This window comes from Parambassis ranga, chromosome 6 (genome assembly GCF_900634625.1).
Source record: "Parambassis ranga chromosome 6, fParRan2.1, whole genome shotgun sequence".
Taxonomy (NCBI): domain Eukaryota; kingdom Metazoa; phylum Chordata; class Actinopteri; family Ambassidae; genus Parambassis; species Parambassis ranga.
This window is the reverse complement of record NC_041027.1, coordinates 1,924,704-2,063,059: the sequence shown is the minus strand read 5'-3', so window position 1 is coordinate 2,063,059 and position 138,356 is coordinate 1,924,704. Positions and strand designations below refer to the sequence as shown.

Here is a 138,356-nt window from a genome sequence, read left to right as displayed (position 1 = left end):
GGTGAATTCGTTGGTCCCGTCAATGCTTACAGAGTGGGATGTAAATAGCATATTTCAATGGCAAAAAGAAAAAGAAAACCACGGACATCAGTACCGTTAGCATTGCATAGCTTAGCCTAGTCATAGAGTTCAGTCTATCCAACTAGCATGTCGTTCTCTGTCCGATGGTGGGAGTATGTGCGCACACGTGTCTGTGTTTGTGTGTCTCGGTGTGTGTGTCTGCACATGGGCCTCTGTGACAGCAGCGGTGAATTGTAAACACCCCATGCAGACAGAAATGTCATGCTGTGCAAATAAGATAAATAACATGAGCTTTTTAGTTTGTTTAATAAAAGAACAAGGTGTAGATCTGTTGTAAAGGAAAGGTTCTCTTAAATGGCTTCTGTTATGATATGTTGCTATATAGAAATTGAAAAGAAATGAAATTGACTTAACCTGATATAATGATGGGGAAACACTGAACTGATTCTTAAATATGGTGAATGTTGGATAATTAGGATATATTTTATGCTCATCTGGTATTTCCAGACTGTTAAAAGTAGAAAAAACCTCAACATTGTAAACCGAACCGAACCGAAAACCATGACCTCAGAACCATGATACGAACCGAACCGTGGATTTAGTGAACCGTTCCACCCCTATTAGTGACGAGTGCGAGCATTTGGGCGTGACTGACAATCGGCAACAACGTGACCCCCCTGGGGGCAGGAGAAGAACGGGTCGGTGGTGGACACCCTCCCTGCCCCCGTCTTGCAACAGGAGCAGGAAGAGGAGGTGGATCTGGACTGGTTTGATTGTTAAGATTAAGATCAACAAACCTTTATTAGTCCCACAATAGGGACATTGCATTTTTGCAACAGCAGATACAGACAGCAAAGGATAAGTTAAGAAAACATATATACATTACAAAATAGACTACCAATAAAATATAGAATAGAATCAAAAAACAGTTTACATATTAACAGTTATTGCACAGGTGAGTGGAGGTAGAAGGGGTATGTAAGAAAACTGTACATAGTGCATCAAAAAACTAAATAAATAATTTATTGTACACTGTGGTGTGTGAATATTGCACCTATCAGAAGTGGTTATTATACAGTCTGACAGCAGCAGAAAGGAAAGACCTTCTGTATCTCTCCTTCCCACACCGAGGGTGGAGCAGTCTTCCACTGAAGCTGCTCTGCAGGGCTGACAGGGTGTCCTGCAGGGGGTGGGACTCATTGTCCAGCATGGATGTCAGTTTTGCCAGAGAGCAGCCCAGGACAGAGCTGGACTTCCTGATGACTCTGTCCAGCTTCTCCCTCTCCCTCTCAGTGATGCTGCTGTTCCAGCAGACCACACCATACAGGATGACTGATGCCACCACAGAGTCATAAAAGGTCTTCAGGAGTGCCCCTTTCACTCCAAAAGACCGCAGTCTCCTCAGCAGGTAGAGCCTGCTCTGGCCCTTCTTGTACAGTGCGTCTGCATTGCGAGTCCAGTCCAGTTTGTTGTTGAGGTGAACACCCAGGTATTTGTAAGAGTCCACCTGCTCAATGTCCATTCCCTGGATGTTCACCGGTGAGGGGAAGGCAGAGTGTTGTCTGCGAAAGTCCACCAACATCTCCTTGGTTTTCCCTGCATTGATCAGGAGGTGGTTTTGCTGACACCAGTCCACAAAGTTCTGCATCAGTCCTCTGTACTCCGCGTCGTCGTCATCACTGATGAGACAAACAATCGCAGTGTCATCAGAGAACTTCTGCAGGACATAGCCGTCAGTGTTGTGTCTGAAGTCCGACGTGTAGAGGGCGAAGAGGAAGGGGGCCAGGACAGTCCCCTGAGGGGCACCCATGCTACAGGTGAGCAGGTCAGACACACAGTTCTGGGCTCTCACAAACTGTGGTCGGTTTGTGAGGTAGTCCCTGATCCACTCTGACAGCAGGTGGTCCACCCCTGTCTGCTCCAGTTTGTCCTTCAGGATCACCGGCTGGATGGTGTTGAAAGCACTGGAAAATTCAAAGAAGGTGATTCTCACAGTGCTGCCGGGCTTCTCCAGGTGAGAAAGAGCTCGGTGTAGCAGGAAGGTGACAGCATCCTCCACTCCAACATTAGGCCTGTAGGCAAACTGCAGCGGATCCATAGGCAAGCCCACTGTGGAGCGGAGGTGTCTCAGGACCAGTCTCTCCAGTGTCTTCATGAGGTGGGATGTCAAAACCACTGGTCTGTAGCTGCTGAGGTCTTTGGGGTGCGGTGTTTTAGGCACTGGTACCACACAGGAGGTCTTCCAGAGCTGTGGTACCACCCCCAGCTTGAGGCTCAGATTGAAGACGTGCTCCATAACTCCACACAGCTGGTCTGCACAGGACTTAAGGAGCCTGAAGCTAATGGCATCTGGTCCAGCTGCCTTCACGTTGATCACGTAGCCAGTTGTCGATTGTGATCACCAGGTCGATGAGGTCATCCAAGGAAGCAGGTAAATCCACTGAGATCAGGCGATCCCTTAATTGAGCATTAAGACCATTTAAAAAGGCATCAAGGTGGAGGACTGATGTTCAAACAAAAGGCTGCATTGTGTGAGAAAGGTGCGGCAATCCCCTGAATCACCTGTGAAACGCTCTGGGATAGGCACCGAAATCTGGAACAGAGGAGGCTGAGCTGGAGCTGGCATGGCATTATTGGCATGCTCCACAGGATTGGACGGTGGATTAATGGCTGCGATAAGCAGCTGGTCCTGATGAGCTAATTGGCTAACCTGATCGCTCAGGTCAGTCACCCGCCGATTAGCACTGCCGTAGACCTCAACGATGGCTTGGTGAAGTCTTTCCAGCTGCTCGTCCTGCTGCTGTAGCCATCTCCCCTGGTGGGAGAGTGCAGTTCTCACTGCCTCTGAGTCGGCTGTGTCCATGTCTTTGGCTAGTTTGTGCTGTCAGGGTTTCACCAAGAGCTGGACACAAGCGCACGACAAAGAGCAGTTGTAGGCAAAAAACAGTCTTTCATTCCTGACTTCAAGTCAGAGCAAAAAACAGTGACGTATAACAAAAAATCACTTCACTATCTGTATGTAAAAAAAAAAGGCGCAAGTTTGAATTCAACCGTGATTTACTGCCACTTCTTATTGAAATTCTGTACATGAGAAGGGAGGAAAGCAATATATTTGCCAATCCTCCAGCTAAATGGGTCTCACCGCCACTAAACATTGTTGAATCTCTCAGGGTTATGGGGCCGTGTTTTGTCATATTATACCTCTTTGCCTCAAAAGCCATCACAGTAAATCGAGCCGGAAAGTCGTATTAAACAGCGCAGTAGACGTCTGCTGAGATGGCGGCTGAGTGCAATCCTGGCACTCTGAGTGTACTCTGCAGTCTTTAAGTGAAGCAGTGCAGCTGCTCCTTTGGCCCTGTAAAAATACTTAAACGAGCCGATTATTATAAAGAGAGTGGATCCTGCTCCTCTTAACTCACATTACACAGTGGAATAGAGTTTTCTTTTGTATTTTCTTGGACATAGAAACTCATTATAACATGCTTTTTTAACATTATTCTCTCCATGTTTGCATTTTTTTAATCTTTTACTGAAAACATATGTACACATTTTATCATATTTAAATTTCCTATTATTTTGATTATGAATATTTTCTAAACTTTTTTAAAGCAACATTTACATGCAATGTTTTTGTAATGAACTATATGTCATGGATGGTTCTATGGGCAGCACCCACCCATTACTCAATGCAGTCGCACTAAAAGCAGTGGTGGAAAGTATTTGTACTTCGTTACTGTACTTAAGTAATTTTTTATTTATTTGTACTTTACTTAAAAGTAGGGTAGGAGATTTTATTCTGATGCACTTTTTGTTAAATTAGTGTAACATCTCTTTACAATCTGATAGCAACCGATTAGTTTGGCAGTTTCGCTTTTACTTTTAATACTTTAAGTACATTTATAAGTAAGTACTTAAGACTTATACTTAAGTAGGATTGTTGATGTAGCACTTCTAATTTTACTTGAGTATATATTTTGCTGGGTATTTGTACTTTTACTTAAGTACCAAGCTTCAGTACTTCCTCCACCATGGACTATAAGTATGCGCAACTTTAAGCCTTAGTGTAATGTAACACACATATTGCACATGTGTCATAGTAAACTCACTTTTCACAAAAAGGCCTATATAGATTGACTCACTTTTAAAGCTACCCTCAAGTGGCCATCTAGGGAACTGTCTGTTTTTGGCATTTTGGGATTGGCTTCAATTTTCCACCCTGGAGGTTCCAACTTTCTGCAACTTACATCTTCTTGCTTCATTATATAGTATTAACATCAAAAGCACATTTTTTTCTAGATGTTTCCCTTCTTATTGTCCATTTTGAATACCTAAATTCACTCCTCCAATACCAAAATCACCCGTAGGCCATGTGTTTATACACACAGTAAATCAGTTAGCTTCACCTTTAACAATTGAACATGTCAGTAGAAACAGTTGTCTGAAAAAAAACCCAGAAAAAACAAGACATCTAAAGTAAAAGCTCTCAGTGTTTTACTGTTTTCTTCACATAGTATTTCTTATTCTTAGGTTTGAAATATCGTTGCGCTGTTTGTCTTCTGTGGTTTCTATCTCTGCACATTTTTACTGCAGTGAAACCTCGCAACGCTGATAAATAACAGGCTTCACCTTTCCTTAGCCGGGCTTAGCATGACTGACTGCACTCTGAGTCTCTCTGAGAGTGTGTCCTCAGCTGTGAATCACTTTGTGTTCAACACACACCTACGCTCACAAAGCGCGCGCACACACACACACATACTACGCATGTACCGGTACACACGCTCCTCTCAGCTTTCACCAGCAGAGAGAGCAGAGCAGAGGAGATAATCTCTGAAACGTTGCCCTGCTGTCAAAGGTCAGGAGAGTTGAAAGGTTCGCCCTGCACTTCATTTATAGACTCTTAAATAAGTCTAACGCTACAGCCAACTCTCCCTTTCAAACAGTTATCAGACTCTGCAAGTTATGATCTTTCAGATGCATGAGAGAGACCAACAGTGGAAGAGAAAGAGAGCATTGTAGGAGGACCAAGAGAGATATAGTAGGGAGACAGAAAGAAAACAAGAAAAGGAGACAAAATGGGAGCTACAGACTGGTGGTTTTGTTAAAGTGGGACTGTTGAACTCCTGGTCTGCTGAGTGCGCTCTGAGATTTGCACCACTGTTCTATGAATTATGAATAAATGTATAATTGTGATAAGTATGTCTGATGGCAGAATAACAACAACAGAGTAGTTGTAATAGTGACAACAGATTTTAGTTTCTATTAATTTACTTGTTGTATTAATGAGTAATGAAGTTACCTATATAAATGAAAAGTATATAATTGAAGTATTCACCTTTATTGTCTTAAGCCTTTTTTGAGCTGACAGTCAATTATTGTATTATTTTTAATGTGATTAATTGTTTTAATAATCAAAATAGTCATTGCTCAGATTCATAGCACCATCTCTAAATATCTTATTTTGGTAGGTGCAAAATGCTACCAGCCATTTTCAGACCCTCGTCATCGTGGTCTAAGGTTGTCTTCAGGAGCCAGTGTGAGTATAGAGACCTGTGCCGTTGAAAGTCTTTGCACACCCATAGAAAGAAAAAAAGATTCCCAGAGAGGTAAAGAGATGAAGTGAGAGATAAAGAAGGTGAGCGGCTCTGTGATGCCCTGTGGACTGTGGCTCTGACTGAATTATCCTCCGCGAAGGACCACCGTGGCAGCAGACATACGTTTCTGATTTCCTGGGAAGGCTTTAACTTCTTATGGGTACATGGTCCTCCCACAGACCAACACTGTCACTGATGCCTATATATCTACAAGAATGTGTGTGTGTGTGTGTGTGCGCTGATGTGTGTATGTGCTTGTCTGTACATGTGCACTCCATTCCAGAAGATGAAGCCATTTTTGTTATTGATGGATTAGTGGCCTAAATCTTGGGTCCGGGTCACACACACACACACACACACACACACACGCACACACACACACACACACACAGACTATGTTAGGTGTCTGCCTGTGTGTCCCTCCCTCAGCGGGTTGCTCATGGTCGCTTTGGTGGAGAAGACTTTTTTGATTCCAGGGGATCCTATAAACCTGTCACAGCCATGATCACTGCCTTTTTGTCTGCCTCACTGTCTCTCTGTCCTTCTCTCTGATTTTCCCTAAATCCTCCTTTTTGCCATGAAACTGTAAAAACAAATGTTTTAACCATACAATTATATTCATGCAAGATCAGACTTTAGGCACATTCACTTTCTGTTAAATCACAGGGCTGCAACAACTTGCCAAGCTCCAATGTGCAACAAATGTATTTAGTTACCAGCTTCAAAATGTCAAAGTTTGGAGGCATTTTTTTGCTCTGTAACAACCCTTCTAAACCATAACTTGAACTCATCGATGACGGCTGCTCGCGTTTGACCCTGTTTTCTTAGATTTTGTTTCTAATAGATGGGACCTGTGAGGCTGAAACAATAAACCAAAGAGGTCATGTAGCTTGTGATTTGTGTAAAGTCCTGACTTTGAAAAATGTGCATGAATTTTAAGAGTGCTGAGTGTAGAAGTATTATCAGGGAAGAATGTGAAGGTTAAAGGTGAAACTATTTAAATCTACGACGATCTCAGCAGCAGCTCGAAGACTCATGTATAGATGAAATGTTGCTAGTTTTTCTTTTTTCTTTTTTTTTAAATACAGCATAATTTCTTTTACTGTACAATATAAATGCAGTCGTCTTTACTCAGGGCTGGCAAGGCACAGCCCCTCCCCCCAATTGAACCATTGATTGCTATCACACAGTGTCTGTTTTAGTCTTATGCTCTTTTAGGTATGTGTAAATCGGACTTTTTATGTCTTTTTCCTGACCAGTCATCCTGTGCCAGACACACTGCTCCATGATACTGTATATATTACGCAGGCCTCATTTTATTGCTGCATGTGAAGCAGAGAAGTCAGCAGAGCAGAAAGTGATGTGATCATGATTAACGTGGACAAGTGATCCCACCGACTCTTAGCTGTTGTTTTCTTTGTTAAGCAGCACAGATGAAGGTCTTCCTCTATTATGATTCCATTAGAAGAGCCAGTGTCATTTTCCCACTCTTTGTGGTTTTTCCATGGGCTGGTCTGACCTGGCCTGACACCCATTGCCTTTAATCAGAAAGAGGCCCTTTCTGGGGACATTTCTGGATGACCCCTGGTATACTGACCCATGAGATAAAGAGTTAATAAAAGGACAGAACATCCAAAATGGAAATTTTATGATTTTGCTTAAGGGTAATGTTTTTTGCCATCATTCGCCCTCGATTAAATTTGAACAAGATCAAAGATACAAATATAAAAATTAAAGTGATGTCAATGCAATCATCAGTCGCATACACAGGGCTAAATTCCCTGTGTATGCGACCGATGATTGCAACCATTGATTTTAAGCTTCCTTTCATTGATTCAAGAAAAAATAAATAAGTCAGGGGAGTTAGAGCGCTTGTTAACTCCCAAGTTCCTGCACAAGAAGTCCTGTGGTCATGGTCAACAATCAGTATGTAGGTAACACCTAAATCGTCCTATGTGAAGGTCAAGTTAAATCTGAGAAATCCCCAGACTAAGAGGTACAAATTTAAGTTTCAGAAGCAAAATTTAAGACAAAACATCAATATCAAACTTAAGTCAAGACTAACAACACTAAGATTAGATTCAAGACTACTAGTGACGACCAAAAGTTCCAAATCATGCTCCAACAAACGATTTAATCCAGAGTTAGAGCTTTAATCAAGAATCGAAAAATCCCAAAATATATTACAAACAACATCAGAGAGGAGCAACTTTTAATTCAAGCTGAAGATTTTAGCAAAGATCAGCAATTCTAGTCTCTCAAGTCCAAAGTCATCACTAAAATGTGTTGAGTTGGGTGCTCAGTTCACCTTGTTGAGCAGGCTCCATTGTTTGTTGTAATAAAGGCAAAATGCAAAACATTTCACATTCCATATATGGGATTGTGGTCAGGTTAGGTCATCTCGACTCAAAAAAATATAAGATTTCAGTATACGACCCAAATACAGACAAAAAAAAATTGCAGTAGGAAACCTCATGAAAAGTCCAACAACCAAAATCCAGAATGGAAATTAACAGAAGAACCAAAAAAAACAAAGTGCAAAACAAAAGGAACAAACTGCATAACACTGAAGACTGAAGGACTTAAATACACAGGGGGAAACAAGACGCAGGTGAGAGCAATCAGGACGGGGCAGGTATTCAAAAATGGATGGAACACAACAGGAAGTAAAAACAGAGACACACAAGACTTTCAAAATAAAACAGGAACCTAAAAGCCAAAGGAGGGGTTAACACCTGAAATTAAACTATGATTAAATCAAGTTCTTTTCAAGTGGAGCCCACACCAAGGGAACAAAAGTAAAGTGACTAAAACAGGGATAATAACAAGTTAAGTAATTAACCATTAGAACTAGTAGTGAATATACCAGCGTGAGGGTTATTTACTCACATGTTACTTCAGGTTTAAAAGTCATTTTTCATTTCTCTGTTTGACCTCAGACCCATACTGGGTGGGTTGTTATGGTTGCATATTATACACGACAACACTGCAACATGTAGCAAAGGGGAGTCCCAACCCTGAACCAAAGCTGCTCACGCTCTCTCATATGTACAGACGATTCATAGTTCCTTCTCCAGCCTGCAGGCTTTTTGGAAGCCAGGGTTAATTTTTCTATTTCTTGGGGGGGCTTAGCATTCCCATTCTGTTAAGCAGTAATTTTAGAAATGGCTCCAATGGTTGATTTACTGATACACAGAGGTCACGCTTTGATTTACTCACTTCCTGTACTTATGTTTTTTCCTTCTTTTAATGGTTTTTCATAACTAGTAAACATTTTTCACTGTAGATAACAGATAAAAAGTCATTTTTTTTCTATGTAAGTTAATAACAGTTCAGTCACGGAACCTCATCTTTGTATTCAACCATATTCTTGATTTAACTGCAAACATCAGCTTGATAAAATAATAGACAAAGTGTTTAACTGTTTAAAGGGAGGCACTAATGTGAGTCGATGGTAATCTGTTAGTTGTTGATGGATTGCGTTCAGTGTAGCCCGTAATGACCTGTCAAATGGTGGGAAAAAATGAGGTCAAAGGTCATCAGATTCAGATTGGTGCAGCTCCTGCCCACTGCCACTGTGGTCACCTCTCTCTCTCTCTCTCTCTCTCTCTCTCTCTCTGTCTTTCTCTGATAAAGACCAACAGTGTTTGTTTTCTTGTGCAATTCTCCATGTCGGAAGTGAAGTCGGGCCATCCTCCAAGAGCAACATGTGGAACTAGAAATAGAAGATTTGCAAAGGGAGTCGTGTAAAAAAGAAAACAGGAGATAGAGAAGGTCGACCAATCTCCTTCTGGGCTGGCTCTGACTGTTCTGCATCTCTGAAAACCGTTCTAAATGATATCGCTGCATTTGAGAACAATGTTAAAATCATCTATATTGTTACACTTGATGACTGAACTCATTCCATGCCATCATCATTCCCTGTCAGCCCATTTGTTATTAAAGTGCTGGAATGTGTCTGGTACTTCATCATGGCAAGCGGTGCTGAGCGGTCACTCTGCAGCAGGAGGCCTCATGACTGAGCTACATCCTTACCCCTCCTCGACTCACACAAGCTACAACAAAAACAAGTTAGAAGAGAGTCCACACATATACTTACCATGCTGTGATGGGACGCCGACACACACACACAGGGCTGAAGATGGCAAAGGCAGTGCTGGTGGATTGTGTGGGTGGAGTTGGCGTTAAGTGTCGTTTTTGTTTAGTTAGTCCATGTATTTTATAACAAAGGTATCTGCTGGTGTTAACATGCTAGCCAGCTAACTTTGAACTTTACCCTCAGATAATACCACAATGTGTGTGTATGTCACCAATAGAATTTTGTAAAGGTTGTTCCTCGTTAATGTGATGACAAGTCAAAGTCAAGAGTTTTCAACTTTTAGTTGACCAGCCTGTGAACCCAGCACAAACACACAACACACACACAGTGTGTGCAGTCCTTCCTCTTGTCTGATATCTGTTTCAGTATTCCTCTCAGTTTTCTTGCCAAACGTTTCATTGCCTGCAGGGTCATCTGCTCCGCTCTGACTCCCTGTTAGCTACTTTATTGTGCCGGTTGGCTGGCTGAGTCTGGCTCATTATGAGCAGGTGACAAGGACAAGATGAAGATGGAGGGAAGAGTTAGATCACTCTCACTGGAAGGGTGGGGGGGGGGGGCAGTGCACTTTATTTTCATATATATTGTATTGTAATGATTGCAAGACTTTTATTTTGTAGGAAAAACTCTAAATACAACAGGATTTCCAGATATGATAGGAGGAACTGCTACCCTGTAGTATTGTAAGCCATGAATCCCTGATATATAGTTTGAATTCTCAGCTGTTGAAGACAGTTTTCTTTTAAGCCCTGATGTACCCTTCACAAAGTGACGCAGGATCCACAAATACCACAAACCCTGACTCACACTATGGGGCAATACCAGGCTGGATTGCTACATATATAAATCTTCTCCACTAAGTAAATACAAATACTGTATTATTTGGTGATTTCTGGCCTCATGATAACAGTTTTTTTATTGCAGGACAAACAGGTAGTACATAGCTAGACATACAACAAATATCAAAACAGACACATAACACCATGAACATGAACGACACAGAACAGTACAAAACAGACAGAACAAAAGATAATAATTGTTGATGACTATAAGTGATAACAGTTTAATGGAACTTCTCTCACTTGTACGTCCTGTGATCACAGGTTATGTAGAGGTCACGACCTCTTTCAGCCTCTGTCACCACCAAGCTATCAATCAGATCCCACCGAGGCCTTGACTGAGTTATATTCACACATTGTGTCATTTGCCTTTTATCTCTCTCTCTCACTCTGTTGCTTTTTTATGTGACGAGTTGCAGTATCACTGCATGTTGCAGCAACTCATGTAACTTGGGAAGGGTCAAGTGTGGGCTGCAGGCAGACAGAAGTTGACATGGGTCTGTTTATCTTTCTATTTATAGCTTTGTTTTACCAGCAGACTGTCCTTATCGGACAACAACCCACAGATTTTTGTATTATTTTCCACATCTGAGTCTGCACTACCTGTTATTTACAGCCTCATTTAAGGCTTGTAATATCGCGTAGAGTCATCGTGGTACAAATACTCGCAGTATAGTGTGATGATGACCAACACGAGGTCTCAGTTAACAAATTATTTTACAAGCAGCTGATGAATCACCTTTTTCAAACAGTTTTAAGTGTCTGGCAAGTTAAATAAAAGGCATCTCAAGTGGCTCAAACGTTTGGAAGTATTTTCAGTTAGTGTATATATTAAAGTCACGTCTGCGGCTTCAGATTGCGTCGGACGGATTTGGCTGTGATTTGTTGCTCTGCTGTTCAATGCTTAAAATATACATACTGATTTGGAAGTTCTTCCTTCAGCTATCCGCTCAGAGATGGAGATAGTATCTTTGAAGGATTGTCTGCGCCAGCCAGAACATAACTTACTTCACAACCTGCTAAAGCTGATAGCAAACCGACGTCTGTGTGTGTGTCTGCGTAGGTGTGTGTGCGTCTGCATATCACTCCCTCTCCCTCTCTGTCCTCTTCTTCACATCTGCTTCGGCAAATAAATCTACAAACATTGTGCTCTTCTTCTCCGAAATCAACACTAAAATAAATAAATACTTCTAATAAGAAAAAAGATAAGAAATTAAGAATACATGTATTCTTTGAATTACTTAGTTATTCTGAGTCATATCAGAACCTGACAGTGCAGCTGGTGGTACCATTCTCTCCTCTCTCTCTTACTTGGATGTGGTCCCACTTACTAAAGACGATGCCTCCGTGCTCCCTTTTTTTTTTTAAAAAAAATTGTATTTTATTCATACAGCAGACTGTGTTTTCACAGAGACAGAGATTTAAGTCTGGTCCAGGTCAGTCCAGTCCACCACCTGTGTTTGCCTGTCCAGTGCGGGTTGTAAATCTGGAATCAACGACAAAACATTATTCAGAGGTCAAAGGTCGTGACAGCTGCACTTTATTCACTCACAACTATTCATTACTATTGTCGAAGAGAAAAAAAAACATGTTCAAATCAGTGTTGGATTTGGCCTCGGCATGTTTTAAAGTTTATTTTTGTATCTCCTGAGAGGAGGTAAAGTGATGCATCTATGTGTGTGACCAGCCTGTAACCTTTGCTCGTCCATTAATCTGTGCATTATCAAAGTCAGGGAAGGTCTCAGCAGAACTGTGCATATTCAGTGCCAAACTTTAACATGCAAAGTGTCCAACCGCAGTTACTGATTCAGTTTCGTAACTCCGGTAGCTCATCTTTCTTCATAACCCATGCCTCCCTGTTGACGCTCCGTTCTGGGTAGTTAATAGAATTTTCCTGTTTCTCCTCTGAAAATTCAAACATAAAACAAGATGAAAGTGCATTATGTAACCAGATGTGTCAGAGACACATCTCATTTGTTCAGCTTACTGTATATTTCAGTGCGGTGTGACCAGCACAGGGACAAAAAAAGGGAAAGGGATATACAATAAGAGGAACTTCTATCCTGTTATTTTCTTTTGTTTTATTAAAAATAAATGAGCTTTATTAACATTACAAACAGTTTGGTTAAAAAATACAGAAAATTGATGTCAAAGTTGGCCAGCTGTATGGACCATAGCTCATCCTTCCTACTTTATATCAGTAAATATCTCAGACGGGAGGATCTGGGTTGGACACACACACAGAGCACAGAGCAGTGTTAAACTATTTTGGCACCAGCTAATCGTGGCACACTGCCCTAAACAAATGTGTATTTTGCGGCCTATCATGTCTCATTCTGTGAATAACAGAAACCCATGAAACAAGATGAAAATAGAGCTATGAATATATACTAGTATATATAGTACCATTTATAAGATAAATAACTATGTATGGATTGGCTAGCTCACACTCAAAGAGATATCAACATTTTTTTTACTGGATAAAAATAATAAAAATAAAATGTTCATTAGCTCGACCTCCTTATCGATGTTAACAGGTTGATTTAGCTAATTTTACAAATCTTTGCTAACTGAAGAAAGTAGTCCCTTATTAATCTATTGCTTACACAGGATTAAAACCCTAGTCTGATAAGCACAAATCCAAATGTTCATATTTACTGTGTGTTTTCATCACTTTTATTAGGTAACCCTAACCCTGTTATATGTCCATAATAGAAAGAAGTGTTTGTTGTTAGGACAAACTTTATTCTTAATTTTACTGTTTGCATAAGGCTTTAAGGTTATGTTTAACAAAGGGAAAAACACAGAAGATGTTCAGTGACACTGATGTAGTCCCGACTATAAAGAAGCTCCACCTCAGCACCAGTCCACTGCGTATGGAAAAACAAAATATTTCCCGGGTCACTGGAATCTCCAGTGTTTCTAGAGAAAGCACTGGGGGTAAGGCTGTTGAGATTTCATTTAAAGATAATTTGTTGTTCGTAGAGCAGGAATGTGTTCCATTGGGCGCGGGGGCCAATCAATCTTTAAACCAGATTGGTGGACTGGTCAGATGCCTGAGCGCTCCTCTGGGATAAGAAGCAGCCACGTTAAAATGGAGACTGAAAGGGTGTGTGATTGTCTCTACTTAAGTATACAGGAAGAAAGAAAGAAAGAAAGAAGACGAACATCCAGAAAAAAAGAAAAAAAAGAGAAGAGGAGCAGCAGCAGCAGGCTGACTTCAGCGAGTCGCCTTCGCTGTCCTCTCTGCTGCTGCTGGCTTATTTCTCAGGCTGGGTCCTATCAGAGATCAGAAGGCTTATCATGATGGATCAGTGTACATTTATCAGAACAAAAGAGACAAATGTGTCTTTGTTCAACCTCACCAAAGCTGTGTTAGATTGTGAGAGTAGTGTTTGCTACACAAAAAGTACAAGGAGGGGCTGTTTATATGGGATAGAGCTGCAGGAGATAGATTTGAAGCTGGCACTCTTTTGATCTGATAATGAAACTTGTTGGACAGGTGATGCTTTTAATTAACAACAAAATATGTCATTTAAAATGTGTTTTTTTTTATTCAGATACAAAACAATCCTCTCTATTTTACCAGTTCTATCTTTTGTGTGTGTGTGTGTGTGTTGGATGAGAACTCAGGTCAGTCTCTGTGAAATTAATGGAAGTCTGCATAATGTTAATTGGTGGAAACACGTGTGTGTGTGTGTGTGTGTCTGCCTGTCTCAACAGAGTTCTCTTATTTCCAAAGTTCTTGTTGATAGCTGAACAAAGTGGTCTGACGCACTGACACTTTTCATGACAAGCACTTTTAACACCGCTATCCTCCCTCCTCTCTCTCTCTCTGCTCCTTGCAGAGTTGAAGAGTTGAATCATGGGTCAGCAGTTCTTTGCGCAGAGAGCCAGACTAAATTTCCAGATGGTGAAGTCACCATCTATCTCTGCTCATCAGTTGAACACAGAATACACCCAAACACACATACTGCACTTAAAGGCTCAAACGCTTTAATCAAACAGTTAACACACACTGCTATACCTGCCTCAGAGTTGGACAAATTGAGACAGGTCAGTGCTGTAATTGGTTCCAGGAGAAGAGTATGACAGGAAGAAAAGTGCTGAGTGGACACTTCCGTTAAGGGGGGGAAACCCACTTTTGAGTGTGAGACTTTAATGCTTCAGACAGTGTGTGTCTGTCTGCCGTGGCACTTAGCCAGCAACTTTAGCCTGCTGAACATCCATTTGTCTTTAAGAACAACCAGACTAAAGTAAATACAAATGTGTCCCAGAGTTAAGATATTATGATAAAGCTGGCCGGCTCATTTGAAGAACAAGTTGTCTTAATAATGCTAAAGACTAAAGCGCACAGCTGCATCAATGTGAGACATCCGCCCCAGCCCTGCTGTGTGTTCACCTCCGCCTTTTTCTGGTCTTTGTATCTAAATCATTAAAAGAAGCAGAAGAAATACATGTGTACTGTGTGTTTGTCGTCATGACAACCGGACAAATGGCAGCACCGGCAAGATAACTGTAAATAGGCCTACAGTGAGAAGCATCACTCAAGGACAACACACAAGATATGAAGATATAAACGCAGGAAGTGGCTGATTCATTTTGATAGCTTGTTGTGCGTCAATGGTCAAATGAAGCAGTTCAGCGTGGGACAGTCTCTAAGTGTGTAATTTACGTCCAGCGTGTGGGTCAGACGCATAAGGGAGAAGAGGTCAAAGGTGACCAGTTTGTTAAGCTGCAACAAATGTAGCATTCAGAAATTAGCAACAGCAACAACATCAACAACAAAATGCTAATGATTGTGTAAATGCTCAAACATGTAAACAATTTGTGCCACTAATTTTCCAGGCAAGTTTCCTAAAAACTGCTGCAGATGAAGAGGACAAAATCAAATGTGCACACATACACACACACAGACACACAGCAGAGTCTGTAAATAAAGAGCTGAAGCTCAGTGCTGGGCTAATCTTAGTGATGTCATATAAAACTATGTAAGGAGGCATCCTCATGTCATCCAAATCTACCATGACCTTAATTATCATAACTTTAAACTGATGTATAGTATTAAAATCTGTTTTTTTGTTTGTTTTTGGTTTGGTTTTTTTGTGTTTGCACCTGCCTGTAAACATATTTATTTCTGGACATTTCAACATGGAGACCTGCAGGAGATTGAATCATTGAAGCGGCCTCAAGTGGGCTTTTGAAGAACTGCAGTTTTTAACGTTTTGACATTGACTTATTTGAGCTTGAATAAAACTATTTTTTAAAGACATTTGTTTATTTTTCTGCATGTTTTCTGTAATCATTGTATTACAGGGAACTATTTTTTCATCACAGTTCTCTTCTGTGGGAGGAAACTGTCAGTTCTCACTATCTTATAAGGGTAAGTCACCTTTTTCATGTTTAAGTTGTGAAGAAAGAGTGTGAATATTTATTTATTTATTTTTAAATGTTTTCTTTAATACTTTGTAATCATGGAAATGCTTTTGAGCAACAGCTCTTTTCAGACCATCTAAATTTTGGCCTTCATAATGTAGGCTACACTCAGAGTTCAGTCAATCAGACACATCAGACACTTCTGATTTTATTTTGAAACAAAAAATGGAAACTAACAAATAAACCTAACTGCAATGATTGACGGGTGTCTCATCTTCTCTTTTGATTCAAGATGAATCAAATGCACAGCACTTTACAGTTACACTGAGCAATGAAATTCTTACTTTGTGAGTTCCCTTCATATGACTTTATACACAACTAAACTAAGATAAAAAAACAGTAGACTTAGGCATAAGAATAAATAAAAATACGAATAAGCAATAGGAAAAATAAAATAATTTGCAGTTCTATGTACAGAGGGTAAAGTGTTATCAGTGTTTAAGGTGCATTGTTTATGCATTATGCAAATTTGGATTTTGCCCAAATTTGGCTCATTTGATGATGTAAAGCTTTAACAGAAGCCTCCTCTGAGCTCAGCATCATGATATCATTATTATTTTGTCCTGTGTGAGGAATGTTCTCCAGCATGATGTGCCCTGTGTCACTGTAACCTTAATTAAGAAGGAAATCAGGCCTGTCAGTTCCACCCAACCTATTCAAAGCACGGACCGAGCATTAATGAGAACCGGCGCATTGTATTAAATTGCAAATAATAACTAAACGCGCAACGGAATTTATTTATTTTTGATTTTGTAATGTTTTTGTTTTTGTCTCTTTGTTTGTAAAGGAAATTATATTTGTGAATGAGTTTTTTGTGTTGCAGCATCCAGACGCTTCATCACGCTTGTCCTCCTCTCGTCCTCTCCGCCTCCATGTCCTCTGGTCATCTAAATCATAGCTGCGGGTCATAAAGTGGTCTGCAGTCTGTTCCTTGTGGGTACGAGTTTGTTCTGTAAGAGCCACGGCTTAAATGTGGGAGGAAAGGGTTAAAATAACTGCGTTTGGGCTAAATTATATTTTATTGACATAATCACAGCTGATTTGAGGGCAGACTGACACACTGTATCGTAGCCTATGTGGACTTTATTAATTAAAAAATATATTCACGTTGCATAAAATAAAAAAAAATATATATATATGACCAAATTATAGCAGTCCATGGCGCAAAAATAACCAGCTTATTATTATTATTATTATTATTATATTGCTGAATAAATAGAGGTTAAAGTTTAATTTAGCATTAAACAACACGAGATGCATTAAATGCGTCTTTATAGTCACTTCAGACAATAGACAGTGCCGAGAACACACAGACACACACACCCACACACAGGTTAAAATAAGACTTAATATAACATAACAGCAATAAATAGTAATTATAATAGTAATGATGGGCTGTTTTTATTTATTTATTTTTTAAATTTATTTTTCACTTTCTACTTTTTCGCATAATTCGCTTTTTCCCCCACACACCTGCACTTTATCTAAATGAGGTGTGTACTGTTTTAAGTGAGGCTTAAGTGCAAATAAAAAACAATTGATATATTTCACAAAAGATTTTTTTTGAAAGGAAAAAAATAGAAACAACTGGGACCGTGGGCCTTTAAGAGCAAAACAAAAGCGACTGGATTTATTCACGCAGCCTGTTCATGCGCAACACGCTATCAATCTGCCAACTATTTAAATTAGCCCATTATTCTCATTTCTATCTCAATTAAAAAAAATTAAAAAGGCTATAATAAAATTACATAGAAAAATAATTGTTGAAATTTTTACATTTTAATTTTATTTTATTTTGTAGAGTCCTGCTGCGCGCGCCCGGGCCTCCGTTCAGGTACATGTCAGAGTCCAAAGTAATCATTGATGATTGATTATCATGATCATTATCATTGGGTCTGTACAGTTTGTAGTATAAATTACATGTAAAATACATACACAAACTCTAAGCAATAAAGTCATTATATTCTCTCTTTCCACTCTAACACAAAATCAGCTTGCTCATTATTTTTTCATGTTAGCACATATCTAAAAAACTAAAGGTATAATTTAATCTGTAGTTAAGTTATAATGTTTGTGCCTGTGTGCTGTTCATACAGTAAATGAATGGAGTCAGAGGGTCCTGTCCCTCATCACCTCCTGACTCCACCCCCTCCACCCTCCTCTCACACACGTATGGGCTGAGAGTAGAGGGAAAAGAGGGCTACTCCTCCTCCCTCCTCCTCACTCCTCCACTCCTCTTTCTTCATTCACAGGGAAAGCTCTGAGGAGAAACCTCCTGTCCTCCTTGAATGGACTTCATCTCTCTGAGCCAGAAAGACTCTTTTACTGCTACTGTGGACGGAAAATGAGGATCATCCCGTGTCTTCCTTCTTCTTCTTCTTCTTCTTGTACTGCAGCTGCTGAGAATACTTTGCTGTGTCGCCATTAACTTTTGTTGGACTTGAGGAGTTTCCAGAACAACTGACAGCCTGATTCAAAGAAGACGAAAAAAAAAAAACACGTCCTCCTTCCAGTGAGAATCTCTGAAGGATTTAGAAGGTGGTGGGCGCCTTGGCTCTCACAGACAGCTACAGGGAAACAAATCAAATTCAAAAATAGATTACCTTAGTTTTCTCCCCTGGACCACAATGGGTTCAGATGTACGTGACCTGAACTCCCTGTTGCCCCCGGTCCCCGCAGGCCCCAGCCCTGCCTGTCCAGCCCTGCCTGTCAGCACAGCCCCTCAGTGGGCTCCTGTCCTGGACTTCCACACCGCTGCCTCCCCTTACTCCTCCCTTGCTGCCCCCCACACCTCCCTGGGGGCACACTCCTTCATCAAGCAGGAGCCCAGCTGGGGGGCCACTGGGGACCCCCACCACCATGACACAGACCCCCACTGCGGCCTCAGCGCCTTCACCGTGCACTTCTCGGGACAGTTCACTGGGACCGGGGCTTGCAGATATGGGGCGTTTGGGGCCCCTGCACCAACGGCGTCTAGCCAGCCTCCTTCTGTGACCACCACGCACCACCATCAGCCCCCCGGCAGGATGTTCAGCAACCCGCCATACCTGACAAACTGCATGGACACACAGCAGGCAGCCCGCAACCAGACAGGTAGGGCTGGAGGCTGATGGGTGGGTGAGAGGGTCTTAGTCACAGAAGCTGTAAAAAAAAAGTTTGGTCCACACGTCCTTAAACTTTGTGTCAGAAGAGTGAACTTCACTTTCTCATAACACACAAACAAAGCTCAGAGAAGCAGGAATAAATGATATATTATGTTCATCAAAGTCTGAACATGCATCAGTCACATATACAGCAGACATGTCTGTATAAACGGTCAATAATAACTAACCATAACAGCAGTGTTGCCTTCACTGCCTTGACAGTTTGTGGCTCATAATGTGATAAACAAGGACCTACTTCTTAAAAGTACACATTAGTGACTGAACAAAGGTGAAACTTTGTTGTCTCTGAGAAGTGTTGATCCACATAGATATTAATATTTAAACCAAATATTATGCCCCAGATAAGCAGTTGAAAATGGATGGATGGACTAAATGTGTGTGTTTGCAGTGTGGGGCGCCACATTATAAAGCCACATCAGACTGAACATATGTAAATATGTTCATGAACTTGTTTTGACCCAGTGTTGGAAATTAGACTCACAGATGCAACTTTTTTGTATCAGTCATTTCCATAATAATATGGAATATTATAGTAATAATAATACATATTTTCAAGAAGAGGAATTATAATTTAAAATAATATAAACTATCTAGTTATTCTAGTTCTTAAACTGGTATATCCGCTAATTTGAAAAGGACTATTTATACATTTATTTTTTTACATTTTCTGTATCCGCAATGTGACACCAAAGCAGTAAAATCATTCCCTTCAGTGTTTTACAGTGTAACAATGACCATATAGCAGGTTGAAGTCACAGGTCACCATTATGATTCATGTTCTATTATTGTTGTTATTTTTTCAGCTCTCACCTGACCTCCTGTTACCCAACAGATTAATTCGTAATAACATGCTTATCAGGCAGATAATTTAGGAATAACATTACAATCAAAGAGCTGAGGCGACCCCCCTTACCCGTTCTATAGGCTCCCTGCTGTGGCTGGACGAGCACAGACAAACAAACTAACAGCAGGACCCCCGGTCACACAGTAGAGCTGATAGCACGGCAGGGTCACACAGAGACTGCTGCAGACATGATGTTTGATACATGAACACAACATGTTGCAGCTCTATTTGTCATGATGATTATGAAGGAATCAGATGTACATTAAAAAAATTAAAATCTTCTTTAAGTCTGAAAAATGGAAAAAAGAAAAAGAAAAGTAAGTCCGGGACTTGGGTTTTTTCACTTGAATACAAATTGACCTCGTCGCTTGTCACCTCAGTGCTGGACTTCAAGGAGGCAAAAAAAAGCATCACAATACACACACACACACACATGGAGAGAGAGAAGTCAGACGGGGGTGAGTGGAAGACAAATGGAGACATTTAATGAGTTTTTTTTCCCCTTCTTTTCTCCTCACCCAGAGATCCGCTCAGTGAAGTCAGTGAAAGTGGTGCATTTAATTAATGAAGCATGTGAGCGATAGTGTGTGTGTGTGTGTGTAAGTGTGCATGTGAGTGATTTATGGGAGTGCGCTGTGCCCTTTGGGTCAGTCCAAGTCATGAGTCAGATCTGATTCAGGGGTGTCAGGCACAGGTTTCCTTGACAACAGTGTATGTTTGTACATATTTACTAGCCAGCTTAATAAAGTCACATTTAATAAATAATTGCTTTCACCACAGGAGAACGCACCTTAAAAGGATAACAGCGTGGGAATATATATACACAGTAGTGGTGCGTGGAAGATAGACAATATCAATGTACTAAGTTTCTTAACAATATACTACTTTTATAGCATTTCAATTAAAAAAAAAGTATTTTTCTCCAGAAAAAGTAACAAATAAGAATTTAAGCCATTTTTGTGTCCCCTGAAGCTAAAATAAACAAACATGGAGGACATAGAAGCAGCAGATTTTTATGAAAATATACTAAATATGACAATCTATGTCTGATGCAATATGACTAAATTAATTGTGCAAAAATGCAGCCCCCTCAGTTACAAAATACAATAATAGTATAATGATGTATTCTGTGTTATTTTCACCTTTCAGGTAAGGTGAAAAGTGAACTCAACACCGTTGACATAGTCTGTTCTGTGACTGTGTGTATTCACTGCTATCTGTTTGTGTGTCGCAGGTTACAGCACTGTTGCGTTCGATGGAGCCGGTAATTACGGTCACACTCCTACACACCACAGCTCGCAGTTCTCCAACCACTCCTTCAAACATGAAGACGCGCTCACGCAGCAAAACACCATGGGTACATGTGAGTTTGTGTGTCTGACTGTGCCAGTGCCTCAGGGCATTTAACACACATATAAACATGTTTTATGATGGGTGGTTTTTCTTCATATCCTGGTTGACCCACACGCACAAATTGTTTTATTTTCTTTTTAAGAGAAAAATATTTTCTTCTCTGAGGAAGTAAGACAAATTTTTATTATTTTTTTTTTATTCTCCGTGTAAATGTAAAAAAATATAGGGTGGATAAAAAGGGAAAATGCTTTTGTTTAGTTTTTCTTATTACAAAATGTAACTTTATTTTTTTGTATTTTTAAATGTTATTATGTTTTTAAATTTCAGAAATCAGTCAAACATTTTAGGCCAGTGCAGTAGAAGCTACAGTAAAATGCACTGAGAATGAAATACCTTCCTATCATTTAAAGGTGTCTACTGCTGCTCTGCTAGGCTAACGATAATGAACAACAACAAGTTTGACTATCAAGGTGTCATCCATTAAAACATTAATTACAGAGTGACTGAGAAAAGTAAATAGCAATAATTCTGGCTTAATGCTAGCTTATGACCTACTTACCAGCTTGATTTTTGTAGGTATTTGTGCTCATTAGAAAGGCTTTTAGACTTTCCCATGCTATTATATTTTTTCATTATAGTAAAACATTTGTCAGTAACATAAACTTCAGTCCATTTTGACCAAGAACGGCATGTGAGTGCAGTTTTTTCTTTGTGTTGTGACATGTAGTCTCTTTTCTCCAACCAAACTGCCTTTAAATGAAAGGTCATTGAACAACAATGCACCCAAGCCTCCCCCAATTAAAACAAAAGTAGATTTTACTGTGTATAAGCTGTGCATATGACGGCTCCCCCGTGCACCACAGGGAGTGTCCTGTCCCTTATTCTGATCTTACTGCGGTGACCTTGCCTTGTTGGAGGTATAAATCATCCTACATCCTGACTCTCAAACTCCCTCGTCTCCTGCTATCGTCCATTCTTTCATCCACCCACCTACGGTATCTCTTTTATCCCTCTTGCTGTGTGTGTGTGTGTGTGTTATTGGTAAACATTTAAATGTGGGTGAAGCTGTAAATTTCTGATATTTACTGCACAGATAGCTGCAACAGGGATTTTGGAATGAGGGGGATGTCAAGGAAGCCATTATAAAAAAACAAAAAAAATAAAACACAGAGTGAAAGTGCATGTGAGACATTTTAGAGTAAGAATTTGTGTCTATGCATCACAGGTGAGCAGCAGTATCCCGTACCTCCCCCTGTTTATGGATGTCACACACCTTCAGACAGCTGTGCAAGCAGCCAAGCTCTGCTGCTGAGGAACCCTTACAACAGGTAACACACACACACATACACACATGCTCTCTTCCAAAAATCTATTTTTAGTAGTTTTCAGAGAGCATTGTTGATTGTTTCATGTGGAACAGCAGTAATTCAGTGAAAGGATGCAGTCTTGAACAGGATGTTCACCTCACCAAGACAGGTCTGTGTGCCACTGCACCTTCCTCTTTTATTTTTTTTCCTCTTCCCTTTAAAAGCCATGAAGTTGTTTTTGTGCTAACTTTTTTTTTCTCGAGACATTTTAAAAAAATGTGGATGAGATACTTTTTAATGCACAAATGAAAGTCTCAGTGCCACGGAAGGACGTGAGAAACAGAGGCAGGAAGTTGTGAAGGAATGCAGGCTGATTTATTGATTGGAAACTCAGTATTTAAAAAGAAAAAAGCAAATGTGCTGGTTTTAAAATGTGTTTTTTGGGATTATTTAAGAGAAGATTGAATTTATGTTGTTAGAAATAATAAAAACTGTCTATTATTATTCAAAACAAAGACTGCATTACCTTTGAACATTACGTCATTTACCAAAGTAGAGCCATTATTTCATACAGTAGATGAATGACTGGAACACAAAGTTCAAAGAACAGCCTGCTGAGAGCATAACCACACCTTACATCATTTAGAGATGTACAGAAATAAATACAAATTTACTGTAAATTCAGTTCAATTTCTCGTTTTGAAAATGTCTGCACGACAGATTTTTGACTGATGAAGAGGGATATAGTAAGTAGGATAATAATGTTGTATGACCTGGACATGCAGTTAAAATACATTGATCTCTATGTTTGAGTCCTTAAAAACACAAATATGTGTGTGTTTCCGGCTGCATCTCTACATGTGGGAACGGGCAATGGTTAGGTTTTTACCTAAGCTGGGTGAAGACAAAAACAGCTTGTGGTGTCAGGGGGAGTCTAACCTCAGACTTTTAGGTGAAAGCGCCATGTTGCATGTAACCACATGATCTCCAGCCTGCCTCCTTTTTGAGGCTCTATTGGTCACCTTTTTGGATGATGTCCGTTAATACGTCTATATGATGCATTAGCGTAGCTGTAACCATGTGTTGTATCTAGTGGTTGTATTATCCACCTATTGTGGTATGTTGTCTCACTCCTGCTGTGTCATTTTGGAAGGCTTATGATGCCGTGAGTCTTTAGAAGTCAGTGCCTCACAGGCAGTGAATCATGTTCCAGAAGGGGTGGGAGCTGTAACCGTGGAAAGGCCCAAATGATTTTTTTTTTTAAATTAAAACTAACCCTGTAATTCTGTAATTTAATCCTTAAAACAATTTGGCACTTTTTGTTGCAAAACCAAACCAAACAGAGAGTGAAACCAGCCTCCGGTGAATGGGTGCCATGACTCCAACACAGGTGTCACAGACTTTCTCACCACGAGTTTTGGGGTCATATTTGGGTCACTTACAAGATGGCTATTAGAATGTGTTTGGTTACACAACTGTTCACCCTGCTCTGGTTATGTGAATAAGTGTTGCAGTGTGCTACAGGATGGGGCTCAAAAAATGGCAGAGAAGCTTGTTACGACTGGGAGAAATTTGCTTTGTGATAGATTTTGAATGCCTTAAAGAGTTTTTTTTATTAAATTGTGAGAGTTGTGTTGTTTCACAATTGTTCATGAGGGCCAGCTCACCTCCAGCCACACCCGACCCTAATCTTTTCCTATCCTCCCTATACTTCTCCCACACACCAGAAACATTCCTCATTCCTCAGTATCAGCGTGTGTGTCTATTTTCACACTCATTGTCACTCATTTGGTGGAGACTTTCATATAAACATACAGGTCACAATGCTCTGCATGATATATTTATGCTGACCCACACATAGACACATTAAAAAACCACACACAGGCTGCAGTAAGCTTTCTCTGGAGTTAATAAACCAAACATTTTTAGGAGGTACACCTCACTGTACCCTCGCCAAACTGTTTGCTTGTTATGTTTCTAAATGAAACATTCTTCACAGGCCTCTGATACAGAGGGGAAAGAATCCTCAGTAAATACGACAGCAGGGATGGACTGTAGCTTTCTGTGTGTGTGTGTGTGAGAGAGAGAGAGAGAGATAGAGAGAGAGAGGCTGTCCTGAAAATCTGAGGGTCATCTTTGTCATAAACATAACTGATATCTACTCAACACACACACACACACACACACACACACACACACGCACACACACACACACACACACACACACACATAGCTGGAAAGGCCCATTTGAGTTGAGTCAGTAGTCTAATCTTGCAGCCTGGTACCAACAGGCCTGTATTTACTCTGTGAGCTATCAGCTTGGCCTGCTGGAACAACATGAAATAAAAACATGCCGACCTCTTATTAATCTATACTGAGAGAGAGAGAGAGAGAGAGAGAGAGAGAAATGAAGACTGGGTTCTATCAAAGCCAGAAAATGATGCTGTTGTGTATCACTTAATGAAGTCCTGGTTATGGAGAGGAGAGAGGTTATTATATTATACCAGCAGTGTGCTGAAAAAGCAGAGCTTGTCTGCCATGTTAGCTGATGTGATGTGGAGGGTTGGTACTTTATCAAGCGAGTGGCTAATTGCCTGCTTTGTATATTTGATGTGTGACCCAGTAGTTCATGTAGCTTAGACATGTTCTGTGTAACTTCAATGCACTACAGAAAGATTTATGACCAAAACGCTTTGGAAACCCCCCTACACCTTCATTCTGTTGTTAGTTGTTACCTTGTGTAGAAACAGTATGTTTTTGTCTAATCTGGAAATATACAAAAGACAACAAACCCTAATGACTAATGAGGCTCTGAATTTTACCTCAGATGCATTTACCCCATATTCCACATTTTTACAATGAATATCGGCTTGAAATGATGCCGTTGCAGCACCAAAGTTGTATCAAGCTGTATAGCTAAGCTTGTGGACATTATCTCTGCTAAGTTTCATTAATTCTAATTAAGGGAAACAAAATTACATGCATAGTTCAGTGTTTTCTATGGTTTTTATTGTTGCCTAGCTGCAAAAGCCCCACAAAAAGGGGGCTGTGGGGTGGAAAGGGTTAAAGGACTGCATTTCCTTGTTCATCTGTGGTATCTACCACTCTTTACACTGGTCTTTGTGCTAGCTGTGATTCAGAGGGGTTTCCCAGAGGCAGAGACCTACTGCAGTAAACACTGCGTGTATTTCAGAACAGAGCTGAATCGGTAATGGCTTCCATCGGTCAAAGGAGGAGAAGAAAAGCAGACACATATTTATTTGAAAGTGTCATGGATCATTACTTTAAATCTTACGCACAGCCTCCATTCCAGCAATATTTCAGCAGAAATACCATTTAGCTATGTTTGCTGTGTGCTCCTGCTGTACTGTAAAATAATAGCTTGCGTAATGAGCAGGGTACCAGGCACCACATCTACCCAGTCCAGCCTACAGGTGCTGTGATAGAGTGACTGTGGTGTTAGGGGTTGAGAGCTATAAATCCAGTGTGTGTGTGTGTGTGTGTGTGTGTGTGTGTATTTAATCACGTGGCAGATCTGAATAATGATTCTGAAGCCTGCTGTGTTTGTAGAGCTTTCCCAGTGTCTGAGGCAGCGCCACCTGTAACTGTATAACAAAAACGGAGCACAGCTAAATGGTTGCACAAACTAAAGCCTGTCCTGTCCTGGTAAAGCTAACAGTCCACAGCACAGCTCATGAGCCTTTCTTCTACATTTTGTCTTTCCTCCACAGCAGTGAGAATTTATATCAAATGACCTCTCAGTTGGAGTGTGTGGCATGGAACCCTGTCAATACACTGGCATCCACCTTGAAGAGGAACTTCTTCCGCTCTCTTTAAGTAGCAGAAAGTTTGAGCTGAATGAGGCAATAAAAGAAGAGGTCAGATAAAAGAGAGTGAACATGCTGGTCATTTTGGAACTTCATAAAGAGCAACGGTTTAACCCTTCGAACTCCAAGATGAGGATTTTTTTTACATTTCCCGTCACTGTGGGCCCATTTTTAATCAAATATTCTTTTAAGCTTGATTATAGTTCTTATACAGGGGACTGTACATCATACATGACGCAATCGTTAAAAATTGCAATGTTGAAGTCCCAACTGTTTCTACAGTTTCTAGCTGTGAGGATCTTTTATGTGTTATCCTTTAAACCCAGCTCAGGGTTCAGAGGGTTCAGGTGTGGATGGTGAACTACTGGTTTCACATAGCGTTTGTAGAAGGTTACCCATCATCAGCAGTACATGTAGAGAGGACCAGGTAAGAAGATCTGTGACCACAATGCATGCTGGAACCTACTAAATGCATCTTTGAGTGTGCACATTGAATTTCACAGCAGACTCTGGTGGCCAGTGGTGAGGGAAATGTTATATTTTGCTTATGTTTGTCAATTTAAAAGGTAATTTTGTGAGCCAGGGACTACAAAACTTTTGTTAAACTTTTTGTCAATGGTCTTCAAGACTTGAATGTGTTTACTGTGCACTTTACTGTACTGTGTGTGTCACTGTGACCTGCAAAGCTGAATGCTGCTCAACGTCTGTTTCAACTCACAAATACCTCTCTACTCCGAGCCAGCAGGCATTCATCACAGTTAACAGATGTGTGTGTGTCTGATAGGAGTGGTAGCTAGAAGGAATTTTTGAATTGAGTGTTGCTGCTTTGTGTAGTAGTGGTAGTGGTGTTTGGGCACGTGTGATGGACCGAGACTCCTTAAATCGCTTCAGTGACACATGTAATATTTTACAAAAGCATTGATCAGAGAGAATGCATAGCTCTGACTGTATCTCCCTCTGCTGCTGCCAGCGATGGGCAGACGGAGTAGGGAGGAGAGGTGTGAGGGAGGGTGAGGAGGAAGAGGAGAACGGAGATGGGAGTCGGTGGAGATAGGGAGGGACAGGTCGGGGAGCAGGACACGAGGAAGAGGAAGTGCAGGGGAGTTCAGCTACGGGGGAGAAGATTGGTGCATTCCCAGTGTCTGTGAGGAAAAATATTCTCTGCTTTACTGTTTGTACTTGTGACAAACAGACAAACAAGTATCATTTTTCTCCCAGTTATTGTAATATTTACTTACTATTTGCAGCTATTACTAATCAAAAAGGAGCATTCAGCATATTTTAAAGTCCTTCCCAGTGTCTGTCCTCCTCCTCTCAGGAAGACAAAGAGCACCTTATAAGTGTAAATTGTGCATTCCCACTGCTGCAGCACAGGATACAAACTCCCATCCTCCTCATTTGGTTAGACAGACTGAAATATAACACATCTCACAGACTTTTCTATTTTTTTTGTGTGTTATCATAAGGAGATATGAGAGGCAACACATGCAGCTGTGTCAAACAGAGCAGGTTTTGTTCTGTTCTTTACATCAGAGTCAAATATGTAACTGTAAGTGTTCCTATGGCAGCTGAAAGCACTTACTATGAATTAAAAACATGTTTGTTGTTATTTTAAAAAATGAATAATACTAATAATAATTGATTTTACTGACTGTGTACATACATTACATTACAATACATTAGTTTGTCAAAAATGCATTGATTGTAGTTGAATTACTACAAGTCAAAGAGGTGCTAGCCAGATGCACCCATAGAGGAAGGGACACAAACCTTTAGCAGTCATATATTTATATATATATACTACTTTAATATTGTTCTAGGTGTTGGTGCTTGTGTATTTTTTTAGGATATCGACATAGCATTTCTACTGAACTCCAAATTAATTACTGTAGCCAGCTTTCTATAAACTGTGTTTATCCACTTTTATCATATTTTAAAAAAGTTTGTGCCCAGATTATATTGTGTTTTGCATATTAGTGCCAGAAGTGCTCTGGTCACTCTGGTCCAGCAGAGGCCCTATATGTTTTCCTCAAACAACTTGGGCAATGTTAATAATTACATGTGTGAAATCTTGGTAATGGTAGCCAAGAAAATGGCAAAGAAGCTTGTTGCAGAGGGGATACAATTGTGTTTTGAGTTTCTACCTTAATTCAAAGGTGCAGCATAACCAAAATCGGGTAAATGTACCTGATTTCATTTTTTTTAACCCTGTTCAAAACAACCACTTGTCTGTGTAAATTAACAAGCTTGCTTTGGCAGCTGCAGCTAAGTGGTTGTTGTTACTTTGCAAAAAATTAACATCAGCTAAATTTGTTACACAAAAGCAACATATAGAAGATGAAAAAAAAATTGGCAGGTAGACAATACATCATATGGTATCTTCAACAAAGCTAAAACACAATTATAGTTCTTTGTAATTATGTGATTGGTCTGAACAACTCTTGCTCAGATTTAATCACGCATCATGCTATTATCATCAACTAGTGTCATCAAACAGTGATGCTGTTGCAGGTCACATTTTCAGCTAGCTGACTTTGTATTAGTGCTTCTTCTGACTGGACCTCTGTATTTTTTAGCCCTAACCTCTCCATGCATGAGCAGGAGCAGCCACACAAACGAGTGGATTTATGCTGCTCTGACAAACAAGGGAGGAAAAAAATCAGCGTCATACATCAGCGCTAGTTACATCTCTATGGTGAACTTTGCGAGTTACAGGTCTGCGTTTTGCATTATGGGGCTGTGAGCGAGCAAGTGAACATGTTTGAATAATGTTACCTCCCTGACCTTACTGTACGTGCACACAGTATCTGCCAGTGTGTGTTACACTATATGGATTTATAGCACTGAATTATGTACATATCGTTTTTCTTCTTTAGACAGTGATTTGATTTTAATCAGAGCTGAAACTCATTGATTAGTTTGTGAATCAATATCCGTTTGAGACGCACAGTCAATCATCAAGTAAATTAAGTGATAACCTTTGCTGTAATCATCTCTTTTTTTCTTTCTGTGTTGGCAGCCATGCAGCCAGCTACGACAGTGACCCCAGCACACCGATGGTTTACAGCTGCAGCACGCAGTACCGCATACACACTCATGGAGTCTTCAGGGGCATTCAGGTAGGATGCACACTGCTGCTGAACTCCTTTATTTATTGTCAAAGGGTCAATGTGAGGTCACTCAGGCTTTCTGTCTGCACACACACACACAATGTAGGCCGTGTCAGTGTCAAGATCAGGATGAGCGCACAGGCTAAGACAGGAGAAAAAATACGAGACTATATCTCTGAAGAAGATGGAGTCTGATGCAACGAACAGGCTACGTGAAGAGGAAATACTGATATGTAGCAGAGCACAGATTTACAAACACACAAATACCTGCACACACACACAGGGATTCCTACAAGGCTGCCTTAAAGGTCAAGAGGAATCTTTTTCCACATATCCATTAGCAGTGGAGAAACACACACACACTGGGTAAAAATACAGTTTCCATACGAGGATCAGCATGTTAATAAATCATTAGATTTTAATTATTGTCTGTCAGCAGCTCTAAAGGACAGGCAGCAGGAGATTCTCCAGACCTGCTCTCAGTCCACAACAGGACTTTTTGAGATCTTTCTTTTCAGGGGGCCTGTTTCATTTTTTCACTCTGTTCCTTTTCTTTCTTTGAGACCTGGCTCCACAAGAAAAAGAATAAACAACATCTCACTCCTGTGCCTTTTAAAGTATAATTTAAGAGCTGTTAAAATGTAAGATAACAGATTGATTAGCAAAGTGATGCTTTGCTCCGTTTTTTTTATTACAGGGATTACACTAATTCTCAGTCATTGCCAAAGGAAATACAGTTGTCAGCCCTGGAATTTCATTCTTCATTTATATCGCTTCATGAACATTATTACACAACCTGCTGAAATCTCAGTACAATTTTAGCCTAATTAAAGTGGTGAAATCCTAATAACATTAACACATTCAGTAAATCATATCCATTTTAAAATCAATGTCATTTCAGCTTTCCATTTTTTTATATTAAAGTATTTTTATGTGATTGTTCCAATGTCAGGTTTTTCATTAACTTCATGAAGCAACTTTTCCAAGTAGTGGAGGTTTGACTTTGGCTTTGTCTTTCCCTTAAAGGACCAGTGTTTTAGTAGTGATGGTAATAGGTGATTACACACTAATGTTAAACATAATTATGAACACTGTATTTCATTTTAGCTGACTGAGCTCCCCAAATCCTTATGCAGTTGACGTTGATCTAAAGTTGACCTAAGTGTACTTTTAATTCATAGAAGTAGCACATAGGGATGCTAACTAAAGGCTATTGCCTGCAAATAAACAGACATAGCTGCTTAAATAGTTGTGCAGAGAGATAAATTAGAGAGCTTCTGTAGCTAGCTGGTTGATTTAATTTTTATTTTAAATGTTAATCTACTAAAGTTTGTTGTCACAGAACCATTGGGAAATGGTCCTGGCAACTTTTCAGGCAGCCACTTTTTTGCCACATTTTTCTGCTCAATAAGCCTTAAAGACAATGCCAGTAGTTATTTTAGGGTAATGTTATTGGTCTGAACAGCGTGTTTCAGACACAAGTGCATAGATGGTCATGTGATTCCACCATCAACAGTATACTATGGACAAAGGATCCTTGGTGTTTTGAGTCTGTGTGTAAGGCTCTGACGCACACCTGCCGTGTTGGCAGCGTCACATTCTGACTAAACTCCAAATGCGGGCAAAGAGGTGAAGGTGAGGCAGGAAGAAGTGTTTTTATTGTACCAGGTTGTAAACACTATTTCTACTGACATACGTATACAGTGGCTTGGTCACATGGTCAATGTCAGTGGCTCTTGTTCCAGTACATAATAGCTATAATGCACTTAGCAATAACTGCTAACAGTGCTAATTACAACAGGGCTGCCCTCTGAATCTCTTTGGTCATTATACTAAACTCTGAGAAAATGAAGAGCAGATGTCTGCAGGGGGGTTGGGGGGCAGAGAAAGTGACAGAGCAAAGTGTGGGGTGAAATGGAAACATTTGGGTCAGAAGACAGACGGGTGAGAGGAAGTATGAGGGTCATGTATGAGGCTGTATCAAGATGTGAGGAAACAAATAGCAGCGGGTAAAATAAAAATGACTTTAAATGGTATCTTGTTAACTTAAAATTCTTTCCTCAGCCATGTTTTCTGTTACTCTCCTGCTGCAGTGGGGTGCTGTAGAAGAAGGAAGAACGGGGGGGGGGGGGGTATGTCTAAAAGGCCGTGACTAACAGCTCCCTCTGGGCTGCAGTCAGCCTGGGGTCATTTTACTGCTAATTCCCATCTAATGAATATATGACCATTTTATTATAATGACCCCCACAAGCCAGACACATCACATGCACTTATTTACACACAGGACAGATTGAATCACTTGTTTTTGACATTACATTTGACAGCTTCAGTTATTGATGTCCTGGGACAGTTAATTGTGTTAATTATGCTCTGAGTGGTTTAGCTTTAAATAAAACAGTTTTTATTTTGCATGTGTGTGTGTGTGCAGGATGTGCGACGGGTGCCCAGCATTGCTCCCGCCATAGTGCGGTCAGAGACCAGCGAGAAGCGCCCGTTCATGTGCGCGTACCCAGGATGCAACAAGCGTTACTTCAAGCTGTCTCATCTGCAAATGCACGGCCGCAAACACACAGGTAAAAGCAAAAAAAAGCAAAAAAAAAACAGGAAAATGTGCTGTAATATTACATTTATTATACGCCTGCTGACAGCTGTAACATTAGCGCCAGTGTGTCTGCACGCTAAGACCCATTTCCCAGAAGCACAGTTAGTGTCACCAACGTGTTTTCTGCTGAGTTTAAAGAGCACAAACATCTTCAAGTGAAGTTTCCATTGGCTCTGAGCTCTTTGTCTGCTACTGCCAGGAAATACTTCCTGCTTTTGCGGAATAGAAAAATACATTTTCAGTCAATTTTGCGGTACAAACCACAGCACACAGAGACACTGCTGTCGCTCCTTGGGGTACCAGCAAAGCTAAGATGGTGGATGAAACCTTTCAATTAGGTAGCCACACCCTTAATTCTGCATAATTTTAATATAATTGAATTATGTAAAGCTTCACCTTACAGCTGTCATACAGAGGAGAATAAATATAGAGAGATAGAAAAACCAGGATGTTAATTTTTGCTGTAAATTTGGGCTCTTGGACTCTTTTATGCCTCCAGTGGTAATTTGAGGAACTGCAGGATTGAGATTAGTGTGAGCAAACATCCAAACCTGGTGTCTAAGCAGCTATAGTGGATGGTAATAATAATATTATCAGGTAAGAAGTAAAGTACCGTAAACATAATCCCATGTACAACTTTTTATCCCATTTTCTGTGTCCTTGTCTTTGCCCAGGAGAGAAACCTTACCAGTGTGATGTCACAGACTGTGGCCGCAGATTTTCACGCTCTGATCAGCTGAAGCGACACCAGCGGAGACACACAGGTTTGATCCATTTTACTCCACCTGTCTCTTTGTTTCTTTCAGTTCCTGCTCTTTGTTCTCTCCTCTTGCTGTTTGCATGACAGCTATGTTTTTGGACATTTTGCATTTTGTTCTTACTTCTCCTCAGATTAAGTAAGCTAAATGCTGGCTAAACTTTGGGAATGGCTTCTCTGCAAGCCTTTGCTCTACTGTATTTTTCTATCTCCCTCTGTGTGTGTGTGTGTGTGTGATGTTGAACATGTGATTTGTGTATGTGTTTTGTATGACTCTGGCCTGTTTGTGTGTTGAATGTGTGCGCATGCTTACTGTACATGTGTTTAGGAGTTAGACCGTTCCAATGCGAGACGTGTCAGAGAAAGTTCTCTCGGTCTGACCACCTTAAGACACACACACGGACTCATACAGGTAAAACAAGTGCGTAAACTTTTATTTTTCCATTTCTTCTTCAATCATTTGATGTTTATATGTGTAATAGTTACAAAATATTAGTGCATCGACAGACATTTCTGTCACTTTCAAATCCCTCCTTTGCTAACACTGCCCCTTTTACCATCCTCCTCCTCCTCCTCCTCCTCTACAACCTTGCCCCCCCTTGTCAGGTGAGAAGCCGTTTAACTGTCGGTGGCCCAACTGTCAGAAGAAGTTTGCCCGGAGTGATGAGCTGGTGCGACACCACAACATGCACCAGAGGAACCTTACCAAGCTCCAGCTCTCCATCTGATTGTGTTTTCAGCCCACAAAACTGTTAACATTTAAACATATAGCTCACATCTATATATTTTACCCATCCTCCTGCAGTTCCTCATGTGGCCACTTGAGGCTGACTCCAAAAGTGAGTCGATCTATCTTGCCAGTTCTGGTAAATAATTTCCTCCTCATATATTAGTAAGTGTGTGAACACTTTGAGTGACAGGTGGGTGCTGCCGCATGGTGCTAGTTGTCTACTGAGACAGCACCCACCACATCAGCTTCACTCGACTCCACCTATTTGACTACTTGGATTAGTCAGCAGCCTCCCTGTCGGGGTGCAGCATCACTCTTTAGTAATGGGTGATGTCACCGAGGATACACAATCTATATTTTAATGTAGATTTTGGCAAACAATGGAGCTCTATCACAAAGAAATGATCATCTATACAATTTACATTTGCCATTTTGCTCTTTTTTTAGATTCATTAAAAAATAAATACAGTTTCAGTCATTTTATGTCATTAATGTCAGACAGGTGTAAATATTGTCAAATAATAAAAAAAAGAAACAAACACTTAGATAATTCTGACAGAAATCTGTCTCCAAATTAACTGTGTATTACTTCTCATTTATCCTCCACAATTGTCTTCCTCTGCCCTGATGTGCGCTGGGGTCAAAGGTTATCCTTAGCTGCTTAAACATCTGTTGTAAATATCTGTTAAGACGGACTACTTTTAAAAGGCTTATTTATTATTATCTCTTTGCTTTCACTGGAACAGTTCGTAGGTAGCATTCAGTCCCTGTGTACTTATGACGCTGGTTTTTATTTGGAAGGTATCAGTTGGCATCAAAATAAACACTGCAACCAAGGCTGTATCTATAAGAAGCTGAACTTTTTGAACAATGTGAGGAATTTATGTTGTTTCGTTTTTATCTGGGCTCACTGCTCTCTTGTCTCTGTGGTGTGTAAATATTGCTGGACAGTGTTATTCAGCACTGTGAGCTCTAAAATATGTCTGCTGGGTCACACTGGCTCTGTGGCTGTGACATTATGGTTAAGATGTAAATAATACTTCTTCAAGCATGGGAACTCCTTCCATGTGGAACAACATGTGTAACTTAACTGATATATATTAGACTTTCGTTTAGATGGACTGTGTTTATACTTTTTTTTCTTTCTTTGATGTGTATTGATATTTGATTCATAAAAACAGCAAATGTCAGTGAAACATTTTGTACTCAGAAGTGTGAGATAATTGAGAAAAGATTGTTTCTGTTTAAATATATTGTGACTGTTTTGTTACAGTAAGTCTTTGTGGTCTTTATTTATTAGCCAGTACTGCAGCATTGCACTTAAAAAGACTCACTCCGCCCACACTATAAAAGTTACTTCTCCTCACACAACCTCCTTTTATTATGATCACAAACATTCATCTTTAAAAAATTCAAGTTTCAAAAGACATAAAAGCCTCAATCAATCAAATAAAATCTGTCAAAACTTTATTTATATAGCACCTATCATACAGAATACTGTAACACAAGGTGCTTTACAGAAATAAAATAAGACCCACAGACACACACGCACCCAAAATATGCACCCACGGAGATACACTTTTCTACTTATACAAATTCAAAGATAGTAAATACAGGATCAAAAGATAAGAAGATACGGACCAAGGAAACGCCATCATTACTTCAAGCAAGGTTTGCAATGTAAGGAGACACTGAGAAAAGGAAATACACAGCAAAGAAATTCATAAAATCAAACAATACGACTTAAAATTAGCTAAAAATTCGTGTGCATAAAAATAAAGCATATCTTGTCCTGGTTTCTACTGCAAGCTTACAGTACATCATTTAGCTTATCAAGCAAATCATTATGCAAATTAGTTGTTTGATTATTTCTGTGCTTGACACAGACAAACGTTGCTACAATTTCCATCCAGGAAAATGTTGCTTCTTAATTTCAGACCAGATGCCACATTGATTTGTTCAATTAAAAGACCTTTATTCAAGACCTGAATAAATAAACAAATGACATAAACTGAATGTGAAAAACGAATCTGCTATTTTGCCAAAGACTTGAACGATGAACAACATGGCAGCAACATCTGTAGCTAGCAGCACAGTATAGCTTAATATGATTTTAAAACAACTAGATGGGATTGTGAGCCAATGTAGTCTCCAGTCTGTCCTTAGTCCTACAAGAAGTCCTACAAGAGTGCTAATGATGTCAAGAAATCATCCAACAAGACTCACCCATGATGTCCGATGCTCCATGCCTCATGCCTGACTAACAAGAAACATCACCCCACTGTAATATTTATTTAGAATAAATTAAACATCTGAGGGAGATGATTGGAGATGTATGCATTAAAACTCCCAGTGGTGCCTGCTACTACTTTCTAGTTATTTCTTATCACTAGTGGAGCAGTGGATTGACTCCACAAGTCATTTTGTGTATGTTAAAATCAATAATGTTTTATATATAATTGTACTAAACTCATAAAGTAGTTGTTTTAAATAAAATTTTGATCACAAGATCTATTTTTAATTTTAAGTGAAACCAGCATCATTAGAGTGCAGGATGATCAACTGTCTGCTTTCAGATTTCAGATAGACAACTTTACAATCACACACACACACACACACATAGTACAGTACAGTACCATCCACTTTCCTCTCTTTATCTCTCACCAGATTCCTCATTGCATTCCTTATCTGTCCTCAGAGGGAAAAAAGCAGATAAAAATGAATGTTTTCTTTCTCTTTCTCACTCTGCTTCATTTTTACATCCATTTGCACTCAACAACATTTTAAGGTCAAAAGTGTCATTTTTAAAGAGGAAATCTTTTGACAATCAACAACACTGGTCTACATGAAAACAACTTTTTTAGAAGAGAAAAAGAGAAAGCAGTGCAGCAGAAAACAGAGACAGATGGATAAATACAGATGCAGCTATGTTTCTTTTGTGAACTTTTTATCATAAGTTTAGCCAAAGTGTTAGTGTAAATCAGACAACGTGTCCGATTCCCTCTGTGGAAATCCCCTGAAACTCCCCAGGGCTCTTGTGCTATATCTCAGCTGTCGGACAGGGCCTATATCTCTCATCTGTCTTTCTGCTGCTTGTGTGTGTGTACGCACACGTTTTTGGTGTTTCATCTCTCATGCCGCTGAGGCCCTTTGAAGCGAGATAGCTGGTCAGTGTAACTGCACTTTTGTCCACTTAAAGTAGTCATTTTAGATGCTATATCTAAATGTCCTACTAAAACAGACAGAGAAAACATGGATTAGGGCCCCTTGAAAAGTAGACAAGAAAAAACACACAACACAACACACAACTCACATGTGCAGTCGTTTTACAGCCAATTAATATTTTGGCATTATGTTTGATCTGCTTAATTTCTACAACAATTTATCAACCTATCATGAAAGCTCGAAAACATGGTCCACATTTGCCTATGTTTAAATGCTGTATAATGCAGTGGGTTGTTCAAATGTGAGACTAACTGCAAAATTTAAAAAGCTTTTATCATGAAACAGTAAACATACAAAGGACCCTGGAAAAAGAGAGTAAGCTAATGCTGCTCAGTGTGTAACTTAAAGGAAAGTGAAAGGCCAGAAATGTTTTTCCTAGATTGCCTTCTTGTTGTTGAGATTTGCTGCCCTCTAGTGGTCACAGATTGGCTCAGACAGCTTCAAATCACCTCGTTATTAGCTTCTTACTTTGGTTAAATGAAAACATTTGTTATGTTCATATTCATAACAAAATAAAGGTTTTACTAGATTTTTCAACAGAAACCAACCAGACAAAAAACTAAGGGAAGGCGCAGGGAACACAGGCTGACACACAAGAACAGGCAGGTAGCAAAACAGTATGAATTGACAAAGACAAAGGGAGACCTAAATACATGAGGGATAACAAGACACAGGTGAGAACATTTAAGGTGGGGCAGGTAATCAAATAGGCAGGAAACAAGCACAGATACAGTAGGGAACCGGATTTTCAAAATAAGACAGGATACATCAGGAAAGCAATTCACAAAAGGCAAAAATGACCAAACCAGAAAACCAAAAATCCAACAAAAATAAGACCCTCAACAATGACACACAGTGACAAGGTGTAACCGAAATTCACAGGTGCACATAATAGCATTAATGACGTTTCAGTGACATCAAGTGAGTCAGTGCAGCATGGACAGTAAGATGAGTGGAATGCAGCCAGCATAACAGCCTACCTTCTTCAAATGTCACACTGTAAACAAACAAAAGGACAAAAACAAAAAGTTTTAAGTATGTTTATTATTTAGAAATATCATTTTTTTAATTTTATTTTTATTCTAATGTATACATACAGTGTCAAACAAATAAACATTCAGATGGGAGTCGCTGGCTGGCTGAAAAGGAGAGAGAGAGAGAAAGGAGTGGGAAGAACATTCTTTATATTTTTAATCAATCTGTGTGCAGCTGATCAGGAGGAGGCCTTTGTTGATTGGGTTACCTAAAAACAAAGACATGGATACCACAGTTAATGAAATTACATACATTTGAGTGACAAAAGCATGTGAACCTTTCTCCTTGTGCATAAGAACAACTATAAGTTTCCATTAACTGGTGATAATTACATATTATTGCCTTTTATGTAAATACATAAAACAAGTTGATGAAAACTATTGGATAGAAAAACAGTAGGAGAGAAAAGGAAACTGGAGGAAAGAGTCAAAGAAACAATTTCTTCTGGGCTCACTGTGATATGTGGATGTTTTGGTCCTGGTACAGCTCAGCACAGCTCATTCCCCCTACACACACACAAACACAGTGCTGCACACACACCTTCGCTTTCTGACATGAGTAGCAGAAACACAGCAAAGATTAATATCAGAAAGTGGTGAATAAGTGTTGAATAAACAATCACTCATCATTCTGTTGGTTTCTCTTCTTATGAGGTCATACTGACATCAATATATTACAGAACGATTGGCAGCTCTTGTGCCTGTGGGCAGGATTTTTGAGGGGAATGTGTTTTACTGCATAGAACAGGACAGTTCATGGCAGCAGGAGGTTAAAGACAGATGGAAGAATTCCTTCCAACATGCTCTTCAATGAAGACAAGGAAACGAGAAACAACTTCAAGAAATGCTGTGTTTCTAAATAACCTAAACCTTAGACATTAAATCCATTTGTTCTGTTGGAGTGATGTGATTTGACAGGTTTTTAAAACTTTTTTAAACATGCTGCAAAGATAAACTTTTTTGTAGCTGCATTATCTTTTTTTTTTTTTTTTACAGCAGAGGTTTAGTAGATTTAAAACTCCAGTCAGACTAAAAAGTGGCCTTAAAGAAGTGGGTAAGTTTGTTCCACAAAACACAACAGAGTGACTCCAGCTCCACCCTGTGGTCTATCTGTGCCATTGTTGTCTGGATCATTAATGATTCAGTTTTCCTGGTGTGCTCCCACTTAAATGACTCAAAGTTTGTCATATGATGACATGTCATATGATGAGTAACTATTAATTACTATTAATTACACAGCACAGCCTCTACTACTGAACTGTTGCTGCCCCTGTTTGTTGGATTACATTCAATGAAGTTTCACAACAAGTAAACAGATACCTGACTGTGACTTTTCTTAGCTGTCATAACAACACATTAGCTAAAATAATAATCATCATATTGTTTAAGTGTGAAATCGTGAAGACAGAATGGATGTTTCTGATTGTTGTTTAGGTCGAGGGCCATGAAACACTTTCAGTCACTCAATATTTTAACCAACTTGTCTCAGAGTGTTTGTTTCTAATTTGTCTGTGACTCAGTCCTCTTTCTGACTGATCATGTTTGTGACTCAGCACTTCACATCAGACTGCTGCTTCACTACTCCTGAGTCACTTCGACACTGACACTCCGTCAGACTTTACCTGAAGGTGTTCATAGTCTTCACATGCACAGTCCTAAAGGTGCCAGATCATATTCTCAACCTGCATGGGGTCTGAGATATATTTAATGCGTCACCAGAAATCATATGAGGGGCTAATGGGCAAATGTTTTTCTTTCTTACATTTTTTACTAGAAACGAAACTAATCAATTCCTTAATCCGTTAATTATAATTACACTTAATTCTATAATTAATTGTAATAACTCTAAGTACCCTGGGCAACATAATCTGTGTTCAAGTAAATATAAGTAATAGAAATTAATAAAATGTTATTGTTAGTCTATATGTGATCAGTTTTGCTTTCATTTTCTCCGTCAGTCAGATGTTGACTTTAAGTTTCGTTTCTGCAGAGTGGCGCAGAGCTGCGTAAAGACCAGCTGTCGGCGCGGAGGAGGCTCTGTGCGCAACATGTTTTCGTGGGGAGAAGACTGTCAACGGGGCTTTTGGCTTAAAGACGGCTCCGGTCAAGAGAGCAGGGCCGCATCTGAAGATGGAGTCTGTCATTTAAACATCAGTTACCACATCGCGGGGCTGTCGGCCGGGCACAGCGTGCTGGCTTTTGTTAAAAATAATGGAAACGCGTTCATCATCCGCACGCATGAGAACAGAGATGGGAGAAGACAGAGAGGAAAGCAGAGTAAGCATGCGCAGCACTGTTTGTTTTTACTGCTGCTGTCACTTGTATCTCGTGTGCGTAACCTGCTGACTGTGTGCAGAGTTTGTGAAGTGCAAAGAGAGGGTTGAGACTGTGAGCTGTGGGGATGATGTGGTCACGCTGCTGTCTGAGAGAGGAACAGTTCTCTGTGTGGACACTACCTGTTCTCCCTTCACACCAAGGTGAGGAGAACACACAAATTCCCATGCTGTTTGTGTAAAAAAAAGTGCAAAGTCTAATGAAGTGTTTGTGCCCTGATCTCTTTCAGGGCACTGGGAGCTTTTTCTAACATACAGGTGTGTCAGGTTGCTTGTGGAAGTCAGCACTCAGTTGCCCTGACAAAAGGTAAAGAGCTACAGATGAGGAGAAATTATGTCTATCAGTAAAGACCTGCAGAGTCAGGTTTAGGTTAGGTTTATGTAGGCTACTGATCTGGTATTAATATTACATTTATTCCCTTCACTTGGTAGACTTCAGTCACATTAAACACATACAGCAACAGGTCAAGTCAGGACTGAAGAAGTCAGATCAACACATACTCAGCCAGGTGTTTGTTTTGGCCCAGTTGCTGTGATTTGCCAATGAGTTGACACCCTGAGTTGGACCAGTCCTAGCTATAGATCTACAGTTTGGGCCATTGTAGCTATGATCAGGTGTTAACTCAGGCCAACATTTAAATTGGATTAGGCTTGATTCTGCCAGCAGCATGTTAATTCCATGTTAATTCTCCTGGTCTTCCCCATTCTGGCTGTTACCTTTCCACTGAGACCTGTTACATTTGATATTTTTTAGTTGAGATAAATGTTTAGATATAAATCATTCTTTCAAATTTCAGCCACATTTAGTGTATAAATGTATAGTGTATAGTCGGTGCCATTTTAAACCTTATTTTTGATTTGACTTAGGCTTTGAATAGTTAGATGCACATAGCATTACATAACATGAATTGGGTCAGCAGGTGAAGAAATAGAACAACAGAGTTGTGATGTCCCTTCACAGGTGGACAGGTGTACACATGGGGCAAGGACTCCAGGGGCCAGCTGGGTTTAGGGAAGAGGAAGTCTGGCCCCAGTTCACCCCAACACCTGCAATCTCTGTCGGCTATCCCAGTGGTGCGGGTTGCTGCAGGAGGAGAGCAGAGCTTCATCCTGTCTGTCTCTGGAGGCGTGTTTGGCTGGGGGAGGAATGACCATGGACAGCTCGGATTGGGACACACAGAAGGTACTTGAATTGAATGAATTTGAACATTGTGTAAAACTTGTGGAGTGAAGTGTTCACAAATCTTTTCTGCAGATAAACTCATACCAACTTGTGTTCATTCTTTGAACATGAAGCAAACTATTGCTGTTTCCTGTGGAAAGGACCACGGTGCTATTCTGACAAAGGTCAGTCTGCTTCTTTTTATAACAGTTTTTTTTGTTGTCATCTTTAATATCCTTGACAAGATCACAGTCAGCTGTTTCTTTATTATTTTGGCCAGCTATAGTGTTTCCTTTCACCTTGCTTTGTTCCAGCATCCATGGTCTTTAAGTTATTTAATCCTTAATAGATTTGTGATTTATTGTGTGGTTGGATCCTCAGCATGGTGCAGTGTTCACGTTTGGCTCTGGTCAGTATGGGCAGCTTGGACACAACTCATTCAGACATGAACTGCGTCCTCGGCTTGTTGCAGAGCTCTGGGGGTCAAAGGTCACCAAGATTGCGTGTGGGAGGTAATTTTGAGCTGTTTTACTTTAAGTGCTAAATGCTGCATCACAAGTGTCTCATTGTGGCATCTAAAAACTTTAAATCTAAATAAATACGCTTCAGTAAAATTGTCTTTTTAATCCTATATCTACTCAGACATCACACGTTAGTGCTGACAGACACAAACAAGGTCTACTCCTTTGGTTGTGGAGAGCAAGGCCAGCTGGGACGCAAGGAAGACGGTCCTCCCTCTGTGCCGCTGCCGGTTCAGCTGCCACAGGGTAACTTACACCTCTGATGTCAATGACAATGAGGATACAGTCAGTGAAAGAGATGACCATCTTTATTTCTATTTTCAGACTCCAGTGATCCCAAAATTAAAAACATCTTTGCAGGAGAAAACTGTTCATTTGTGACATGTTCTCCTGATGAGGTACCAACACTAACACAGGTACACACCATGGTGGAAGCAGCTTTACAGAAGTGAACTTAGCTGGTTTTCTTCATAGGACAATTCAACTATGGACAGGAGTGTTACACAGCACGGTGTGGATGATATGGTCGACAAATGGACATCAGACTGTGATTTGAAGTCCTGGAAAAAGATCAAACAGTAAGTACCAATATTGCAGCTGCAGTTTGTGTTTGGTTCGATAGTGTCATGTTTATGATGTTCTTATTGTGCTGGACTGAAAAGGATAAATCTTTGCAGGGAAATCTACAACAGATTCTCCTCTGCATCCTGTCTCAATAAAAGCTTCCTTGATCACAGGTAAACAGCATCATCACCATCACTTCTTCGTCATTTTCATTTTAGTCTTCTTAACCCACTGCTGTCCGAGCGTGTTGTATGAATAGGAAGCGTTGTGCTATGCCTTCACCTGGACACCATTTGTCTGTTTAGGAGAGATAAGCATTTTCAAACTTCACCAAAGTACTCGGGCTTGAATCTGTCGTGTGCAAGACAAGCTTTCAAGAAACTGGTAAATAAGGACAACGTTCGAGCAGAGGTGTGTAACAAAAACTTCTTCAAAAGACTGTGTTATTGTATAAATGGCATGGTCTGGTTAATCCACCAAACCTCAGCCTGAACATCAGTGACCCTTATTCTTTAAACTCCAAGGTGGAGGAGGCTGTTCTGCACTTTCTTCTTTTCCTTGAGAAGAAGCCGGTGGGAGTGGAGGGACTGAGAATCTACCTGCTTCTCAATGAGCTTCTGTACGCAATCCAGAAACGCACACGACAACAGAACACAAAGCTCGCCGAGGCGGTCGCTGCTGCTGTGACAGGCTTGTCAGGGGAAAGCCTGCAAGTTATAGGTACTGTCACCACTACCCAATAATATCAGCTGTCATCAAGATTCTGATGATACACCTGCTCTGACACCTTTTACCATTAAATCCTACCTGCTCTATGTTGATTTGGTCCATGTGATTCTTCTTCAGGGGACTGGTGGTCCTCACAGTCGCGCTCCACCATGTTCCGACATGTGAAGGCGTGGAAGCAGGCCCTCTTAGTGATCCTGTCCTTTGATCCTGTTCCACGCACCGCCGGAGTCAGAAACCTGCTACGAGTCCTCCAGTATCTTTACAATGTTAGTATGTTAGTTAATTTTAATATTTTTTTCATCATTTTAAAAGTGATAATAATACACTGTTCTCCCAGGCCAACAGCAGGGTTGCTGAACCTCAAAGGATTCCAGAGAGTGAGTTTTGCTTACTGATGGATGCAGGCTTTCTCCTGGATGATCTGAAACTTTGGCATGCACGGAAGATGTGCATGGTAAAAACACACGCGTGTAATTGTTGTTGTGCAGTCCAAACAACACAGTCATACTTCAGTGATTGTCACTAAAGTATCTGCATCTGTGTCTCCCTTTTAGTTTTTGAATGCAGAGCCACTGATCCTTTGCAACTTCCCAATCGTGTTGGATCTGCAGACAAAGAAAAACGTTTTCGACATGTATGCAGACTATAACAAGGTGATCCTCACCAGGAAAATGACTACTGCTGTCATTTTAGCCAGGCAAAATTCTTGTCTTAGTCAGTGTGTTACTGTTGTATGACATAACACTATATGTTTTCAACACATAAATGAATCTTTCCCATTATGCCAGTGTAAGGAAACACAGCATGCCCTCCTGAATACACTGTGGGAGTGGATGTGTTTTCCACATCCCGAGGATGCTTACTTTTTACTGGACGTGCGGCGATCAACGTTTTTGGAGGATACCTTTGAACAACTGGCGGCTGCTAATCACAGAGACTACAAGAGGCCACTTACGGTAAACACAACAATGTCGGATGAAAAATGATTGCATTATCATTTACTTTTTTATAAGCTGCAGTTTTTGCCTGGAAAAAAGGGAATGTGTTTTTTTTGTTTTGGTTTGTAGGTCTACTTGGATGAAAACTTTACAATTGATAATGTCTATGTGAAAGACTTTTTCTATGAAGTCTTCCATAAGATGGTGTCAGTAGAATCTGGGATGTTCATGTTCAACGACTGCCAAACACTGGCATGGTTCCCCTCTAAAGTAAGACTTTATTATCATTATTTCTATATCTCAGACTCAGGATGGACGTCCTGCCAAAGAACATTTTCTGTTTTTGTCTCTGCAGGAGACAACAGAGGAGGACAGGCTGAAATATCGCCTGTTTGGCGTCTTGTGTGGATTGGCCTTATACAACATGAGTATCATACACCTGCCATTCCCTCTGGTTCTGTTCAAGAAGCTGCTCAATGTGGAGCCGACACTGGAGGACATGATGGAGTTCAGCCCGAGTGATGGACAGTAAGTATTTCAGTTTACAGGGGTCACAAAACATGAAGGCTATGCTGACACTTTGGTCTTGTTTTACTCTGTTTGAAGGAGTCTGCAGTGCATCCTGGACTATGAAGATGATGTCATAGACAACCTGTACATAGACTTCCTGGTTAGTCTTTCATTCCGTTTTCTCTTTCAGTTTTCTTACAGTCATCAGAAAAATCACTGACCTCATCTGTTTTATAACCCCTAACAGGTGGTCTGGGACGGGAAGGAGGTCGACCTGGATCCTGAAAATCCTGGAAAGCCACTGACGAGTCAAAATAAGTAGGACTCTTTAAATGTGTGTGACCTACATCCACAGTGAAATGTGTGCTAATGTAAACTGTTATCTCCCTGCAGAAAGGAGTTTGTGGATGCCTTTATAAATCATGCCTTCAACACATCAGTGCAGAGGGTGTTCCAGGAGTTCCAGCGAGGCTTCTTCCAGGTGTGTGAACGAGATCTGGTACTGCTGTTCAGGCCAAAGGAGCTGCAGGGACTGCTGGTGGGCCAAGACTTCCATGACTGGGAAAGGTTCAAACAGGTGAGACAGCTTCCATTTTCACATCTTTGTGAATGACATATTAAACAGAGCATAAACAGCAGTAATCATATACATCTCTTGATTAGAACACAACCTATGAGGGGGAGTACCATGCTGATCACCCCACCATCCAGACATTTTGGGAGGTTTTTGATGAGCTAACTGAGAATCGGAAGAAAGCTCTCCTTTGTAAGTATTATACTGTATTTTACTTACAGTTATACTTACTTACTTATACATATTTATTCAGTTTAGTTTTGCAGATAACCTATTACCACTTTGTTTGCAGGGTTTGTGACAGGATTTGACCGGGTGCCTATTCTAGGCATGGACAAAATCAAGATGGCAGTCCAACTTAAAGACATCAGGGATGTGTCCCCTGACAAGTACTACCCTGAGACACAGACATGTTTCTCAATGTTGATGCTGCCCTTATACTCAACCAAGGAGATTATGCGAGCCAAACTGACAGAGGCCCTGAGCAACAATAAAATCATCTTTCAGTGACCAGCACTGTAGCCCGAATGCTGACAATTCTCCTGTGTATAAAAAATTGTGCCTCACACCAAAAATGCTAATAAAGACTAAATAGCCTATATTTCTGTTTGTAAAGATTAGCTATTTAGCAAGTGTGACATCTAAGGGAAATTGATGTACACTGATTTGTAAAATATGTATTTTTATTGTAATGTCAGTGTTTACATTGTGGCATTTATCAAGATATTTTAATGCAAGAAAAAACTTGAAGTTGCCACCCAATGTTGTTAAAAATGAAAAATAAGAACACGTATTTAAAAACATTGTGTATAGTACATAAGGCTGTAGATGCATACATAGGATTGCTCTCTCTTTAAATAAAAAATCAGTTTAAAATCAGAATTGTCTCAAAGCACTTCACACCCAGAGACCCAGAGCCTGAACCCCCTTAAGAGCAACAGTAGCAAGGAAACTCCCTCTTAACAGGAAGAAACCTTGAACAGGACCCGGCTCATAAGGGAGAACCTTCCTGCTGACAGCTGGCCGGGTGAAAGAGGAGAAGAAGAGAGAGAGAGAGGAACAAACATGCACAAACATCATACATTACAGAGTAAGTATGACAGGTTGTTGATGGTGACAAGCAATTTACTATTTACTACTAGTGTGTAAACTACCACCCACATACTGCTGAGCTGATTACTCATGTTGACTTTATTGGTTATTAGGCCTATAGCAGAAAAGATTAATGGAGCATTAAGGCTGCTTTAAATCACTCGTCATTTATGATAACACAAATAACCAAATAAATCCATTAATGTTATTGGTAGAGCTGTTCCATCATTGAACTAAACACTGGATCTGGCATTTTGTGCCTGAGTGGTTATTTCCACCTCAAAATGTAGTTCAGCTAGTTTTGAACAATGTGGGCATCGATGTAAATGGAAAAAATATAACAGACCTATAGGAGCTTATAAAAAGAACAAACAGCAGTGATCGCTCTTGTGTCACTTTCACTTTCCTTTTTCACTTGAATCTCCTGCCTCTCCCTCACTGGCTGCATCACTTTCATTTCATCTTAAAGTTTTGTTTTCCATTCATCACATTATTAACCAATCAGGTTTCATTTCTCACTGTCAGCTGAGTCCTAAAAGCTGCTGCTGTTGGTGATGCGGAGCCACATTACCAACATGTTTGCATGGGGAGAGGACTGGCAGTCGGGCTTTCGCTTGAAACACGCTCCAAACAACCCAAATGGTGACAGAGTTAACTTCTTAACTTTCACTTTTCAGATCACAGATCTGTCAGCAAGTAACAGAGTGCTTGCCTTCATAAAATCTAATGGAAACTCGTATATCATTCTCTCAAATGGGAGCAGACAGAGAGGAAAACAGAGTGAGTCTCAATTTTTTGTGTCTTTATAGTAATGCAAGTGTAGTTTTTGTTCCTTTACTGATCACATTACACCTGCTGTGCAGAGTTTGTGAAATGCAAGGAGAAGGTTGAGGCTGTGAGTTGTAGGGATGATGTGGTCATGCTGCTGTCTGAAGGAGGAAAAGTTTTCTGTGTGGACACAACAAACACTCCCTTCAAACCCATGTGAGCTGAAATGATCTTAGTGTTCATTGTTTAATTTGAAAATCACCATTCAGTGTTGAATCTCTGTTGCTGTGTGTGTTCTCAGATGTCCAGATGCTTTGTGTAGCATACATGTATGTCAGGTTGCTTGTGGGAGCCAGCATACAGTCATCCTAACAAAAGGTGGGTACAGTACAATAATATAAAATACTTGTGTCATAGTCGTAGAATTTGTAGTCAAAAAATGGTTATCAGGAAAAAGATGACGCGATATCAGAAACCTGTTGGTCAGAGTGGTGATGTCCCCTTATAGATGGACAGGTGTACACATGGGGCCAGGACTCCAGGGGCCAGCTGGGTTTGGGGAAGAAAGAGTCTGGCCCCAGTTCGCCCCAACACCTTCGATCTCTGTCGGCTATCCCGGTGGTGCGGGTTGCTGCAGGAGGAGAGCAGAGCTTCGCCCTGTCTGTCTCTGGAGGCGTGTTCGGCTGGGGGAGGAACGACCGTGGACAGCTCGGACTGGGACACACAAAAGGTACCAGGAAGACAATTTGCAGAATACAGTTTGAAATAATATGAAACATTTAAACGAAACATTCCGTCTTCTTTTATTGTGTTCTCAATAAAATACATTGTATGTATTTCTGTGCTTTGGCAGCCATGTTGTTACATTACACACACACCAAATAACTTGTCTACAAAAGTATAAGAGGTCTAATCTTTCTGCTTCCTGTGTGTATTACTTCATATGCATACAAATCATACCTTCTTATTTGACTTATAGACAGGCACACACCAGCTCCTGTTCATGCTTTAAACATGAAGAAAACCACTGACATATCTTGTGGAACGGACCACACTGCCATTCTAACAAAGGTCAGTCCACAACCATAACCATGGTTCAGAACATTTGTGTTTTGAATACCCTAAACACATGTAGCTGTCTGATCCTCAGCATGGTGCAGTGTTTACATTCGGCTCTGGTCAGTATGGGCAGCTCGGGCACAACTCATTCAGAAATGAACTGCGTCCTCGGCTTGTTGCAGAGCTCTGGGGGTCAAAGGTCACCAAGATTGCGTGTGGGAGGTACAGTACAATTATAAACCTATTATAAACACACAGACTTCCAGCACTTGTTATTTCTTTAGCATCATCCAACAAGTTTCTATACTTTAAACAATTTATATATATTTTTAGGAGTCCTTCAAATACTGATTGTGTTCTGTTCACAGGTATCACACTTTAGTGCTGACAGACGCTAACAGAGTGTACTCATTTGGGTGTGATGAGCAAGGGCAGCTGGGACACGGAGAGGACAGTCATCCAGCTGTGCCACTAGCTGTTCAACTGCCACAAGGTAAACACAATCAGGAAATATTGTAATATCATAATAAAGCAGCAAATACTTGGGGTGAATCTCTTCCTCGTGTTGGACCAATCAGACAAGACACTAAACTGATCACTAATATTAACGTGATTCTCACAACTAACTTTGACAGAGCTTATACAGTACAATACATTTAAGTCTTAAACATAATTTCATATCACTTCAGGTTGTGTTGATTATTCAAGATTTAAATTTTTGGGATTTTTAAAAATTAACTCAATTATTACATATTGTACATTATGGTGAAGTGGTGAATAAAGCCAAACACAGTGCCATGCCAATACTGTACATTCACACATCAAGCCACCATGACTCATTTTCTCTCTGTTTTCCTTTTAGACACCACTGATGGTCAGATAATACAAAACATCTACGCAGGAGGAGATTCTTCATTTGCTAATTGCACTGCTGGGCAGCAGGTACCAGTACACAGTACGAACAGCAGGGAGCATAGCCATGAGACAGGTGTAATAATAATAAAACCACTTTCTTCTGTAATTTCTCTAACACAAACTCTGTTCCTGATAGGACATGATAAAAAGTGTGACAGCGCACTCTGTTGATGCCATGATGGACAGATGGCCCTCTGAACCTGATTCAAAGTCAATCAAAACCATTAAACAGTAAGTAATGCTTATTATCTTATTCTCCATCAGTGTGTGATATTAATAAGACATGAAACTTTCACATTCACAGGATGTGTTTTTCCTCTGCGTCCTGTCTGAATCAGAGCTTCCTTGATCAAAGGTAAACAGTCATTTTTACTCAAGAGTTTGAAGCACGGCACCTCTGCAAGTCCAGTTGTCTCACTGCAAGCTCTTGAAAGAGCTTTGGTGGATGATCATGACTTCCTTCTCACATTCTTACGCATGTTGTCTTCTCAGCAAAGACAAACATTACCAGACTTCTCCAAAGTTCTCTGGTTTGGACTTATCATTAGCACAACAGGGATTTCAGAAGCTGGTGCGGACAGATGCTGCATTAGCAGAGGTATGAACCTGAAATGTGACTGTGTTAACTTTCATGGTAGTAGGACTTAGTGCTTCATTGTCTCAACAGGTCGAGGCCAGTGTTCTGCAGCTGCTTCCGTCTCTTGATGTTGCTCCAGTGGGAGTGGAGGGATTGAGGATCTTCCTGCTTCTCACTGAGCTTCTGCATGTGATCAAGAGTCGCAAAGGGCCAAATAACACAAAGCTTGCTGAGGCAGTCGCTGCTGCCATGCAAAGACTTTATGCTGTGAGCCTCCAGATTATAGGTACTCTAAATGTTTAAGAGGAACATGTGATGGCACGCCAGCTGGGTGGAGGTCCTAACTCATTGTTATTAGCTCACTACTATATTCTCTTATCTTCAGGGAACTGGTGGTCCTCACTGTACCCCTCCGCCATGGTCAGACACGTTAAGGTGTGGACAGAGGCCCTCTCAGTGATCCTGTCCTTCAACCCAGTACCTCGCAACTCTGCCAAGAACATGCTGCTAATCCTCCAGACTATGTACAATGTTGGTATCACATCATATTATCATTTTCTGTCCATCTTTCATTTAATCAACACCATTTTCCCACTTTAAAGGCCAACAGGAGCAAAAAAATTCCTGAATCAACTTTCTACACAAAGACCCAGCAAACATTCCTTCAAGAGGACCTTTGGCGTTGGCGTTTAATGTTAAAAAACAAGGTAGTTTAATGCTAGGCTTTCTCCTGCTATTCTGCTGTTCACAAAGTGTTTATTGGTAAAACAACCGACATGGTTCTTTTTTTGCAGTGTGAGAATGACCTGCCACTCATCATCGGCAGTTTCACATTTGTGATGGATTTGAATTCAAAGAAGTGGGTTTTTGACACCCTCACTGCATGGACTCAGGTAACTACAATGTGCCAACAGAGCTGCCAGGGTCAGAATGGCTTTACTTGTTATTGTAGAATCAATGTGTGATGTAGAATCAATCTATTACTGTGCTGCATTCAAGCAGTCAGAATAAAAAGGCACGGTGACAAACTGTTTATGATGTATCACATAAAATAGAAATAGTAAAGGAAAAATATTATAATAAAATGTTTGAAACTAATTCCAGGATGAACACCAGGAGTCAAAGATGGTCTACATGTGGCCTAATTGGTGTCCTCAGCCAGATTACTTCAAACTAAGTCTGAGGCGAGCCTCACTTTTGGAAGACACCTTCAGCCAACTGGCAGCTGCTCCACAGAGCACCCTCAAGAAGCCACTTGTGGTAAATATGCGATGAGGTTATAGCACATCAGACTGTGTTGTGCAGCAGGTCCTGATGACTGCAATTGTTCTTACAGGTCTATTTTGATGAGGATCCAAAAATCACAAATGTTTACATGAAAGACTTTTTCCATCACTTGTTTCATGAGCTGGTGTCTGCTGAATCTGAGCTGTTCATGCTGAATGATTCCCAAACACTGGCATGGTTCCCCTCCAGAGTAAGACTGTATTCTCATGTACTGGAAGTCATCATTGTCATAAATTTCCCACTAAAACTTTATGGAACATATTCTGCTTTTGTCTCTGCAGGAGACAACAGAGGAAGACAGGCTGAAATATCGCCTGTTTGGCGTCTTGTGTGGATTGGCCTTATACAACATGAGTATCATACACCTGCCATTCCCTCTGGTTCTGTTCAAGAAGCTGCTCAATGAGGAGCCGACACTGGAGGACATGATGGAGTTCAGCCCGAGGGATGGACAGTAAGTATTTCAGTTTACAGGGGTCACAAAACATGAAGGCTGTGCAGACACTCTGGTCTTGTTTTTCTCTGTTTGAAGGAGTCTGCAGTGCATCCTGGACTATGAAGATGATGTCATAGACAACCTGTACATAGACTTCTTGGTTGGTGTTTCATTCCGTTTTCTCATTAAGTTTTCTTACAGTCATCAGAAAAATCACTGTCCTCGTCCGATTTATAACCCCTAAACAGATGGACTGGAATGGGAAGAAGGTCGACCTGGATCCTGAAAATCCTGGAAAGCCACTGACGAGTCAGAATAAGTAGGACTCTTCAAATGTGTGTGACCTACATCCACAGTGAAATGTGTGCTAATGTAAACTTATCTCCCTGCAGAAAGGAGTTTGTGGATGCCTTTATAAATCATGCCTTCAACACATCAGTGCAGAGGGTGTTCCAGGAGTTCCAGCGAGGCTTCTTCCAGGTGTGTGAACGAGATCTGGTACTGCTGTTCAGGCCAAAGGAGCTGCAGGGACTGCTGGTGGGCCAGAATGTCTACGACTGGGCAAAGCTAAAACAGGTACAAATTTAAAAAGCTGCAGCAAAAATAATCTCATTTCAGTCATTGTAATGCTCTTTTTCACTGCAACTAGAACACCCTTTATGACGGATACTACCATCCTGGCCACCCTACCATACGAATGTTTTGGGAGGTTTTCGATGAACTAACCGAAGACCAGAGGAAAGACTTTCTTTGTAAGTCCTGCACCAAACAGTTCCTCTGACAAATGCAAGCGATAAACATGCTCATCTATCAACCCAGCATATAGCTGGATTTATCTGAAAGGACACCTCAGAGCAAACTGAGCTGCTAAATGCCACCATTATAGTGACACAATGTGATGAAGCTAAGCCAAAAAAGTGCTACAGTATTTAATGTTTTCATAACCTATCATTTATTTAACAAGCACAACATACAATAACAACTTCTCCATTAACTGGTGTGATTTAGGGTTCCTGACTGGTTTCCGGATGGTACCGATTTTCGGCATGGGTCAGATCCAGATGAAGGTTCGAGTTAAACAAATTCACACCGGCTCCTATGATCAGCACTTCCCTGAGTCACTGACATGCCACTTTATTCTGGACCTACCTCAATACTCCAACAAGGAGATCATGCGAGACAGACTGACAGAGGCCTTGATACCAGAGAGAGGGTTTCTGAATGCACATGACTTACCACTGTAAAAGCACACTTTAAAAAACTGCATAACAGCTCAGCTCAGGGCACAGAAGGTTTTTGTTGGTATTTAAAATATCATATGTTGTCAGTTTTCTAAATATTTATCTGTATAATTACTGTCAGGTATAATGCTAATGATGAAAAGCTCTCATTTTTTTGTGATAAATGCTGGGATTAGGGTGTGACACTATTCAAACCCAAAAGATAACTCCTGAACTGGGTTAAATAATCATTGTTATATTAAAGCATTATTGTTTCATTGCTGGTTATTACTTGAAACCTGTCCAGCATTCCAGCTGGATTTTATGATCTTTTTCCAATAACTAAACATTAGCTTTACGCGTTACAGATGCTGCATTTGTCATTATTTAATTTAAGGCTAAAATTACTGCAGTTATAATACATTACCACCAAATGGCGCTAATGTCAAAGTCACTGACTCCTATACAAAACAAAAACAATCACACACACAATGTTTGTTTGCTTTATATTGATTTGCAATGTGTGAACTTGAAAGAGAAAAACTGACAGAACATAATTATAATCAAACAAACCCAACTGGTGCAGAACCACACAGGTTACCTGCACGAATGATGAAATGAGACCATGTGATAGAGTCATAGATAGGTGTGTGTGTGTGTGTGTGTGTGTGTGTGTGTGTGGCAGAGAGAGAAAGACATTGTAACATAAAACCCTATCTTTTGTCTTGGTTTAAGAAAGAAAAAAAGAAGGGAAGAAAGAAAAAGAGAAATGGACACCACTAGGTGGCTCCATTATTCTACTGCCTGGCTGACTGGCTGGTGAGATGAAACAAAGAGCAGCAGAGATGAGATCATCTTGCAGAATAATGCAGCTTTACAGTGTAACAATACAAAAATAAAGACAGGACAGACAAAATCACATGGACATCTAAAGAAGATCATACTATAGACACAATATAAGTCACTGTAGTGCAGGAATGCTTTGGAAATATCTCCAGTAAAAACAAACCCACAGCATAAACATAAGCAACTTTCTTTATTTAAATCCTCATTGCCCACATGGCCTGTGTAGTCACTTTGTTTGGATTCCAACCAAATGATTAAGATATGAAAGGAGTACAAAAACATTAGGCTACATTAAACAATTAATAATTAGAAAAAAATGCATTAAAGCTTAAGACTACAAATTACAACAAAGTAGCTATACAGATACTTTATTGATGCCTGAGAGGAAATTCAGGAACAAGATACACACGTATCACAAAGAGAGGTGTTCACAGGGACACAACTGGACCACAAAGAAGCATAAAACACAAATACAGAGACAAAAGAGTGGGACAATGGAAATTTAGAATCCAAGTCTCAGAGGAGAAGAAAGACTACAAACACCCAAAGCAACACAATATGATCAGAAAGACATGTAAAATGAAGAAAAAAAGACAAAGAAACACAAATGGACAAATGTCTCCCTAAGTAGATACAAACTGAGAGGGATTCACAGAAACACTTTGCTCTTGTTGTCTCAGAGGGTATAGCATGCTGAAGTGTCGCTCTGTCCGCACAGAGCAAACACAAAGTCAGTTATATAATTCTTGGACTTGACAACATTCATTCAGTTATTTTCCTCTCTCCACTGCGTTACGAGCTCGCGGCCGCTGCTGGCAAGCCGCGGGAGCGAGATGGAATGTATTGACGTCAGAAGGAAGCTGGACGCGCGTGCACGAGATGTTCCGTACTGCTCTGTCTCTCAGCCCTCAGCGGGCGCGCGCTCACACAGCTCGAGACTCTGTGGAATGAAGTGGTCATGAGAAAAGTATGTCCACGCATGGACCGCGGACACGGAGCGTTATGAAAGAACATGAGACGGCGGCGCTGTCGTTTTCTACGTCTGAGTTCGGAGGTGATACTGAGCGGAAGAGTTGCGGGCAGAGCCGGTACCGGAACCGCGAGCAATAACGGGATATTTTGCACAACAATGGTAAGTTAGCGACGCGGCTGCAGCTGCGGCTGCATCGCGTCCTGCGGTGCTGTCAGTGTCAGGGAGAGCATGTGTGTGTGTGTAGCCGCTGGTTGGAGGATGACTACAAACGTATATGAGACAACTCGGGACTGCAGTTGAGGCCAAGTAGAGAACAGCTGTCCTTAACACAAGTGTAACAGCCTCCAGCCAAACATATTAGCAGGCTGCGTATTTAAAGGTCTGGCCCGGTGAGGCTGTGAGGAGGAGGGGGGCTTTAAATGCTGCTGTAATGATGCTGCATCATACAGTGTAGATAAATAAGACATCATCATGATGCTGCTCATGAAGTGTTAAAGGAACACTTGAGGGGGTCCCAAAGGCAAGGGTGCTATTTGTCAACAAATATATAAACATATACAATGTAAACATAAACCAACTATAAAAAGTAGATCACTGATATATGAATATCAGCATGTAGGCCCATATTCACATCATAAAACTTCATTAGTACAGAACATAAAGCAGCAAACAATATAATTCAAATCTGTTTACAGTGCCTCAACTCAAGTGTTTTCATGTAGCAGATAAGCAGATGTGTTGGTGGCAAGTTACTAACTAGTTTGTAAAATACAGGGCTGGGAAGTTAATAATTAATGGCAGCATCGTTTTTGTTTTATGTTTATCGTGTTGACATAATCTTAAAAAAATCTCTGAAAAATCCAGTATAGTGAAGTCAAAAGTGAATACATACAAGTGATGCAAAACAACTGCAAAAGACACACGGTGATCACAAAGAGACTCAAAACAATCACTAGAGGACACTTTACTATTGAAGGGAACCAACCAGAAGCTCTAGAGACATAAATATGAAGAAACAAACAACTATGAGGAGGCGACATGTGACAGGTAGCCTGCATAGTACATTTGTCAATGTGATTAAAAATCCAGCAAGAATTTAAAGTACTTACTGCACACACAAAGACATCTGAGCTATGGACACACACACATGCACACACAGGTACACTAGTGGTGATAGAAAACAGCATGGGGTCTGCGCACTGATGGTGACCATGGTAATGAAGGTGGTGATGGCAGTTGAATTTGTTGCTCTGGGGGGGGGGGGCGCTCTGATGATGACATCATCAGGTTGAATGTCAACCTCTGGCCCTCTTAACCGAGCTGATGACACACCAACACACACTCACACATGTGCACACATGCACAACATACATTATGGTGTCCTGTTACAGTATTGATTGGTGCAAGATGGTGTTATTTGAGTCAAACTCAGCCCTTCAACGTTAGCAAAAAAGTGCAAGAATATTTTACCCTCTCCTTTGTGTTTTAATTCTTCCACATTGTAATCTAGTCCTCATGGCTTACCGTAATCTAAATGTGTTCTGTCTTCTGTGCCTTTGTTGGATGATGTGTAATATCAGTCTATTTCTGGTGCTGTGCCTGAAGGGATGAGGCATTAGCAGCAGCAGCTGACCTCATCTAAAGCCCTTTTCCCTCTGGGCCAAAGGCCAGATTTGCCAACACCATCATTTACTTTCATTGTGTTGTCTTTTCTTTGTCCTGCCAGACGAATCCCCAGCAGTGAGGAACCTCGCCACCCCTCCCCCCTGGGTCTTTGACACCTTGAGACTTTCCATTCTGTCTTGCTTATACGGTCCTCCATTCAGAATCCCTCATTTTGTTTCAAGCATGGACTGCGCTGGAGATATAACCTCAGCCCAGGATGGACTTATCGACCCCCAGAGCATCCCTAGTCGCTCTGATCTTAGCGGACTGTACCATCTGGGTCGGACGCTGGGAAGAGGCCATTTTGCAGTGGTCAAACTGGCTCGTCATGTCAACACAGGGCAACTGGTGGCTGTCAAAATGATTGACAAGACAAAACTTGATGTAATGGCGACGAGTCACCTCCTACAGGAAGTAAAGTACGAAAAAATAATTATTCTAAAAACATATAATCATTTTATCACAATTTTTTTTAAAGATTTTGAACAGAAATGCTATTTTTAAAAACAAAACAATAAAATGTAATCCTTCTGAGTAAAAACAAGAATACCACTCAAAGCAACTTTCTTTCTTCTTCATTATGTTACTCTATAAAGCAATAACTCACCATCTTATTGTTTAAGGTGCATGCGGCTGGTGCAGCATCCCAACGTGGTTCGTCTCTATGAGGTTATCGACACACCCACCACTCTCTACCTGGTCATGGAACTGGCTGAGGGGGGCGACCTCTATGACTACATTCTCCGTCACGAGGGTGGTGTGGCCGAGAGTACCGCCAAGCGTCACTTTGCCCAGATTGTACGTGCCGTATCGTACTGCCACCAGCTTCATGTGGTGCATCGGGATCTGAAGCCAGAGAACGTGGTGTTCTTTCCCCAGCAGGGGGCAGTGAAGTTGACTGACTTTGGGTTCAGCAACTTATTCCAGCCTGGCACGATGTTGGCCACCAGCTGTGGGTCACTGGCGTATTCTGCTCCAGAGATTCTTCTTGGAGAGGAGTATGATGCTCCAGCTGTGGGTAAGACACTGATTTTGTTATGTTGTTATTTGAAGTTCAGATGTATGTGTGTGTGTGCGAATGTGTGTGTACAGCACTTGTATGCAGCATCTTTGTGTGTGTGTTTTCTTTGGTCTTGAGTGTCCCCTTTACACCCGTAGGTGTTCTTCTATATTTATGTGTGCGTGTCTATGTATGGATCTGTGTGTGTGTCTGTATGTCCATTGAGGATTAGTGTGTGTATCTGGGTCAGTCTAAGCAAGCCAGCCAGTCATAAGCCAACTGGGCACGTTCTGCAGTGGAACCAAACACTGCAGCTTACCACTGTGCTCTCACACTGTATTGCAAGCATTTGTGTGTGTGATGAGACAGAGACCGAGTAAGAGTAAGCATGATGCATTAGTGTTTATCCACAATAGAATGCTTGGTGTGCACTTATGTGATTTGTGTGAATTTAGAGGTGAGGCAGGCAGACAGATTGTAGGATTTGACATTATGGGACATAAGGAGAAATGAGGGATTTGAGGGGGGGGGGGGCAGCCTGTCTGCTTCAGGGAGGTTGGTGGTCTTATCTGCTAAGCTAGAAAAGGCTGGATTTTGGCAGGGTTTGGGTGCTGTTCATACTGGTGACTACAAATGTATCTGCTCTGAATACAAATGCATCCTGTCTGCAATTAGTGCCTTGCCTACTCCTGTAGAGGGAAATTTATTCATGTAAACAAACATGAGGTACAAATGAGACAAAATGCAAAAGTTTTGTTCCTTATGGTCTCTGTGGTAGGTGTGGCGATGAAGAACCCAACCTCACAACCATTTATATTTTCAGCATGACTTGAGTTGCATCAGTTCCTCTTTTCATGTTACTTCCTGTTTCTAAAAGTGTACACACGAAGGGCGTCCATTTAAATTCATTTATTATTACCTCTTTTAAGACAGTTTTCTGCTTCACTTCAGCACTAAAGTGCACTTTTCTGTTCTCTTTTACTCTTAACATGACTCAGCCTGTGGATATCATGGTTATGTCATCATTTCAATAGAAACGTACACTTCCATCACCCAGTACACACACAGACACACACACACTTAAATGTGTAAGTGTGTGTGTTGGTAATCCTGAGCTGCACAGAGAAAGAGATGTCCCTTATTGATCTCAGCTTAGTAAGGTGACTCATAAACCCATCTCTGCACACACACGCATACACAGTGTGCGTCTTTGATATTTCGTCTCATATAAGCAGGCTGCTGTTTAATTCAGGATATTTGTGTGTTTTGTTTGAGGATGGTGCGTGTGTGTGTTTGTTTGTGTGTGTATGTGTTTGATGGTTGTCATATGATGTGGAGGGGAGACAGGAATGTCCACAGGGCCTCCTTTGACGAAGATAAACACTGCCTACAGTTACATAATGGCTGGCCATTACTGTGTGCATGCATGTGTACGTACATTATAGTTTATTATTGTGTGTGAATGTGCTCTGCCTGAACAGTTTGCTCCTTTATTCTGTCTGTTTCACAGTTGTTTACAGTTTTCCTTAAATGCTGTGCAACGGGTGAATAGGCTATTCATTATTGTTTACATTAGTATCGGTACAATGCCAGCTGAGTGCCGTACATTGCGCTTGGCTAAGAGTTATTGTCTAAAATCCATGGTGTTGGACATAATGCATAATGTTTGCTGCTTAAGCCAGTCAAGTGTCATAAGCAAACTAATCTTAGCAAGATACCTGTAACACTAGATAGATCTAGTATTGTTTACTTACTGCTACTGCAGATCTATGAGGGAGTTTGCCTGAATTGGGTGAAGCAATTAGTCCATAGGCTGGGATGGTCTCATTTTGCAATTTAACTTGCAGTCTGTCCAACATTGGCAATACTATTGTACATTATTGTACAGTTACTTACACCTCACTGAGGTGTAAGTAACTGAAACTAAAGTAGTAAAAAAGAATTTAAAGCTCTCCGTTGTCCTGTTCAACCTTTTTACTGTGAAAAGTTTCATTTCAAATAGTGATTCACATGGAAAGCCTCCCATTAAACAGCCAATTTTAGATCAGTGAAGGACTGGAAAACCACGAGATGCTTTCCAGACAAAACCTCTTTGTCTGTTTTCAAATCAAGCTGAAAGCTGTCGGGCTGTTTATATGTGCAACTACTTTTCCTAAACTGGAAATACACAAAACCAGGCACACCACCACCCAAAGGGAAGAACTAAAGTGCAACCAACAAATTATCTCCCATAGCAACAAAATCCAAAAACAGGCACATGATTGCGCAACAGAGAGTGCAATTGGGGACAGCTTGTCCTAATGTGTAAAGATGCTCCTAAGACTTACACTGTTTCTTACACTAGCAACGCAGGAAGTGTCAGGCTCAAGTCACTACAAGATGACTGCACTAAGTCAAAAAATCAGTCCTGACAATGTAAGGATATATTTATAAGGATTATTGTCAGTGTTGCAGGATAATCATGCTAATGAGATATTTGCATACTGATGAGTAATATGGCCTTGATATTTGATCCAGTTCATGTAATACAGTGTATTGATCAATAACTGATGACCTGAATGCACCATGTAACTAGTCAGAGCCAGGGAGTGGATGCTGGAACATTCTGTTTCCAAATGTGGGCAAAAAAACAAGGCCTGCATATTTTTGTAAACCTGGAGGACCTTTTGTAACAGTCAGTTGTGTTAACCCTTTATGACGTATTAGGTCTTGAAATGTCAACTTCAAAGGAGGAGGCCACTGACCAGAGCTACAGATGATCCAGAGAACCAGGACCACTCACTCTGCTCCTTTTTCACAAGATTTTGTTTCTCATGTGTCTTTTATTTTTATTCAGCCTATCTACATCCTGAAGTGTAACATACATGTGTGTGTGTGTGTGTGTGTGCATGCATTTCTTTACTGTTTGTACTATCAGCAGGTCACTAGTGGTAGTGAGAATGTGTGATATTCCCCAGTGAGCAGAGAAAAGTACACTCCCAGCACTCAGTGGCTTCTCCTCCTTGTTGCATAACACGTCTCTAAACAGAGTTGTGTGTGCTAGTGAGCGTGCGATGTGCGTGTGTACATTGTATAGAGAGAACTGAGGGCTGTTGTTTGGACCATCATGAGTATAATGTGGGACAATGGCTGAATGTCTTATCACACATGGGAGGTGAACAGGTTCATGTGAGAATATGTGGACAGGAAGAACTACAATGGTTTATTTGATTCTAGTTTATTTTTCATGTTAGCTGCATGTGAGGATAATATTTCAACTAGATTCATTTGGTCTTCACCTTTTTAACTATAAAAGTATTCCTTCGATCAGACCAGTGTTTTGTGTTTTTACCTTTACATGTTTCGACTGTAAAGGTAAAAACACAAAACACTGGTCCAATCGAAGGAATACTCTTATAGTATGTGAGGATAATCCTGACACTTGCATTCTTGTACTATCACATGTGTGATTTTATACCTTGTCAGCTATACTGCTACAGTTTAAACTGCACCTGTGCTACATCCATCACTTACATAATGCTACATAAATTCTTAGATAAGAAAGCTGATGTCAACCTTTTTTTTCTTCTAAAAACATGGATGCAAGTAGGTATTTGCTGCTGTCAGCAAATGGAAACTGTAAATGAGTACTTTCAAAAGACTGCTTGGCTGTTGACTGGTCAGTCACTGTCCATCCTGTACTTTGAGACAAAGTAATCATATTTGGTAACCAAAAGGGTCTGTCAAAGCTCGCAAGTAGCAGCAAGTGTGGTGGCAATGGATTTTTGCTGCATACTTAAGGAAAGTATGTGCATAAAAGGTGAAGAACTGGTGATATGTTCATATATAGGCCTTCAGATAAAGAACACCTCTCGCTAGGTAATCTCTCTTTAGATTACCAAGCTTGCTAACTTTTGCACTGGTGTGTAATTACTCTTATCACCAGGAGGGGAGGCAAAACTTCCAGTCTGTGTCTAGATAAATGCAGCTATAATAACAATGTATAGAAAAAGTAAAGAATGAAAACAATATGAATAAAGAATATTCTCTTAAAGTTATAGTAATAATGGAAAAACACGGTTAAATAACTAGAATTGCCCTGACACATGGAAACAAACGATACTAGCAGAGGCAGCATTTTCTGGATGTTGATATACGATCTGTGACATATCCAGTGTTACATCAGGGTTTTAACAAAGAATGTGAACAGCAGACGCTGCAGTACTCCAGTTTCCAGTGTTTGAAAGAAACACAAGGAGAGTCTGAAAAGAGAGAAGAAAGATTCTCAGAATAGCACAACACCAAAACAAGCCTTGTTATGGCCTTCAGCCCTCAGCTCCCTTTCCTCTGCTTTTCTGTGTGTATGTGTTTCCTTGAACCTCCCCCTGTGTTCATGCCTAGTTCAGGCTGTTCTGAGTTTGCATGGACCTCCTCTCATTGCATCTGCATCACAACAAGAAGGAAAAGGGGGGTTGGGGGGGATGAGTAGAAGAGAGGAAGGAAAGGGAGGGGATGGAATGGGAAAAGAACACTCTGTCAGCATTGTTGGTCAGCACCAGGAAGCCTGGACATGTGTAAATGTGTTTGTGTGTGTTTCTGAGTCAGGGGTTAAGTGCACCAAGCCCAAATGCCTACAGATATTGCCTCAGACACCTAAAAAACCAGACATCCAGCTGTCTCTCACTCATTTTTGTCCCCATTCATGAAGAAATGATTTATTATAACATGATGTATTTCTAGGACATGTTGCATCAACCAAACTGAAAAACGATCAGTATTTTTAAGCTTAAAAAATATGTTCAAACCTTGAAAGAATGGTGGGTTATTTAAAGTGTTGAGCTGCATTGCTATTTAGGGCTAATTTCGTGTTACTCTTGTTCGTGTGTGTGTTCCAGATATCTGGTCTCTGGGGGTGATCCTGTATATGCTGGTGTGTGGAGTCCCTCCCTTCCAGGAAACCAATGACAGCGAGACACTGGTCATGATTCTGGACTGTCGCTACTCCATCCCTGAACATGTTTCTGAAGACTGCAGAGAGTGAGTCACACACACATAAACCCAGGGTTACAGAAAGAAAAAAGTTATCTGCAGCTATTTTCTGCTGTTCAATCTTAAGGAACTGCTGACCGTAAAATCATCTCATTAGTGCGCGTTTCAGTGAATAATTTCAGTGTCCTCCTTGTCTGAAAAGATTCTCCAGCTTGCTGCAAATACTTCCCAAAGCCAAAGACAATGTTTTCCGTAATGCAAGCACGTCTGTGTCCTTGAACCAAAAATCATATTTCAGTCTTGTCAGAGGAACACAAACACACTCCTGGGCTGGAACAAAATACAACTTGCACATACTCATCTGTCTTCTCACTTAACCTTCATTCCTCACACCTCTGACTAAAACACACACACACACACACACACTGTCCTGCAGACAGGATAGGAATGTCTGAAGGGCAAACGGCTCCTTACTTCTTTTATTAACTTTCAAAACACAGTCATTAGATTAATTCAGTGTGTACATTCTGTAAATACTAGGCCTAGTAGGCCCACATTTGCAATGTCTATGGTGAGGTGTTGCTTACTGCCCCTAAGATTAGCAAAGGACAGCAGCATCAAATTCATCCAAACTCCTGGGGCTGACCTAGTGTTTGCTCACCACTTTAGCTGTGTTACAGCTAGCTGGCTAAGCTTAGACACCTTCTAGTAATTATAAAGTGTTAAATATTATATTTGGCACGTACTTACAGAAGCTGCTAATTCTAGGACATATTGTCCCCACTAATCCTTAGCTGTACTGGCTCTTTGAAGTTTGAATTCAACAGGAGATAAATAAAAATATGTAAGTTATGTTGGAGGGGGAGAAAGCTACTCTCCTCTGTTTATATATTTTTTCTAGTCACTAAATATAGTGAGGCATAAATACTCAATAGAGGAATAAATCAGAAACACTTCTAGCACTACATATTTATGAGTTTGCATCTTTATGTCCATGTAAGGTGTAAAAGATGTTGAGGAACCATGGGCTCAGGCCCAAATCCCAAAATAGGATTTTGTTTAACCCATACTTACCAATGATAGTAACATCTGACACTATCACTGTGCCAGCAGTTCATTGCTTTATCTTGTCCTTCAAGCTCCCTAAATAAAAGCCCTTTACACTTTACACAATCCAGTTCTTTTCTATTTATGTGAGGTTAGAAAGACATAAATACTCAACTAAGTGGTTTTTGTCACATTATCTGCGGCTGCAGACACATCCTAAAACATCTGACCCAGCACTGATCATATGAGTTTGCCCATTAGTCACATGATGGTGTGTGTGAATCCACACAAGCAGCTGAATAGAACAGAACAACCTTCTGGACATAACACAGGGGTTTTCAAGCAGTGTCATTAAATAAAATAAGATGTGTGTTTGCTGATGATACAAATGTGATCAAAAGCAGATACTGTCAAAAAATAAAAAAGTTTTTCTTTTTCAGTCTGATCTCTAGGATGCTGCAGAAGGATCCATCTCGCCGGGCCTCACTCGAAGAGATCGAGAGTCACCATTGGCTGCAGGGGCTGGATAACGCCCTCCTCAGCCCAGAGGCCCCGCCAGCCTGGCTCTCAGGGGCACTCTCCCCCAGCTCTCCACGTTTAGGACTGCCTGAGTGCGGGGATCTGCTCGCTGTGAGGCCGTCGTCTCAGCAGCCTTTCCCAGGCCCATGGCAGCCCAGCCTGAGCTTTACTCTCCGTCCGCCTCCAGCTGAAGAGCCACCAGCCCCCAAAAACCTCCCTGCATTGCAGCAAATCTGTGAGGAGGAGGAGGAGGAGGAGGAGGAGGAGGAAGAAGAGGAGGAAGGAAGTTTGGTAAATGATAGGGAAGGATTGGTGTCTTTGTTAGAAGTTGAGGAGATGTTGGATCTAGCAGACAATCAAGAGTGTAGGGAAGAGAAAGAGATGGAGGAGTGTCAAAGCTCAGTAGAGAAAATAGAGGAGGACGAAGCAGAAATGGAGACAGAAACAGAGAAAGAGGACAGTGTGTGTGTGATTTCAGATCAACCTCTCAGTTATGGAGACAAGACAATCAGTCAGACTCCTGAAATCACAGCATCGTCCTCCCTACCTGGTCAGACGGTACGCTGCTGTCACGGGCAGCAAGAAATCACAACCCGAGAGGACGGAAAAGATGAGGAAATGGAGCCCAACAACAACACCAACAAACCTCCTCTCTCTAAATCCACTTCCCAGCATTCCTCTGTCTCTGTGTCCTCTGCTAGCCCGAATGGGAAGGAGACGCAGAAAACAGGAAGAGAAGAAGAACAAGATGAGAGAACAGGACAAAGCGGAAGAGATGACCTCTTAACAGAAAGATCCCAGCCCCACAATGCACTGGGGACTCGGGATGAGACTGCCCCAAGAGCAGAGCAAGGAAAACGACACAGCATAAAGCTGCGTGAGAGACTCTTTCAGTTCCCTCTGTGTGAAAAAGCTCTGGCCTTCAACATCCCGGCACACAACAAGCCCAAGATCCTGCCTCTGGCTCAGTACAACTGCTGCCACGTGCTGTAAGTGAAACCAGCCTTGGGTGATGTCTGATGTGGCGCTCACTCACTCGGGACCTATGGGCTGCTTAGCAGTCAGCAGGTGGCTGGCTACGCAGCACGAACCTTTTGAAGTGGCAGACTGCTGAGCTGCAGAGACACTGAGGCTCAAAATCAAAGGGCCTCGGCATGCAAACAGCGAGTGTACATGACGGGACGTGTACAGCTTCCAACACTCACCTCTAGCATTGTGCTCACATTGTAAACATTATGTTAACTTGCACAGTTTGTAGAACCTCATCCATTTGCTGCTGTGTACACTAGACTGTTTCCAATCTGTAGCTTAGATAGGATACTGGACCTACCTGTATAAGAGTGAGGGGAGAAGACAGAGACAGAGTGACTGTTTTTATTGAATAAGCTCTTTGTTTGAAGGTGCCTACTGAGGTAAAATGGATTCATACAGTACATGGCTGCTGTGTCAGTTGTTAGTTGTCAGACTGTAAAAGCCTCTGGGAGTAGTTCCAGTACATCACAGATTTAATTATACCATATGAATGAATTTCCAACTAGAGCTGAAACTAAGGACTATTTTCATGATTAATATATCAGTTTTATCATTTTTGGTTAGAAACGTTTAGTCTATAAAAATGTCTTTTGTGTCGCCAAATACCAAAATATTTACTGCGAAGGCAGAAAAATTTCACATTTGATCATCTATGGTTTGTTTCTCTGCTTTGTTTGGCGTTCAGCTTAACCCATCGATTGCTCTATCGTGAACATGTCTTTTGCACAGCCTGCTTCTCACATTGGTTTGACAGCTCTTAATATAAGCTCTTAATAAGAAGGACTAAGACTGTTATGATATATAACCCTGATAAGATACTGTATAATATACACCTGTTCTTCAAGTCTTAATGGAATGGTTTGTTCCCTTACATACTGTATGAAGCTGTTCATAGGATCTTTGGTCAGGATGCAGGTCTTCCATTGTTCTTTTTTGATTTGATATTTAATCATAACATTTTCTTTATTTTCAGACAGAAGTTACTTGATAATTTTTTTATAACATGACAAAGAGATGAATTCTCAGCAGAGACTGCGTGCATGTTGTTATTTATCACACTATACCTCCATGTGTCTTGGATCTGACAGGACAGCCATTGTTGTTGTTGTGTAACTGTGAGTACTTTGAGGTAACCCACTCAATGATGAATTGCACACAGTGCATCTACTGTAGCTGGGAGCGTTCTGCGAGCAGCAACCAGGGACTGATGGGTAGATTTGTTGGTCATAAAGACCAAACCACGACTTGATCCATGTGGTATTATTTTAACATATAATGGCTCTGTGTCTTCTGTACTGAGAGACATTTTTTTGACAATAACATAATGCCAAAGCTGTACAATGAGCTACAATTTCCCTCTAAATTGTCAGTCACTGGAGCTTGATGGGTACAACTAATTGGATTTTAAACGTGTGACTGGTGATTGTTCGTTCCCTGCCCCAAAAAGGAGTGATTGTCACGTGAAATCTGATAATCGCTCACATTTCATTAGCCATGAAGTGCAAAATCTGTGCAAAGGAGGGATGAAATTATTTGTTTCCTGTTTGACTGCAGCCTCTCTCCCCTTTGATTGTCTGTGTCTGCTGACCTGCATTGTAACTAGGACTATGTCTCTATGGGGCCATGAACTTATTTTTCTGTATTTATTTATTAAAATGGATTCAATGAACAGGGTGGATGTGTGCAGTGTGTTCCTTTCACAGAGCTGCACGCTTCATTATATTCTACCAGACCTCAAATACTGCTATTTAGTCTTTTATTCTAAAAGGACAATCAGCCAGTTTAATTCTGTGACTTTATTATAAGATAACCAGCAAACACTCTAAAGTCTGTAACCTGAAATTCCACCTTTAGGAAGTCACACCATCCATCTGCACCTGAGCTTCAGAATCAGTCCTTCTGCAGCCAGCAAGGCTTTTAATAAGCTGCATATGGAATCAAATAAGTGTCTGGTGCCCCCTGGTGCTTGCAAAGACTATAAACATCTAAAGCAATAGCTTACATTGTACAATACAGCACTGCTCAGTTAGTGTGGGAAAAATGATGGACTTCCTCAGTTGACTCACAGTCTGCACAATAATCATATCAACTCAAACCAATATATATATATATATATATATATATATTAACAAAGCACACTGTAGTTCTTTGGTTGCTTTCAATGCAAATTAATTATTGGCACATTGTTCCTATACTGAGATTTAAAGCTTTAGTGCAGAACTTGTATGAACCCACATGAATGTCCGTTGCCAAACAGAGTCCTGAGTAACCTCATCACCAGCATGTAAAGATTTAAACCGTTGCCTACCAGCCTCGTCACGATGATGGCAACATATTTAACATTTTTGCCAAGGTTCTTAGAGAGAAGGAAAGAAGAAAACACCTTTCTCTCAGTCACTCTATTATAACCAAGTTAAGTTAGCTTAGCTTCTTTCTTACATGAGGAGCCACTGACGGTCCCAGTGATTAACCATACATTGTGACTCATTAAGGGAGAGGGGTATTACAATTATTACAAATACAAACATTATGTTTGTATTTGTAATAATTGTTTTTGACAGAGTAATTGTGTCCTCTAATTATTAAACTGTTGTGAAATTTCCCAGCTTGGGATGAATAAAGTATTTTCTCTTCTATTCTATTCTAAACCCTGAACACTAACTGCAGGTTATCATTAGGTGGCAGCACTGAGAACAAATAATCCTGAGAAAAAAAAACAATGGAATTTGTCAGTGGCATCAAATACCTGAATATTATGTGAAAGAGCATCCAATACCAAAACACACTGTGTTTAAAGGATGTAACAATACATTCCCTCTGCTGTCTAACACTTTTTAGCTGTTGGTGTTGGTGCAGCTGCTCTTGCAGTATATATGAGCGTGAACATTGCAGAAGCAGTGAGGGCAACACATACAGAGGAGTAACAGAAAGCATCCTCTTCAAAACAAACCTAAGATTCTTCAGCTGTCTGCTTCTGGAAATCAAAGGAAAGAAGAGGTGTCACACAGTTGAAGAAGAGCAGCAAAATGTTAGAGGAGCATGTGGAACAGAGGCTAACCTGCTGTCTCAGGGCCAGCATCGAATTGTACTCAATTTGCTCTTTCTTCTTTCTGATCCAATCTGGTTCATCTGGGATCAGGACCGCCATGATGAACTTGATTATGATCAGCATGTGCTGTAAACACACAAACATGTCAGCCAAACACACACACAGAGGGCCAACACTTCCTTCGTGTGTCTCCACCATCCACCCTACCTCCACCAAAACAGCCAGCAGCAGCATGTTTGTGCCACTCAGCCCGCCCTCCTGACACAGCTGCTGTAGCCGTGGCGACAGCAACAGCAGCCAGCAGTTGGAAACGACAGAGACAAAACTCAGAATCTCGAAGGCGGTCTGAAACACAAAGCCACAATCTGTTAGCTCTTAACAGGAAGAATGTGACACACTGTGTGCGTCTCACATGTATTTTGTTTTCTGCTGACCTGCCACACGCCCATGTTAGCCACAGGACAGGAGAAGGGTTTCCGGAAGAGTTTGCAGATCTTATAGGCATCTGATCGGATCTCTGTCAGGTTGTTGAGAAGCAGCAGCAGGGCAGTCAGAGGATACACACAGGAGAAAAGACTCAAATACCCAAACTGCACCAGGAGCTCGATGTACTCTGCAAACAGACCCTGTTAAAACAAAACAGGAAGTTAACATTTACTCCTAACTTGTATTCATTTTAATCTAAAAACTTGTGCTGTATGCTCACAGGAAAAGGAGGTACGGTGCTTTGGTTTCTATATTTGTCCTCCTGAGGGTCATCTTCACTCTCTCTCCTCCGGGGAGCGCTGATGAATCGGTCCACCAGAAAAGGTATGACCACTTCAGTCACCTGGTTCACCAGCTGGGTGACAATCAGCAAAGAGGCCAGGCGCTTCAGGCAGAGAGAGGAAGAATGTCTCTGTTATTGCTCTGGTGGAGATTTACACTGAAAAAGTTCATTACAGATACATCTCTACATCTCATCATTGTCCTACAAGTTAGTTTGAGCTGAAATCTCTTAGTAGTAAACCTTCTTCTTACCTTACGAAGCAAAGGCACATCCTGTTTGAAGAAGGCGATATGGAAGAGCACTGCAAAGTAGTTGAAGAAGGTAAACTAGAGAGACAAAGGAGATGAACCTGATTAAAAAAAGTGTGTTGGGTTAAAAGCATGCATAAGCTGATTGCTAAAGAGGAGGAACTAACCACTAAGACCTTGGCTGTCAGGTGGTTCTGGAAGGCCGACTCTTCTCTGTGGTTCTCTGAGGGGACATGAAAAGAGTTTATTGGTTTCTAATCAGCCAAATTTGTTCTGATAACATTATCCTCACAGATAACACACATCTGCTCTGTAACTCACCATATTCAGTAAGAGAATCAGCCACTGTTTTGTAAACCGTCGCTAACATGTTGGTATAGATGATGTGCAGCACTGAGGGCATGTAGAGCAAAGTCTGAGACAGCATAGAGTCCCAGTCTTTGTGGAGCTGTTTCACCTGGGCCTCCCCCCAGTAGAAACACATCATACCCAGCACCACCAGCCCTGCAGGAGGCAGCACTAAGTTCATTACAACATACTTCATGCTTTCTGCATCTGATGTATACTGTGTTACCTAGAAACAGCCCCACCACCGGAACCGATACCAGCATCATCCGCAGGTCCCTCTGCCACTCAGGGAAGAGCGGCTCCATACGTTTTGTCACAGGGTTGACCCCGAGGTCACCGTGGAAACCAGGTCGAGGCTCTGCGAAGCGTTCGGCAAGGTTTAGGGTACCCCAGCGGTATGACAGGGTGGAGCTCCGCCGCTTCCACAGCTCCATTACCACAGTGGACCAGAGCATGCTGAACACGGCCTGGAGCATGTGACCAGTCACTGCTGGTCCTGAGTCATCCAGGTCAATCACAACCTGTAAACCTGAGACCGAATCCACTGTCTCCTTCTGAACCTCAGCTGTCAGAGGCAGAAAGAACTGATTTGTTTTTTAAACATACAGCTGGTCACCTCTATTCGATCAAGAAATGTGTGCCTGAATCCACACACCCACCTGAGAAGTATGTGATGAACAGGCCCAGTACTGCGGGGGGGAGCAGAGACCATGTGTAGAAATCCAGGAAGCTGAAGTAGAAAGCCACGGGGCTGCCAAAGTACTCATTAACTGAATCTGCACACACACACACACAGGTTTGACCACAGACATGGCAGATAACAGCCTGTCACCCACAGACTATCTCTTACGACAACATAATGTTGTGGCTTTCATTTGCATCTGATTGCATGTGTATATGTGTGATTCATCCACCCACCCAGTGGCTGAGAAAGCTGATTTCCAGAGTACCAGGCTTTACTAAGGTCCTTAAGTTTGGACCTGCTATGGAGAGGAAACGTGTCCACAATCACACCAGCTGAGCCCAGCTTCTGCCCTGCAACAACATTACATTACATCAGTCACATCCAGGAAACATCAGAGAGACTCAAATATATATCTGTGGGCTGAAAATATTAGGGTCACACCGCGCTTTAAAGCTAAAAGAACACAGCTGTTGTCCGTTTGAGTCTGTAAACACTGGTAGCCTGCTTCCTACTTACAGATGTTGTCTCGGTTGTGCAGTGTGTATTTGTCAGGCAGGCCGGGTACCCTCAGGTCCTTCTGTGCCCGCACACCATCCAGCTCATATTTCACTATGTACTGTCGCTCCGCCAGCGTGAGAAACTTTTCCATGTTGTCTGTCGCACACAGACACATAAAGATGGTCATTGCAGCTGCGGTCCTCAGAGATGTGTCTCTATAGGCTGCTGCTCGTTTGCTGTGTTAAACAGAGATGGCTGTAAAGTGCCTCCTGATGTGTGATGTCATTAATAATTAATAGCGACTGGTATGCACATATATGAGTGTTAATAAGGCCCAGGTGTGTGCAGTCAGGCTTGTTGGGGCAAATCAAATGGCCTGGAGGGGGTGGGGGTGGGGGTGGAGGTTGAAGTAAAGTAAGTGATCACTTTAAATAACATATTCATTTGTATATTTGTGTTAAGAATGAAGTGTCTGTCTGAAATAATACAATGCATGCAACCGAGCTCTGCTGCTGTTTTTGGTCACCTCCATCCCTGTACCTGAATCTTTAAAGTGGTCTCTGTCATTGTAGGAAAAGGCCTCCATGTCCCCGTTGCGGTATCTCTTACAAAGACCAAGCTCTTCGGTGGCTCGAAGTAACGTACAGCGTGGGGCAGAGACCACGATGATGTCACCACTGACTTCCTCGCCCGGGTGGGCCAGTAACGCAGCACCTTTGGAGGAACAGTCAAGTGCGATAAGGTGAGTGTTATGTATTCATCTATGTATTATATATGTGTATTATATATGTTTAATTGTTCAAAAGGTGTGTCTCCCATACATCATCAGGATGCTCTTCTATTACATATTTTCTGTGTGAGCTAAATTTAAACCATGTTTTGCTTAAATTTACAAACTGGAGGAACTCAAATTATCTGCCATGTGGTAAGCAAATGCAAATGCAATCAAATGCTAGCTAGCCTCTTTCTGGCAGTGACACAAGAGAAACATGAGCTCCACAGTCTTGATGCTCACCTCCATCTTTCTGAGGGGCTCCGATCAGTTTGATGAGCCACCGCTTTGTCTCGGGGCCGACCCTTTGCCCGAGCTTCACCAGAACCAGCGGCTCCACCTGCTCTGACACACAGCAGGGACACCTGACCTTGGTCCAGCCTGATCCAGATGTCGCAGTGCTCAGTTTGCTAGGCAACATTCCTCCTGCTGCTTTATCCTGCGGCTGCAGGGCCAAGTCACTCTGAACACTAGCTGCACCTTTATCACCTTCTTCCATACTCATGGTGAGACTGGGAGCACATTAAAAGAACACATGTTAGCTGGAGGGTCAACTGAAAGGAGGAAAATTAGGCAATCCATTCCCCCAATTGATTGAAGTACTTACAGTGCATTACATAACAGATATCAACACTACAGTGTGGTCCCCTGAGGATAAACTCTGTTGTGGTTACCTGTGGTCTTAAAGTTCCAGCTGGTTTATTCTCCACTCAACTATCCTAATGGTAAGTATTTTTTTCTTTCTTTTTTATTTGCCCATAAGAGAGGTACCCTTTAGAGGTCCACCAGGTACTGCAAGCTAAGCAGGACTGGAAGCAGCTATCCCAGTTGCTGGAGACAGCCTAGTCCCTGTGTTGCTATGACAACCTAGATGGACAATGCAGTTTGGCCAATGGATAGATAATTTGACATTCAGTCAATGACCAAATAACGTACCCGACAGACTCGGGGCTGATAGTAAAGGTGCTAACATGCTAACATGGCAGTGTGTTCATATGAGTGTGTATTAGTGCAGCCAGCTAGCACAGCAAAAGAAGCTCCATGAACACACTTTCAGTAAAAGTCCAGGGTCCAAAGTGGACAGGTGCATTGATGTAAACATAAATGTTTTTTAACTGGACTAAAAAATTGTTTTGTTAGCATACAGTCAGTTCCTGTCTAAGGACTCCATTACTAACCTCTGTACAGTAAGCCATTTACAAAGCTGTACTTAAATATTCGAGTGCAGTCATTTTTTATTTCTGCATTTGCATCAGCTATTACATTATAACAACATTAGAGCAGTTATGAAGCTTTTCGATTTGCATGTAAGACTGAACTTCTCTTCTGTACTTTATCATTCTCACCCTGCCTGTACCTGCAGGCAGTACAGGCACTTACTTGCTGCACCCTTCAGATACAAATAAACTACACTAACAGGCTCTGATTCTTAGAAGGAGGCTGAGGTTACTGACAGCTGTCTGTTTTGACTATGTCGCAGCAGGGCTGAAATTTACATACACTTGTGGAAACAAACAGAGACAGAATTGAAAGGAGTACAGCACTTCCTACTGTGATATGAGTTATGCCCAGATGCGGTGACAGTAAGAGCGGCATTTAGGAGTAGAAATGAATCAGGAAGTACAACACCTGGCAGGGCGTTCAAGATGAGGTTCTGGTCTCCAGTTCTAAAGCAGCAGGCCCCTTCTTCCAAACTCCTGTTTGAACATAAACACACACACACACACACAAAGGAACATGAAGACAACAAAATCTGCTGAGCTGCACTAGAACAGAAACCAGGAACAACACACCCTCTGTACACACACTTACCCAGCCTCAGTATGTGGATCCTCCCAGCTGTCTGTATGTATGTAGGAGTGTGTGTGTGTGTGAGAGAGAGCGTGTGCATCAAGAATGCAGAGGAACTTCCCAGAGACTGCAGGGTGTGGAGAGTTGTTTGGCTTATATTTAGGCTCCTCCCTCCAGCTCGCTGTTTCACTGATGCAGCTGCAGCCCAGGGTCCTATTGCAACACTGCAAGCTGCAAGTCATCTTTAAATATGTGCACACACCTACACACACACTTTTAAAGATGGCCATGATGTTGGAATTGAAACCTCTGCCAAACAAAAACAAAAAAATTCATACTTTTTCATACTTTTTTGTGATTTTTTCAAACAGTGTTCACAAATCTGTCTAAATGTGTGATAGTGAGCACTTTGGCCTTTTATTGTGGGCAGTTTAAGGTACACCTGTGCACTAATCATGATGTCAGATCAGCATCTTGATGTGGCACACCTGTGAGGTGGGATGGATTATCTCAGCAAAGCAGAAGTGCTCACTATCACACATTTAGACAGATTTGTGAACAATGTTTGAGAGGAATGGTAATATTGTGTATCTGGAATGAAGTTTAGATCTTCAAGTCCATCTCATGAAACATGGGAGCAAAAACAAAAGTGTTGCGTTTATATTTTTGTTGAGTGTATTTAATTAGTTGAGCTACAGCAGGTTTCATCATGATCATCAGTCCTTGATGAACTGATCATCAGCAGGTGTCTAGACCTCTATAAAAACAGATGTTTTGTTTTCTGCTCTGGAACATTCAGGTGTGTGTTGACACTATGACAAGAGAGAAAGACATAAACAATGGTGTTAGAGAAGCAGCTGTTGCTGTACATCAATCTGGAAAGACTTATAAAACCATTTCATTTATTTAACTTATACTAAGACCCACTACAATAAGGTGGTTGTGTGTTCTGTTTCTTCACAAGAACACAAAAGTAAAAGAGGTAGTTGTAACATTTTTGGCTGAACATGGCTGAATGACAGCATCCCGGACTCCGCCATTCAGCTCGACCGCCTAACGTGTTTCAGAGCGGACAGAGCTTTGGTGGAAGGAGGTAAGACCCGCGGCGGCGGGCTCTGTGTTTACATCAATGACTCTTGGTGAAGGGACGCTGCTGTGGTCTCCAAACACTGCTCGCCACTTGTGGAGCTTATGATTATAAAGTGCCAGGCGTTTTACCTGTGTTGTGACCTGATCGGGTCACCCCGGATTCCCAGACTCCGTCCCCGATGCACAGAACATTGAATGAAAACCAGTACTGATCCGTTTCAGTTTCGCCTTTATATAAAGGGAGAATGCACAGCTCAATACAGACCCCTCGATCTGCTCCAGCAGCTGACCATTTGCATTCTGTCTGTCCCATGCATTAGGCTCGTTTTATTAATCTTACAACAAGGTGTGGTTACATTTACATAGAAAGGCATAAAAGGTAATGTTTTTCAGTGAAACATGCATATTCAATAATCACAAGGTGGAGGGCGTATACGAAACTAAAAGACATTGAAGTTCTCCCACTCACATCTTTGATGTGAGTGTGTGTGTGTATTCTCACAGGTCCTCCTGCTACACGACCTTGAGTATATCTTGTCTCTTTGGCAAGCTTGTGTTTTCATCTTTGGGGTCAACTAAGGGGTTTGCAGTTCGAATTTCTAGACTAACCATTAAACATCAGAATGCTTTATGGCCTCAGTCAGAGGTCTCGATCTATGAGTAACCATACACTTTTACCATATGTGCAAACAAACATATATTTTGACCAGGTTTGACCATATATTTCCACACCTGCCACGGGAGTTTACAGCTATACTGCTTGTAGCTGCGTACATCCCGCCGAGCTCCAGCAGCAACAACAGGAGCGACGCACTGAATGAGCTCTACCTGCAGGTCAGTGAGCAGCAGACAGCCCACCCGGATGCTTTTCTCATCCTGGCGGGTGATTTCAACAATGCAGACCCCAAGACTGTATTTCCAAAACGGTCCGAAAAGAAGTGAGAGTGTGGCCGGAGGGAGCCACAGGAGCTTTACAGGACTGTTTCAGCACAACAGACTGAGATGTGTTTAAGCAGGCTGCAACCCACAACAACTGCACTGACCTCCAGGAGTACTCAGAGACTGTCACTGCTTACATCACCAAATGCATTGATGATGTAACTGAAACCAGGACTGTCAGCATTCGAGCCAGTCAGAAACCATGGCTGACAGGGGAGGTCTACAGGCTGCTGAGGGCCAGGAACGCTGCCTTCAGAAGAGGCAACGAGACCAGTCTAAGGTTAGCCAGAGCCGACCTGTCCCGTGGCATCAGGAAGGCAAAGAGGCAGTACTCCAGGAGGGTTGCCCACCACTTCAGCGACAGCAGGGACACCCGGAGCCTGTGGCCAGCTCTCTGCTGAACCAGCTGAATGACTTCTTTGGACGCTTTGAAGCACTCAACAGCACTCCTGCACAAAAGATCACATCCTCTCCCACTGACCAGGTATTCTCCCTGTCCCGAGCCAGCGTGAAGACATCTCTCAGCCAGATCAATGCACGCAAAGCTCCTGGTCCTGACAACATACCTGGCCGTGTGCTTAGAGACTGTGCTGAGGAGCTCGCTGAGGTGTTTACAGACATCTTCAACATCTCACTGAGCCAGGCTGTTGTCCCCACCTGCTTCAAAGCCACCACGATCATCCCTGTGCCAAAGAAGTCCACCCCTGCCTGCTTCAATGACTACCGTCCAGTAGCACTCACACCCATCATCATGAAGTGCTTTGAACGGTTAGTCATGAAACATGCCAACACACAACTCCAACATCTTTGTGAAGTTTGCGGACGACACAACTGTGGTGGGTCTCATCTCCGGTGGAGATGAAACAAACTACAGGAATGAGGTGCACCTTCTGGCCGAGTGTTGCAGAGCACAACCTCTCCCTGAATGTGGAGAAGACAAAGGAGATGGTTGTGGACTACAGGAGAGCACGCAGTCAGCACACCCCTCTGACCATCGACGGTGCTGCTGTGGAGCAGGTGAGCAGCACCAAGTTCCTGGGTGTGCACATCACTGAGGACCTCTCCTAACAACACTGCATCACTGACCAAGAAGGCACAGCAGTGCCTCTACTTCCTCCGCAAGCTCAAAAGAGCCAGAGCCCCTCCCTCCATCCTGTGCACCTTCTACAGAGGGGCTGTTGAGAGCATCCTGTCCAGCTGCATCACTGTGTGGTACGGAGCCTGCACCGCCACCTGCAGGAAGACGCTTCATCGCATAGTGAGAGCAGCTGAGAGGATCACCGGCGTCCCTCTCCCCTCCCTCCAAGACCTCTACGACAGCCGTCTCACCCGAAAGGCCCTCCGCATCACAGGAGACCCCACCCACCCTTCACATCGCTTCTTCAGTCTGCTGCCATCAGGAAAGAGACTGCGCAGCCTCCGGGCCAGGACCAGCAGACTGAGGGACAGCTTCATCCACCAGGCTGTCAGGAAGCTGAACTCTCTCCCTGCTGTGCCCCACTTTCTCCCCCTTCCCTCTACAAAACAACCCTGACCCCCCTGACACTTGTATTGTGTGTGTGCCTCATTGTAGGTACATTTTTTTACACTTCATATTTATCTTAAGTTTTTAGTTATATGTTGCGGAGTGAAGAGTAATGCAATTTCGATTCTCTGTATGTCCAGCATATAGCAGATTTGACAATAAAGCTGACTTTGACTTAATTATTTAAACACCTTAATGGAGCACATGTTCTGCAGCACTGCTGTGTGTTGTGCATTTAATAGCATATCATGTGAGATTTGTTGATTGTTGATTGATTTCCTTTTACTTTCTCCTCCTGAGTTTTAATAATCATGTTGGTAACACTTCCCATGCTGACATTTCCAAACAAACCTTGGGTTGTACATGCTTTACATTAGCATTTAGCTCCAAAGCAGCTCTGTATATGAGCAGAGCCTTAAAGAACTTACAAACAACGGTAGCATCTTTTTATTTGCATTATCTTTGACCAACACATCCATCACATCCCTCACACTGAGCATAAAAGGAATCCTGCACCATCAGCAACAACACACCTTTACTATAATACCACAGCTCTTCCTTTGTGATACTGTTTGACGGAGGCTTTACTTTGTGTTGCTGGATTGCTTTGAAACATGAGGGGTGTGTGTTGGGTTCTATCCACCACATTATGTAGATAACAAACTCTGTATCTATGTCTAAAGGGTAATCCACCACAGTAGTACTGCACTGCAGAAAAGGCTGGATCTGACGCTTCCAATAATGCAGCTTGACAGCATTGTTCTTCAGACCGCAGCACACCCTCAGGCTGCTCAGCAACACCAACTCCTCACTGTGTCAACAAAATCACAAGACAGGCCAACATCTGAAATATACATACATTTATTTACAAATACATTTGCATTTGCATAGACATTTAAAATTCAAAAATAAAGTTATAAGATATTAAAGTAAACAGATTTTTAGGAAATATTATTTTTTAGGCTGCATAAAAAGGGAAAGTTCACGTGTCAGAATCAAAGCCGCTGTTTTCATCTTTATCACATAAATAGACATAAATAAGGTATTCCAACAGGTGGAATCACCAAGCAGCCGTCACAATCATGTGGTATTATTCCACTCGTTAATGTTGTTATTTTGGTCTCAAATATTATTACAGACCTCAAAAATCTGTCTTATTATGTCCTTTCTAACATGACACAGTATTTGCCGAGTTTCAGTTCATCCCTGCCAGCCCTGGGTAAACCTTATATTAAGGACATTTTTGGTCACGCAGCCCTGAAGACTTATTATCATTATTGCTGCAGTGGAATTGTAGAAAACTACGGAATGCATTTGGAGTCTTCTTACAGTATTAAAGATTCTTTTTAAAGCTTTCCAAGTAGATTTTGCATGTGTGCTAGAAAAGTTGATTTCTGTATATTTTCACTGTGCTCTAGGTCTCATAGTAAATTACATTTGTTCTGCTTTGGTTGTCAGCTGCTGTCAGGTGTTCTGGGACGTTGTGAGGATCTGCCAGGTGCCATCAGAACCTCCTGCTGTCTAGTCAGATGGTTCATCGATCGTCATCCTGCGAGGATCTGCGGGGCCAAGTGGAGTGAGATCCATGACTTGGTTGTAATTTACCTGAACGTGCTGACCTTTGACCCCGAGATCCCCTACAACAGGAAGTCCAAAAACACCGGCTTCATGCCTTTACCTCTGTCCCTGTGTCACCATGACAACCTCCCATCCATTCGCTCACGCTGACAACATAAAGCTGGTGCAACTAAAGGATCTCTGTTCTGTACAAAGCATCTTACAAAATATGTTTTTGACATCATTGTTGTATTATTAATGTGATAAAAGCAACAAAAACAACTGGGGAAAATATCACAACAGGCTTGCAAAAATATATCCCCACAGTGGTTTCAAACATTTCAAACTCTGCTTTGCATGATATACAGTATACCGGATTAGCACACTACAGTACAATCTCTGCAGCTTGTGCTGAAAATTAATAAATTAAAGCTGATGGGTGAATCTCGGCATGTTCAATATTCAGAGCGAAATCATAACTAAACACAGCAGAGGGAACTTCTGTGGACTGTCAGCAGCATAACAGTTTGTAGCAGCATAGCCAAAAAGAGCTGCAGGTAAGGGAGGAATAAATATGGATGTTTCCTGAGTTGGTAAGATGATAGTTTGTTGACTCTTATTCTCTCTCTCTCTTTCTTTCTCTCTTACACACACACACACACACACACACATTCTGTCACTATCATCCCATTTCTTCTCCGCCTGTCTTCCACGTGCACCTACCATCAATCACTTCCTGTTCCATCCAGCAGTTACATAAAAGCATCTCTTTCTGTGTGACTTTGGATGAGTTCTACAAACTGGAGGCTTTATATTATTTGAAACCATGCTGATCATACATGCTTAAGTCTGTATGTGTCACTGTGACAATTGAATGGCAATCCGGTGATAGCTTATGTGTGAGAAGCACAGCAGGGTTAGGTTGATAAAAATGGCACAGACGGGCCGATTACAACTGTGTGGCGAAGACCACAGTAAGTAAATAGGCAGGTTGGTTGACACACACCCCGAGGACTGAGCTTGAGAATATATTGTGGCGGCGGTTAATGTGTTGCAGTGAGCGTGGATGGTTTGGCTGCAGTAAGTAAGGAGTCCTTGTTTCTGGCTGCACAGACTGAGGCTAAAGGGAGTTAGGGTGGTTACAGCATAAGGGCTGGTTGCTAAGGAGGGTTAACAAGTTCTGTGGCCCCTTTAGGAGAGCCGTTTCTATGTTAGAATTTCTCATCAGGGATGACTGTGTTGAAGGGGTAATCCCAGAACGTGGCGGTGATTCCAAACCCTGCAGACAAAAACAACATAACAAGATCAGAAACAAACAAAGCAGAACGAAATATAAGTTTGCAGGTGTAGCAAATCCCTCACCTGCTCTCTGGTGTTCAAAGTGGTGTTTGACATGATAGGCCTTCAGACTGTACATATATGAACCTCTCTTTGGTGAGCCATAGTGAAGGTAGTAGTGGATCATATCGTACACGACGTAGCCACACAGTCCTCCGACAAACACGCTTTTCCCCATTATGTCAGGAAGCATATTCTGGAGGATTATGTAGAAAGTTCCCACCATTAAGGAGGCCAGGACGGGAGGGAAAACCAGCCGAGAGCCATCAAATGGAGACTGTGGAGAAAAAAAAAACATACTGGTAAGTATTTATTAGCTGACATGCTTTTCTTGCTATTCTGACCTATAATTCTCTGCATGGTGGAAATTAAGTCACATGACCGAGCCACAGGGAACGTAGCAAAACAATGCCCTAACCCTAACAACAATTTACATTTACATTTCCCCTGAAAATACACTGATAAAAACATCCACCCGAAACTGTAAAAAAAGAGGAACTCCTTTATTATCAACAGCATTATAACATAACTGCCTCTGCAAATGTATTCATTTTATGACCATGAAAGTTGTTCTTCTCTCCAAAGTTTGTACCTTGTGGTGCTGTCCGTGCAGGAGGAAGTGTAGCGTGATGAGGTAGTAGTTATGGGCGGGTGGTTTCATGTGAAAGACAAAGCGGTGGATACAGTACTCGATGAATGACCACAAGAACCATCCCACCAAAAACAGCAGTGGGAAAATGTACTTGTGGATCGGGATGGACAGGTCTAAGGACACATACACAAAGACACACATTTAGATACTGATGTTAACACATATTGACTGGAAAGCAATCTGTCAGACAAACATAAAGCATTGTGTAGCTGCGTGCATATGTAAATACAAATGTAGGATGAAAGAGCGACAACGATTGCGGTGTATGTGCACAATGCGTTGTGTACAAGGGAACACCTGTGTGGTACCTGAAGTGAGGGTTATCCTGGTGGTGCCTTCTGCCAGGGTGGTGTAGCAGTGCCAGCTGAAATAAAACACAATAGGGAGCCACACTATTGGAACCCAGTACCTGTAGCAGGGAAGAGGAACACACACATGATATCTGTTTGTAAGAAGAAGTTATCATGCATTTGTCTGCAACTGTGCCATTTTGTTTAACATATAAAAATATAAAAATCTTTAATATTGTATTTCCTATTTACATACAACACATTTGTTCGTATTTCATCAAATTCATTCTTTTCAAATAAGCTCAGCTATTTTTCAGAACTTTGCATATCCCATGGTAACCACATAGCAAGTACCCTCTGGGAACAAACACCCATTGTTAAAAGTAATCAGCATCTCAGTCAATATATACAATAACATAGTCAGTACAACTGCTGGAGCATGACTTTGCATTAGTGTCACATTTGAGACATTCTGTGGCATTGTGTTGCATTTTAATGTGTAGCATTCAGCAAAAACCTGCTGGAGACAAAGAGGTCCTCTCTTACCAGGAAGTTTTGGTGCTAGCCTCTAGGAAAGGGTTTCCAAACAGCCTGATGGGTCTGTCGACTGGTTGGTGAACCCACACGTCATATTTCTCACCGAGGTAGCCCACCTGCCAGGCCAGGGGCTTCCTCCAGTCGACCAAATCCTGCAGCAGAGAGAAAGGGGTTTATATGTTTGGGGAAACATGGAGAGAAGATGCTTGAAAAGAGATGAGAAATGTTTTTCTTTGATGCAGCAGGTGGCAGCAGAGACTTCATAGAAGTCACTCTGGGACTGTTCAAATCAGGAAGTGTTTTTGTGTGGGTTAGCAGGTTTAAAACTGAATGTTGCCAGCAATAATTAAACATTTTCAGTGAGTCCAAAGGTCAGAGACAGAACTACTTTTATAAGTTTTTTACAAGCTCCTCTGGCTTCCAGTGACACGTGAGGCATGCTGTACAGTGATGATCGTTTCATTAGGTTTAATGTTGATCTGTGGACAGGTCTGTAATATTCACAGGAGTGATTCAAGTTTGCAAGAGCTGATCTAGAGTCAGAAATCGGTACAAAACCACATGCAGAGGAAACTGCAAATTATTCAATTATTTATTGCCTAGTTTGTTTATGATCCAGCTCTGAGGACAATGGTGTCAGGCATAGAGCGACAGTCACCTGAGTCTTATTACAGCTGATAGCAGATTACTTCAAAGGCAATGACATCCCTATCATATGCACATGATTTAACTACATTCACTCTCACAATGGTAGTTTAGCATAGATGGCAGTTTGCAGGTGACAAATAAGACACTTAAAACCAGCAGTTGTGTTTCCCTTTATCAGGAAAGTTGTAAATGTAGCTTATTCTTGTGTAAAAAAAAGCATGCAAGAATGAGCTACAAAAGCAGGAAAAAAGGACAGGCTGCAGTGGTCTGCTTAGTTCTTTCAAACGTGTATCTTTAACTGACACTGATACCACCTGAACCAATTTATATAAACAATGACACTAATTCATATTTAGTACAACAAAATAAACATGCCTGAATGTCTGAAAAGCTTCTTGTTGAATAACCTGCCCTCTCTGCATTTTTTTGTCTTCTACAAGAACGAAAACAAAAAACAGAAATGAAACTGTTTCTGTCACATGCTGATAAGAGAACTTCCCACCAACATGTGATGAAAGAAGGGTGAAAGATGACACTTGGTTTTTTGAGTTGCACATCTTCAAAACCGTGATACGCATCTTTAAAAAAAATCTGTTACACTCATAATGGTATAAACACAAAACGACAGCACTGTATACATAACATGCTGTGAGGCTGGTAAATAAGACTCACTGTTTTTACATAAATTGTAACAGGTAAAGTTCACCTGTTACATGAAATGTAACAGGTGAAGGTTACCTGCATGTGAAGACAGACAGAGATGCTGTTTTCTCAAATGAACAGGTGAAAAAAGACAGCAGACTATGTGCATGTATGCTCCACATTCCTGAGTGTCAGACAGCTCACAGACACACACACACACACCTGGCCTAATACTTGATTCAAGCTAAGTATTTAGATAAAGTATCTTCACTAGTACTTTACTTTGGACAGACAGTTTTTTTTCTTTTCCTTTATTTCTTTCTTAACCAAATTAGGTAAGGACTTATGTCACTGTGAGGATTAAACTACTGCTATGATGATTCAAAGTTAGTTTCGGCCGGGTCTGTTCATACTTCATGATAAATGTGTGTGCAGCACACGTTGCACACACACACACAGGTTTTGAAGATGTTTCACTGCTGATCAATGGCAGAAAGTAGCAGTTTAGACAAACATGTTTGAAGGGGTGGAGGAAGACTTGTTGTTGCAATGTGCAATTTGTTTGCCCAAATATCTGTTGACCTGAATGAGGGATGATAATGAGCCGGTAATGTTCAGAGAGGTGGGCGCGTACCTGCTTGTAGCATAAAACCAGATTGAACAATAGGTCTGGAAGACAGTACTGTTTGCAATGTGTGGATTCTGCACTAGTAGAGAAGCTTTTCCAATTTTCTGCATTCACTCCGCCCACTCTAAAATTCTGACCAATCACACACCTATTCTTGGACACAACCAAGAAAAAAGTTCTGCTCAGACGATGTGCCGAGAACAAGCTGTGAGACCTGCAAAACCAGTGCTCCGAGAAAAAAGTGACACCATTTACTTCCAGGAGGACTGAGAGCAAGAGCAATTTTCTCTACTCTCGTGGAGTGTGTAACAGCCTTTAGGGTTCAGAAAGTACACTCAAGGTGTGGTGTGTTTGTCTCAAAAACACTGAGCAAGAGGGACTGATTGAATCTGTCATCACTGCATTGTGTCATGCAGCAACCTAGTATGCAGCAGATACTTATTTAAATTATGCAATTTTAGTGAATCAATGAGACATTGTATGTGTGTGGATGTATACAATTTGACAAATTGTTCTCACAAGAAGTTAAGGGGACGCTGAAGGGTCAAGACGTCAACTGGTTTAGGGTTGAGGGTAAAGGGGAACATATTAGGAGACATAAGCGCTGCTTTGACTTGTGTGTGTTTGCAGTGTGAGTCTACACGCAAGGACAGTTTCAGAACAGGATAGGTTGAATAACCTGGTGGCTGTTCACTCTTTTAAACTCCATCAACAGACCACACATTACCTCAGACACACACACACACACCTGTTTGCCTACATTCCTGTACAGACCTTGCAATCCAAAGAGATGCTGTACACAGAAATCACATCATAAATACTATTTCACAGAAACACACACACCTTGTCGAGATCCACCGGGCTGCAGCGGTTGTACGGGGAGTTTCCATCCTCTTCCTCCACCTTCTTCATCTGTTCATTGGCTCTCCTCCTCTCTTTCAGAGTCTGAGAAAAAAAATGCGATATGTTATATAACACATTTGAAATAAGCAATGTCTCCACCTATACGCAAATACATGTTTTGTATGATCTAAGTCTTACAGTTTATTTCTAATTCCTATCTGTCTGCCCTTTGCTCCTTAACTCTGCTGAATTCATCCCCATCCCCAGTTCACGCTTTATGTTTACAACCTGCAACCTTTTACACTCCTCACTTCTAGTTATAGGTGAGATAAACACCGATCAATGAGCCATTGTTTTGATGTGACGCACAGTATAGCATCCAATAATATGTGAATGGGTACACAGATGGAGAAAGACGATATACAAAAGAGGCTGTGAGAATAATAACTTGCCATCTGTTTTCTTGGTTAGATCTTTCCACTGATTAATAACAGTTCTGATGTTGACATCTGTGTCAGATCCAGTAGCCACAACCACGATACATTTAGTTAAACTTGATGCAGCACATGATGGCTTGGTGTTCTCACTCGACAGTGAATAAAACCAGGCAGAGGAGGAAGCACACAGTGGGCAAACGGATGTAGAACGTGTCCTGATAACTAACATTGTGACAATGAAAATGGGTCAAAGCCACATAAGAGAATAACTATATAAACTCAGTCAAACAGACAGTCCAAAGTATGGCAATGGGACTATTTCTGTCCTAGAAGCTAAGCTCCATCTTGGAAGGACTGAGAAACAGTCGCTCCACTTTGATGCTCCTAGGTAAGTCTGTGTTTGGAAAAAGGGGAATACTCCTATTTGCTGAGCCCTTCTGCTTTGTGGTAATGTCACCACAGACGCCACATTTAAATTTAGATGTATTCTTGTACACACAAAACACAATGAGAACACAATATAAACTGAATGGTCAAGATGGTGTTGTCCAAATATGGCTGCAGTGCCACAGGGTCTTTAAAGCCATTAGAGTCTACATGTAGTATATACTATATGATGGTAAAGTTCAGGGCTGTAAAAAAGTTTTTGTCACACTTAAATGTTTCAGATCAAACAAAAAATATTAGACAAAGATAACACAAGTAAACACAAAATGCAGTTTAGTTCAGTTCAGCAACAACTGCAATCAAGCATTTGCTATAACTAGCACTGAGTCTTTCACAGCAGTGTGAAGGGACTTTGGCCCATTCGTCTTAGCAGAATTGTTTTAATTCAGCCACATTGGAGGTTTTTCAAGCATGAATTGCCTTTTTAAGGTCATGCCACAGCATCTCAATTTGGATTTATTTCAGGACTTTGACTAGGCCACTCTACAGTCTTCATTTTGATTTTCTTAAGCCAATTCAGAGGTGGACCTGCTAGTGTGTTTTAGATCATCAACAGATGGCCGGATCAAAGATGTTTTCTGTCAAAACTGAGATGAGCCTTTGTGTTCCTTTTGCCCAGCAGTGGTTTTCATCTTGGAGCTCTGCTATTTTTACCCAGTGTCTTTCTTACGGTGGAGTCATGAACACTGACCTTAACTGAGGCAGGTAAGGCAGGTAAGGCAGGTAAGGCCTGCAGTTCTTTGGGTCTTTTGTGAATGCTTTGGGAAATACTGGTCGGCTGGCCACTCCTGGGAAGATTCACCATTCTTCCACTGTGTGGATAATGGCTCTTACTGTGGGTCACTGGAGTCCCAAAGCTTTTCCAGACTGACAAAGTCAATGACTTTGTTTTTCATTTGCTTCTGAATGTTTTACACAGGGCCATACATAATACAGGATTCTCCCTTAATAATAAATACCTTTATTTAAAAACTGCATTTTTACTCATGTTACGTTTGTCTAATATTTACATTTGTTTCATGATCTGAAACATTTAAGTGTGACAAACATACAAAAAATATGCAATCACAAAGGGGGCAAACACTTTTACACACCACTGCAATTCCTGTACTGTACTGTACTGTAGCTGCACAGAAAACTGTTGAGAAAGATACTTTCTTGGGTGTGACTCACCCATTTCAAAAATGCTAATTCTTTTAGTTACAATTGGGCTTTGCACCGACTGTCGGTGCTCGTGCCCTAAATCAATAGGTGTCTGTTTAACTTCCTTCTCTGACCTACAGTCGGCTGCTGCACATTCTGAGAACTCCTGTCAGTCAAGTAAAATATTTATAAGCTAGTTGGTTTCAGACATGTGTACAAGGTCCCTTATAGTTTGTTACAAATGTCACCTTTGCAACTTAACACCTACAGAAGGAACATTACACGGCCCATCGCCGGTATGATGTTGTACTAAAACAAGTAAAGAAACAATATAGACACCATAAAACTGTCTTTGTCTTTCCTGAAACTATAGATATGATGTTGTCAAGCAATTTTTTAAATTCAATTTCACTGAAAGAACTGTGGCAATGTTATGTAAGTGAATGACGGCTCTTTCCATCAATTAAATTCAAATTTGTCTTCAAAACAACTAACTGTCCTACTACAGGAACACTAGTACAAACTTCTTTGTAACTCTTGTTACACACACTGCAAATGAAGTTCAACTTGTGATTCCTCAAAAAGCTTGCAGTCGTTTTGGGGTTTTTTTGTCTAATTTTAGGAAATTGAATATTGCAAGTCGGCAGCACTGTAACATAACAATGCCACTGAGAAAAAAAGCTTCCCGTTGTTTTGCCACACTGGACCTTCCTGGACCTTCTTGGCCAAAGAAGCACGTTGACTGTTCATATTTGTTAAAATGATTATGACTGATGATTAATAAAAAAAATGTAAAAAAAAAATAAAGAAATACTTGGACTTTTTAAATCTTCCTGGTGCCTCTATTTACCCTGTGCTACATCAATGGCACTAAAAATGAACTTATAAAAGATCATCAGGATCAGGGCTGACAGTGTTGTCAGTCCAAAGAAAGAGAACTATATATCAGTATGGAATAAATCTGTCCATATAAACTCGATTAAAAGATGTAGTCTTTATGGAGGCGAATATCTGCTATTCATCTTTATGGCTGTATGATTGGAATCATCTTTGTATCATTTGTTTGGTGTTGTTATGGGTGATGCTGTACATGGTGACACAGTCTTGTATCACTACAAACCAGCAGCAAAGGCAGCCAATAACACACACATACTTTAGAGTAACTACACACACAAACACACACACTTTTTACAATCAGAATTGTATCTAGACACATATTCAGGGTTGTGCAAAATTCAGAATTTCAGAATATTGAATTGACTCCACCCTACAGGATGTTGAATTCTATTGGAATTACAGGAAATGTAAATTGAATTGATTGCAATTCAAAGAAATTCATTCTTATCACATGCATACATTTTTCTTACAAATGGAAGTACAGACAGTAGCATTTAGCAAACATTTCCTTAATGTTGAATGACACAATGTTTTGGTCGATGCAATTATCATTTACTAGTGATGATTAGTGAAGTAGGCTACTTTACAGGGTAATGTTGTTGCATCTGATGGTAATCAGTTTCTCAAATGTTTTGTCTGGTGTAAATGTCTTGCTTGCAACACTAAATAGTCTCTCAACAGGTGTTTATGTGTGTTATCGTTTTGCATATCGCTATAACTACAAAAATCCAAAAAGTACAAACCAGCTCTGGCCCCTCAATTATTATTTCACTACAGTATACTCCAAACATACCAGCCAAAATGTTTGGACAACCATTTTGAAGACTTGGATTGTTGAACAATTTCACTCAACATTGTATTCCAAGTTTGCTAGTGGGTTGTTTAATAGCATACCAGTATACGGTGGACTTACAATGACAGAGAGTGGGTCTGAGAAGATAAGCCGACCCAGAGCAGTGGAAAGATACAGCTTTTATACAGGTGGGGTAGGGGGGTAGTGGGTGTGTTCACAGGTAGGGGTCAGAAAGAGATCTTACAAAGGCAGGATGAGGGAACAAAGGAGTAGGAGTCACAAGGTCTGGGAGTTAACAATAGACAGGAGGAGCAACACCTCAACCACTAGGACAGGAGGAGCAACACCTCAACCACTAGGACAGGAGGAGCAACACCTCAACCACTAGGACAGGAGGAGCAACACCTCAACCACTAGTGGGTAGGAAATAGGTCCAGGTTTCTGGACACTTTGTGACACCATAACAAAGGAATGTATATTAGCTTGATCAATGGGGGTAGTCAATAAAAGGTTAGCAGTCGGTGATGAAAGCAGATTCTTCATCATGACACAGATTCTTCATCAGGGTACAGCAAGGTATTCTGGGAACATTTTCCAAAATGTAATAATATCTGTATGAAATCTATGTTGTAATCATATGTAATATATACTGTAAATATATACTGTAATATATACTGTAAAGCTTCAATAAAAATATACTTTAATTATGTATCATGAATTTCTACATGGAATTCCAATTCTACTTCCTGCAATTCGAATTTAAATTGCAATCTCAATTCAACATGAAATTCAAGAATTGAATTAGGTAATTCTCAATTCAATTCTCAATTTTGTAAAACCCTGATATATAAATGCATACATGCACACACACCAAAACAAGCAGTGACATAGGAGATAGCTTTATAATGGTGAATAATAAACAGACACACCCTCTGTATCAGCAGCAGCCATGGCCTACGTGAGCCTGTGAGTAATCTGGTGTTTATTGATCTCTACCTCGTCCCACTTTATACACACACAAGCTGACTCAAGCTCAGTGCTATCAATATATTCTACCATAATGATGCATTTAAGGCTGTGTAGCTGTTACTGGGATTACAAATCACAGCCATAGGTTTGGATGAAAACCTATTTTTTTAAACTGCTATTTTTATTTGGCAAGATGGTGACTCTGGCACCCAGAGGAAAAATAAAAACCATGTCAGCAACAACAACCCAACTGCACAGCAGGACCTAAAAACTTTCCACATACATCAGTCAACCACACTGTACAACCCCCTTGCCTGCAACAATTTGTCTTTGCTTGCTGTCAAAGTAACATCCATGACACCGAGATCCTACATGAACCACACTTTCTCCAGCAGCCGAGCTCTCCCCAGAGTGCATACACCTGCAACCTCTTCCCCAGGTAAAGCAAACAAAGTCACATGATGTTAAAGAATACACCTAACAACTTCGTCGTATTTTAAATTTTTTCCTTGCATTTCATTTTCTGTTGAATGTGGGACAACTTACGTCTATTCTGTTACTTGTTTTTTTTATGTTAAATGATTTTTCTTTCAAAACTAATTTCATAGAAATAAATAGATTTTCCTGTAAGCTATGTAAAGCAGTTTAAACCCTTTCCCCTCTTTAGTCTACTCACATATTGTACTTGCTGTAATAAATATATTTACTTATTACATGGCTATGGGGCAGGTAATACAAACACATACTTCACATTCCTGTCTTGGCAAATATGTGCAATCCCTATATATATATCAATTTTAAATACACACACTCTGTACAGAATAATGCACCCTCTATTGCATAATGCCATGATGCCATGATGAGTGATTTGTACCCTCTGTGCACCTCACAGGCTCCATGGAGCTGACAATGGAAACAAGCAGGTAAATAGGACCTGCATGGCTCATATACACTCATCACAGCAGCATTGGATAAGAACAGTAAATGTGGTACAACTTTTAACATTAGTTAACATTAGTTAGCATCATGGACTACAAGCCCCCACCACAGACCTGTGACAGCAACAGCTCTCTGCTGAACCAGCTGAATGACTTCTTTGGACGCTTTGAAAAAAAAAATAAAAAATCACATCCTCTCCCACTGACCAGGTATTCTCCCTGTCCCGAGCCAGCGTGAAGACATCTCTCAGCCAGATCAATGCACGCAAAGCTCCTGGTCCTGACAACATACCTGGCCGTGTGCTCAGAGACTGTGCTGAGGAGCTCGCTGAGGTGTTTACAGACATCTTCAACATCTCACTGAGCCAGGCTGTTGTCCCCACCTGCTTCAAAGCCACCACGATCATCCCTGTGCCAAAGAAGTCCACCCCTGCCTGCTTCAATGACTACCGTCCAGTAGCACTCACACCCATCATCATTAAGTGCTTTGAACGGTTAGTCATGAAACACATCAAGACGGCCCTCCCTCCCTCCCTGGACCCATTCCAGTTTGCATATCGGCCCAACCGGTCAACCAGTGATGCTGTTTCCACAGCACTCCACACAGCTCTCACCCACCTGGAAAATAAAGACTCATACGTTCGAATGCTGTTCATAGACTTCAGCTCCAACATCTTTGTGAAGTTTGCGGATGACACAACTGTGGTGGGTCTCATCTCCGGTGGAGATGAAACAAACTACAGAATTGAGGTGCACCTTCTGGCCGAGTGGTGCAGAGACCACAACCTCTCCCTGAATGTGGAGAAGACAAAGGAGATGGTTGTGGACTACAGGAGAGCACACAGTCAGCACACCCCTCTGACCATCGATGGTGCTGCTGTGGAGCAGGTGAGCAGCACCAAGTTCCTGGGTGTGCACATCACTGAGGACCTCTCCTGGACTAACAACACTGCATCCCTGACCAAGAAGGCACAGCAGCGCCTCTACTTCCTCCGCAAGCTTAAAAGAGCCAGAGCCCCTCCCTCCATCCTGTGCACCTTCTACAGAGGGGCTGTTGAGAGCATCCTGTCCAGCTGCATCACTGTGTGGTACGGAGCCTGCACCGCCACCTGCAGGAAGGCGCTTCATCGCATAGTGAGAGCAGCTGAGAGGATCATCGGCGTCCCTCTCCCCTCCCTCCAAGACCTCTACGACAGCCGTCTCACCCGAAAGACCCTCCGCATCACAGGAGACCCCACCCACCCTTCACACCGCTTCTTCAGTCTGCTGCCATCAGGAAAGAGACTGCGCAGCCTCCGGGCCAGGACCAGCAGACTGAGGGGCAGCTTCATCCACCAGGTTGTCAGGAAGATGAACTCTCTCCCTGCTGTGCCCCACTTTCTCCCCCTTCCCTGACAAAGCCAAAAAAGCCAAACTTGCCAAAGGCTCAAAAAAAGGTTGATATTACATATAGTTCCCAACAGAAAGTCTAATACATGTAAGTGAATTTCTATTTGTCTTTCTATGTTAAAGGGAAAAGAAGTCACACATTGTAAGAAGGGGAACACAAACAAATGACAAAACTAAAACAGAGGATAAGACTTTCATCATGTGGGCAAACACAAGATCGTGTCCTCGTATCAATGTTAAATGTCTTAATACAGTATATAGTAGTTAAAAAAGTGTCACATTAGCAGAAGGATGTGTGCTGAACTTGGGGGGGGCAACCTCTGGGGCTAAAGTGGAAGTCCAAATACTGTAGTTCCCCAGATGGCCACTTCGGGCTGAGTCTAAAAGTGAGTCAATCCCCATAGATCTCAATGTTAACATTTCTCACTTTACAGCGGAAATAAACACGTTTATGGCCTGAAATATAAATGCTTTATTCATCTGTTTAGTTGACATTGAGGTATAACATTATGCGTAATTAAGAAATCTTTGGTATTTAAGTAATCTTCAGTATAATAGTATATCCATTCTGTCGAACAACTCCCACCACCAACTACAACAACAGGACTACGATAGTTCGCTGGCTAAAAGGCTGTTTTGAGGTCAGGAAAGGAATGTGTGCACGTATGAATAAGGCATTTATCTGAGGAGCTATTGCTACTGAACCACTCTGTTTAGCTTGAGTTTACATTGCTTCAGTATATTACTAGTTCAGTCCTGCTACACAAAAAGTTTTTACTGTTTGAATACGGCCACATCTTTACAAAAGTAGTTCTAATATTTACATTTTCAGATGAAAGAATCTGACGCTACTGAAGCCTTTCATGCGATCATGTGGCATGATTAGCAAGTCCAGTTATGTGGTATAAAAATGAATATTATCACTAAAACATGGAGAGGTTAAAAAAACGCTCATTAGGCAAATGTAAGCTGCAGCTTAAGTCTAGTTGTACTGACACACATGCGGGGAATAACTGAGGCAGAAAGCAATTCAGAAACAGCCTTAGTGAGTGTTATATTTGTAGTTATATGAACTCATATTTGAACAACATAAAACAAAGCAGCTCTGAAGCCATGATGTGAGCCACTTATCCCATCTAAAACTATGCACATTGCAGTGTGTGTGTGTGTGTGTGTGTGTGTGTGATCATAACCAATACGAGATGGCTATCTGGCAGTTAATAATTTCCACTTAATCTTTAACCAGTGATTTTACAAAAATGGAGGTGCAAGTAAGATAAGAGCACTATGTGTTCTGTCTGAGATTAATAATCTGCCTGAGCGTACAAAGGGTTTGTACAACAGAACCAGCCATATGATTTATAAAAGGTTAGCAAGCACTACTTTGTTTTCTGCATTTCTGCAGTCCTAACGCTTACAAATACAGACTACTGTCACCTTCTGGTATGCAGCATTACTTCTTCTTGTGTTCAAGAAAACAGTTAAGCTGTCCTCTTGCTAGTTTTTCCTTTACATGCAAACTGATGGCACTGATGATGTGCTTTGGGAAGTACTGTGAAATCTATGATGCTTTATTTAAAAAAAAATCAATTATGGTAACATGTTAATTGCAAAGAGGAACAGCCATCACTGTTCTTTGCTGACTCCGTGACTAGCGGTGGAGTGATTCACAAAATCCATTATTTCCTATAAAACAGGTCTATACCTTGTTTTTTTTGATAAACAAACTTATGTTATTTATCTTATTGCACAGCAGCATGTCATTTCTGTGTCTACATGGTCTCTACATTCACCACTGCTGTCTGTGCACAGAGACACGATGCATGTACACACACAGAGATATGTGCACACACAAACCAAACCATACTGCCACCATAGGATAGACAGCATGTGTTGTTTTGCTCACGATAGTTGGATAGACTGAACTTCATTGACTAAGCTAAGCTAAGCTAAGCTAAGCTAACGGTGCTGATGCCAGCATTTTTTGGTTTTATTTTGCCATTGAAATATGCTATTTACAGCCCACAATTAATGCAGAGTGGTGTGGATCTCCTCTCTGTTCTGACTGCACCTGAAACTGCTGCAGGAAGCTCCTGTGAGACTAACTGCCTGTGAGTGCAGTCAGAACTGCAGAACGAAAAGTCACCAGAGAAAGTTACTAGATTTGTTGCTAGTTGATTTTGACCAAAAAAATGGAATGGAAAGCCTCCAAATTTAAAAAGAGTGTCACCAAGTTGGCAACACTCGTCTCCGTTGTGCTGTGGTAAAAATGCCTCTCTGCATTACTTGAGTGCATGTCTTGAACCAGACAAAACACACGCCCTGAACCGAGACATGTGTACCAAACGGTTTGGGTTTGTTTCTGATAAACAGCTTTGTGCTATAGGAGCCAAATACATATCTTTTAAGATAGATATTACTTTGACATTGTACAATCAGGTGTTGTAACTAAAAAGCTGCCATGGAAACACATCAACAATGCCTTCCCCAACCCCTCTTTGTCTCCTCTCTCTTGCTTCCAATCTATCTTACATACTGTGCATCAGGTATCTGCTATATAGCTAACAAATAACTGAATAGCATGTAGTTTGTTAGTTGTTAGGTAACCACAGAAAGCAGGAGGCAGGACTTCAACAACTAATTGTCAGTCTTCACGTGTCAAGTGCCTGTGTCCACTCCTTAGGCCTGAGCTGAGACAATGGGTGGTATGACTCTGATGTTTACATAACCCTAGCTTGGCCCATTGTTGGGTTAGGAATGGCACATACTGACTAGAATATAATCAAAAAGGACACTTAAAGTGTTCAAGCTGGTGTGGTTTGATAAAACACAACAGTTACTTTAGGGCAAGCTATTTCATGCTTAGGTAGAAGTTATGCGTAAGACCACAGCCCGGTTACCATGTTATCACTGTGCCACAATTACATGCAAACAAGACGCTTTGTTAACAAAAGGGCGGAGTGACTGAAAAAAGTAAAACATAAGGAATCCTCTGTCCCAGTGGGAGGAGGAGAAATATAAAAGAGTGAGAGACAAAAAACAAAGGAGGTCATTAGAGTGGGGGTGGCCTGGTACCATCACCATCACAACACAGAAACTACAGTCAGCCTCAGCGAAGGAGGGTGGTGTGTGTGTGAGAGAGAGCGAGAGAGAGAGAAAGAGAGAGATCCTCAGGGATCATGACACTTGGGTGTAGAGTCTGGAGTCTCACAGTAACAGACTACACTGCATGACGTGACAAGCGGTTGTCAAGACAGTTGAGGAGGTGTGGGGAAGTAATCAACAACAACCAGGATGCCATGCACAGTATGTAGTATAGCAAGAGATAAAGTTCTTCTCCGAGAGATAAAGACCTTGTCCTGTGGTACTTTATTTTGGAAAATATATGATCTCTTGGTTCATAAATAATGTAACAAACATGGCTGTCACCTTGGACTCCAGAATGATAGAAGCAGTCATGTTTTAGGCTTGTCTCTGTGATGAGGTTGACAGAGGACGTTGATTCCTCACTATGCCTTTTAGTTTATCCAACTACCTTACATTTCCCATGATGACAGAAGAGCCTTTTTTATCATTCTGTTGTTTGAACCCAGCTCATTGCTTCTTTAATCCTTTGTAGCATCTGTGTGGAGCCGTTAGGCAGCAGAGCGTCAAAAATTGTAAGGCACACTTATATATAAACTACCTTGCCAAAAAGTGTATTATAAAGTATGTATAGTATATTATGTTATGCTATACTATACTATACTGTACTATACTATACTATACTATATAGTATAGTACAGTATAGTATAGTATATATATATATATATATTAGGGGTGAGGCATTTTTACCACAGCATGGAGACGAGTGTTGCCAACTCTCAAGTGTTCCGTCTCTCTCGCTACATTTCGCGGCTTTCCAAACTTTTTTTAATCAAAAGCAACTAGTGACTCTCTCTGGTGACGTTTGAAGACTGACATGAAAACACGTTTCATTCTGCAGTCAGGCTACTGTCCTCAACAAGCAGCAGCAGTGAGCTCCTCCCCGGCCTTAATGCACTCTGAGCTGGTCAGTCTCCGTAGCTTCACGCAGCAGGTTCAGCTGCAGGCAGAGCAGAGAGACCCACCATTAAATCGTGTGCAAAGCTGCCGCTGGTGCAGTCAATGCTTACAGAGCGGGATGTAAACGTTGGTTACGTATTGTAACCCCAGATTCTATGAGTATAGGCGCAGCCCTTTAAGGCTATCGCTAGTGGGTTTCATCCCTTCGCGCGCATGCGCAGCACTGAAAGATTTAATCACCGCCCACCTATTACGTGGGCCTCACCTCGGTCTCACCTCGAGTATAAATTGGACTGAGACCGGACAATCGGCTCCCAAATAAAAAACGGCTTTTTCTTCAGCCAAAAATAGGAACCAGTGAGGCCCACAGCTTAAAGGGCTGCGCCTATACTCATAGAATCTGGGGTTACAATACGTAACCAACGTTCTATTTCGTATAGGCTTCGCCCTTTAAGGCTATCGCTAGTGGGTTAAAGGCGAAGCAGGATGTAGTCCATGCCTCACTGGGTCCGTACGGTACCACAAGCATAACCACACACCTGCCAGATCACTACACTGAAACAATAACACAGCAGTGTAGTCATACAACCACCATGTGCCGAAAAAACAGAGGAAGGAAGCACAGGGAGAGAGACGTGCCCCACCCGCCAACAGGCCGGGAGGAGGAACACAGCACAGCTCATTCTGACAAAAAACCCAGAACAGCGCGGGTCATGGATAACCCAGAAACATCCCGCAGATAAAAACGCACAAATGAACAGGGGGAGGACCAGGATGCTGCAGAGCAGATATCAGCCACTGTCATCCCTCTGTGCAAAGCCGCAGAGGATGAGATCCCCCTGGTGGAGTGTGCCCTGATCCTGTCTGGAGGGACAGCATCAGATGACAGATATGCCTGTGAGATCGCCTCACACAGCCAGTGTGACAGGCGCTGAGCAGACAAAGGAAGACCCAAAGACTGAACTCTGTAATGCACAAACAGACGCTGCGTGCGGCGCACAGCAGCTGTGCGCGCCACATAACAGGACAACGCGCGCACCGGACAGAGAAGATGAGACGTCCTCTCCTCATCAGAACTGTGAGGAGGAGGGAAAAAACCATCCAACGTTATCACCCTGGATCTGAAAGAGCTAGTGATGCTCTTAGGTATAAAAGTCGGATTAGGACGCAATACAGCTGAACTGCCATCCCCCTGAATCCTGAGGCAGGAGGGGGCCACAGAGAGGGCAGATAAATCACTGACTCTCTTTGCAGATGTTAAAGCCAACAACAAAGCAGCTTTAAGAGACACAAACTTCAGTGAAACTGTATCCAGGGGCTCAAAGGGCGCCCTGGTTAGTGCGCGTAAAACTAACGCCAAATCCCACTGCACTGAAAAAACGGACTCTAAAATTTACTAAATTACCTGTAACATTTTCTACTTAATAATATTAAAATCAAGAGAATACTAGAATTTCTTAATTAAAAACATAAATATATACTCATTTTTATCATGTAACAATCGAACTGTATGAAAAGAGTAAGTTTTATTATGTATTTGAGCATAGTATTTAACTAATTTGTATTCACTGCACATATACTATAAGTATTGAGTAATGTTTAATCCAGAAGTGTAGGTAGCAGTTTGAATCGGAGCATGCTCAGTTGAACGACATTGTAACGGACACACACAATGGTTGTGGTGGAGGAGCTGCGCGGCTGGATATACTCATGTTCAATGTAAGTATTTCTGTTTTACAGTTGTGACTGTAGAATACGTATGTGCTGTGCTTATTGTGCAAAATAATCTGGTCAGATCAACCAGAGGCATTTTGGCAGCGACAGTTCTCATGAGTTTAAAACATATGCAGCCTAGTTTGACAACTAGCTAGGTGCACACGGTGAACCTTAATATTTCTTTTTAATGTGTGGCAACCGAGCCACGTCGCACCGCTGCGACAGCGAGTGTGGTACAGGCCGTGTTGTGGACGTTATGTGCGGTCACTGGGAGGCTCCCAAGGTCTGACTAGCCCCGTCCACACTGAGACTGCACAGTAAAACATGTCAGGGAGAAGTATGAAGATTAGTACTGCAGATTAAAACGAAGGAGCGAACGTGTTAAAAAACTACTACTGTCAGTTATTGCCTTTGACAATAACGTGTCGCCCCCCCCCCCCCCACCCCCACCCCCCACCCCACCCCATGCGCACCAGCTCTGTTGACGTGATGAAGTATCACTTGAATGTTAACACAAGCTAGCCTCACCAAGCCTCACTGGAGCAGCTGTACAGACGCACACTTTGCAAGCAAGAGGCATCACTTGGCCCTGGGTCTGTTACTGTTTAGCTGTTCTACATGTACGTTAAGGCACGTTTGCAACAATAGCTGTAGTCATATTGTTTTCAGTATTAAGCCTTTTGCACTGTTTGAAATAAAGGAATTTGGTCTTATAAATAGTATTAAAAATGATTAATTTATTTTTAAACTTGTAATTATTGACAGAACTACTTTAATCTGTAATCTGTGTTTGTGTCAACAGAGAGCTGGATAGCACCCTCTTGTAAAAACATTGTCATTCAGGTAGGTGGAAATCGGCTTAATGCAACATAAAGTGTTTGTAATATTGTTAAAACACACATGTGGTGTTTGTTCATTCACAGGGTGATGTCTTTTCTAACACAAGCCCAGGCAGTGGACAGCTGAGGTCTTGGGACAGACTTGGGACAGGCTAAGCTGGATCCATACTCCGCGAGACAAAGACATTTTTCCCCCCTGCAGACGTTACGCCCACAAAATGATGTCATTTTTTGTCTCTGACCGCCCGCTGATCCGCACTCCTGTGCACAGGGTCCGGGCCGAACTTTGTCTTTCAAGGCTGTGCGGCAACCATGCTGTGATTGGTCGGAATTTATTGTGGGCGTGATGAAAGTGGAGAAGCGCAAGAGCCTCTCCAGGTATATAGGTAGGTGTGTAAACAGCACTGATTCAACAGATTTAGATAAGACCATACCGGTTTTGCATGATGAGCAATAAAAGAAAGAAAGAAAGGCAAGTCAGGGTGATTTGTCACCAATAACTCCAGACAGCCATTCACACATACCAGATGGTGACTGTTATTACCATTCTATATACTCCTACATACCCGGGCATAATAGGCTCGTTAACAATGTCTGTATATCTTTGCTATTGTTACTTTTAATGTCGCATCTTCACAGCTCATCACCGGACAGTTTGAAGTATCGCAGGCACATTGGAACACAGTAGATGTGCAAATGTGGTCATAAAGGCACAAACACTGAATCTTTGCTATTGTTACTTTTAATGTCGCATTTTCACAACTCATCGCCGGACATCTCACGCTGTTGCAGGCACCCTCTCTGTATAATGCCCTCTTGCCATGGCACAAGTCCTTGTGGTGTGTTAAAAACTCAGTAAAGTCTTTCCTTATAGTTTAGTGGGCGGGCCGTATGAGGAGTTCTGCACACACGCGTCTCGCGGAGTATGGTACCTCAGTGCGGAAAAGACCTTTTTTTTGTATCTCTTACCACCCGTGGAGCTCGTTCTCCGCTCTTTGTCTCGCGGAGTATGGATCCAGCTTGGTTTCTGGTGTCTGCAGTGGTCTTACTGGTCTTTGCAAATGTATGCTCTTCTCTTCACATTTGACAGTTCATGGCATATAAATTATGGTTTAATATTGACACAAACATCTGTTCACAGCCCCAGAGGATTGAGATGAGACATGACTCTGCTCTCTGGGACCTCAGACTGTACCTTGGTGTAAAAGAAGAGGAACTTTTTAAAGATTGCCTGGTAAGTAACGTGTTTAATGTTCCCAAACTGTCAGGCATGATTGTCAAATGGTGTTTTATTTTGCAAGTACAATCTTAGTTACGGTAAATAGAAATCTACTAATCTCATCACTGTCCAGTTGTTTGCAACTTTTCCCTAAATCTTTGTAATAGCTGTATTAACATTTTTCCACACGTATCTTTTGTAATGTGCAAGAGATCTGCATCCTTGTTCCACACACCCTCCAATGATGTTGTGTATCAAGATGTTCTATTTGTATAGGGCCAGCTGATTGGAAAATAATTTTGTTTTGTTTAGTGTGATCTAATCTTTATTTAATGATGCATGGATGGTTCCTGTCTGAAGAACAATAAGTTCTATTTTTAAATGTATGCATTTTAATTTGTGTTGTACATTGTACAATGTAATTGTACATTGTACATTGTAATTGTTGCAGGTGGGCTGCTGGGTGGAAGACATGGAACACATCCTGAAGATCTTCATGTACCATGAAGTGGAAGCAGAGGATCCAGTGGAAGCCTCCATCCTTCTTGAAGGCAGGGGTGTAGTGGCATGTGTGCTCCTCATTGGGACTTATTTAAGCACTTAAGTTTGACTACACTCAACCACTCCCCTACACATTTGAAGTCTTGCAGAACTGTCTTTAAAAGCAAGGTACTAATAGACTTATGTATTGTTACTGTTGTCAATCAGATATGTCTCATGTCATACACACCATTTCATATTTTATGCTGAGGTCAAAACCAGTGACAATTTCTTATTTTTGGTAACTTTATGTTATTACAAGGAAACTGAAACATCAGCAGCCTCCAGTACCATTGTCCTTTTTCTATGACCGGTCTAAATCAGTGGGTAAATGTTTTATAAATTGATATAAGTCATGCCACTGTGGCCACTGTTACAATTATGGATGCTTAGATCAAATTGTTCAACACAAAAGTTCCAATAAAAAAAAAAAAAGGTATTTGGCCGTGTTTGTGTGTTGTGATTTGTCATTTACATTTATCAAATTCATGCATCATTTTTTAATTACAGTGAGTAGAATTTGTTGTAAATAATTAATAAAATAGGGAGAAAGAAATAAATTCTACTTAGTTCTTTCATAACTAAAAGGTAAAATTTACTTAATGTTTTAATCACATTAATTAAATAAATAATACTCTTTACTTAATTTTTTAAATAAAAATAACATATCAACTTAAATGCATTTAAGTAACATTTACTTAATATATTCACAAAAGTAGGTTCTAAACTTACCAGTATTGAGTAAACTGTACTTAAATCTACAAAGTAAGTCTTACTTATTATTGCAGCATTAAAATTTACTTAAAAAATATTCGTGCAAATTGTTACAGAAATTTTTTTAAGTAAATCTTACAAGTCATTTCTTTCAGTGTGGGGAGCAAAGGAGCGGGACACAGGCCTGTGTCTCCGCACTCCCTTCAAAAAACGCTTTGTTAAAGGATGGCTAAAAACTGTTCTGTCACCAAAACCCTCATGACAGGCAGACACCGCAGCCGCGTAGGCTTTAATTGTACTAAAAGCCAAGCCTCTGTCCAGCAACCGCTGGAGAAAAGACAACACAAGAGGCAGGGGGCAGCTGGTGGGATCCACACTCCTGTCAATGCACCACTGCTGGAAAGCAGACCATTTTGCAGAGTAAGAGGCTCTGGTAGACTCAGCTCTAGCACCCTGGATAGTCCCCACAACCTCGCGGGAGAGACCCAGTCTCTCTAGGCGCTCCCGTTCAGCGGCCAGACCCACAGCCGCTGGCCTATTATGGGATAGCTCCTGATCGCTCCTCCTGCCTGTGAGAGCGCGTCCCCGCGCCAGGGTAGTTCCCACGGACTGCCTGATAACATCTGCTGTAGGCAGGGAAACCACGACGCATTCGTGCGCACTGGCGCCACTAAAATGGCCGACAGCTGCTCCACTCTCACTCTGTCCAGAAACTGAGGGATAAGTGTGACTGGAGGAAACGCATATAGAAGCATCCTGGGCCACGGTCGATGCGCAAAAGCATCCACTCCCAGTGGAGGATTGTCCCGTGCGCTCAGAGAAAACCACAGAGCGCACAGCGCATTCTCGCGTCTGGAAAACAGATCCACTTGCGCTCTTCCGAACCTGCTCCAGATCTGCCCGGCCAGATCGGGATGGAGACTCCAATCCCCGGAACGAGGACCTCCCCTCGACATCACATCCGCTCCTTTGTTCAGTACACCTGGGACGTACACCGCTCTGATAGAGAGAAGGTGTGTGTGCGCCCAGCGCAGCAGCCGTCTGGCTATGTTTAACAACTGGGCGGAGCGCACTCCTCCCTGTCGATTTATGTATGCCGCTGCTGCTCTGTTGTCTGTGTGAATCAGAACATGCTGATTCTGCAGTACATGGACGAAATGCTGGATCACTTTCCACACGGTGAGAAGCTCCAGCGCGTTTATGTGGAGTGACGGGCGCGCCGGCCACCGTCCTCCCACCACCTGAGACAGACACGTTCCTCCCCATCCTGACAGAGATGCGTCTGTGAACACTGAGATGTGTGACACTGCCCTTCCCAGAGGCACACCTTCCGACAGGACCTGTCGATTCCTCCAATAAGAAAGATCGGGACTTACGGAGGGAGGCACCGACACCATGCGTCTCCGTTGATGTACGGGATCGATGCGCAAACGGATGAACCATCTCTGCAGTCGTCTCATATGAAGCAGTCCCAGAGGAACTACGGCATGACCCGCTGACATCATGCCCAACAGCTGCATGATGGAGAGCGCTGTCACAACGCTGCCAGGTGACACACGATGGAGAAGCGCCGTCAGCGCCTCCACTCTCTGCTGTGAGAGCCGCGCTCTCATCACGGCTGTGTTCAGCTCCACCCCCAGATAAATCACCGTCTGAGCAGGGACTGGGGAACTCTTTTCCCAGTTTATCATAAACCCCAGGTTCGACAGGTGGCTCACTAGCCGCTCTGTGTGTGACGCAGCTTCCTCTCTGGACCGAGCCAGCAGCAGCAGGTCGTCCAGGTAAAACAGCACTCTCATCCCTGACATATGTAGCGGCCGCAGCGCCGCCTCCACACACTTTGAAAAAGTCCGGGGAGCCAGAGAATAGCCGAACGGAAGGCGATTGTACTCGTACTGGATCCCCAGAAAAGAGAAACGCAGGTATCTCCTGTGTTTGGGAACAACGGGGACGTGGAAATACGCGTCTTTTAGGTCTATGGATGTGAGCCAATCTCCCTGACGCACACATTCCAGCACCTGATTCACAGTCAGCATGTGAAACGGTCTTTTCATTATTGATTGGTTGAAGTAAGACAGATCGAGAATGGGCCTCATTCCCCCTGTCTTCTTCGGAACCAGGAAATAACGGGAGTAAAACCCCTGATTTCCCTGTCCCCGCGGAACCCTGGAAATTGCCCGCTTCACCAGCAGCTCTTCCAGTTCCGCCTGGAGAGCCTGACGCTGGCCTGGGGAGGAGAGAACTGTCTCCAGAATGCCGTTGAAGGGCGGAGGTGTTGTGGCGAACTGTAGAGTGTAACCTCTGCTGATCAGCCAGTCCATCCATCTGTCCAGGGAACATACGCGCCGCCACTCTGAGTAACGCTCTGAAAGCGGGCGTACACCTGTCTGACACTCCGCCGCTACTACGGAGACGCCCCTTGTCTGAGCCCCTGCCGCCGTTGCCATGGCAACCCATGGGGGGCTCCGATCGAAAGGGCAAGTCATGTGTCTGTGGGATAGACGCAGCGCACGCTGCCATCCCCGAGAGATGTGGAGCGGCGTCAGAAAAATCATTTATGTGCCGCTGTGCTGACAGACAGGGCTTATGACACAGAGAGGGAGACTCATCCCCGCTCACTGGTAAGTGAGGAGGAGAGAGACTGTGCAAAGCTGAGAGCGTCTGTGTGTGTGACGGCTCATCAGAGAGAGGCACAGGTGAAGACAGAGAGACGTGCTGCTTGTGTGATATGAGCTCCTAACCTACCTAACCTCTAACCGAAAGGTTAGAGACTGCAGGCTCACACTGTGTGGGAGACATGTGTGCGACAGCCTGAGCTGTAGGATTGCTCTCAACAGGATGTACGTGTTTTATTTCAAAACGGGGAGAAACACTCCCAACATCCTTACAAACAATATCACACATATCCCCCCCGCACCGTCACTGTTTCTTGGGCTGCTTCCTGGGAGGCTGCAGAGGAGGGTTAGACCAAGTGCATGCCGGCCGCCGCTGTCTGTTGCCTCGGGGTGCCGTCGCGGGCACCGGGTGAGACGGCGGTGGAGCACTGAAAGAAGCAGGTAGTGGTTGCTGTGGCTGAGACGCAGCCGTCATAGGTACTGGGGGGCGTCTCTGCCTGGGGCGCGGGTCCCGGCGGTCCCGCCAGTGACCAGAGGAGCGCTGGGCTCGAGCAACATGCTTCTTAATTTTCTCTGCGTCCTCAGAAGCTTTCTGCATGTGATCCACCAACACTTGGAGGTGAGGACCGAACAGCCCGTCCGAGCTGATGGGACACTCCAATAACTCCTTCTTCACAGCATCGGGAATGGAGGATGACAGGTGCAGCCACATATTCCTCTGAATCAGCTGTTGCCACACTGCGATCCGGGCCGCGCAGACAGCAGTTGATGCACACAGATTCAGGATGGCGCTGGCAAGGTTGCCGAGCTCCAAGGCTTGCTCAGAAAGGTGATCGGAATCCTCCGTCAGCTTAGTGATAGCAAACGCCAGGAGAGAAATGTTGTTGGCTGCCGCTTTAATCTGAAAAGCACACTGATGAGAACGGTCAGTGAAACGTGCGATCAGCTGATCTCTGCCGGAGGGCAGGGCTGGCCGGCGTCCGCTCAGCACGTTGGCCCTGACTCCAAACAGAGATGTGAGGCTGGGGTCGAGGGGAGGGACGGGAGGAAAACCAGAGGCGGTGAGCCCATCTACCTTGGTGATGGGAGAATAGGTAGAGACCGGCGCCTTTATTTTCCCAGGTTCTGCCGCTGCCCCCGACAGATACGGCACAATAGCAGGAAAACGTGGCCAGACAGGGTCCCGTCTAGCCGCGTGTACTGAAGCATAACGCCCTCCCATCTCGTCCCGAGGAATTACTTCCTCGGCCGACGGCACCGTCAGGTTCCTGAGCGCTGCCGCACGCTGAATCATTTGAGGAAGATCCCTGACGAGAGCGCCTATTGCCGGCAAGGGAGAAAGGATTAAAGCGGGGACCTCGGGGACTCCCGAGTGAACCCCAGGCATCTCCTTATCATCATCATCCAGCCCCTCCATCCGGAGAGGGGGATCGACCTGAGGAGAATGTGGTGAAGGTGGGGCAGAGTCGTCCGACTCCGACCATTCTGCATAAAGAGCAATAGCGTCCTCTAACGGGTAGTCATCTGCCACGGGAAAAGTTGCGTCCGCTGCAGCGGTGAAAGCATCTGCTCTCCGCCGCCTCTCGTCCTCAGGAAGGAGCTTGCAATAGGGGCACGCTGCCTGTGGAGTTAGCGCCAGGCCGGCGTGCTCCGGGCCAAGGCAGGATTCGCAACGGGCATGCAGATCAAAGCTCATGATGAAGCCGATCTGGCACACCGGGCAGATCCTGATGCCATCCGAGGACTTAGCGGACTCTCTTGCTCGTTCTTGCTCGCTATTGCTCGCCATTGCACACTCTTAGCTCGCTCTTAGCTCGCTCTTAGCTTGCTCTTAGCTTGCTCTTAGTGCTGCAGCTTACGCTGAAGAAAAATGGGAGCCGATTGTCCGGTCTCAGTCCAATTTATACTCGAGGTGAGACCGAGGTGAGGCCCACGTAATAGGTGGGCGGTGATTAAATCTTTCAGTGCTGCGCATGCGCGCGAAGGGATGAAACCCACTAGCGATAGCCTTAAAGGGCGAAGCCTATACGAAATAGAACGGGGCCGGTTCTAGGCAGGGGCGAGAGGGGGCAGTGCCCCCTCAAATAAATGCCTTGCCCCCTCAAATCACATTTTTAGAAGTTGAGAAACAACATGTTCATATACTCCCAAAATATATATATATTACGAGTTGACAAAATTATCATCGGTAGCGGAAAAACGGAAAAACCGTCAAGAAGGGGCACTTTATTAGCGTTCCCTCGTGTCTGTCTTTCCGCTGTGTGTATTCACAGGCTGCAGCGCACACACACACCCTGAGCCCGGAGTAAACATCCAATCAGCGTCCGTATGCAAATGAGTCAACACGTAGTCTAGCGGTGTAGTGTCAGGTTTCAGTGTGGTTAAGGAGAGGAAAGACATAGAAGAAGCTGCAGCGTTTTCACCGTCCACTGAATGTGACAGACTGAAGACAAATGACCGCTGCCTGACAGACCCCTACGTAAAGCCCCGCCCCAGACTGCAGTTATACACTGTTTTGTTTCACATAATCACAGCAGTTTTTACAAAGCTAGCTTACTTACTTTCCACTCCAGCTTTCAGCAGGACAGTCACTGACAGACAGACGCTGCAATGCATCCGTTTTTCAGAGCTTTTAAAAAGTGTGCTGCTGCTAGCAGTACTAACAGTAGTAGCAATGATACTGCTAGTACATCAGAGACCATTACTACTACTAGTACTGCTTCAGCATCAGCAACCACTGCTTCTCCTGTTCTTTCCCCAACAACCCCTGTCCCAAAACTGCCTGCTCAGCTACCCAGTGACTTAAATAGCAATGCACCATCTCAGCCAGTACTGGGTAGCTACCCAAAGCATGCATTTGGTACAACATTAAGATCATTTAATCCTGCCTGGTACTGCACACGACCATGGCTAGAATATTCTGTTGAGCGAGATGCCTGCTTCTGTTTCCCCTGTCGGAAATATGGCAGAACTGTTAATGAGAGGGATGTAGTTTTTACCCTAAATGGTTTTAACAACTGGAAAGCAGCCCTTGATCGAGGCAAGGGGCTACAGAGGCATGTGTCCAGCCACAACCATGTGCATGCTTCAACTGAATGGACTCAGCACAAAAGCAGAGAGGCAACAGGAGGATCTGTTGACTCCCTGTTGGTTGGTAAAACACAACTTGAAAAAAATCAGTACTATGTCAAGAGTGTGGGCAGTGCTGTTAAGTTTCTCTGTGTGAATGAGTTGGGGCTCCGTGGGACTGCAGAAACCTTGAGGTCAGACGAAGCAGGTAATGATGACATCGCTTCAGGTCTCTTTCTAAAACTAATGGAGTATACCTTAGAGAAGGATGAGAAGTTAGCAAGCATTGCTAAGAGTATCCCAAATAATGCAAAATACACATCTAAGGATATCCAAAATGAAATGATTGAAACACTGGCAGACATGGTGCTTAGAGAGATCAGGAAAAAATATGAAAATGCTGATTCTGCAGAGTTCTGCCTCAAAAGTGATGGGACCAGGGACAGGGCCAATGTGGAAAATTTGTCTGTGATGATTCGCTTTGTCAGCAATTCTGTGCCAGAGGAGCATCTTATTGGGTTGCTTGACCTGCATCAACTTGATGCAGAGTACATCACCTCTGAGATATTGACACACCTTTCTGATGCTGGCTACAGTGCTGACAACATACTTAGCCAGTGTTACGATGGGGCATCTGTAATGAGTGGGGTAAGGGGTGGTGTACAAGCTCTGCTCCAAAAGAAGCTTTCTAGATATGTTCCATATATCCATTGCTACAACCATCAACTGCACCTAGTAGTTGTGCATGCCATGCAAAGTGAACCATGTGCAAAAAGATTTTTTGACCTCTCTAGTTCACTTTACAAGTTTTTTCAGCACCACCATGTGTCTGAGAAATATGATGCACCTCATCTTAAAAGGCTGCTTGAAATCCGATGGACAAGCCACTATGAGGTGACAAGGTGCATTGTTGAAAATCAAGACCATATTCTCAGTATCCTATCTGACATGACAGAGGATGATGATGCTGCAGTTGACCTGTGCACTGAGGCATCAGGCCTGCTATGTCAAATTAGGAGACATCGCTTCTTTGAGACTGGAGAGTTTCTAGTGCAGGTGCTTAGTGTCTTGAAACCAGCTAATGTAATTCTACAGTCCCAGTCTGTGGATATGTGCAGTGCTTCTGATGTTGTTGGTGCAGCACTGGAGTCCCTAAAAAACATTCGTGAAGAGTATTGGGCAGAGTTATCTCAAGCGGCTGCTGGAGATGATTCACATCTTCCAAAGAGAAGGAGAACAATGAGCAAACACCTTGGTCAAAGTGTTGTGCTCTCAACTGTGGGCCATACCGACTCTGATATTCCTACCCTTAATCCCCATCAGTCTCTGAAAAGATCTCGACTCAACATCCTTGACAGAGCTATTTCAGAAATAGAGACTAGGTTTTCACAGAGGAATGTTGACCTGATGAAAGCCATATCTAGTCTTGTACCCAAATCTAGTGCATTTCTAGATTCAACTCAGTTGCAGCCTCTGACTGTGCTGGCTAGCAGAGTGACAGACAATGCAGGTCTGAAAAATGAAATCCTTGTGGCAAAACAGATGTTGCTCAAGAAATGTCCAAACGAAGCAGACCTGCCCTCTGTGTGTAAACACCTACGGGAGTACAAGGAAGCCTTTCCTGAATTGCATAAATTGTATGTAACAGCCCTGGTAATTGGTGTGTCTTCAGCAGCATGTGAGAGTTCCTTCTCCACATTGTCACGGGTTCTAACTCCCTATCGTCGCACCATGTCACACAAAAGAAAGCAGAATTTGGTGATCTTGGCCCATGAGAAGTCCATAACAAATAACTTGGACATGGATGAATTTGTGAAAGTTTTTGCAAAGAGAAATAGGAGACTGTTGTTGTAGAGTGGACAGAAAAGAGTAGAGTGCTTTAAAAAAAATAAAATAAAAAGAGAAAACATAAATGATCTGTTCTATAGCATATCTGCTGTTCTTTATGTATATAAGACTACCTTTCAGTTTTGTAAATATGCTAGTTATAGTGTGTTAAATCCTAATTTAGATGAAACCTTTTTTGAGAATTAGACCATCCAGATAAATGTTCTGTTGTTGACTGATAAAATCTGGATTATGGATATTTTATTTTGTTTTATTTAATTTTTATTTTTCAGTTTCCCCCCTGAGGGATTGCAACCTTATTGTGGTCAGGGGGTTTGCGTGCCTCAGTGACCTTCAGAGCTATAACAGCAGAAGCTTAGTCTTCAGGTGGGACACCCAAGTTGGACAGGTCTGAAGGTAGAGGCCTGACAAAGTGCAATCCACTTCTCCAGGCTGGCTTTGAACACAGCTAACAACCCAATTCAGCAAGGAAAATACTGTCACTATAAGACTAGAGAAATAAAACCCGTCTTAACATGAAGTGTACACATGATGCCCCCTTCACATTTCTGACTGCCCCCTCATACATGCCTGTCTAGAACCGGCCCTGGATGTAAATAGCATATTTCAATGGCAAAAATAAAAAGAAAACCACGGACATCAGTACTGTTAGCATTGCATAGCTTAGCGTAGTCATAGAGTTCAGTCTATCCAACTAGCATGCATGTGTCTGTGTGTACACGCATCGTGCCTCTGTGCACAGACAGCAGTGGTGAATTGTAAACGCACAACCATGCAGAGACAGAAATGACATGCCGTGCAAATAAGATAAATAACATGAGCTGTTTAGTTTGTTTAATAAAAGAACAAGGTGTAGACCTGTTCTATAGGAAAGGTTCTCTTAAATGGCTTCTGTTATGATCTGGTGCTATATAGAAATTAAAAATAAATTAAATTGACTTGACCTGATATAATGATGGGGAAACACTGAACTGATTCTTAAATATGGTAAATGTTGGATAATTAGGATATATATTTTGTGCTCATCTATGGTATGTATTTAACCTCAGAACCGTGATACGAACCGAACCGTGGATTTAGTGAACCGTTCCACCCCTAATATATATATATATATATATATATATATATATACCGTTCCACCCCTAATATAGCTGTGAAAGGTGTGAAAAGATGAGTGTAAAATTATATGTGTGCAAAAACTGACAACTCTGAGTGTGTGTTTGCACATGTATGTGAGGGTGTGTCATTCATCACTATCAGTCGGAAGAGTGCATGTGGAAAGAGCAGGGTTAAGGTTCAGTAACACCAAGGAAAGTTCAATAACACTGAAAAGTCCATGATCTCTGAATGCTCATCACTACTCTCACAAACACACACACACACATAGAAAAGACTACACTTGGCCAACAGCAATGCCTAAACTAAGACTGTAGATATTTATTGACACATCTTTATTCCCTTTAAACTTAGTACAAGGCTCTATTATCTCATTTTGTTTGCTTCCGGTATGTTCAGGGACTCTCGGTACAGCTTATCCATGTACTGAAACCTGCCAGTGACTCTCCTTATCACCTCTACACCAGTGATGCATCAAGGTACTAGTACTGACTTCCACATGTTAATTAGTGGGTGTTGAAAAAAAGTTAAATAAAGCATGCCGCAAAGCAGTACAAATATGATCACATTTACCCAACTCTCTGCCCAACTCAGTTATTCGAAGTTGACAACAATTACATCAGTGTCAGCAGAAGGATCAGGTGACTGCATGTAATGGCTGAATGCTCCTAGATGAGTTGGGGATACTGCAGCAACACACACATTAGGGTTGGGCGATATTGGCAAAAAAATGAATCACGATTAATTGTGGCATTTAGCCGATAACGATTAATTTGACGATTAATTGATGACAATTGCACTTACATGTTTTTGACTCTAAATTGGCACAGTGTTCTAGCTCTAGCTGTTCTAATTTCAGAAAAGTCACATCAGTGATTATTTTAAGTTAAAAAATGTGTCTGTGCAAATGAACCGGGGACTGGAATATGTCACACACTAGTGCATGTTTTCACTCAGACTGTAGAACAGCAGCAGAAAAAAACATTACAAACAAACAAACCGGACAATTTCACACTTGTCTGTGCAAATCAACCTTCATTACGTTCTTTCAGCGCTTAGTTTGGTCGTAAGCAGCACAATGACTAAACGTATCGCGGATTCTTGGCTGAGTGGAATTCTTTCCAATATCTGCTGGAGGAGACTTCACTGTTGTAATGTTTCCTATCTTGCTGTGGAGTCCGTAAATAAAGATCGGAGTTCATTCTTTTGATACAAGAAAACATCCAGTTACTATGGCAACAACCAACACCGCACACAAAAATGCGCCATCATGACGAGCCACTAATCGCCGTAATCGATAAGTGGCAAATATTAATCGATGACAGTTTTTCTGACGATAAATTGCACACGATACGATTTTGCACAAGCCTAACACACATACACCTCAACTTTACTTGCCACACACACAATCACGCCCATGATTTCTCTTATTACACAAGAACACTTATCCAGTGCTGAAACTTTTCACCGCTCCCAAATTGGCCAAACACACAGCAGGATTAGGATAAAAGTGACCAAACCCTCTGCTGAGGAGTGCATGCAGGAAACCTTGTGATTAAGACAGCTGTTGTAATATGCTCATACTAATTTCTATATATGGATCATAATGTCTATGTTTGAGGTCCCTAGATTATCATTAATTATTGGATGCTGTGTTAGAACTTCTTTTTTAGTTAAGATTCCATGGTAAGCCATCACAGAGGCAACTTGGGTTGTCCATGTAGTTTTGTACATGTTTCCATTGCTGGCAGTGGTAGCTGATATATGAGACAGCTTCCCCCTATTTAAGTTTTAAGTCAGCAAAAAACATTTTTTGTACACATTTTCTCATCAAAGTTTGGCACAAAATAAACTTGAGTGCATTTACTAAATGCTCCATTTTTCTTTTCAGTAGTCTGTAGACTGAGCTTCCAGAATCCCTGTGTAAACTATACACCCTCCATCAAAGTGACAGTATGTAAACAATATTTCAGTTGAACAATGAGCACATTACACAGGTGCATATATTATGCATGAATTCATGTTTCAACTTTAAAGAATTCACAGAGACCCAATATCCAGCATGTGTGTGTAAGTTATTTAGCAAGGTGTGGGAGGGAGAGTGGGTGGTGGTGATGATGCGTGTGTGTATCTGGGTGTAGATCGCTCATCTCCCTAACTAAAAGAACCAGTCAAACCTGAATGACCAGAACCCACGATTCCACCTTCTCTCTCTCTCTCTCTCACTAGGTGTGGAGTGTGAAACAATCAGAGGCTTGTGTAGCTATAAGCTTAAAGGTTACCATACTCACAGTACCAACTGAGCCAAGTGCCATATCAACGCAAGGCAGCCTCCGTCACCATGTATGTTTGAAATAATTTGTCTCATTAATGAAAACTTATATCAATATTTGATCAAATTTGAACACTAATTTCAAAGCCATCAATAAAGTCAATTAAACATGAATGAACTTCTCAAAAGCATTCTTGACACTGCCAGGGCCTGTTGGCTATGATTTGTCTTCAGCCAAGCTTGGACCATTGGTGTCTAAAGGCTGATATAACAGAGGAGATCATAATAGAGGTTGGTTGTTGGATGATTTGTTCTGGGACAATGAACGTTCATTAGTTGACACTCTCTGACTGGGCAATGCTACTATGCTACACTGACTCATTAATAATTAATAATAATATTAATAAACCTACTCTTTTATGCATGCGAAGACTATATTTTGTTTTGCTGTATGACAGCAATCTAGGTGAATGGTGGAAACAGATGTCTTCACCCACATTTTTGTAACAGGCATTCATTCTTTAAAGGTAGGGTAGGAGATTTCATTCTGATGCACTTTTTGTTAAATTAGTGTAACTTCTTTTTACAATCCGATAGCAACCGATTAGTTCAGCAGTTTCGCATTAAAACGAAGAATATTAATCATCTGTGGAAGCTATAAAATGCTAAAAACATCAGCCAATCCTACGAGGCGCCCCTGCGCGTATAGTTGGCTGGTTGTCCTGCTCTGCGCGCATCAGAGAGATACATGCATGATGGCCGAAGTCACAGACTGGTTGGGAGGCGTGGCTTCGGGATGAGCTCAGAGAGAACTGGGCGTGTGTTTACTTTCAAATTCTGGCTGACTCTCACTGAGTTTTCAAAATCTCCTACCCTACTTTTAAAACGGTGAGATAACAAACTGTGTGCATTGACACAGCAAAGGTACCTCAGAGTGCACAGGAGCAAACATCTGTGTTTTGTTGTACACACTTTCTGCCAGGCAGACTACATAAAATTACATTCATTGGAGTGTAATATAATATGTTTCTAAGTGAGTGGCAGTAGCAACATGCCAGGGTGGTTCCCCTGGTATCCACACACACACACGCACACTGATTTAGTTGCCACAGTGAGTGGATTCTTCTCACCAGACGCCGATGTGTTTCACTGAGGGAACTTTGTCATGCCATCCCCCATAGACAAAGGCTCACCTAGAGACCTCAACAAGAGTCTTAGGTTAGGTTATACAACATAAAAATAGGTATATCAATAACATCTGACAATTCCTCTCTCCCTGTAGACACCACTACAATACGCTCATCACCTTCAGGCTGCCTGTCTTGTCATCTCCTCCCTCTTCTGGGTGTGTCTGACAGTCTTGTGCGTTTCCCCCACATGTTTCAACTGTATGTTTTTCTGCAATAATACATCTCTAAGCTTGAACTATGAGCTAACATGTTAGCTCATAGTCACCATATCTATGCATACACACAGAGCCCCGCCAAGGCCTACCAGCTAGGAAGAGCACATTATTGTCATTACGCAAAGCTGACATGCACAGGTGTAGCGTAAGAAACAAATGAAGGAGGGAAAACAAGTGTTTGTTTTTCTTAGTTTGATTTTTTCAGAACAGCAGTGAAGCAGTGTTTAATCAAAGGAAAAAGATGCTACATCTGTTTAGCCCTCATCACTTGACTCACACATTGTAGAAACATAAAACAAAAATCTAACAGCAGTGTTACTTTTCTTTGTGGCCAACCATTCCATATTGTGGAAAACCAATCAAACCTAAGACAGTGTGTGAACACTGTCAGCAAATTAATTATGTAAAGATAACAAAAAAGCTTCCACCTACAGGTTTAGCTTTGTATAACCGCAGCCTTTAGCATCACTCCTGTGGGACCTCTGCCCAAATCAATTTCATCTTTCTACATATGTTCACTTTCATCCCCTCTGACTGTCCAACCTGTCTTCCCTCCTCCACCTTTCCTGCTCTCTTACTGTGATGATGTGGGGAGCCACCTGAGGCCTGCATCTGAGTAATAATTGCTGCGTCGGCAGTCTCTATGGTAGCAAAAGTAAACAATGTGCCGGGTAATGTATCACCACGGTAATAAACTCAGAGCAGCTCTTAGGAGCTGTAAAAGAGGTAGCTCACCAGTACCAAACTGATGACACGAGAGCTGAGGGGACACAACAGTTGTAGAGGATGCCGTGTCAATCACTTTTCCATGGCTTATAGTGAGGAAAAGTCTATAATGACCTACAGGGACTAACTTTAATAATTAACATAATTTTATTACTCTGGTGTGCTGCCAAAAAATACATCTTAGCAACATTTAGCAGTTAGCAGGTGTTGGTGAACTTGTTCCAATATCAGCTCGGTGCCTTCTGTTAAAAGACATCATTGAACAGGGAAAGATCCATGCTGATAAAAGTCTGCATTCCTGCACTCCACCAGCCTAACCTGGTCACCCTTCCAGCACCCACCGTCATGACCTTGACTTTGGTTTCTGGCCGGCACAAGCTTCTCTTTTCCTTCTTTTAAGGAGGTTTTGGCCCCAATGTCTCCTGATATTAATTATTTTACCCTACAACATTAACTTCCTTAACTCCATCCATTGTTCATTCACACACAGTCGCTTGTGAATCCACTCTTTTAACAATACATCCACTATCCTCTCCAAGTTCATGACTATGTAGCTACATTTTCTCATATGTATAAATAAATACATATATTTCTCAAAATCTAAAGAATGTGTTGAGCAGGGTATTTCTACATCCTTTACAGAACTAGATAGGCAGCATTGTCGTAATTTCTTCAAGACAAAAGAGCAGGAGCACAGAGCAAACAAAGGTGCACCACTGATTGACACACTGATCTAACCTAAAATGTAAATGTCTGAAAAATGTATGCACATGCTGTCAGACTGGTTGAAGAAGTGTAATATTTTTAAATTTTTCTAAAGCTGTACTACTGTGTTACATTTCTTAGTGTGACTAAAATTCCTTACCCTAAATCCCATCAGGGTACTTCACTATCAGTATCTGATAGTTATATCATATATTACTTTGTGTGCATATATATTTCATAAAGAGAGAGAAAAAAAATCCAACCACTTAGGCAGCTTTGAAGCATACACATCCATTCTTTGTGAAAGTTGACATTTAAGATCTCTAGGAAGTGGTCCAAAGCTTGTGTGTGTGAGATTATCAAATCAGGTGTCTAAGGCAGGTGTTATTTATGGTTGGCGCATTAGGCCCATGTTCATTTTCTAAGCCATTTACACATTGAGGTCACAGTTGAGACGGTTATCTTTTGTTGTGTAGTGGACAATTTACACAAACAAGGTAATGTCTGAAAAAATCCAGCTGCCTCCAGCACAAATACAACGTGTTATCACATTAACCACCAGTCAGTTCCTGGTGTCACTTTCACTGTAAAAAGCACTCGAAACACTGGTTCCGAACAGGAGTCAACCTCTGTTACAAACCAGTTTAATTTGTTGACAGTGTAAACAGCACCTTTGTTTGGTTGTAAACCTGCTCCCAAAACACACATATACTATGCCCTCTAACCCACAAATGTAAAAACTGCTAGATTCCCCAATTTCACTAAAGAAAATGCATATTGCTGCCTGATAGGATACAATCTCCTCTAGTCCTCCTAGTCTGTTCAAACAAGCTGTACTATGAGGCACAGCATTCTCCCCCGAGACAGGTAAAAGTTCAGGCTGCGTGTGTGTCCTACTGCTCAGCTGGGGTTAACCCTTTGTATAACTGGTCTTCCCTTAAAATAAATAATGTGGCTACAGTACTGTGTCCATATGGAAATCCTAATCCTAACAAAAAAGACATAAAGCCAACTAATTCTTCTTATTATTACTACTACTATTATTATTGTTATGGTAAAACTGTCACAGCACATCAAATCACACTGTAAAATACTGCAGTCAGTCTAGGAAACAACCAGCACACGAGGTACCACTGAAAGAAAAGCTAAAAAAAGGGAAAGTAAGAGGAACAATACCGTTGCCTGTTGCATCATTAATGCACCACAACAAAGCTTATCATCATCATAAAATTATTTTGCACTCAGTCAACATGTGCTGAGATTCATTCCTGCAGCTCATGAATATGACATCTGAAGACTTTTCCATGCACACTTTCACCAAGAGCGATTGCTTTCTAACTGGTGTCAAGTAGTATCATTTTTACAATATCTAACTCTGTAATGGCATTTGGTGTTGGATGTAATCCAAGGATAATTAAACCCGCCTTTAAAGTCACCACAGTGTGACTGAAAACCACACTGCACTGTGAAAATGTCATTTAGAGCCATCAGGCTGATCATTAAAAAACAAAACGAGGGTTAGGTTCAACATTTGCAGGAAGGCCAAGGTCTATAAGTGGCGAGTGTACGGTAAATGAGAAGTGAGCTTTATTGTACTCCATTCAAACGTGAAGGGCAAATAAAGGAAAGGCCATATTTCATTAACAACTGGAATGTCAGTGTGACTTTGTGACCTGATATCTGTCACATGATTCCCATTGTCAGAGTTTCACACCCGCTATGAATCAACAGCAAAATAAAGTGACAGCATGATCTTGATGACATTATGAGCTACATAAGTCACAAAATGAACAATATAATGTCATAAGATTTGCAGCAAAATAAAACCACCAACTGTGAACAGCATGTGTGAAAATGTCTAAAAATGTATGCATGCTGACACAGAAAAAAAACTGTCCAACAGTCAAGATTTCTAAGTGACTGAAGAGTGAAGCTCCACAGAGGATAAGGATTTTGTTGTTGTTTCCATAAGCCAGATCTAACCAACAGAGTGGGCAAGCCATGTAAATGTCAACTCTCTTGCAAGAGATTTATGCAAACTCCCTCCCTCCTCACACACACAGAGAAATACACAGGACTAGAACTAAGCGGGTGTGGATTTGTCTGGCAAGAGGAGGTGGAAATGTCCAAAGTTTCCAGCAAATTGTCCCGGTTTCTCGTCCCCTCTGTGGCTTATGGGACAAGACAAACCAGTTTTCTTCTATCTCCATCTCTTTCTCTCTCTTACACACACACACACACACAACTGTTGAATCATTCATTAACATGACATAGCGTTCACACACACACCCTACCCCAACCACACAGGTCTACCATATCACCTGTTCGCCCCTCCCTGCTGCACAAGCATTACTTCCCATTCCCTCCCCTATAATCAATACAGTCCCAGAGGAGCAGGAGAGCAGGGACTTCCCTCTCTTTCTGGCCTCCTCTAAAACCACCCAGAGTCAGGTGAGAAACCATTATACACCTGTTACTCATGCTGTGTCCATCTTTTCTCAGAACCATCACATGCAAATGATCAACACATCTAACCTTCTCACAGCTCATTCACTGTGAGCAATATTAATATTGTCTGTCAAACACACAAGAATGCTTTAGGCAAACTGTTTCAAAATTCCCTGTAAAAAATGATGTAACTTTATTTGACTACATAATAGAGACTGTCTGCGATGGCAGAGGAGCCACAGCCCTGCCTGGAGGTCACCAGTCTGCACCTTACAAGTCCCAGGTTGGGCTAATTATGAATCAGAGAAGTTGAAACATATAATAAACTTTATACAAAGTTATTTGTCAAAATGTATGAGCATAAATTCAGTCTACAGACCCGCTAGTTAAGGCCCAACAACGGGTTTATCTGACGTTGTTTACTCTGAGGTTGGTGATGGAAACTTTGCTAGCTACCTGTGCCTCGTCGTTGCCGCTGTCTCTGTCCAGCTCCCCGATGTAGTACTGCTCCATCCACCGCCGGGCGTTCTTCGAGTGCCGGTGCGGGGGTCCTTCCATCTCCCGGCTCACATCCTTGCCCGAGCGACTGCGTATTAATGCTTCTCCGCCCGGGTGCATCCGCAGGAAGGCGGTCACGTCGTACACCCGGGTCCCCAGCAGAACCCAGCAGGAGTCCTTGGTGCAGTGGCGGGCCACCTCCCTCTCCGTGAAGAACCTGGGGGACGTGGATGGAGACATCCTGAGAAGCGAAGAGACGGCGGAGCGTCCACCTGAAGCGGGAAACAAATACTAAACACAAGGAGGAGCGCAGAGAGACCTCCTCCCAGGACCGTCGACCTGACTGCTGGGCCGAGACTGTAACTTTGCAGTTGACAACCAGTGCCTGTGAAACAAGTAGGGACAGCAACGACAGAGGCGGGGTCTGTGAGGCGTTCACGGCCCCGGAATACATCGTCGATAGGAGGAAACCACGGTCATAGCGGTGCAAAGGTGCTGCAAAACAATGCATATGTTTATACCGTCATATATATATATATTTCTTATCATTTTACCTTCTTCTAATTAATGCCTGCAATAAATGTTGCCTCTAAAATCGTAGAAAGGTATATTTACGTAACAATATCAGTATCCGACTCCCACCTACTTCATGAATGCAGCATTGGGCTACATTCTAAGGCACCTGTTGCTCTTGGGGAGCGACGGCGCAGAAAGCTGCGGAAACACGACGTGTGCGGCAAACTAGTAATTAAACACTCATTTATTTACAGTACATTAACAGATCAATATCTCAATATACCGCTGATTTAAGTTTATGCTCATTTTATTGTGGGCTTCAACTATGAGGTGACATAACTGAAGAAAAGTCATAACTATAATGCTTAAAGCAAACCATATGACGTTCGTACGTATACACTGTAAAACGCAAAAAAAATAAATAAATACATAGGCTACATTTACTTTACAGCTTGCCTAAATGCGTAATTTAGGCTACATACAAGTTCCTCTTTTTAGAAACAACTAGTGATATAAAATCAATAATTATTGCTATATTGGATGCGAACAGAGGGCCCGTTTTGTTAGGGCGTCTTTTCAGTTTTATCTTCCGTGAACAGCTGTTTCAGCGGAAGGCAAATGCTGCATTCCAGTTATGTCGGAAATATTCATTTTATACAGGTGAACTGAAAATGCAAATAACAAGTGGTAAACAAATTGCCAATAAAAGTTTTAAAGTGTAATCTTTTAAATTAAGATTACGAGGTGTAGTGTTTAGCTGCAATGTTAAAGCATTGTTATTTAAACTATTTACAAAGATGCAGCATAGGCTATAACAGAAACATTGGCTGTGCAAATAAACATAACTTGGCCATTACACAACCTTTATTTTGTTATGTACACACTAAAATCAATCAAAAATCACAGAATAAGTAGGCTAACACTAATTAGGTCTGAATGAGGGAAATCACATATGATCCTGAATGCACCATTAGACCCAACGCCTGTCCCAAGAGCGCCGACAGGCGTGTTTTTTTTACATATAAATATAAGACAGGGTGATGAAGTAGAAAGAAGAAAAAAATAGCATTCATCATTTTGAAATTTGTATTGCTGGTAGTATTATAAAATAAACAAATCCAAGAATCATTAGTACTTGACAGTAAAATCCAGCTTTTAGATTAAGGTAAAGTAGAAAAATGGGGACCACAATGCTAAAATACAATTCGAGACTACTGAAAGATAAGGGATTAAAAACACTAGAAAAATAAAATAAAATAAAATAAAATAAAATAAAATAAAATAAAATACAAAATATAAAGACGTAAGAAAATAAATATTCACTCGGTGTACGACCTGAGTCCTCTGCCCAGGCACCAATTTTTGTTACGTTTTTGGAGTTGTGCATTTCAAATAAAAAGCAGATGAGGCTGGTCTAACTATAAGAAAACAACATGACAGAAAATTATCATGCAAAGCCATAGTATCCTATTAGAAGCAGAGGAGTAACCAGCAGGGGGCAGTAAAGGAGTCTTCAGTACTCAAAGCCGTTATGTGTCGTTACCTTATGTGTCACACGTTTTATTTTATGTCACAATGATCTCCACTATCTTAAATCTACAATCTAAGAATGTAATTAAAATTTTGCAACCACATCTGTCACATGACTTTGGATTAATTAGATGCTGTTTACCATTCAAGACATCCAACAATCCAATTTTTCAACACCATTCTTTGTCCTGTACAGTGTCACAGGGGGGCTGGAGTGTGTCCAAGCTTGTTAATGGTATGTGTTGTTTGTTAGGTGGCACTTCTTAAACAAGCATTAAATCCTTTGGATTAACATTATACATAAAATCTGTTACACATACAAAACAGTCCATGGGCTGTTAAAGTTTACCCAGAAAATCACAAAAAGTTATAATTTCTTGCATTAAAATTAATTATTTATTGGAAATAGAATTTTTAGATTAGATAAAATTGATTGTGTGGAATGAAAGATAAAGGTATGAAACAGACAATAGACAACTGCTGTGTTGACTGATCACCCCATCTCTTATTTCTTTTCATTCTAAACTATAAATCACATTATAGTGCACTGCTGGTCTACTTATCTATTGTCACTTCCCAGCGGTGATGAGTATATATTATACCGATTGACAGTACGTTATGCACCACAGCATCCCTTTGTGCATGCTCCTCACTTTACACTGTGTGACGCCTGCTTCTGTCCTCACCCTGCCATTGTCAACTTATTTTCTGACTTCCCCATCTTTTCCTTCTTTCTGTATTCTTGTTACTCATCTTTTTCTTTGTCTTCCTATATTCTTGCACTCTCTTAATAATATAATATAATTCCCTTAATTGTATTTGCTCCTCCTTTCCCCAGTTTACAGCTGCTTCTAAATATATCCTCAATAATAGACTGCGTGTCTGTAACCTGAATCAACAGGTTAGCGTGAGCTAATGGTGATACCACAAGTAGGTGGAGTTAGTTCGACTGTGTCAGCACATATAAGCGAGAAACAATTCAGACACTGACGATAACTTCTATTCTGCAGACCATCAACATCCAGGAATGGCTACCGTCGTTCAGGTGAGTCTCAGTCTCAATTTGTGTGTGTTTGTGCTGTATCATTTAAACGATGATTGTACTGACTCAGTGACAGTGACCTTATATGGTGTTTGTGTGTGAGAGTTACTAGTGTTTACACTTCTTTGTACAATTATTGATACTGTAGCTAGTGTATGTGGATATCAGGTGTTTATTTCTCTATAGAAGTTATGTGTGTGGTTCAGACATTGTGGGGACCTAATTTTGTTTACACGGCCACAATAAAGGAACCTGTCCTTTTGTGGACAGAAAGTCCCTGTAATAAAACATAAAGGTTAAAATAGGGGACTTTTTCAGATTAGTTATGTGTGTGTGCATGCGTATGTGTGTGTCTGTTGGTAGTCAAATAGATGATCAAGTGTCAGTCCTGTAAATTAATCTGCACAGTTTTGTGAGATCGATCCTTGGTGTGTGTGTGTGTGTGGCTCTTGGGTTTCTGATGGAGAGGGTGATTCTGTCTGAGACAGGAAGACAGGAGCATGCTAATTAAAAGTGAGTGAGTATGTATCTCTATGGGTTTGTGTGTGTGTTTTCTGTTCAGCAACATGTACTGTCTATCCTGTTCAGCAGATTAGCAGAACGAGAAGCCAATAATAGAAAGTTGTGATGAAATAGTTATTGTTATTTCCCAGGGTAACACACACACAGACATCACAGAGCAGTTTTCTTTTGTTTATTGCTACAGAATATTGAGTAATTTAGGTATTTACAGTGAGGTTTTTGGCAGGAGAATAAAACCTTGTAAAAAGGGAACAATACACACATGCTGAACACAAAATATTTGTACATAATCTGATGAGCTACTCTCTCTCTGTCTGTGACTCTTAGTTTGCCTCCTGCTATGCCAGCGTTCCCCCCCTGCAGCTTTTTGGGAAAGGACCCAGAGGGGGCAACTATCTGTCCCTCCTTACATACCGGGGTCCTCGCTGCACCCCAAGGCCCCACCTGGCATGTCACGCTCCCAAGATGACGCTGCGGCAGATCTGTCGCATGCTGAAGCTGATGAAGCAACTCAAGAAGAGAGAGGCTGCTGCCTCCGCCAGGTGAGGATAACTTCTGCTACTGTTGCCAGTAAAATGGTGCTCTATCGTCTCCCACATACCAATAAAAGATATAGGTTAGGTTAACAGAGGACACTAAAACACATAGATGTGAGTGTGAGTTTGTCTCTGTGTTAGCCCTGTGATAGACTGCTGTCCAGGGTGTATACCTTGCCTCTAGCCCATTGGCCGCAAGGATAGGCTTCAGCCACAATGTGGCCTTGTGGTATAGGACAAAATGGGTTAAAAAATAAACTGATGGATGAAGACAATAACTGGACAACCCATGCTAGCAATGCTGTTAGCTCATTTTGAGCTAAATACAAGTCAGTTCACAATGTTTCTCATTCAGTAGAACTCATTCAAGTTGGTGCCTGTCCTGCTTTGCTTCTGTGTCAAGCAGTGCATCTGCAGTTCCTATAATGGCCACTTGAGGCTGACTCCCAAGTCACGTCAATTCTCATAGACCTCCATGTATTAGTTAAATAATTCAAAATGATAGCATACTGAACAACTTTGAACGCAATGGATACTACTTTGAATTTAATGGCTATATAAATACTCAGTGCAAAATTGTAACTTGGTAAACTGACTTTGAGCTGACAAGTGTGTCCAGTTATGTGTTCATCCATCAAGCTGATTATTCCATTATTGATGCATGTGGGAAAGACAATAACCAGCCTGTTTGTGCTGGTCTCAGCTGCCCCAGACCGCTGTGATCACACCAGCGGTCCTGCCAGCAGAGGCCACAGGAATCTGCTGTTAATAATTAAAACTCGCATATCACTGCTAGAACAAACACCCAGTCACACTTCTTTCTCTTATTTCTCTGCCTTTGTGTCTGGTTTCTACCTCTCTGCACAGGAAGCAGGGGTGTACATCTCCGGCCCCTGGGTCGCCCATCACCAAATCGGAGAAAAAATGCATCCCAAGCTGTCTCAGGCACAAACGCAGTATAAAACGTGTTGGCTGACCCACAAACCCTGGCGACCGCAAACAACCTTTTAACCCAGAAGAGAACTATATTCACCACACAGTTGACATGGGAGATCATCATCCTCCAACAGAAAAGATTTGGATTACTCCAATTTTGACATCTAGCTGTGAGGATGTTTGACTTGCGGTCTGTCAGGAGAGGATAATATGATCCTATTCAAAAACTCCTTCAGGTTTAGAAAGTGGAATTGTTACTAAGATTTTTTTAAATGCCTTGTTGAGTGCCTCATTTGAGTGAAATTGTTTGGGTTTGGTCCCCTTCAGGACAAACATGAAGACTTAAATCTCTTCCTCCCCACATTTACTTTGTTTAATCATTTTGATAAATTTGTCTGTCGTGAATGTTCTCATGTTTGTCACTACAAGATACGAAGACCATTTTTATGGCATTGATTGTTAAGTGATCAGCATGTAAAGTAACATACTGGCTTGCAGATGTAATCACAATCAGCTGTTTAGGTATAAACAATTGGCAGCCGACCCCTCTGTTCTTTGCATGCAGTGTTTTATGTTGTGGATTGCAATAAAGGCTCATTATACAAATTTCAATATATCCAGTATTTGAATGAATGAAAGTAAAAGACCGGAGCTGATCTCAAAGTCAAAGTCAGCTTTATTGTCAATACTGCCATATGTGCTGGACATACAGAGAATCAAAATTGCATTACTCTCAACCCCACAAAATATAACATAAGATGTCTCTTATGTAGAGGGAGGAGGGGGAAGGTGGGAAAGAGTTTAGCTTCCTGACGGTCTGGTGGATGAAGCTGTCCCTCAGTCTGTTAGCCCGGAGGCTAGTCTCTTTCCTGATGGCAGCAGACTGAAGAAGCAGTGTGAAGGGTGGGTGGGGTCTCCTGTGATGCGAAGGGCCTGTCGGGTGAGACGGCTGTCATAGAGGTCTTGGAGGGAGGGGAGAGGGACACCGGTGATCCTCTCAGCTGCTCTCACTATGCGATGAAGCGTCTTCCTGCAGGTGGTGGTGCAGGCTCCGTACCACACAGTGATGCAGCTGGACAGGATGCTCTCAACAGCCCCTCTGTAGAAGGTGCATATGATGGAGGGAGGGGCTCTGGTTCCTCTGAGGTCCTCAGTGATGTGCACACCCAGGAACTTGCTGCTCACCTGCTCCACAGCGGCACCGTCGATAGTCAGAGGGGTGTGCTCACTGCGTGCTCTCCTGATGTCCACAACAATCTCCGTCTTCTCCACGTTCAGGGAGAGGTTGTGGTCTCTGCACCACTCAGCCAGAAGGTGCATCTCATTTCTGTAGTTAGTTTCATCTCCCTTGGAGATGAGACCCACCACAGTTGTGTCGTTTGCAAACTTCAAAAGGATGTTGGTATTCTGTGTTGCCGTGCAGTCGTGGGTCAGCAGAGTGAAGACAAGGGGGGTTAGCACACATCCACAGTGTTCATTGTGATAGTGCTGGATGTGTTTCTTCCAACCCGCACTGTCTGAGGTCTTCCAGTGAGGAAGTCCAGCAGCCAGTTGCACAGGAAGGTGTTCAGCCCCAGCTGGTCCAGTTTGTTGGTGAGCTGTGGAATGATGGTGTTGAATGCTTAGCTAAAGTCTATGAACAGCATTTGAACATATGAGTCTTTATTGTAAACAACTACATGAGTTATTATTGATAGTGAACCAACACGAGCACGACCACAACTCCTCAATGAATCAAAAAGAATTACATCAAAATTTAAATTAAGCATGAACTTGGGAATGCATAGGTGTAATAAAAAAATATCAATTGCACTCCATGCAAGGGAGACACACACAACTGGAGAGCCTATTTACCCATGCAGATGGGTGAGGACCAAATTAAGCAATGAGAAGGCAGTCAGATGGAAAAGTACTCATTGTAAAGGCACGGCAAACTCCAGAAGGTGGATGTTTGTTTACAGCCCAGAATTATTCATTAGCTGACTAAATAGTGTGGAAACTATTAGCTCACCTGTACATTTGCACAGAAGTCTTACTGTGTGTGTGTGTGTGTGTCTGTGTCTGTGTGGTGGACAGAAACCACAGTGGTCACCTCTAATCAGACAAGTCTGTTGCTGAATGTTTCATGACTCAGGTGCATGTGTGCATGTGTGCGTGTGTCAGAGTGTAGCAAAATGTGAGCAAGGAGTCAGGTTTTAGAACAGGAAGCCAAAGCTCTGGTTTCTATACAAGGAGGAAGCTGATATTTCAGACCCACACAACAACAACAACAGCTTATGACCTGTAAAAGACAGGACTGAGATTAAACTAGCATTCCTGAAGTTTGTGGTAACAGAAAACTAAATTACACAAAGTGTATCCTAAGAGTTTGACTGCCTTGCAGCAATAAAATTAATATCACATAACTTTTTTCATAAAATCTTTGATGTTTCTGTTCAACCTTTCAGAGAAAGAGAGACATTCTTCTTTAGTATTCATTATGTGATTATTTATTCTATATATTGTATTTTTTCTAAGCCTGGATTTTACTGTCTTTTATCTTAACCCTTTTATCCATGGTTTTGACTTGTATGCATTTTACTGAGCCATGGAACTGTGTGTTTACTTGTTACTTCATTCATGTCAACAAATTAGAAATTGACAACGTCGACATGGCAATAAAGTCGACCTAGATATATTAACATACAATGGCAGTTTTTTTATTTATTGATGGTTTCTGAAATTAATCAATTGATGGTTGATTTAATTAACCAGTAGTAGTGGTTATTTTTACTATTTATTTATTTTTACTATTGTAATGTCTAATCTCATCTAATTTTACAATTGCTGTGGCTACAGAGAATCTGAATCTATCTTCCACATCCTCTCCTCTCATACCAACTAACTCCATGTCCTCTTTTTAGATGTTATGGCCCTGGCTCAGGGGGTATCAACATGCAAGAGAAATAAAACAAGATCTACATTTATTTACAAATTAATTCACAAGAGAACTAATGGAACGAACAAGGTGTCGTGGTGTTGCTCTGCTCCTGCAGACTGGGAGAGACGGTCCAATCAACAGGGACCTTCTCCTGATCATCTGCGCCTGGCCACCTGCGGAGGGTGCAGATGATGGTACATGAATCAAGGAACAGGACAAAGCAAAAACAGAAACCCTAGTGGATGTAACACATGTTCATATTTCTATTTATTTTTCTTATTTTCCCCATAGATTATTTCAAAATTATTAGTTCTGATGTTTTTAGGTTGATGTCAGTGTTTTAATATCTTGACAAATAAAGCAGTTATATTGTGAGAGCAATCATATTAGAGCTCTCCAGGGTTTATGTCTGAAAAATAAGAAGATAAAAAGATATGTAGCATAACTTTTCTACTCTAAAAATGTACATTATTTTTATTTATTTATGTATTTACTTATTTACATTTGGGGTTAAATCATTAAAATGTAGTTTTGTTATTTATTTATTTTATTTTTTTAGTAGCAGGAAGTATCCCACATTCTCCTACTGATTTGCAGCCAGAAGAGTTATTTTATTGTTTTGTTTGGTGTAGTATTCAGGAAACTTCTCTTACTGATGTGCTGCCAGAAGATTTATGCTCTTCTCTTCTGGTTGCTCCTATGGCCAGCTTGTGCTCTACTGGTTATTCCAGCCAGCAGCGTAGATTTGGTCTTGAGTTCTTGGGTTAGATGTCGTCTAAATGATGTCCATCTGATTTTGGCAGTTTGGAAGTTTTGGCAAATTCTCACCAAGACATTTCTGAAAAATGCTGCAGTGCTGCGACATTTCTTGGGTGATAATAGGTGTCGTCTAACAGAATCGACTATTATCATGTCGACCAGTGGTTGCTCTAAAGCGATGACACTCATCAGTTCACCGGGCCACTCTTTGCGAAGGTCTTTAAAAACAGCTTTGTCAAGATTGTTAAAATTTTCTAGGTCAAAGAGGTTTTGTTCGACAACAGGCCATATGAGCTTTAACAATCGTAGTTGGGTGGCAAAATAGTCTTGCGAAGAAATAGTACCATTTGCTTCTTCATAAGCTTGAGCAATCAAACGATTAACAAAAATGTTAACAGCGATTGGGTACCGTTCTGCTGCTGTGGTACAGCTTGATGACTGCGATGATGGTGACTGTGGTGGAGTCCCACTGATAACCGTATATGTGCCTTCTGGGGACTCCCCATCTGTGACCTGTGATGTCTGGGGTTGTGGCAAAATGATCTTTAGAGTGGTGACATTTGTTGACGCTTGTTCAACCACACGTATGTTTAGAGGAATCACCTCTGAACAAGGTCGTGGCACAATGGCACAGACAGAGTCTTCAGAAGACTCCTCACTATCACTGTCCTCTTCCTCCTCACTGTCACTGTCCTCTTCCTCCTCACTATCACTGTCCTCTTCCTCCTCACTGTCACTGTCCTCTTCCTCCTCACTATCACTGTCCTCTTCCTCCTCACTGTCCTCTTCCTCCTCACTGTCCTCTTCCTCCTCACTGTCACTGTCCTCTTCCTCCTCACTATCACTGTCCATGCTAAGTTCACTTTCCAATTCAGAGCTGTGGATGCTCTCCACGTCAGAATCTGACAGAAAGATTGGAAGATTATTCAGTAACCTGTCAGCTGAACTTCTCTTTGGGGCTTCCATTCCAATGCGTTATGTAATGCGTAATGTAAAACAGATCCAGTGTTATGCCTGATATTCGATCATATTATATATTCCAAGTGGTACGTCCAAGAGTGTATTGAATAATGCTGCAGAAACTGAATAATTCCGTGCTGTATTAACTCTAGCGGTAGTTTGTTTACATGTCTCCATGACAACGCCACACAGTGTCATAAATTGTAGTTGTTGTTATTTTGTTGTTATATTTTATAGTTATGTGTTTGATTCTTTGCCGTGTGAGATACCTGAATTGAGTTTGTAAAATTTATTTTGCAAATTAGTAATTAAATTAAATTAGTTAAGTTTACGTGAGCTACGTGACCCGGAAGTTGTGAGCGGGAAGAAAAGAGAGAGAAAAGAGAACGAAGAGAAAAAGACTACAGAGAGACGGACTTCATGTTTTTCAAAGAAAACTTTTATCTACCTCTGGTTATACGTGGCGCACACGGTAAAAACAAAGTCTTTGTAAAATCTGTGTTAATGTGAATGTTGATATTGTTACTGAGGCGATTTGTTTTCACGGTGTTCCAGATCTTCGTGGAGTATTAAAGTGATTGTGGACATCAGTACGGAGCGTGAGCCTTTTTTAAATCCAGGGCAGATACAATACGTAAAGTGACATCACCTGATCTCTAAACAAAGACTCCGCCCACTCCGCTGATGAGACTGTAATCAGTACAGTAATCAATGACTTTGACCTTTTAGAATCTTACTGCATACATATTCTGGTCATAGGCGTCGCTACCATTATATCATCAAAACGGCCCGTTTGGACCCCCCCACATTTAGTGAGTAGGAAACTTCACCTAACGCTGTTTCGATTGCTCGTGAAAAACTCCGTTCCACTTGGTTCATAAGAGAATAACCTCACCGCTGAAATCCACTCCATGTTTTGGTTACCACAGCGCTGCAATACCGTTACTATAGTAACAGACCTAACAAAGCCAGTGGTCTCTTCGAGCGAGCGTAAAACACCGTAAAGAGAACCGTCAGTGCTGCTCGAAGCTGGAGGAGGTAACGTCAGTGTCATCCCACAAAGTCCAGCTCATGCTGAAGCCTGACTGTTTGTCACATGGCCCCAGGTGACGTTAGGTTGATGTTAAATCAACTTAGAAAAGTTGGGAGGAAGCTGCTGTTTACTGTCAGTTACAGTAGACGGTATTATTTGTCTGATGACATGTTGTTGCCTTTTCTGCTCCCTCCCCAGACACAATGGACATGAGGAGATTCCCAACAAAGACACGGAGAGTTAGAGTTGTTTTCGCCGAGCCAGTGCACATAGCCACCTGCTCCTATTCTTATCAGCAAGAATAAAATAAATGTGATGGACCGTCAGGACACAGTGGTGCATTATATGAACAGGGACACACTGATGCAGCAGATGAGGCAGCGCATCATTATAAACACATCCACAAGGTTTGTTGTGAATTGAGCAGTTTTATAAGCAAATAAAGATAAAGACATGCATCTTTTTGTAAGTTAGTATTTTTAGTGTTTCAGTATTATCTGCATTAAGCAGTTTGGTTCATTTTTCTATGGGATTTGCCAGTTTTTTGTCTCTGTAAATGAGAGAAGGCCTCAGATATGGAGGCTGTTAGTGTAGTAGCACCAGTATGTTTGACAAAACTGTTGTTTCACTTGGAATTAGTTTCTGTTTGTCACCGAGTTTTTGTTGAATCTGTCTCTGAAATAGTCATTAAGTGTTTACTTCTGTAGGTAAAATAGTTTAACAACCTGCTAAAATCCACAGGAAATCGCAACTACTTCATATTATTATATTATATTTCATAATATACTGATGTACTTTTTTTCACCACCCACCCATAGAAGGTGTCCCCCCCACATTTTTAATGCTTCCTACGCCACTGATTCTGGTTATGGCATCATCAGTTCCATCATCTGTGATGATGGGCCCACCTAAAAGTCTAAAATTTTCTCAAAAGTCGGCTGTGCGCCTAGTAATTCGGTGCGCCTTGTGTATGGGTTGAGTACCAGACACAGGGACGTGATACGTAAACTACGTACGCTGGCAGCAATTAACCAATCAGCTGAACGCTACGTCATACGTACACTTCGTACGCTGGCAGCAATTCACCAATCAGCTGTACAGCTCCCGGCAGGTATATTACCGGTATGCTGCAAAACAATATAATCTTTTACTACTACTACAACTACGGACCCCCGAGGATGGCACCAGTGAAGAGACTTGCTTACGAGGCGCAATTCAAGCTGCAGGCGATCAGTTATGCTGTTGCAAATGGAAATAGAGCAGCTGCGAGGGAATTCGGCAGGAGTGGCTTCATTCAGCAAAATACAACATTGTTTTTATGAAGCCATGTAAACACACAATAGTCTTTGCCTTCATGTCTTGATCTGCATGCTTTTTCATTTTTGTTTCTATGTATCAATTTAAAACAAAAGTATAAATATTATATACACTGTTCAAAACATAAGGGGAACACTAATAACACATCCTACTAGATTAATTTCACTAAGAATAATGAATGAGATCTAGGATGTTATCTAACAGTAAAAAATAAATTACAGAATTGATCATGGGGCTTCAAATGTACAAACTTATAAATATATATATGATTTATTTGAGCAGTATATACTGCTCAAATAAATCAAGGGAACATATCCTAGATCTCAATGAATGAAATATTTCAGTTGAAAATCTTCATTCATTACATAGAGGACTACATTGAGAACAAAATAACATAAACATAATTGATATAAATCAAAATTATTAAACCATGGAGGTCTGGATTTAGAACCTTATTAAAAACAAACCACATTACAGGCTGATCCAACTTGAGTAGAAAATTTGTCTAAAGGCTCAGTAGTGTGTGTGGCCTCCACGTGCCTGTATGACCTCCCTACATCACCTGGGCATGCTCCTGATGAGGTGGTGGATGTTCTCCTTGATGGATGGAACAAGATATGATGTTCCAGATGTGCTCGATTGGATTCAGTTCTGGGGAACGGGCAGGCCAGTCCATAGCATCAATCCCTTCATTATGCAGGAACTGCCGACACACTTTACACACCACAGTTACATGACGCCTAGCATTGTCATGCATCAGAAGGAACCCACTCCATGCTCCCTGGACACTGCTGACAGACACAGCAAACCTTCTTGCCACAGCTCGGGTTGATGTGCCATCGTGGATGAGCTGCACTCCCTGAACAACTTGTTAGGGTTGTAGACACCACCTCATGCTACCTCTAGGGGTGAAAGCACTGACAAAATGCAAAAGTGATCAAACATCAGGCAGAAAGGATGAGAACAGAGAAATGGTCTGTGGTCAGCACCTGCAGAACCTCTCCTTTATAGGGGTTGTCTTGATAATTGCCTCTCATTTCCACCTGTTGTCTGTTCCATTTGCACAACAGCAGCTGTCTCTCCACTCACATACATATTCCATATGTACGGGGTATAACCCCCTCCGTCAAGGTACATGGATATTTCTTTAAGACACACCAGCTTTCCCGGCCACACCCCGTGGGTAGACTACAAAGGACCCACGTAAGCGTGGAACCAGTGATGGTTTGATCTTCACCGTAGTAAAGTGCAACGTGACACTCGGCAAAACAAAGATTTACTCTAAGAAATAGCATTTATCCATTGACTTGTGTCAGATGGGGGCAGCCTCCCGGGATTGCTGTTTCTCTCTGTCTTTCTCTCTCTCTCTTTCCTTTGCCCTCTCCACAACCATGGCAGTAGAGATGGGCAAATGAAGCTTCATTAAGCAATGAGGCTTTCCAGCCCAATGTGTTGCTCAAAGGTTCATTACTCGAAGCTTCATTCAGTACTCACTAGTGACATCTGCTGTTGGAGTTAACTGTCGACTGCGACAGCCAAGTCACTCAGATCTTAGTTTTAACAAACTATCAAAATATAGCTTTATATACTCTATTTTCATAATAAAGATTTTTGTCAAACCCAGATACAAGTCTTTTTTATGTAACTCTGTTACCTTTTTAGCCATCAGACTCCTCAACAGCTGACAGGAGTCTGTAAGAAATGGACTGTACCCCGCACATACACACTGACTGTTTACATGCTGACAATGTTTACATGCAGTAACAGTAAATTCCATACTTCCATAGTTTATATGTATATTTTGTGTACTTATTTGCATCGTTTTGCTCTTCAAATTGCTCTTATGCAAATTATTCTATTTTGTTTTTCTTTTCTTTCTTTATGGCATTCAGTGTGAGCAGTGTCAGGGTTCGTCAGGAGGAGGACACAAATGCAGAGGCATGGAGCGGTTAAGGTTAACAAAAGCTCCTTTATTCAAAGCCAGGAGGGCAAAACAATACAAAACCAAAACTTTCACTCAGTGTAGTCAAATAGAAAAGTACAAAATAACTAACTAAAAATCACACTTTGCGTGGCAAAACTAGATTAAAGCAAACAGGCACATGGCGTAAAAAGGCAGGAACAAAAAACATGGCATGAACAAGGCTACTACCTGGAGCACCCCGAGGTCAGGCAGAAGTACATGGTATGGTAGGCAAGGAACAAGGCATGGCATGGACAAGACTTAGATAGAAACAAACCCCACACCAGACGAGACGAACTAGCAATGACAGAGGGGAAGACACAGATACAAAGGGACCAGGGAAGACAACGAGGCACAGGTGGCACACATTAGGGCAGGGCAGGTGATCACACAAGGAGGGAAAACACAGGAAGTAAAACACAAGACAATGCACAAGGAGGACAAGGCTATCAAAATAAAACAGGAAGCACAAGACAACATCACAAATACAGAAACCCAGGGGACAGAACAACAACCTAACAAAGATAACAGGACACAGAATAAACAGAGAACCCAAAACAAGGAAACAAAACCAGAACTAAACACCAGGTCGTGACAAGCAGCAAAGTAAGGATATCATACAACAGGGAAAACTGTGCTGTGCATATGACAATAAACGATTTGGACCCAAAGTGACCCTGCTATCAGTTTGGTTATCATCGTTGTGCTTTTCTTTATCATAGTAGGATGTGAGTGCAGTGCTTGTGTAGGGACCAGTATGTGCTTTTCTGGGGTTAATCATTTTGATTTAAGAACAAGACTTTTTCACAGTTTCTGGTCGGGAGAAGATAGTTGGGATCCAACAAATGAATGAGCTCCCTGAACCCCACATCTTCCACTACTGAAAATGGCTGAGAGTCTTTTATGACCAGGCTGACCACAGCCTCATCCAGCACCTGCTTTCTGGAACCTTTAATGATAACAATGAATATAAAGTGCAACCAATTAATATGATACAAAAATAAATGGGACACACTATGTTTTGAATAATAAAAAGCAGATAATAATAGCCTACTTTGGCTGGTGTCTGGTCTGTCTGCAGACTGCTTTCTTATGTATTGCTCGATAATGCCTGAGCGTTGATGAGGTATTATTAGGTGTTGTACACGAGCTCTCTGTCACACAGCAAACACCTCACCTAACAAATAAAAATGTGCTATATAATTAACACAAAAGTATTGCTGATGATACTCACACAATTATATAACAATGTAGGCCTACACAAACATTACACAAACTTTGTTGTTGGGCCACGGAGGCCCTGCTGATAACGCTGTTTCCGGTACCTCCATCTCCCTCTTTGAGGATTATGCTGCGAGGCGAACCCCGCCTACCCAGGTGCCCCTCCTTCCGGACTTTAGGGACCTGGTTTGCAGTCACTTTGCTACGCCTTCCGCGTCATGCAGGTTTTCGGGCCCGTGTCGGCGTTTTTCTGATATGAGCAACAGTGATCAGGTAGCCTGTGGTCCCCTGCCTTCAGTGGATCCTGTCCTGACCCCGTTGATCTTGCCCTCTAGCTCACAGTCCCCCCTACAGCAGAGCGACAGGGGCCGTTTGCAGACTTTACCGGTGGACCCTTCAGCCATGTTTGGTCCTGACGCTGTCAGGCTCCTGCAACAGGTGCAGGAGAGCCATCACTGTGTTCAATTGGTCACAGGTGGCTTCTCCCGGCATAACAGAGCTCCTAAGAGGAGGAGGGTTGACACCTTCACACCTCCACCTACTCGGACTCCGGGCTGGGACAGAGGGGTCTCCACGTCTCGGCCAGAGACGTTTCGCCAGCAATGTAGGGAGACGCGTAGGCAACCAGGGAAGGCAGGGAAGTGGGAGGTGGGACTTTGCGAGAAAAGCCTGGGTTTTTCTCTTGCTACGGTGGGGACAGTGGGGTCCGCCCCATCTTGGACCTCAGGGGTCTCAACAAATATCTCCGACCCCTGAAGTGCAAAATGTTGACGATCCCCAGGGTGAGACAGGCTGTCACTGCAGGGGACTGGTTTGCCACCATCGACCTCAAGGACGCCTACTTCCAGATTCCTATCTGGAGGGGTCACTGGCGGTTCCTGCGGTTTGGCTTCGAGGGCAGGATCTTCGAGTTACGTGTTCTGCCCTTCGGCATATCCCTGGCGCCCAGGACCTTCACTCGGTGCATGGACGCAGTCCTCGCACCAATGAGGCGGCTGGAGCTCAGGCTCCTGAAGTATCTGGACGACTGGTTGAACTGTGCAGCTTCAGAGAAGCAATGTCGACGCCATGTGGCGCTCCTGCTGCACCACGTTCAGGGGTTAGGGCTCTGGTTGGACCTTGTAAAGAGCAACCTGCAGCCCTCTCAGTTGACCACGTTCCTGGGCGAGGAGGCCCTCGACCGGGCGAGTGGAGACTCCACCCCAATGTAGTGGGGAAGATTTGGTGTTGGTTTAAAGGGTGCGGGCAGACTCACAGCTCATAATACTGTGTCTGTGGCTCCTCCTTGGGACCTACCTTGCAGGTAGCCTAGGTTGGCCTAGGTCTAGGGCCAGGCTATCTCACTGGATTGTGGACACAATCCAGAAGGCCTACACTCGTTCAGGGGTGCTGATTCCCCCTGGCCTCCGGGCTCACTCCTCCGGGCTCACTCCTCCGGGCTCACTCCTCCGGGCGGTTGCCGCCTCTTGGGCCGTGTGGCGGGGGGCTTTTCTGGCCACCATTTATGCAGCAGCCACATGGTCCTCCCGGTCTACCTTCGCCAGGTTCTACCACCTCAATATAGCAGCCAGTCCCTCTGTTGGAGAACAGGTGCTGGGCGCTGCTCCACAAAGCCGCTAGGCAGCTAGCTGGGTGCGGCTTGGCCACCTTCTCTGACCCTGCATCTTGCGGGCCTGAGTGGCTGTGCAGCCCATATATAACTTTTTTCTTTTTTTTCTCGCCTCTGCGTCTTGTGAGGCCTTCCTTGGACACTCTCGTTAGCTTAGCGTCATGCGGGTTGCTCGGGAGTGGCCCTCTTCTCCCCAGGCAAGCTTTGCATCTGGCGGGCCTCAGCCTGGTGGGCCTGTATATAGTGTACATTTGTAAATAGTTCCTTTGTGGGTGCACTGGGTTTTGGGTTTACTCTCACATTCAGAAAAGCTAACATTGAGTACAATAACACATTATAACACACCAACAGTCCTGTGTTAGATTGAGTGAGACAAAGCTCTATGTAGCAGTAACTGTGTCATCTCCGTGCTGCACAGGATTACACAGACAGACCTTTAAAAGTGGTTTTAAAGCGATGTCCCATGAACTGATGGAGGATGGCACATGAAACTAAGAGTAAGCAGATCTGTTAGTGTGATGCTGGTGGAAGGTCACCATCCTGACTGATGACAGAAGAGGCACCCTTGACCTCTTTTAGGTGCACTGCTGTTTGACATGTGCTCCTCAAAACCAGAAGATTATTCATATTAAAGAGCAATATTTAATATATTGAGATTGTTTACATGATCTACTCCATGATCTATTTACATCTACTCTGTGTCTGAGACGAAGAAGCTGAAAAAACATCTGATCATTGAAATTTTTCAAGTCAGAAAATGAAGATGAAAATGTGCAGAAATTTGCATAAGCTGGGGAGTGTTTCTCTTTGAGTAGGAGGAGTAGATGCAAAGCTCTGAGATGCAGACTACACACACACAGTGTAGAGTGAGCAAAGACAAACAGTTTTTTACCTTTTATCAGACCTGAGTGTGTGCTCGTCTCTCTCATCCTGTCAATTCACTGGGCTGGTAAGGATATGTGGGTTTTTTCTTTATCTGACAAACATCAGTATCAAAACAAATGTCTGCATTACAGTAGCTGATGAGCTGTCTGTCTGCAGGTACTGAGCGTCAAACACTGACTGAGTCTGAACCAGTGCTAAAAAGACCAGGAGACTTACACACACTCACCTGTACATATGCAGGGTTCAGTGGGACTCCTCACATGACTTGGATCAGAGAGGCTGCTGGAAAAAACTGGAGTGGGTTGCATGGATCAGAGATGACAGTGTTTACATCTACTACTCTCAGTCAGTCAGGGGCAATTCTGGCATTATAGCTGTAGGGGTGATGAGCACTCGGTGAGCCTTTCTGGTCCCACATTCTTCATCATGTAAAATTCACTCTATTCAGCAGGTCTTATAGCATTGACATGGTTTCTGACATCCCAGCTTGTAATAGTCAATCAAAATGCTTTTCATAGTTGTAAGCCGAGCCGTTTGTTGTGTTACAGTTCATATAGTCTAAAGTGTGTTTATCATGTTAAACTTCACATCAGTGTTTAAGTGCACATTAATGTTCAGAATCAGAATCAGAATTACTTTATTTATCCCAGAGGGGAAATTCTTGTTTGTTACAGACAAATAGAAGCAAAAGATAAATTGAAATATGAAATAGAAATATATAATAAATATCTAAATACCTAGATAGCATTTAAATCCCCGAGTTGTTTCTAAAGAAGAAGAAACATATTTGCTACTGTATAAAAAGCATGACATGAATGTACCAGTATGAATGTACAGTGTCTGAGTGACTGTTAAATTCACCTCTGTCAGAGAGTCCAGTTCCTCTCCCACAACATGGCCGGCCTTCCTGATGATTCTGTTGAGTCTGTTTATGTCCCTCCCCCCTTAGACTGCTGCCCCAGTAGACAACAGCATACATGATGGCACTGGCCACCACACACTCATAAAGCATCCTCATCATCGTCCTGCAGATGTTGAAGGACCTTAGCTGCCGAAAGCTGCTGAAAGTAGAGGCGACCCTAGGCCCTTCCTGTAAACAGTGTCCACATTCTTACTCCAGTCCAGTTTGTGGTCCAAGTACATTCCCAGGTATTTGTACTCCTCCACCACCTCCACACTGACCCCTTTGATGCTGGTAGGGGTCACTGGAGCCTTTGTCCTCCTCAGATCCACCACTCCTTTGTCTTTGTCACATTGAGCAGTAGGTGGTTGCTCTCGCTCCAGGTTACAAAGTTTTCCACCACGGACCTGTACTCCCTCTCATCACCACAAGTGACACATCCAACCACTGCAGAGTCATCAGAGAATTTCTGGAGGTGGCAGGTCTCTGTGCAGTAGTTGAAGTCTGTGGTGTAGAGAGTGAAGAGGAAGGGAAAGAGGACGGTCCCCTGTGGAGCCCCAGTGTTGCTGATCAGTCTCTGTGACATACAGCTCTGTAGGCGTACATACTGTGGTCTGCCAGTCAGATAGTCCACCATCCAGGACACCAGTGGGGCATCCACCTGCATCGCTGTCAGCTTCTCAGCCAGCGGGGCCGGCCTGATGGTGTCAAAAGCACTTAAAAATCAAAAAACGATTCTCACGGTGCTTGAAAAAAAAATTATGGCAACAAAGTGACACATAATATAATTGAGTAGATTTTAATTGTGTAAAAATTGATTAAAATTTGCTGAACTGTTCAATTAAATGGAAACAAAAAAATGCTTTAAAAAAATTAAAACAATGCTCAAAATGTGTTAGATTTAGTAATAGCATGTCAAATCATGAGTTAATACAACTCAAGTATATCTAGTTAGTACAAATCAATCTCGTGGCAAAAATCAGTTAATTTTGACAAGAATCTCAGCAAATTCAATTAATATTTACTACATGTTTGTATTTAGATATACTGCATTTCTAAGGTAAATTGATTTAAATTTAAGATTTAGTTTGCACTATAGGACTTTAAGTGGAGGTCTACCCAATAATATTAATTGTCACTTTGTTGCCACAATTTTTTGTGTATAAGCTACACAAATACTATGTGTAACAAACAACCACACATAAAAAATGTTAGAAAATTTTTCTTGACATAAATTGACAAAAATTGCTTTTACATAAATTGTGTTCACTTTTGGGGACAGCCTGGAATAGTCCAACTCAGGGAGAAGTTTCTGGAAAACTTTGATAGTATACCTGAACTCCTTGGAAAGGGAAAGGGAAATGCAAGGTCCACTACATAAGCCTCACACCTTCTAGCACATCTCTGAGGCCATCAATCTTTGTACTGTAGATTTTCATCCTTTGTGTAGCAAGATCTTTAGACACACCACCACTCCATCATCATCCTAAAACAAACCAAACATAGTGTATTTCAGACTCAACAGCTAAGACATATGGTCCTCACCAGCAAAACCTAATCAGTATTCTTGAGTCCCAAGTCAAAGTTCTAAGTCTTACTTAGCTTTAAATGAACTGAAGACATGCTAGGTGGGACTAGAAGCTGTGACTTTGTTCTTGCCACCTCGGGAGCGAGGACAAAGTTCTTTGTTCTTGTGGAGCATGCTCCCAGCTCTACAACAAGCACAGAGACGTGTCCATGTCCGCTGAATGTAACAGACTGAAGACAAATGGCCGCTGCCTGACAGAGCCCTACTAAAGCCCCACCTCAGACTGTAGTTCTACACTGTTCTGTTTCAGATCACCACTGCAGTTTCTACAAAGCCAGCTTACTTAATTTCCACTCCAGCTCTAGCAGGACACAGACACTGCAATGTTTCCATTTTATGTGAAAGTTTTTGCAAAGGGAAATATGAGACTGTGGTTGTAAAGTGGACAGGAGTAGAGTGCTTCAAAAAAATACAAATAAAACCTATCTGCAGCCTATCTGCTGTGCATTATTTATTTTAGTGTTACTTTTATTCATAAGACTACCTTTTAGTTTTGTAAACTTAAACTTACTTTAGATTACATGTTTTTGAGAGTGAGACCATCCAGATAAATGTTATGTTGTTGATTAATAAAATCTGGATTAAGGATATTTTATTTATTTAATGTTTATGTTCAGTTTTCCCCTGAGGGATCGCCACCTTATAAATGCGTGCCTCAGTGCTATACCAGCAGAAACTTAGTCTTCAGGTGGGACTCACAAGTTGGACAGGTCTGAAGATAAAGGCCTGACAAAGTGCAATCCACTTCTCCAGGCTGGCTTTTGACACAGCTAACAACCCAATTCAGCAAGGAACATATTGTCACTATAAGACCAGAGGATAAAAGTGCTTTAACATGAAGTGTACACATGATGCCCCCTTCACATTTCTGACTGCCCCCTCATACATGCCTGTCTAGAACTGGCCCTGATCACCATTATTCTTTTTAGCATGTGCTTCAACTTACATCATACTCTTTGAAAAGCTGCTCTGTAGCTTCTCCCATGTGCACCATCCAGCAGCCAACAACAACAACAGAAGGCTGCAGCTAAGATGGAAGCAGCAGTGTGTACAGCAATGACAGGACAGGGAGTGAAAGGAGATGATAAAAAGCCACTAAAAAGTGTGATTGCAACAGTGGAGAAGAGAGTTAAACTAGAGAGAGAGAGAGAGGAGGAGATTATTAGATTATTAGTGTTAGAGACAGTTGAGTTGAAGGAGGCAGTGCAGGCTGATGAGAGACGTAAGATTCTATATCAGGCATATCTGTGCTGCATAGATGATGATTGTGAGGAGTCTGGTAGTACCACTGACATTAAACAGGAAGTAGAGAGCGAGGGAACTCAGGGGGCGGAGATACCGTCCTCCCTATTCACCAGCCTCTGCTGTAGCTTCTGCTTCGCCTCAGACCCCACTTCCTGGGATGTACCCCATCATGACTGTCCCTGATGGGAGGGGGCGAGTAACAGACAGACAGACAGGAGTGAACTCTAGTCAACCTGGTGCCCAGCAGCACTGGTACAGACAGGCAACAGAGGAGGGGCTTCCCCTGTTGCTTCAGCAGGCCCTGAAAAATGACCCTGATTTACCAGGAAGTGATTCTGTTGCTTGGGAGAGACATGTTGTACACCATATGAATCTACACACAGACACAGAGACCATGGAGATGAAAAGGCTGCAGACACAATTATTAAAGCTGCAGTTAGCTCAAGCTAGAAAGAAAGCAGCATATCAGAGGAAAATGAAGAAATACACCCCTGCATCACAGAGGGTGGTTCAGCCTCAGCCTGCTCCCCCGCCTCAGCCACAGTCCCCAGTTGTGGGAAATCTTGA

The 138,356-nt window shown here is 42.0% G+C and overlaps 6 protein-coding genes and 1 long non-coding RNA gene across 11 annotated transcripts; 5 read left to right on the top strand and 2 right to left on the bottom strand.

Annotated features, from left to right (window-relative positions):
* The first annotated feature begins 18,225 nt into the window (after positions 1-18,225).
* On the top strand, positions 18,226-34,700 carry wt1a (WT1 transcription factor a). 4 transcript variants are annotated; one of them, XM_028408303.1, is made up of 8 exons: positions 18,226-19,076; positions 21,226-21,348; positions 22,570-22,672; positions 29,498-29,597; positions 32,017-32,161; positions 32,865-32,954; positions 33,276-33,359; positions 33,554-34,700. In XM_028408303.1, exons 1-8 carry the CDS (start codon positions 18,611-18,613, stop codon positions 33,673-33,675), a joined length of 1,233 nt encoding a protein of 410 aa, XP_028264104.1. In that variant the 5' UTR covers positions 18,226-18,610; the 3' UTR covers positions 33,676-34,700. The 4 variants fall into 4 exon arrangements, with proteins under 4 accessions (XP_028264104.1, XP_028264102.1, XP_028264103.1 ...); XM_028408301.1 differs by having other exon boundaries at positions 33,276-33,368; XM_028408302.1 differs by having other exon boundaries at positions 21,226-21,354.
* Positions 34,701-39,926: 5,226 nt separating this feature from the next.
* Positions 39,927-45,868, top strand: LOC114437520 (probable E3 ubiquitin-protein ligase HERC4). Its single transcript, XM_028408278.1, has 23 exons — positions 39,927-40,213; positions 40,293-40,413; positions 40,500-40,576; positions 41,231-41,452; positions 41,525-41,616; positions 41,813-41,943; positions 42,074-42,198; positions 42,277-42,350; positions 42,427-42,530; positions 42,630-42,689; positions 42,822-42,927; positions 43,041-43,236; positions 43,363-43,511; positions 43,583-43,699; positions 43,800-43,898; positions 44,034-44,201; positions 44,313-44,453; positions 44,539-44,711; positions 44,790-44,853; positions 44,941-45,011; positions 45,087-45,270; positions 45,357-45,459; positions 45,560-45,868. Exons 1-23 carry the CDS (start codon positions 39,985-39,987, stop codon positions 45,775-45,777), a joined length of 3,024 nt encoding a protein of 1,007 aa, XP_028264079.1. The 5' UTR covers positions 39,927-39,984; the 3' UTR covers positions 45,778-45,868.
* Positions 45,869-46,879: 1,011 nt separating this feature from the next.
* On the top strand, positions 46,880-52,899 carry LOC114437521 (probable E3 ubiquitin-protein ligase HERC3). Of its 2 annotated transcripts, XM_028408280.1 has the most exons (24): positions 46,880-47,001; positions 47,123-47,139; positions 47,223-47,343; positions 47,429-47,505; positions 47,636-47,857; positions 48,107-48,198; positions 48,278-48,408; positions 48,555-48,679; positions 49,049-49,128; positions 49,238-49,332; positions 49,406-49,456; positions 49,594-49,699; positions 49,769-49,964; positions 50,064-50,209; positions 50,281-50,385; positions 50,473-50,571; positions 50,783-50,938; positions 51,015-51,155; positions 51,247-51,419; positions 51,498-51,561; positions 51,650-51,720; positions 51,794-51,977; positions 52,051-52,153; positions 52,410-52,899. In XM_028408280.1, the coding sequence occupies exons 3-24, from the start codon at positions 47,279-47,281 to the stop codon at positions 52,643-52,645; spliced, it is 2,718 nt and encodes a 905-aa protein (XP_028264081.1). In that variant the 5' UTR covers positions 46,880-47,001; positions 47,123-47,139; positions 47,223-47,278; the 3' UTR covers positions 52,646-52,899. The 2 variants fall into 2 exon arrangements, with proteins under 2 accessions (XP_028264081.1, XP_028264080.1); XM_028408279.1 differs by having other exon boundaries at positions 46,896-47,139.
* Positions 52,900-54,374: 1,475 nt separating this feature from the next.
* snrkb (SNF related kinase b) lies at positions 54,375-66,382 on the top strand. Its single transcript, XM_028408289.1, has 5 exons — positions 54,375-54,599; positions 56,167-56,524; positions 56,729-57,123; positions 61,980-62,121; positions 63,561-66,382. The coding sequence occupies exons 2-5, from the start codon at positions 56,289-56,291 to the stop codon at positions 64,630-64,632; spliced, it is 1,845 nt and encodes a 614-aa protein (XP_028264090.1). The 5' UTR covers positions 54,375-54,599; positions 56,167-56,288; the 3' UTR covers positions 64,633-66,382.
* A 70-nt stretch (positions 66,383-66,452) lies between these two features.
* On the bottom strand, positions 66,453-72,980 carry ano10b (anoctamin 10b). Its single transcript, XM_028408283.1, has 16 exons — positions 72,853-72,980; positions 72,670-72,737; positions 71,284-71,552; positions 70,809-70,982; positions 70,287-70,424; positions 70,004-70,120; positions 69,745-69,861; positions 69,312-69,650; positions 69,059-69,241; positions 68,905-68,960; positions 68,741-68,815; positions 68,427-68,591; positions 68,155-68,346; positions 67,928-68,065; positions 67,730-67,846; positions 66,453-67,645 (listed from the first exon to the last, which is right to left on the bottom strand). Exons 3-16 carry the CDS (start codon positions 71,543-71,545, stop codon positions 67,622-67,624), a joined length of 2,097 nt encoding a protein of 698 aa, XP_028264084.1. The 5' UTR covers positions 71,546-71,552; positions 72,670-72,737; positions 72,853-72,980; the 3' UTR covers positions 66,453-67,621.
* Positions 72,981-77,229: 4,249 nt separating this feature from the next.
* On the bottom strand, positions 77,230-116,708 carry fa2h (fatty acid 2-hydroxylase). The gene is made up of 7 exons (XM_028408307.1): positions 116,265-116,708; positions 83,520-83,621; positions 80,768-80,910; positions 80,240-80,340; positions 79,872-80,044; positions 79,304-79,556; positions 77,230-79,220 (listed from the first exon to the last, which is right to left on the bottom strand). Exons 1-7 carry the CDS (start codon positions 116,544-116,546, stop codon positions 79,153-79,155), a joined length of 1,122 nt encoding a protein of 373 aa, XP_028264108.1. The 5' UTR covers positions 116,547-116,708; the 3' UTR covers positions 77,230-79,152.
* LOC114437548 (uncharacterized) lies at positions 95,952-97,408 on the top strand. The gene is made up of 3 exons (XR_003670914.1): positions 95,952-96,295; positions 97,095-97,135; positions 97,216-97,408. It is a non-coding gene; the product is annotated as an uncharacterized LOC114437548 (long non-coding RNA).
* Positions 116,709-138,356: the final 21,648 nt, after the last annotated feature.

Coding starts and splice junctions, on each gene's coding strand:
- wt1a (XM_028408300.1), top strand. CDS start 18,611: ATGGGTTCAGATGTACGTGACCTGAACTCCCTGTTGCCCCCGGTCCCC. Junction 22,673..29,497: donor CTGAGGAACCCTTACAACAG/GTAACACACACA, acceptor CTGTGTTGGCAG/CCATGCAGCCAGCTACGACA. Junction 32,162..32,864: donor GCACGGCCGCAAACACACAG/GTAAAAGCAAAA, acceptor GTCTTTGCCCAG/GAGAGAAACCTTACCAGTGT.
- LOC114437520 (XM_028408278.1), top strand. CDS start 39,985: ATGTTTTCGTGGGGAGAAGACTGTCAACGGGGCTTTTGGCTTAAAGAC. Junction 43,237..43,362: donor GGAAAGCCTGCAAGTTATAG/GTACTGTCACCA, acceptor ATTCTTCTTCAG/GGGACTGGTGGTCCTCACAG. Junction 44,202..44,312: donor ACTACAAGAGGCCACTTACG/GTAAACACAACA, acceptor TTTGGTTTGTAG/GTCTACTTGGATGAAAACTT.
- LOC114437521 (XM_028408279.1), top strand. CDS start 46,914: ATGCGGAGCCACATTACCAACATGTTTGCATGGGGAGAGGACTGGCAG. Junction 49,457..49,593: donor CAGAGCTTCCTTGATCAAAG/GTAAACAGTCAT, acceptor TTGTCTTCTCAG/CAAAGACAAACATTACCAGA. Junction 51,721..51,793: donor CCACTGACGAGTCAGAATAA/GTAGGACTCTTC, acceptor ATCTCCCTGCAG/AAAGGAGTTTGTGGATGCCT.
- snrkb (XM_028408289.1), top strand. CDS start 56,289: ATGGACTGCGCTGGAGATATAACCTCAGCCCAGGATGGACTTATCGAC. Junction 56,525..56,728: donor CACCTCCTACAGGAAGTAAA/GTACGAAAAAAT, acceptor TTATTGTTTAAG/GTGCATGCGGCTGGTGCAGC. Junction 57,124..61,979: donor GTATGATGCTCCAGCTGTGG/GTAAGACACTGA, acceptor TGTGTGTTCCAG/ATATCTGGTCTCTGGGGGTG.
- ano10b (XM_028408283.1), bottom strand. CDS start 71,545: ATGAGTATGGAAGAAGGTGATAAAGGTGCAGCTAGTGTTCAGAGTGAC. Junction 68,961..69,058: donor TGATTCTCTTACTGAATATG/GTGAGTTACAGA, acceptor ATGTCCCCTCAG/AGAACCACAGAGAAGAGTCG. Junction 67,646..67,729: donor TGCTGGCCCTGAGACAGCAG/GTTAGCCTCTGT, acceptor TTTGATTTCCAG/AAGCAGACAGCTGAAGAATC.
- fa2h (XM_028408307.1), bottom strand. CDS start 116,546: ATGTCTCCATCCACGTCCCCCAGGTTCTTCACGGAGAGGGAGGTGGCC. Junction 83,622..116,264: donor GCGGCAACGACGAGGCACAG/GTAGCTAGCAAA, acceptor TTTTTTTCTCAG/ACTCTGAAAGAGAGGAGGAG. Junction 80,341..80,767: donor GCTAGCACCAAAACTTCCTG/GTAAGAGAGGAC, acceptor TCCCTGCTACAG/GTACTGGGTTCCAATAGTGT.